At 58.5% G+C, this 135,398-nt stretch overlaps 7 protein-coding genes and 2 non-coding genes across 13 annotated transcripts in view; 7 read left to right on the top strand and 2 right to left on the bottom strand.

Annotated features, from left to right (window-relative positions):
• Positions 1–9,803, top strand: part of ADCY6 (adenylate cyclase 6) — a 19,239-nt gene extending 9,436 nt beyond the window's left edge. For both annotated transcript variants that reach the window (XM_029073752.2, XM_029073751.2), the window contains exons 9-23: positions 1–47; positions 781–909; positions 1,547–1,572; positions 1,697–1,844; positions 2,357–2,454; positions 2,975–3,062; positions 3,362–3,478; positions 3,698–3,856; positions 4,024–4,202; positions 4,651–4,686; positions 4,784–4,913; positions 5,071–5,334; positions 6,748–6,952; positions 7,659–7,783; positions 7,961–9,803. The exon at positions 1–47 is cut by the window's left edge and continues 95 nt beyond it. In XM_029073752.2, coding sequence (XP_028929585.1) covers positions 1–47; positions 781–909; positions 1,547–1,572; positions 1,697–1,844; positions 2,357–2,454; positions 2,975–3,062; positions 3,362–3,478; positions 3,698–3,856; positions 4,024–4,202; positions 4,651–4,686; positions 4,784–4,913; positions 5,071–5,334; positions 6,748–6,952; positions 7,659–7,783; positions 7,961–8,104 — 1,895 coding nt within the window. In that variant the 3' untranslated portion in view covers positions 8,105–9,803. The remainder of the gene's footprint in view (positions 48–780; positions 910–1,546; positions 1,573–1,696; positions 1,845–2,356; positions 2,455–2,974; positions 3,063–3,361; positions 3,479–3,697; positions 3,857–4,023; positions 4,203–4,650; positions 4,687–4,783; positions 4,914–5,070; positions 5,335–6,747; positions 6,953–7,658; positions 7,784–7,960) is intronic.
• Positions 9,804–10,346: 543 nt separating this feature from the next.
• On the bottom strand, positions 10,347–12,799 carry TEX49 (testis expressed 49). The gene is made up of 4 exons (XM_029072913.2): positions 12,595–12,799; positions 11,588–11,719; positions 10,792–10,939; positions 10,347–10,498 (listed from the first exon to the last, which is right to left on the bottom strand). The coding sequence occupies exons 1-4, from the start codon at positions 12,797–12,799 to the stop codon at positions 10,450–10,452; spliced, it is 534 nt and encodes a 177-aa protein (XP_028928746.1). The 3' UTR covers positions 10,347–10,449.
• Positions 12,800–19,369: 6,570 nt separating this feature from the next.
• On the top strand, positions 19,370–38,780 carry CCNT1 (cyclin T1). Its single transcript, XM_029073803.2, has 9 exons — positions 19,370–19,568; positions 22,003–22,084; positions 26,472–26,600; positions 27,032–27,092; positions 28,001–28,063; positions 29,603–29,648; positions 32,215–32,378; positions 33,156–33,226; positions 34,284–38,780. The coding sequence occupies exons 1-9, from the start codon at positions 19,417–19,419 to the stop codon at positions 35,658–35,660; spliced, it is 2,145 nt and encodes a 714-aa protein (XP_028929636.1). The 5' UTR covers positions 19,370–19,416; the 3' UTR covers positions 35,661–38,780.
• A 1,807-nt stretch (positions 38,781–40,587) lies between these two features.
• KANSL2 (KAT8 regulatory NSL complex subunit 2) lies at positions 40,588–55,231 on the top strand. 2 transcript variants are annotated; one of them, XM_007661841.3, is made up of 10 exons: positions 40,588–40,632; positions 41,782–42,040; positions 45,894–46,072; positions 46,287–46,401; positions 47,922–48,085; positions 48,214–48,380; positions 49,590–49,686; positions 50,284–50,537; positions 53,737–53,940; positions 54,729–55,231. In XM_007661841.3, the coding sequence occupies exons 2-10, from the start codon at positions 41,790–41,792 to the stop codon at positions 54,828–54,830; spliced, it is 1,533 nt and encodes a 510-aa protein (XP_007660031.2). In that variant the 5' UTR covers positions 40,588–40,632; positions 41,782–41,789; the 3' UTR covers positions 54,831–55,231. The 2 variants fall into 2 exon arrangements, with proteins under 2 accessions (XP_007660031.2, XP_028929699.1); XM_029073866.2 differs by lacking the exons at positions 40,588–40,632; positions 54,729–55,231 and having other exon boundaries at positions 41,597–42,040; positions 53,681–53,759.
• Positions 49,756–49,891, top strand: LOC114814907. Its single transcript, XR_003762702.1, has one exon. It is a non-coding gene; the product is annotated as a small nucleolar RNA SNORA2/SNORA34 family (small nucleolar RNA).
• On the top strand, positions 54,426–54,564 carry LOC114814908. Its single transcript, XR_003762703.1, has one exon. It is a non-coding gene; the product is annotated as a small nucleolar RNA SNORA2/SNORA34 family (small nucleolar RNA).
• Positions 55,232–68,540: 13,309 nt separating the features above from the next.
• Positions 68,541–77,623, top strand: NCKAP5L (NCK associated protein 5 like). The gene is made up of 15 exons (XM_029072911.2): positions 68,541–68,763; positions 69,349–69,424; positions 69,861–69,980; positions 70,577–70,645; positions 70,750–70,788; positions 71,280–71,399; positions 71,700–71,804; positions 71,899–72,357; positions 72,412–72,807; positions 72,883–74,699; positions 75,745–75,886; positions 76,071–76,152; positions 76,272–76,610; positions 76,742–76,884; positions 77,186–77,623. The coding sequence occupies exons 3-15, from the start codon at positions 69,867–69,869 to the stop codon at positions 77,432–77,434; spliced, it is 4,074 nt and encodes a 1,357-aa protein (XP_028928744.1). The 5' UTR covers positions 68,541–68,763; positions 69,349–69,424; positions 69,861–69,866; the 3' UTR covers positions 77,435–77,623.
• Positions 77,624–79,713: 2,090 nt separating this feature from the next.
• TMBIM6 (transmembrane BAX inhibitor motif containing 6) lies at positions 79,714–90,309 on the bottom strand. 3 transcript variants are annotated; one of them, XM_029073877.1, is made up of 10 exons: positions 90,286–90,309; positions 83,949–84,054; positions 83,678–83,786; positions 82,994–83,114; positions 82,751–82,799; positions 82,564–82,661; positions 82,357–82,436; positions 82,093–82,193; positions 81,804–81,879; positions 79,714–80,693 (listed from the first exon to the last, which is right to left on the bottom strand). In XM_029073877.1, exons 2-10 carry the CDS (start codon positions 84,002–84,004, stop codon positions 80,670–80,672), a joined length of 714 nt encoding a protein of 237 aa, XP_028929710.1. In that variant the 5' UTR covers positions 84,005–84,054; positions 90,286–90,309; the 3' UTR covers positions 79,714–80,669. The 3 variants fall into 3 exon arrangements, with proteins under 3 accessions (XP_028929710.1, XP_028929712.1, XP_028929711.1); XM_029073879.2 differs by lacking the exon at positions 90,286–90,309 and adding an exon at positions 90,168–90,255 and having other exon boundaries at positions 80,670–80,693; XM_029073878.2 differs by lacking the exon at positions 90,286–90,309 and adding an exon at positions 89,837–89,884 and having other exon boundaries at positions 80,670–80,693.
• An 8,220-nt stretch (positions 90,310–98,529) lies between these two features.
• Positions 98,530–135,398, top strand: part of FMNL3 (formin like 3) — a 48,274-nt gene continuing 11,405 nt past the window's right edge. The window contains exons 1-8 of the mRNA XM_029074032.2: positions 98,530–98,731; positions 122,772–122,855; positions 125,067–125,147; positions 125,438–125,514; positions 131,309–131,392; positions 133,217–133,369; positions 134,577–134,685; positions 134,905–134,981. Of these exons, the coding sequence (XP_028929865.1) occupies positions 98,576–98,731; positions 122,772–122,855; positions 125,067–125,147; positions 125,438–125,514; positions 131,309–131,392; positions 133,217–133,369; positions 134,577–134,685; positions 134,905–134,981 (821 nt within the window). The 5' untranslated portion in view covers positions 98,530–98,575. The remainder of the gene's footprint in view (positions 98,732–122,771; positions 122,856–125,066; positions 125,148–125,437; positions 125,515–131,308; positions 131,393–133,216; positions 133,370–134,576; positions 134,686–134,904; positions 134,982–135,398) is intronic.

Raw genomic sequence — 135,398 nt, 5'->3', positions numbered from 1 at the left:
AGCACAGCATCGAGACCTTCCTCATCCTCGGCGCCAGCCAGAAACGGGTGAGGCCTGAGGGGGAGAAGGGCGGGGGTACCGGTGGCGGGGGTGGTCCCGGAGCCAGGGGGTGGGCCGTTTAGGAGACAAGCAGTGGGGCCTAGTGGGAAGAGCCCGTGCCTAGAAGTCAGAGGATTGGGGTTCAAATCCTGTCTCCGCCATTCATCTTCTCTGAAAGGCAGTGTGGCTTAGAGTAGAGCACATGGGCCTGGGACTCAGAAGGACCTGGGTTCTAATGCCGGCTCTGCCACTTGTCTGCTGTGGGACCTAGGGTAAGTCATTTCACTTCTCTGTGCCTTAGTCACCTCATCTATAAAATGGGGATTAAGATTGTCAGCCCCATGTGGGACAGGGACTGTGTCCAACCTGATTATCTTGTCTTTACCCCAGCTCTCAGAACAGTGTTTGTCACACAGTAAGCACTTAACAAATACCATCGTTATCATCATAATCATCATCCACTGTTACGGGAGTTGAGCTGAGTGGGAAGGAAGGAAAGTCCAGTTCGGGCGATGCATCCAGGGCAGATGGGTCTGGGCAGCCCCTCTCGTAGGCTCTGCCGCCAATGACACTCTTCCCCAGGGCCATCCGAGCCAGGACCGGCCGGGCTCTGCTCGGTGCCAGCTTGGACCCTGGGACCTCCCAGAAAGGCAGGGAGGGTGTGGGCATCTTGGGGCAGGTCCCGGGGAGGGACGGTGGCATCCCTAATGACCCCCCACACCCTCCCCTCCCCTGACACAGAAGGAGGAGAAGGCCATGTTAGCCAAGCTGCAGCGGGCACGTGCCAACTCGACGGATGGGCTGGTGCCGCGTTGGGTGCCCGAGCGCTCCTTTCCTCGCACTAAGGACTCCAAAGCCTTCCGCCAGATGGTGAGGGGGCCATCTGGGGTCCAGAGACCACCCCCCTCAGGGCTCCTCCTCGATGTGGCTGCCCCTGCCGGGCCCCTCCCCCCGCACCAGCCGGCAGGTGGTCTGTCTCCCCTAACCCTTGGGGAGCTTTGCTGCTCGGGTGACCCCCTGCCCCCCCCAGCAAAGAGACACTCGCACCCCTCTCCCCTGCCTACCCCAGCCTCTGCCTATCAGCGTTCCCCAGCCCCTCCTGCCCCACCGGCCTTATCTCCCTCCCTCCCAGTCGTCCCCACTCCCCACTGCTTCCTCCCCTTCCTCCTCTGGACCCCGATAGCCGTCTCCAGCCCCCCGCCCCCATTCCAATCCTCAGGGCCGGTTCCACTCGGGACCCCCACCCCTGGAGGTTGGGAGAGGGTGGGCAGCAAAGCTCATGGGTGAGGTAGGAGGGGGCGAGATAATATCCTATACCACCCCACTGTTCCCCTCAATCTCAGCGACCGGGCTGCCTGCCAACTGTATTGTGCCCGAGCGGGTGCTTTAGTCCACTGCTTAGCCCACAGTGGGAGTTCCAACACCACTACTGATCGATGAATCGATTCGCCCCGCTCCCCTGACCTTCTCCTCTCACCCCCAACTCTCTCTTTCTCTCTCTCTTTAGGGCATCGATGACTCCAGCAAAGACAAGTGAGTGTCTTGGCGGGGGCCGGTATGGGGAGTGGGTTTGCTGGCAAGGGGTGGGCAAAAGCCCTCCCCCCGCACCGCGTCACCCACCCCGGGTTGCCGACCGATCGCCCGCCGTGTCCGGCAGCCGCAGCGCCCAGGAGGCCCTGAACCCCGAGGACGAGGTTGACGAGTTCCTGGGCCGGGCCATCGACGCCCGCAGCATCGACCAGCTGCGCAAGGACCACGTGCGGCGCTTCCTGCTCACCTTCCAGACCAAAGATCTCGAGAAGAAGGTGGGCAGGTTAGGGGTGCTTGGCCTTGGGGGGAGGCGCTGGGGGGCTCTGGGACCCTGGGGACTTGTCTTGGGGGGCACATGGGGGGCGGGTAATGGGAATTGGAGGACTTGCCTTGGGAGGCTTGGTGGGGCACTGGGACCCGGGAGACGTGTCCTGTGGGTGAACTGCGGGGACTGGGACCTGGGGGGACGTGCTCTGGGGGGACCTGGGAGAAATGTCCTGGGTGTGCCCTGGAGGACTCTGGGATCCTGAGGACGTGTCCTGGGAGGCACTGGGGAAGCCAGGATTCTTGGGACTCGGCTTGGGATTCTTGGTCCTCGCACAGCTGGTGGATGGCCCAGCCCAGGAACTCGTCCACCTCGTCCTCGGGGTTCAGGGCCTCCTGGGAATTGCGGCTGCCGGACATGCGGGCGATCTGTCGGCAACCCGGAATGGGGGACCCGGTGCGGGGGGAGGCCTCACCACCACCCCCGGTTCCCTGCTCCTTCACTTCCCTCTCGACCCCCCAGTACTCGCGAAAGGTGGACTCACGCTTTGGGGGCTCCGTGGCCTGTACCCTACTCGTCTTCTGCTTCATCTGCCTCATCCAGCTCCTCGTCGTTCCGCGGTAAGGAGCCCTCACCCTGTGCTGCACCCCCTTCTCCCCGGGCCACCAGTCACCCTATTGTCCCTCCCCATGCCTCCTTTGAGTCCTCAGTCCCACCCCCTGGCACTTAGGTACTCTCCCCCATCCTTGTCCCCCAGGCACTCGTGTCCGTAGCCTTATCCTAGGTTGCTTCCCATACCTGTACGCACGCATTTATTTATTGAAATGTGTACCTCTCCTGTTAGACTGAAAGCCCCTCGAGGGCAGGGATCGTGTCTTTCAATCAATCAGTTGTATTTATCGAGCGCTTACTGTGTGTAGAGCACTGTACTAAACGCTTGGGAGAGTGGACGTGTTCCCTGCCCACAGTGAAAACCCCCATGCGCTCCTAAGGCTGGCTTGGTTCCGTCTTCCACCTTCCCGCCCCGGGGACCCTCCTCAGCTGGACTGCACGAACTTAGACCCCCGGGACTCCCCAAGGAGAGGGAGGTGGTGGGCGGGGGGAGCTGAGCCTCACTGGTCAATACCCTCTCTCTCCCAGCTCGGCCCTGATGCTTGGTCTCTTCGGAGGCATCTTCCTCCTGTTGTCTGGCATCCTGTTGGTCTGTGCCGCCTACTCCTGCCTCTCTGTGAGTGTGTCCCTCGGACGGCTCCCACCCCCGCATCCTCAATTCTGCCCTTAAGCCCTGCCCCTCGGCCATAATACTGCCCTGAGCCCCGCCCTCAACTCTGCCCCGTCGGCCGTAGCCCTGCCCTCACCCCTTCACTCTTGGGCCCGGGCTCTTTCTCCCCTCTTCCTACGCCTCTCCCTCCAATCCTGGTCCCCATCTCTACCCCCCACCCCCACCGACTTCCCCGACTCCCGCTCCCCGCCCTCGACCGGACCCCTCCCTCACCCGGCTCTCCTCCCCGTTCCCGCCTCGGCCAGCTGTGCCCGCCCGCCCTGCAACGCCTCTCCCGCAACATCGTCCGCTCCCGGGCCCGCAGCACAGCCGTCGGCGTCTTCTCCATCCTGCTCGTCTTCGTCTCCGCCTTCGCCACCATGGTACCCGGCCCCCGCCCCCGGACCCCCGGCCCTCCTCCCCTCCCCCGCCCCATCCCTGTGCCTTCCCCGCTGGTCCCTCGGGCCCTGCCAGTCCCCTTCCCCGCCCGTGGGTAGCCCTCCCCGGGCTGCTCATCCCGCAACCCCCAGGGCACCCGGGTCCCGCCTGCCTCCGAGTGGCACCCCGTGACACGACCCCCCCCCACACCTGGCTTCCAACAGTTCTCCTGCGACCACACCCCCGTGCGGAGCTGCGCGGCCAAGACGTTGAACCTGACGCCCGCCGCCATCACCGCCTGCCACCTGCGGAGACTCAACTTCTCCCTCGGCGCCGAGGTCCCGCCCTGCCCGGGCACGGCTCCCGCCTGCAGCTTCCCCGAGGTACCCGTGCGGGCCGGTGGGCTGGCGAGGAGATGGTCGCCCTCTCCCCCTCACCCCGGCTCTTTACCAGTCCCTGCCTCCGTTTCCCTCCTCCCCATTCGCTCCCCGCCACGACCCCGCCTCCTCCTCCTCCATCGATGTCCGTCTGGTCTGCCCGTGTCCCGCAGTACTTCACGGAGAGCCTCCTGCTGAGCCTGCTGGCCTGCTCCCTCTTCCTGCACATCAGCAGCCTGGGCAAGCTGGCCCTCGTGCTGGCCATGGGACTGCTCTACCTCGCTCTGCTGCTGCTCGGCCCCCCGGCCGTGCTCTTCGACAACTACGACCTGTTGCTGCTCGCCCATGCTCTGTGAGCGCCCGTCCCCAACGCCCCCTGCTCCCATCCCTCGCCCCTCCTCCTGGCTCCACCCCCTGGCCCATCCCTAATCCTTCCCCCAGCCCTAATATACCTGCCCTTGTCCCTGCCCACCGTACCCATCTCTCCAAACTCTAACTCTTTGGGAATGCCACCCTTCATAGGTCCTGGCTTCACCCCGGCCCTGCTCCCTGACCCCGGCTCCCTGGGCCTACCCCGATCCTGCCCTTGGCCCTGCCCACTATACCCACCTCCCTAAACCCTAACTGTTTGGGAATGCCACCTTTGATAAGCCACTCCCGCCCCGCCAAGTTGGGAAGCCCCGCTCCCTGGGAAGCCCCTCCCACCCCACTCCCGCTCCAGAGAGCCCCTCTCCTGCACCTCAGCACTCAGCCTCCCACCCTCCCTGATTTCGCCTATTTCTCCTCCCTATGTCCCGCAGGCCGGCCTACAACGAGACTCAGGATGGGGCAGAGTGGTGAGTGGGCAAGGTGTGAGGGCAGGAGGATGCAGGGGCGACCGGGAGGTGGGGGGTTCCAGTTCCCCACGTGGGGCTGAACCCGTGCCCTCCCCAGTTTGGCGGGCGAGAAGCTGGCGCTGAAGTACATGACGCCCGTGATCCTGCTGGTGTTCGCGCTGGCGCTCTACCTGCACGCCCAGCAGGTGGAATCCACGGCCCGCCTGGACTTCCTCTGGAAGCTGCAGGTGAGACAGCAGAGAGGACCAGCTCGTCCTGGGGGGCCGCGAGAGTTTGGGGACCCACCCGGGGCGCTGTGTGTATATGTGGGAGGTGAGGGTGCCTCCCCCTGGAGCCCTCGGGGGTGGAGGCGGCCCCCTGGAGTGACGGGCCCTGTGCCCGCAGGCCACGAGCGAGAAGGAGGAGATGGAGGAGCTGCAGGCTTACAACCGGCGGCTGCTTCACAACATCCTGCCCAAGGACGTGGCGGCGCACTTCCTGGCCCGCGAGCGGCGCAACGACGAGCTGTACTACCAGTCCTGCGAGTGCGTGGCCGTCATGTTCGCCTCCATCGCCAACTTCTCCGAGTTCTACGTCGAGCTGGAGGCCAACAACGAGGGCGTCGAGTGCCTGCGTCTGCTCAACGAGATCATCGCCGACTTTGACGAGGTCTTTGTCTTGGGCAGGGGGACGTGTGTGTTTTTATGTGTGCAAGCGTGCTCACACACGTGGCCCTCCCCTGACCTGGTAGGGTGGGGACGGGGACACACCCAAGAAGCAGCATGGCCTAGCTAGTCAGTCGTATTTATTGAGCACTTACTGTGTGCACTGCACTGTATTAAGCACTGGGGAGAATATAGTATAACAGTAATAATAATAATAAAAATGATGGTTTTATTATGTGCCAAGCACTGTTCTAAGCGCTGGGATTGATACAAGGTAATCAGGTCATCCCCACGTGGGGCTCACAGTCTTAATCCCCATTTTCCAGATGAGGGAACTGAGGCACAGAGAAGTTAAGTGACTTGCCCAAAGTCACACAGCTAAGTGGCAGAGCTGGGATTAGAACCCTCGACCTCTGACTCCCAAGCCCGGGCTCTTTCCACTAAGCCACGCTGCTTCTCTAACACATTACCTCCCCACAGTGAGTTTACAGACTGGAGAAGGAGGCACGTTAATATAAATAAATAAAATTACAGATATGTACATAAGTGCTGTGTGAGACCCATATGGGACAGGGACTGTGTCCAAACTAAGTCGTATCTATTCAAGTGCTTAGAACAGTGCTTGGCACATAGTAAACACTTAACAAGAACCAATCTTATCGTAAGCAGGAGGGAGTCCCAGGCCAGAGGCAGGATGCTCTCCCCCACTTCCCTTCCGCTCCACTGCTGCTGACCCTTATTCATTCAATCGTATTTATTGAGCGCTTACTGTATGCAGAGCACCGTTCCAAGAGCTTGGGAAAGTACAATACACCGATAAACAGTGACATTCCCTGCCCACGGCGAGCTTACGGTCTAAGCAGCATGGCCTAGGAGCTTGGGAGTCAGAGGACATGGGTATTAATCCTGGCTCCACCGCTTGTCTGCTGCGTGACCTTGGGCAAGTCGCTTAACTTCCCTTTGCCTCAGTTACCTCATCTGCAAAATGAGGATTGAGACTGCGATCCTCATGTGGGACAACCTGATTATCCTTGTACAATAATATTAATAATAATGGTGGCATCTGTAAAGTGCTCACTATGTAACAAGCACTGTTCTCAGCACTGGGGGAGATACAAGGTAATCAGGTTGTCCCACGTGAGGCTCACAGTCTCAATCCCCATTGTATCTACCCCAATGCTTAGAACAGTGCTTGACGTGTAGCAAGCACTTAAAGAGCGTTATTATTATTATTATTAGAGAACCTTATTTCTATTAATGTCTGCCTCCCCCTCTAGACAGCAAGCTAATTGTGGGCAGGGAATGTGTTTATTATTGTATCGTATTCTCCCAGTCCCAGTCCTCTCTGCACTCAGTAAATGCTCAATAAATACAATCGAATCAAAGGAATGAGCCCTCACCCTTCCCCCCCGCCCAGATCATCAGCGAGGAGCCCTTCCGGCAGCTGGAAAAGATCAAGACGATCGGCAGCACGTACCTGGCGGCCTCGGGGCTGAACGCGGCCACGTATGACCGAGCCGGCCGCTCCCACGTCACCGCGCTGGCCGACTACGCCATGCGCCTCATGGAGCAGATGAAACACATCAACGAGCACTCGTTCAACAACTTCCAGATGAAGATCGGTCAGTGGGCCGGTGGGCCGGGCTCGGCAGGTGGGTGGGCGGGCGGGGGGGCAGGGACAACAGGGATAACGGGTCGGACTCCCCGCTTCTGGTGGGGAGTCTAAAGTTCAGTGGGATCGGGAAAGAGGCCTGGGGGAGCCACCTCACAGCTGGTCTGAAAGGTGTGTGAGGGGGTGCACGTGTGTGTCACTTCGTAGTTGAGTGGACTGATCCACAAGCCAGGTAGGAGCGGGAGGGCACCACATGGCCGATGGGGTCGATCCCCTAGCAGGAAAGGGGCGCCCTGGCATCGATCGGACTGGTCCACCAGCAAGGTGGAGGCCTCTCCGCCGTCGATCGGACTGGTCCACCAGCAGGGCTGTGGCCCTCCCGCTGTCAATCGCACCGGTCTACGAACAGGGTGGGGGCCGTCCCGCCGTCAATCGGACCGATCCTTGAGCAGCGTAGGGGCCATCCCACCCTTGGGTTGGCTCGGCCCATGAGCAGGGCCGGGGCCATCCCGCCATCCATCCGACTGATCCGCGACCAGGGTAGGGACCGCTTCAGGGCGGTTCAAACTGCCCGGGGAGCCCTTACTCTGGTCATCCCCCATCCTCCGCCGCCACCACCCTCCAGGTGGGGAGCAGGGGAAACGGGGGCCCGCTCCTCAGGGCTCCTCAGGGCTGCTCTCCGACCCCTGTGACCCTTGGACCTCCCCCCATCCCAGGACTGAACATGGGCCCGGTGGTGGCCGGGGTGATCGGAGCCCGCAAGCCTCAGTACGACATCTGGGGGAACACGGTCAACGTGTCCAGTCGCATGGACAGCACCGGCGTCCCTGACCGCATCCAGGTCAGCCGTGGGGGGGACTCCCGGGCGGGGGTGAGTGGGGCTGGGACGGGGGACAGAGGAACAGGGGCGGGGAAGGTGTAAGAGGGCCTGGAGGGTGGCGCTGAGGGGGATGGTGCACCGGGGGCACTTGGGGAGGGTCTGCCGGCGAGCAAGCTGAGGATCCCCTCTCCTGCCCAGGTGACGACGGATCTGTACCAGGTGCTGGCGGCTAAGGGCTACCAGCTGGAGTGCCGTGGGGTGGTCAAGGTGAAGGGCAAGGGCGAGATGACCACGTACTTCCTCAATGGGGGCCCCGTGAGCCCCACGGGGTCTGCCAGCTAGCGGGGCCCGGGACGCCCTGCCTCTGTGAGGGCACCAGGCTGCCGGGGTGTCAGGCTCGGCGGACTTTGAGCGGGAAGCGTCCCTCCCCCCGCCGGCCCCCTGAATCCTCCGTGGCGGGGGGGCGGCCCGGACCGTGCCCGAGGGCTGGCTCTGCCCGCAGGAGGTAGAGAGGGGCAGAAAGAGGACTGCAAGACCAACTTTATTTTTGTACCCGGGTCAGCCGCCCACCGCGCCGTCCCCCTCCCCGCTCCGGCCTCCTCCCCAGCTCCGACGTGGGACTCTGAAGGGGCGGTGGCGGGGAGGTGCCCCTCCTAAAGTGTCACCCGCCCCCTCCCCGGTCTCTCCAAGAGCCTTTTGTTCTAGGCCCGAGGTGGTCAGCCGGGCCTTCCGCCTCTCCGTTTGGTCGGTACCTCCCGTGGGTGGGGGAGAGGGCGTGGCGGGATCTTCCCCGGTGCCCCCCACGACCTCCCAGGACTCTCCCCGACCCAGCCGGGGACCCCACTGCACCCACCAGGCCCAGACCAGGGCAGTGGTGAGCGCTGGAGTGCCTCTACCCCCGGGGTGGAGACCGACCTGGTGCCCACGGGCAGGGGCGAGGGGGAGGGGCTCGCCCCACCGTGCCAAAGAGAGAGAGGTTGGGGCCGCATGCCCCTCCCCCCGCTCCCTCGTTCCCAGCCCAGTTTCCCCCGTGGCCCTTCTGACTGGCCGGGGTCGCCCGACCTCCCGGTCCGCCGGAATCCAGCTCGGGAGGGTGGGCCGGTTCCGGAGGGGATGGGCAGGGGGGAGAAGGGAGGAGCCGGGTGGAGGGCGAGGAGGGTGGGAGCGTGTGTGGGCGCGAGCTAGGCCGTGCGTGTGTATGTCTGTGTGTGTGTGTGTGTCCATGCCTTTTTGTTATCTTGCACACCCTCTCCCCGCCATTCCCGCTCTCCCAGCACTAGCTAGAAGGGGGTGGGCGGGGATGTGTGGGGGGGTGGGGGCAAGGTGAGGGCCAATGTTGGGGGGGAGGGGCGCCTTGTACTTTGTGCCAAATCCCTAAGTGCCATTGCATGCAGTAACGCATGCCCTGTCCCCGCCCCCGCCCCGTCTCCTTCCCGTGGGAAGAGGAGGAGAGGAGCTGAGCCTGGGGCGGTCGGAGGGGCAGGGCTGTTCTGGGGGGGGGGCTGTCCCGTCCCCCCCCCCCTCCCCGGGACCTCTGCTGCTGCCACCGCCGGGGTGCACGTGCGCGTGTGTATGTGCGTGTGTGTGTGCGCGTGTATGTACGTACACGTGTGGTGGGGCGGACGGGCCCACAGTGGCACTCATGAGCCTCTGTTCTCCCAACCCACCCACCCACCCAGAGCTCCAGAGCCCCGAAGGCTCTCAGTCCCCCCGCCCCCTGCAACCCGCTGCCCTTCCCTGCAGACAAAACCCCTGCCGTGCTCAGACAGTGCTCAGATAGGGCTCTGACAGTGCTCAGAGACTTCTGAGCAGGGCTCCCCCTGGGGAGGGGCCAATGGCCCAACTTGGGGTGGGCAACTGGGGAGAGGGGGCGGAGGAAGCTGGCAGGAAACCCAGGGAGAAAGTGCGGGGGCGTTGGGAGCCCCCCACCGAATCCCGCGCCCTGGACCTGTCCGGCCTGGTCCCCTTCTTCCCCCAGCCTGAGCTGGAGGTGGGGGTTGGTAGGTCACCACTGCGGGGGGGGGATATTGGGGGGGATAGGGAAGGGGGGTGGGGGGCTGTGTATTTCAGTGAATATTTAATATATTTAAATATCAATAAAGCGACTCTTTGTAACGCCGCTGACCTGCCCTCTCTGACCAGCCGTGGGAGGGGTGGAGCGTCTACCAACTCCCAAGCGCTTAGTACAGTGCTCTACACACAGTAAGCACTCAGTAAATATTGTTGATTAATAGGGAAGGTCACAGCCTCAGGGGAGAAACTGAGATTCTTCATGAGGGCTCTGTCTCCCCTCCATATGCATCCAACCTTTTTTTTAAAAAAAATTATTTTATGGTGTTTAAGTGCTTACTGTGGGCCAGGTACTGTACTAAGTGCTGGGGCACATACAAGCTAATCAGGTTGGACACAGTCCCTGTCCCACTTGGGCCTCACGGTCTTCATCCCCATTTTACAGATGAGGGAACCGAAGCGCAGAGAAATGAAGCGATTTACCCAAAGTCACCCAGCAGACAGCCCAGAGCAGAGCTGGGATTAGAACCCAGGTTCTTCCGACTCCCAAGTCCACACTCTTCTCACTAGACCATGCTGTTTCTCTTAAATAAACCTGTTTATTCCAGGCCTCCCCCCCCGCCCCCCCGGGGCCCCATCCTCAAGGGGCTGCAATCCCCTGCCCCCTCCGGCCTGCTTCAAAAGAGGTAGAAGGTTCCGTCGGTCAACAGCATGTGATCCACAAATCTATGAGAGTGGTGGGAGAGGTAAGCTTCCGAGGGATGGAGGTCAGACTCGAAGAGGAACGTGCCCACCCCCCTCTCTGCCCTTCTTTCCCCTCCTTTGCCCTCCTCTCCCCTTCTCCCTCCTTCTCTGCCCTCCTTCCTCTTCCTCTGCCTTCCTTCCCCCTCCTTTCCCCTTCCCTGCCCTCCTTCCCCTTCCTCTGCTCTCCCTCCTCCTCCTTTCCTCTCCCCACTTCTGCCCTCCTGCTCCCTCCTTCCCCCTCCCCTGCCCATGTCCCCCGCCCCCATGCTGCCCACCTGGTAATGGGACTCTTGATGAGTGGGTGGGCAGGAGTGTGAGTCCACTGCATTCCCGCCCTCTCCCATCGCCCCGCTGGATCCTGCTTCCACCAGAAGCTGTAGTTCTGGCCTTCGGTCACTGGGATCCTGAAGACCTGATTGGGAACTGGATGTGCCCCCCAACCCACCCCCAACACATACAAAACACACCTCAGCCCAGAGGTGAGGGGAATGGCCCTTCTGAGGTCATACCAGCCATCCTCCTGCCTCTGCCCAGACCTCCCTCCCTCACTGGGAGCAGTTGGGCCTGAAGCCTGGTGAAAGAGTCAATTTCTCTCAGGCTGAGCGATCAACCAGCCCAGCGTCTCCTGTCCCATCCCCCAGAAAGTCCCTTCTGGTGTCTACCCTCTTTCCCGCATGCTGCAGCAAGAAGCCATTTCTCTTTGGGCTGTGTCTGCTAAAGGAAGAGAAGGATGGGATTCTTTTTAAAAGAGTAATATGTTATTTGTTAAGTGTTTACCTAGTGCCAGGAGCTGGTCTAATAGCTGGGTAGATACAAAGTAACCAGTCCCTGGCCCACTTGGGGCTCACAGTTGTAATCTCCATTTTACAGATGAAGTAACTGAGACCCAAAGAAGTGACTTGCCTAAGGTCACACAGCGGACAAGTAGCCCTGGGGTCCCTCCCAGCCTGATCCCCAGCTGGCCCCTTGCCCTTCCCCATCCCTCCTGATGAGCATCTACCCAACGTGCCCCCTAACCCCGGTGCCCCCATTGGCAACCCCCTTGCCCACCGCCCTCCCTCTGGCACCTACACTTTTTGAGCTGCCTCTTCCGGACAAGCCTCTTGTACGCATCAAGGCTGCCTTGGTGCTGGGAGCGGTCCTCATCTCTGGGGGCGATTGGAGGCAACTTGGGGGTGCCCGGTGACTTGCAGCCCTGGTTCCCTGAAACCACAAGGCAGGCGGCTCTGCCCTCCGGGAAGCCAACCCCAAGCCCCCCACTCTTTCTGCTGGGGAGAACCCAGAGGAGGTCTGGGAAGGTGGGATCTCAATGAGGGAGGGGGCTCAATCCGTCGGTCAATTGTGTTTATTGAACACTTTTTTATGGTATCTGTTAAGTGCTTACTATGTGCCAAGCACTGTTTTAAGCGGTGGGGTAGATGCAAGATAATCAGGTTGGATACAGCCCCTGTCCCACATGGGGCTCGCAGTCTTAATCCCCATTTTACAGATGAGGCACAGAGGAGTGAAGTGATTTACCCAAAGTCGCACAGCAAGCAAGAGGCGGAGCTGGGATTAGAACCCAGGTCCGTCTGACTCCCAGGCCCGTGCTGTGCAAAGCACTGTACTAAGCGGTTGGGAGGCCACAGTATAACAGATACATTCCCGGCCCACAGTGAGCTTACAGTCTAGAGGGGGCAGACAGGCATCTATAGAAATAAATAAATGACAGATATGTACATAAGTGCTGTGGGGCTGGGAAGGGGGTTGAATGAAGGGCACAGGACAGGGTGACCCAGAAGGGAGTGGGAGAAGAGGAAAGGAGGGCTCAATCAGGGAAAGCCCCTGGAAGGTGAAGCTTCAAAACGTGGGAAGGGTCTGGAGGGGGGCTCCTGTAGTTCAGACCTGAGGCCCTGCCCTCCCCCCGTAACCACCACCGCCACAGTGGGGGACCAGGACCCAACCCGGTGCTGTTTCTGGATGCCAACCAAGTGGCTTCCTCCCTTTCACCCTTCCCGCTTCCTTCTCAAGTGCCATTTCACCAACGCCCCCGGGGGGTGAAGAACCCTCCCTGGCCTCCCCCGCCTCCAGCCGCTCACCCATCTGGGCTCCCAGGTCCCCGATAATCCGCTTGGCTCCTATTGGCTTTTGGTAACCCAGGTGATACAGCCCAAAGAAAGACATCCCTCTGCCTCCGGGCCGCGCTCCCGCCCTGACCGAAGGCCGGCGGGGTTCTCCGTGGGTGCTGTTGATCCGGTTGCTATGGAGACACCCTGGCAACGGCTCCGCAGTCTGACCGGGCATCTGGGGCTCTCGGTGTCCAGTTCCTGCATCCGAAGGAAGGACTGGGCCAGCTTGGGGCTGGGCTGGGGGCGCCTAATCTAGCCCTGGCAGACCCCAAAGATAACAATCATTCATTCATTCAATCATACGTAATTGAGCTCTAACTGTGTGCAGAGCACTGTACTAAGCATCCGGGAGAGTACTAAACAACAATAAACAGACACATTCCCTGCCCACAACGAGCTTACAGTCTAGAGGGGGAGGCAGACATTAATATTAATAAATTATAGATATAAATAGAAGTGCTGTAGGGCTGGGGGGATGAATAAAGGGAGCTAGTCAAGGTGACGTAGAAGGGATTGGAAGAGGGGAAATAAGGGCTTAATCAGGGAAGACCTCTCTGAGGAGATGGGCCTTCAATAAGGCTTTGAAGCTGGGGAGAGGAATTGCCTGGGTGCTTTTGTGTCTTTGTGTCAAGCAATGTACTAAACACTGGGGTAGATATGGGCTAATCAGGTTGATAATCGGTACTTGCCCCATGTGGGGTTCAGAGTCTAAGGGAGAGGGAGAACAGGTCTCAAATCTCCATTTTACAGATGAGGAAACTGAGGCACTGAGAAGCTAAGTGCAGGTCCCCCAGCGGGCAAGTAGTGGAGTTGAGATTAGAACTCAGGTCTCCTGTCTCCCAGACCTGTGTTCTAGCCACTGGACCATGCTGCTTCTCTAGGCCCTGGAAAAATGAATTTGGCTGGGATGAGGGCAGATAAGAAAATGGAAGAACACTGGCTGCACGATAAGTAAATCCATCGCACGGTCTAGAGTACAGAAAAGAGGGCGGAGAATCTAGAAAGAATGCGTCGATTTTGAGATTAGCCAACTATCCGGAAAACAGGGAAGCTGCATGACCTAATGGGAAAAATATAGTACTGGTAGACAAGAGACCTGCATTCTAATACCGGCTTTGCGGTATGCCTGCTGCGTGACTTTGGGCGAGTCATTTAACTTCTCTGCCTCAGTTTCTTCAACTGCAAAATGGGGATAAAATACCTGTTCTTCCTCCCTGTTAGTCTGTGAGCCCCGAGTGGGACAGGGATCGGGTCCCACCTTATGAGAAGCAGCGTGGCTCACTGGAAAGAGCACGGGCTTTGGAGTCAGAGGTCATGGGTTCGAACCCCGGCTCTGCCACTTGTCAGCTGTGTGACTTTGGGCAAGTCACTTAACTTCTCGGTGCCTCAGTTACCTCATCTGTAAAATGGGGATTAAGACTGTGAGCCCCACGTGGGACAACCTGATTCCCCTGTGTCTACCCCAGCGCTTAGAACAGTGCTCGGCACATAGTAAGCGCTTAACAAATACCAACATTATTATTATGATCCCGGGTCTACCCCAGCGCTTTAGGACAGTGCTTGCCTCATAGAAAGTGCTTTATGAATACCACAGTTATTATTATTAAACAATTCCACCTCACGTTCAACTGGTGAGGTTGCTTAGAAACAAGCTCCAGAAGCCCCAGAGGGGCCGCAGAAAATGTGTGTACAAAAGCCGAGGCTTAGGAAGCAGGGAAGTAGTGTGGCCTAGTGAAAAGAGCAGGGGCTTGGGAGTCAGAGGGCCTGGGTTCTAGTCCTGTCTCTGCCCTGTGTCTGCCTTGTGACCTTGGGCAAGTCACTTTACTTCTCTGGGTCTCAGGGAGCTCATCTGTAAAATGGGGATTAGGACTGTGAGCCCCCCGCCCCCCCCGGACATGGACTGTGTCCAACCTGATTACCAGGTATCTACCTCAGCGTTTAGAACAGTGCCTGACACAAAGTAAGCCCTTAACAAACACCATAAAAAAAAGGTGGACAGGGCAGATGGGCAGGGCAGATCTGATTTCAGGGACAAAGGGGTGGCTGGAGGAGGGTGAATATGCCTCACTGGCGGGCTCACCCATCAGTGTCTGAGTCTAGGGGAGCCTCATGGGCTAGTGGAAAGAGCACAGGCCTGGAAGTCAGAGGACCTGGGTTTGAGTGCCAGTTCCGCCGATTTACTAGCTGTTTGACCTTGGGTGAGTCACTTCACTTCTCAGTTACCTTATCTGTAAAACGGGGATCAAAACTGTGAGCCCCATGTGGGACAGGGACTGTGTCCATCTTGATTACTTTGTATCTAAACCAGGGCTTAGAACAGTGCTTGGCACATAGTGAGGGCTTAACAAATACCACAATTATTATAATTATTATTATCCTAGCATCCTCATACCATTTGTTCCTGGGAAAGAAAACAAGCACTGGTTGTTGGGTGAATAAGAATAAGGGAAGAGCGCACAGGCATCTAAGGTTATCCTTTCTTCCCTCTCAATATGGTTTTGTGGAGCACCCATAAAGTGAGGCTTCTGGGTTAGAAACATTCAGTCATGTACACGAACACACAGACACACAGACACACTTGGAAGCAAAAAAAAAAAAAAAAAAAGTCTAAATTGCAGCGACAATTACATGTGATTGAATCGGTTTCCGCCCCAGCTAGGCTGGTTCCAGAATATCAGTCACTCCATCATTGGCATTTATTGAGCACTTACTATGAGCAGAGCACTGTACTAAGAGTTTGAGAGAGTACAATACAATAGAATTAGCAGACACAGTCCCTGCCCATAGCGAGTGTTCGGTCTAGGGGGGAGAGAGGCATTAATATGAATAAATAATTGATAATATATAATTTAAAGATGTGTTCCTAAGTGCTGAGGGTTTGAGGGTGGGGCGAATATCTAATGGACAAAGGTCATAGATCTAAGTGCAGAAAAGGGAGAGCGAGAAAAATTATGGCGGAGGGAAGTTGAGAAGTGGAGCTGCCCGCACTGTTTACTGATGGGAGGGTCTTTCTCCTCCCTCCCCTCATTATTTATTTTTGTGTCGGTCACTCCCGCTGGATTGTAAGGTCCTTCAGGGCAGGACTCTTCTTTACCAACTCTATTCAATCAATCAATCATATTAATTGTGTGCAGAACTCTGTAGTAAGCACTTGGGAGGGTATTTTAAGCACCTTAAGAAATATTAATAATAATAATTATGCTATTTGTTAAACATTTACTCTGGGTCAAGCACTGTTCTAAGCACTGGGATAAGATGCAGGATAATTAGGTTGGACAGGGTCCCTGTCCCATGTGAGGCTCACAGTGTAAATTAGAGGGAAAACAGCATGGCTTAGAGGCTGAAGCCTGAGAGTCAGGAGGACGTGGGTTCTAATCCTGACTCCACCGCATGTCCCCTGAGTGACATGGCAACTCACTTCACTTCTCTGGGCCTCCATTACCACATCTGTAAAATAGGGTTAAGAGTATGAGCCCCATGTGGGACAGGGACTGTGTCCAACCTGATTAATTTGTATCTACTCTAGTGCTTAGAACAGTGCTTGGCATGTAGAAAGCGCTTAACAAGTACCACAGGTATGGTAGTTTACCCCCATTTTACAGATGAGGGAACTGAGGCCCAGAGAAGAGAAGCGACTTGCCCCAGGTCTCACAGCAGACAAGTGGAGGGAGGAGGGATTTGAACCTAGGTCCTCTGATTCCCAGGCCCGTGCTCTATCCACTAGGCCAACGCTGCTTCAATGAGAGCTAGGTAGGAGTCTAACCAATTCTGTTGGATTATTCTCTCCCAAGCCTTTCATTCGGTGCTCAGCTCAGGGTAAGCGTTCAATAAATTCCATCGACCGAGGGAGTGGTGTATGGGTTGCCGTGATGTGGGAGGTTGGGAGTTAATCGGAGAAGGGCAGGGTGACCCAGCGGGCCAGGGGCAGAGCTGGGATCAGAGCCCAGGTCTTCTGACTCCCAGTCTTGGCTTTCTCCACGTTGCCAATCTCCAATCCCCATTCTGCAGCCTTCACCTTTAACCGAGAAAAAGCAGCACGGCCTAGTGGATAGAACCCGGGCCTGGAAATCAGAAGGACCTGGGTTCTCATCCCACTTTGTCTGCTGTGTGATCTTCTCTGTGCCTCAGTTTCCTCATCTGTAAAATGGGGGTTAAGACTATGAGCCCCACGTGGGTCAGGGACCGAGTCCCACCCGATTAGCTTTATATCTTCCATGGCTTAGTGGAAAGAGCCCGGGCTTGGGAGTCAGAGGTCATGGGTTCGAATCCCAGCTCCGCCGCTTCCCAGCTGTGTGACTGTGGGCAAGTCACTTAACTTTTCTGTGCCTCAGTTACCTCATCTGTAAAATGGTGATTAAAACTGTGAGCCTCACGGGGGACAACCTGATTACCCTGTACCTACACCAGTGCTTAGAACAGTGCTGTGCACATAGTAAGCGCTTAATACCAACATTATTATTAGTCCCCATCTTCCAGATGAGGCAACTGAGGCACAGAGAAGTAAAGTGGCTTGCCCAAGGTCTCACAGCAGACAAGTGGTGGAGTCGGGATTGGAACCCTTGTCCTCTGGGCTCTTTCCATTAAGCCACCCTGCTTGCTTCCTAGCATTAGTGTCTTCTCCAGAGAATTAGTCCTCCTGATTATGGGTCCAAAAGATGTTAGTTTAAATGGAGTCATTTGGCCTTCCAAAGACCACTTTGGTTTAATTTGCTCCCAAATCCATTTGTTTGTTATTCAGGCAGTCCATGGTATTTGCAAAAGCCTTCTCCAACACCATATTTCGAAAGAATCGATGTTCTCTCTATCCTGTTTTTTCACTTTCCGCTTTCGGATTCACACCTTCATTCAATCGTATTTATTGAGTGCTTACTGTGTGCAGAGCACTGTACTAAGCGCTTGGAAAGTGCAATTTGGCAACAGACGGACAATTCCTACCCAACAACGGGCTCACAGTCTAGAAGGGGGAGACGATGATGGTATCTGTGAAGCGCTTACTATGTGCCAAGCACTGTTCTAAGCGCTGGGGGAGATACAAGGTCATCAGGTTGTCCCACGTGGGGCTCACAGTCTTCATCCCCCTTTTACAGATGAGGTAACTGAGGCACAGAGAAGTTAAGTGACTTGCCCAAAGTCACCCAGCTGACACGTGGCAGAGGCGGAATTAGAACCCACCACCCTCCCAAACCTGGGCTCTTTTCACTAAGCTGAAACACCGCAGCATTGACAGCTTGTATTTTTGTGGCAAATTGTTACATCAGCCCATTTCATGACTTTTTTTCCAGGTTCTTCGTAGCACGTCTTTCTAACTTTATTCTTCGGTGTCTTTCTCGGCTGCTAGTTCCTTTAGTATTGATTATGGATCCCAGGAGAGAAAAAACTGTCAAGTATTTCAGGCTTCTCTCCGTCCACTACACATGTGTTAAAACTGGCAGTTGTCAGGGCCCGGTTGTCTTGACGTTGAAGTGTAGGACGTTGAATAAGACCATGATTATCCCTGAAACAGTGTGGCTCAGTAGAAAGAGCCCGGGCTTTGGAGTCAGGGGTGATGGGTTCTAATCCCCTTCCACCACCTGTCAGCTGTGTGACTTTGGGCAAGTCATTTCACTTCTCTGGGCCTAAGTGACCTCATCTGTAAAAGGGGGATGAAGACTGTGAGCCCTACGTGGGACAACCTGATGACCCTGTATCTCCCCAGCACTTAGAGCAGTGCTTGGCACGTAGTAAGTGCTTAACAAATACCAACATTATTATTATTATTCCCTGTGCCTCAGTGACCTCATCTGTAAAAGGGGGATGAAGACGGTGAGCCCTACGTGGGACAACATAATAATAATAATGTTAGTATTTGTTAAGCCCTTACTATGTGCACTGTTCTAAGCGCCGGGGGAGATATAGGGTCATCAGGCTGTTCCACGTGAGGCTCACAGTCTTAATCCCCATTTTCCAGATGAGGTAACTGAGGCACAGAGACGTTCAGTGACTTGCCCACAGTCACACAACTGACAAGAGGCAGAGTTGGCATTCGAACCCATGACCTCCGACTCCCAAGCCCGGGCTCTTTCCACTGAGCCACGCTGCTTCCGTACCATTCATTCGATAGTATTTATTGAGCGCTTACTAATAACGTTGCTTTTTGTTAAGCGCTTACTATGTGCCGAGCCCTGTTCTAAGCGCTGGGGTAGACACAGGGGAATCAGGTTGTCCTGAATCCCCATTTTCCAGATGAGGTCACTGAGGCCCCGAGAAGGTAAGTGACTTGCCCCCAGTCCCACAACTGGCAAGTGGCAGAGCCGGGATTCGAACTCATGACCTCTGACTCCAAAGCCCAGGCTCTTTCCGCCGAGCCACGCTGCTTCTCTAGGTGCAGAGCACTGGACTACGCGCTTGGAATGGACCAATCGTGATGACTCTGTATGGAGCCCAGCGTTCAGAACGGTCTCGGCCCCCAGCGAGCGCTTAACAAACGCCAACATGATGATTATTGTTATTCTAGGAGCCGCCGGCCCCAGTGCGCAGGCGCGGGCGGGCCCGGCGGGACGCGCTCGTGAACGCGCCCGGCTTCTCACCCGGAACGCGCCAACTGGGCCCACGCATGCGCTCTGGGTCCGGCCGGGTGGTCAGGCGCCGCCCCCCCCCCCCCAGCGCGGGCCGGTGGAGGCTCCGCTACGGAAGGCGAGAGGGCTCATTCGAGCAGCGTCGTCCCGCCCTCCCTCGCCGCCGTGCTCGCCGCCGCGGCCGGGAACGTGCTCGCCCCCGCCGCCGCCGTCGTCGTCGCCGCCCGGGTGAAGCGCTATGGAGGGAGCCTCGGCCAAGCGCTGGTACTTCAGCCGGGAGCAGCTGGAGAAGAGCCCGTCCCGCCGCGCCGGGCTCGACCCGGACAAGGAGCTCTCCTACCGGCAGCAGGCGGCCAACCTGCTGCAGGACATGGGCCAGCGCCTCAACGTGTATCCGCGCCGCGGCCTAGGCCTCGTCCCGGGCCCGCGCCCCGGGGCCGAGGCTTTGCGGGCTGCATCCGGGGTAACCGCAGGCCGGGTGAAGCCCTTCCCCTGTGCCACCCGCTCCCAGGAGAAGAAGAGCCACGAGGGTGGCATCAGCTGAGCGCCTACTACGTGCCGGGCGCTCTTCTGAACGCCCGGGGAGGGGGATGCAAGGTCATCAGGTTGCCCCACGTGGGGCCCCATCCCCTTTTTGCAGAGGGCTTAACCGCGGCCGAGCGACTCGCCCGAGGTCCCGCAGCTGACGGAGGCGGCATGAGTAATAATGTTGGTATTAAGCGCTCACTATGTGCGGAGCACTGTCCTGAGCCACCGTCTGCATCCCCAGCTTACGGATGAGGTCACTCAGGCGCAGAGAAGTGACTTGCCCACAGCCAAGTGGCAGAGCAGGGATTCGAACCCACCACCTCCGACTCCCAAGCCCGGGCTCTGGCCACTGAGGCCTCAGCGCTGGGGTGGATGACCTTGGGGGAGTCGCTTCTGGGTGCCTCGGTTCCCTCGGCTGGAAAATAGGGATCGAGGCTGCGAGCCCCAGGTGGGATTGGGTCCAGCCTGGTTAGCTTGAATCTGTCAGCGCTTAGGACAGTGCCTGGCACGTAGTAAGCGCTTAACGAAATGCCAAAATAATGATTATTATTACAAGCAAATCGGGGTGGACACGGTCCAACGGGTTGCGGGGGGCGGCCCGCACGTGTTTTCATGTTAATAATAATAATAATAATAATAATGTTGGCATTAAGTGCTTACTGTGTGCGGAGCACTGTTCTAAGCTCTGGGGTAGATTCAGGGTCATCAGGTTGTCCCACATAAGGCTCACAGTTAATCCCCATTTTACAGATGAGGTAACTGAGGCACAGAGAATTGAAGCGACTTGCCCACAGTCACACAGCTGACAAGTGGCAGAGCCGGGAGTCGAACCCATGATCTCTGACTCCGAAGCCCAGGCTCTTTCCACCGAGCCACGCTGTTGATGCCATTCATTCATTCAGTAGTATTTATTGAGCGCTTACTATGTGTAAAGCACTGTACTAAGTGCTTGGAATGTACAGTTCGTCCCACCTCCCGCGTCCCGCTTGAACCGCATCGGTTGGGTGGACGCCTTTGGGCGGCTTCTTGTTTCCCAGGTGAAAAAGTCAGTCCTGCCCGTTTGGGATCTGCTGATGGGCCCGGATGCCTAACCAGCCTTCTAATAATAATTAGTAATAGTAATGATAGGTTCATTTAGGTGCTTATTATGTGCCATGCGCTGTTCTAAGCGCTGGAGTAGATGCAAGGTAATCAGGTTGTCCCAAGCGGGGCTCATGGGCCTAATTTTGATATTTGTATTAAGCGCTTATTGTATGCCGGGCACCGGCCCAAACGCTGGCGTGGATCCAAGCAGATCGGGTTGGACGCAGTCCTTGTCCCTCACGGGGTTCACAGTTTCAGTCCCCATTTTACAGATGGGGCAAATGAGGCACAGAGAAGTCACACAGCAGACAGTTGCCAGAGCCAAGATTAGAACCTTCTGAATCCCAGTCCCGTCCTCTAGCCACTATGCCATGCTGTTTATAATAATAATGATATTTGCCAAGTACTTACCATGTCCAAGCACTGTACTGAGCGCTGGACCTTCTGCGACCGTGATCTTTTAGACCTAGCAAATTTCCTGATACATCTGAAAACAGTTCGGAGGCCAAGAGCGGCTCGCCTCTGGGACAGCGGTAGCCACTTGCTTAGGACTGCAGTTACTTCATTTGCCCCAATCTGTGTTTCTTCCTGTCTCTGTGACTGTCTCCTCAGGGGGTTTATGGGTCTGTCACCCCCAGGAACTATTTTGAATAGTTTGGGGGCCTGTCAGAGAGTGTAGATGACTCTCCTCTTCCCTTTCTGGAGAGTGAGACATGGGGGTTCTCGCCCGGCCACTGCCCTGAAAGCATCTCTCGACCACTAGCCGGGAGGTTCCAGCCACCCCGGGATCGCTTCTCTGCCCGAATGTGGAGCCGAGGGTTTGGGGGAGTCCCAGAGGAAGGCTGTGGATGTGGTTCGGAAGGGAGAGAGGATGGAGCGGGGTTCTGAGAGCCGGCACGGGCCGGGGTAGCAGGTCCGGTGGATTTTGAAGGCCTGATTTCCAAGGGTTGGATAGCGGAGGCCGTAACTGCCCCCAGGAGAATGTGGACCAAAGGCCCAAGTTAAGCTGGAAATCCGGATGGGATAGATGGCTCTGGGACCGTCATTTGGGAGCAGGAAGCTCTTGGTGTTTCATAGGGTTTTTTTCTTTTTGGAAGAGTGGAGGCGGGAGAGAAAGAGGTCAGGCAGCCCGTTCCGGGAATCCAGGGGTAAGACGTAGGGGTCTCCGGTCCGGTTTTGCGTTATTTTTTTGTTCCTTAATGGAACCTTTCAGTTCCCAGCTGACCATCAACACCGCTATCGTGTACATGCACCGCTTTTACATGGTCCAGTCCTTCACCCAGTTCCATCGCAACGTAAGTATGGCGTGTGGTGGGCGCGGGGAAGGGGCCTCGTCCGTTGGACGTTGGTAGGGTGGGTCCGCGGGCCGGCAGGGGTGACTGGAAACTGTTGGCTTCCCTGGAATTTTTTCTGCGGGTCCGTCTCCCCCAGCTTTGAGGCTGGGGATCGTGTCCACTAACCAGAGCACTTTCCCAAGCGTCCAGCACAGTGCCCTGCACCAAGTAAGCGCTCGACAGTGACTAATGGCTGATAGGAAAAGAAACCCCCACAGGTGGGGTTTTGGTGGGGGGTGGTGGTGTTTGACCTGCTTCCTCACCTGTCCCACTGAGATCCAGGTCCCCCACTCCTCAACTGGGCCTTGTCCAGATTTAATTGTCATTGATTAGCCATCAATCGATGGCATTTATTGAGCGCTTCCTGTGTCCAGAGCACTGTAGTAAGTACTTGGGAGAGGACACTACAACAGAATTAGGAGGCATTCCCTGCCCACAGCGAGCTTACTAGTAATATCTAATAGGAAGAGTATGAGCTCATCGTGGGCAGAGAATATCACGGTTTATTGTTGTGTTGTACTTTCCCAAGGGCTTAATACAGTGCTCTACACACAGTAAATGCTTAATAAATATGAAGGAATGTATTCGGAGCTTACTCGGTGCTGTGCTAGGTGCTTGGGACGTGTAGAAAAATGAAGTGACGTGTTCCTTATTTATTCCGAATGGTATTTGTTAAATGTGCCAGGCACCATACTGAGCAGCGGGGTAGGTACAAGCTAATCAGGACTTGGGGAGAACAGTCCCCATTTTACAGATGAAGTAACTGACGTACAGAGAAATGAAGCGGCTTACCCGGGGTCACACAGCAGACAGGTGGCAGAGCTGGGATTAGAACCCAGGTCCTTCTGAAACCCAGGCTTGGGCTCTGTCCACCAGGCCACACTGTTTCCCCGCTTATCCATGAGGAGCTGAGACATGTAACAAATCTTCGCAGCCAGAGTGGTGAAAATAATTGAGCAGACTTTAATTCAGTCATTCAGTCATATTTATTGAGCACTTGCTGTGTGCAGAGCACTGTACTGAGCGCTTGGGGAGGACAATAAAACAATAAACGACACGTTCTCTGCCCTCAACGAGTTTACAGTCTAGAGGAGGGAGACAGACATTAAGTGACAGATGAATCAAATAAATAAATGACAGATATGGACATAAGTGCAGTGGGGCTGCGGGAAGGGGAGAAGAGAAAGGGAGCAAATCAGGCCGATGCAGAAGGGAGTGGGAGAAGAGGAAAGCTGGGGGCTTAGTCTGGGGAAGACCTTTTGGAGGAGATGTGCTTCAGATAAAACTCTGAAGGCCGCGAGAGTAATTGTCTTTTGGATTTGAAGAGGGAGGGCGTTCCAGGCCAGAGGCAGGACACCTCTGGTTGGTAATGAGGGCATCAAGAGGTGGACAGCAGGAATAAGGGGCTTTATTCTAGACTGTAAACTCGTTGTGGGCAGGGAATGTCACTCTTTATTGTATTGTACTTTCCCAAGCACTTGTGTGGTCTGCCCACAGTAAGTGCTTGATAAATACGATTGAAGATGATTTGGCACTTAGTCGTCTGGGGCGGATAATCAGGTGAGCCCTGGCCCCTCTTGCCCATCCTGACCGGCGGGGTGGGGAGTGGGTTGAGGGGATTTAGGAAGCAGGGAAGCAGCATGGTTTAGTGTATAGAGCACAGGCCTGGTAGTCAGAAGTAATCTGACTTCTAATCCCAGTTCTGCCATTTGTCTGCTGCGTGACCTTGGGCAAGTCACTTAACTTCTCTGTTCGTCAGTTCCCTCATCTGGAAAAAATGGATATTGAGTGTGAGCTCAATGTGGGACAGGGAGGTCGTCCAACCTGATTAATCTGTATGGAGAAACAGCGTGACTTGGTGGCAAGAGCCCGGGCTTGGGAATCAGAGGTTGTGGGTTCTAATCCCGGCTCCGCCACTTGTCTGCTCTGTCACTTTGGGCAAGTCACTTCTCTTCTCTGGGCCTCAGTTACCTCATCTGTAAAGTGGAGATTAAGACTGGGAGCCCCACATGGGACAACCTGATTACCTTATATCTACCCCAGCACTTAGAACAGTGCTTGGCACCTAGTAAGCCCTTAACAAATACCATTACTATTATTATTGTTGCCTCAACTCTTAGAACAGCATTTGGCACATAGTAAACACTTAACAAGTTCTATTATAATAAACTAATTGGTCTCCCAGTACTTAGCGCAATGCTTGGCTCAGAGGAGGTGCTTTCCAAATACCACAACCATCATCAACTAATAATAATAATTGCGACTTTTGTAAAGCGCTTACTATGTGCCAGCACTGTGTCCCACCTAATTGTACCTGCCCCCGTCTTTACAACCATGTTTGACACATAGTAAGCACTTAACAAGTACTAGACTGCGGTGGGCGGGAATGTGTCTGTTTGTTGTTATATAATACAGTGCTTTGCACCCAGTAAATGCTCAATAAATATGATTGAATAAGTTCCTGATTGGGGCAGGGCCCTGTAACACTCCTTTAGCCCCTATTAGAGACCAATTGAGCCTCCCTCTGTCTTTCACGCTTCTTTAAGACTTGTAAAAGGCTTTTCCCACCTCTTCCCAAGGGTTGACCACTCCAGCATCAGTCGGGAAAGAGGTGGGAATTTAGCCCATATAAATTCACTTAGTGTGTGGAACACGGTGGGCAGCCTAAGTGAACAAACACAGGGTATTGCTTTCTTCACGAGAAGCAGTGCAACCATCAGCCTGCCGGGAAACTCTGAGCCAGTCACTTCACTTTTCGGTCACTTCACTTCTCTGTCCTTCAGTTACCTCATCCGTAAAACGAGGATTGAGACTGTGAGCCCCACGAGGGACGGGAACTATGTCCAATCCGATTTGCTTGTATCCATCCCAGCGCTTAGTACAGTGCCGGGCACATAGTAAGTGCTTAACAGATATCATTATTACTATTATCCTTTGGGCCTCAGTTCCCTCCTCTGGAAAATTAAGCCAGTGAGGCCCCGTGTGGGACGTGGACTGAGTCCAACTCTATTACCTTGTTTCTACCCCAGCGCGCGCTCAGTAAATATCAGCTACGCCGCGAGGTGCCCTTTTCACGTTGTTCTTGAAATCCTATGGGCCCGATGCCTCTGGTGCCGTCGGGCGACTCGTGCGTGGAGCGGTGGGGTCCACGTTCCTTTTATTGCCCAAGTGCCTTGTGAAGGGACCTATCCTGGCTCCGCCAGTTGTCTGCCGTGGGACCTTGGAGAAGTCACATAGCTTCTCTGTGCCTCGGTTACCGCATCCATGAAACAGGGATTAAATCCTCTTGTCTCCAATTTAGGCTGTGCGCCCCACATGGGGACGGGGATCTTCTGAGTTTAACACAGCGCTCGACACACAAGCACTGAAGTAATACTGTTCCGAGACACAATCCGTGTCCCACATGGGGCCTCACCGGCTTAATCCCCGTTTTCCAAATGAGGGAACTGAGGCCCAGAGAAGGGAAGTGACCGACTCAGAGTTCCACGGCAGACAGGTGGAGGAGCCACTTTCCACTGGGCCGCGCTGCTAGCGGAGAAAGCAGTACCCTGTGTTTGTCCACTTATGCTGCCAACCATGTACACATAGACCCACACAAAACTATTGATCTATAGTAGCGGTAAATTATAGTAGCGGTATTCTATATGTATTTAGAAAGAATAGCAGTACTGATTTTTGTTGAGCACTGACTGAAACTGATATGCAGTACTAAGTGCTGGGGAATTGTGATCGTTGTGAAGTGCTGATTGCTCTGTGCTGTACCGAGCAGTTGGGGAGCTAGATCAATCAACCAGTGGTACTGGAGCACTTACTGTGTGCAGAACTCTGTCCTAAGCGCTTAAAGTCCGGTGCAACAGAGTTGGTAGATGTGTTCCCTGCCTCCAGTGATTTTACGGTCCAGAGATTGAAGAGAGGCAGACAGAGTACTTGGTTTGCCCGGAGTCGAAGAGAGGGGAAAGCCCGGAACATTCATTCATTCAGTTGTATTTATTGAGCGCTTACTGTACGAAGCACTTAACATAATAATGTTGGTATTTGTTAAGCGCTTACTTTGTGCAGAGCACTGTTCTGAGCGCTGGGTTAGCTACAGGGTAATTAGGTTGTCCCACGTGAGGCTCAAGTGTCGCCTTCTCTGCCCACAAGAAGCTAACATTGTGGTGGGGTAAACAGGGCCGCAGGCCCTGACAGGTCCCCCTCTAGACTGTCAGCTCGTTGTGGGCAGCAAATGTGCCCGTTTATTGCTACGTCGTCCTCTCCCAAGCATTTAGTACGGTGCTCGGCGCGCAGCGAGCCCTCGGTAAATACGATTGAACGAATGAAAGGTCCTTGACCTCGCTCTCTCATCCAGACGGTGGCCCCAGCAGCCCTGTTCCTAGCGGCTAAAGTAGAAGAGCAGCCCCACAAGCTGGAGCACGTGATCAAGGTGGCCCACGCCTGCCTCCACTCCCAGGAAACGCTGCCCGACACACGGAGCGAGGTAAGAGGGGTGGGGAGGTGGCCCGGGACAGGCGGGGAGCGGCCGCCGCCTCAGTCTAGCTCGCCCGGCCGTCTGGGCCGTCCCTCGCCCAGAGCAGGCGGGGTTCGGGCCCGGTCTCCCCCCCGGCCTCATTGGCGTCGCTCTTCCTTCTCTTCCCGGTGGAGGAAGAGGCGGAGGAACTGGAAGAGATGGTGTCTGCTGGCCGGGGCCTCGGAGCACTGACTCCTGCGGGCTGGGCTCGAGGCCTACGTCTCCCACCCTCCGTCGGCCCCCCGCAGCGCTGCACGAGTGCAGATAGAGAGATCGCTCGCTCTCCCGCCACCCCCAACTTCTTTTGGTCTCCCCGAGAGAGAGAGAGTGTTAGAATTGCGCAGGCTTTATTTATCCCGAGTGCCTCCTCGTGAGTAACCTGCCTGTCCTCTCAACCCCAGGCTTACCTGCAACAAGCCCAAGACCTGGTCATTCTAGAGAGCATAATACTGCAAACCCTGGGTAAGTTATCCAAGCGGACGGGCCGCCATCTGATTCCCAGGAGAGCCTCCCCGCTGGCGGTCCCCGAGGCTCAGGCCCGCGGGCTTTGGACGAGGCTTATTCTGGGGCTCATGCCCAAGGTTCTAAGCTCTGACCAGCGACGGCGAACCCGCCTGCCGGGGGACCCCGGCCCCCTACTAACCGAGCGTGTTTGTGTTTCAGAGCCCTCTGGCAGTTGACAAGCTTGGGCCCCCCGGGGGCAGTTGAAGGGGCTCGCCCGCTGGCGGCCCCCGGCCCGGCACTGCCCCGTTGCTCTTGGAGGACCACCGCTCCCTGCCTCAGAGCCGCAGTGGGGCTGGGGGGCCCGGGAAACGGGGGCTGGGAGACTCCAGCCCCAGACGATCCACGTGGATGGGAGCGTTCCCTTCCGGCCCGTAGAAATCTGTCCTAGAGATGGCCGGAGGCGCCGAGGTCGGATGGCAGAACGGGCCAGCCAGGAGAAGGGGCCGGCCAAAGCCTGGAAGCAAATGGGCCGCCATCCGGGTGACCCCACCGGCCCTCTCAGCCTGTCGATCGGGCCCTCAGTCTGGGGCTTCTCCTGAGGGCTCGGAGGTGGAGCGGGCACCTGGGGTCGGACGGTCGGGGCCAAACCCCCCGTCCCCCCAGTCCCGTCCACTCTGACCCGTGATCGGGCCCGGTCGTGCGCTGCTAAAAAGGTTTTTATTTTCAGCATGGAGGAGCTACTCTCGGCCCAGGGCCAGGAAGCTGATCCGCCCCGGAGCCGGGGGCCGTCTCCCCCTCCAGGGTGCCTGGGCACCCCCGCACCCGATGCCTCGGAGGGGGAGACCGGCATACCGTGTTTCCAGGCCGACAGCGCCAGCCATCCGGAAAGCTGCCCGTCTGTTAACTTCCCTCTCCTGTTCTTTCAGGCTTCGAGATCACCATCGACCATCCGCACACCCACGTGGTGAAATGCACACAGCTTGTGCGAGGTAAGGGACCCCGCCTCCTCTCACACCCCACCGTATTTATCATAATCATCATAACTGTGGGATTTAAGCACTTACTCTGGGCCAGGCACTGGACTAAGCACTGGGGTTAGATACAAGACAGTCGGGTGAGACACAGCCCTGGCTCACGGTCTCAATTCCCAATTTACATTTGAGGTAACCGAGATGGGGAGAAATGACACGACTTGCCTAAGGTCACACGGCACAGTGGCTGGAGCATGGGTCCGGGAGTCAGAAGGTCATGGGTTCTCAACCTGGCTCCACTATTTGTCTGCTCTGTGGCCTTGGGCAAGTCCACTTCTGGGCCTCAGTTACCTCATTTGTAAAATGGGGATTAAAACCGAGTTCCATGTGGTACGGGGATCATGTCCAAACCAATTCACTTGTACCCTTCCCAGCACTTAATACGGTGCCGGGCACATAGGTGCTTAACAAATACCACAGTTGTTAATACAGTCAGATGGCGGAGCTGGGTTTAGAACCTAGGTCCTTTGACTCCCAGGCCAGGGCTCTTTCCTGAGAGGACAAGATTCCTGCCCTCAAGGAACTCCGGCCTTGTGCCTGAGAGTCATAATATCCAAGGGGGCTTGTCCATGGTGGCAATACAGGGAGAATTCTTGGTCCAGGGGAAACGGGGAGGGCGCATACCCCACCCCCAGCCCCGGGGAAGGAGAAGAACCCTTCAGATTCTTAGGGCCGTCAGATTCTTAAGGCATCGCGGTCCAGGCACGCCTGTCTCGGTTGAGTGGGTCATTCTGAGGCCCAGTGCCCCTCCATCTTGCTCTGCCCCTGCCGGACACCCCTCGGCTACCGCCCATAGGTCGACCCTGGAAATGTATTGAAATCTCCAGCTGGCTAAACCAGTTTTCTCCAGTCTTCTCTGGAAGGTTGGACCTCCCCATCCTTTTACCACCCTCTCCACCAAGCAGGGAACAGTACTGTCCTCCTTCTCCATGTGAGATAAACGCAAGAGTTGTTGGGTGGTTTCTCTCTATCCTTCCCCCCACCCCCTCCAAATATGTCCCCTGGAGTCTCTTAGTTTTGGGGATGTGAATAACCCGGCAGGCGTTAGACTCTGACGGGGGTGAACACCCCAGAGAAAGAGATGTTTCTTGAATAATAATAATAATGATGGTATTTGTTAGGCCCTTTCTATGTGTCAGACACTGTATTAAGCGCTGGGGTAGATCAAGCAAATCGAGTTAGCCACTGTCCAGGTCCCATGTGGGACTCACAGTCTCAATCCCCATTTTATTGAGGCCCAGTGAAGTGACTTACCAAGATCACGCAGCAGACAGGTGGTAGAGTCAGGACTAGGACCCATGACCTTCTGACTCTCAGACCTGAGCTCTGTCCACTATGTCGTGCTGCTTCTCCTGAATGCAAATGGTCTATCATAGGGCCAGGGCTCCAGACTTGTCAGAACTGGCCACGACCGTGATGAACTTGCTGTTCTACTTTCCCGTGGCCTAATTATCAGAAAAACTGACTGGCCTTTTCTCTCTCTCTTCCCCCTCTCAGCGAGCAAGGATTTAGCCCAGACATCATACTTCATGGCGACTAACAGGTTTTTAACTTTATCTCATTCCGTGTTTCGGGGTCAGGGGGTTGCGTGTGAATTTGTGGCTGGCTTCCCCTTCCCGGAGGCTTCCAGAGGCCGGGTATGGGGCACGGGGCTTGAAGCACCGGGGCGGAGCAGACCCCGGGGCCCAGCAGGCAGGGCCTAGGCATGGGAGAGCTGAAAAGCCGGTGGTTGGAGCCGCGGCCTGGCTGTTCTGGGGCCGAGAACGGGAGGGTGGAGTCAGTCCGGCTCGGCCCGGCCACCTCCCTCCCCTCCAGCCAACGGCTCACAGTGACACAGAGGCGGCTGAGGGACCTGGCGGGGAACTGTCAAGAGTCCGGGCCGCCTCTCGGCCCAGGGGACCGAGGGGCGGGGGCAGGAGGGGTGTCGGTTTCCAAATCGGGGATTGGAGGACTTTTGGAAAGGAATAACCTTTGCCTTCCTCCCAGAGTAGACAGGCCGAGTTTTGTAACCGGTCTCTCGGGGTTTGGGAAACTCTGTGTTTCCTGGCCCAAGAGGCCAGAGATCTCGTGTCGGGTATGGGGGCCGGGGGGGCGTCTATGGGCAGCGAGGACAGAGTAGGGCAGGAGGCCTTGGGGATGTGGGGAATAGTGTGTTTCGGGGAAGGGAGGGCCACACCCTTCTCTCCTCTCTTTTCCTCCTCTTGGGAGCGGACCGAGCCACCAGCCCAAACACTGCCAGTCCCAGGATCCCTCTGCTGATTAAGTATCGCCATAGCCTCGGCGATACTCGGCGCTGTTAGCCTCGGCCCTCACCACAGTTGTGTTCTTCCCAGAGTCAATCAGTGGTATCTATTGAGCACTTCATGTGTGCAGATCACTATACTAAGCACTTGGGAGATGACAGTACAGTTAATAGTAATAATAATAATATGGTGGTGATATTTGTTAAACACATACTGTGTGTCAAGCACGGTTTTTCATGCCGGGGTAGATACATGCTAATGAGGTTGGACACAGTCCCTGTCCCACATGGGGCTCAGAGTCTCAATCCCCATTTTACAGATGAGGTACCTGAGGTACAGAGAAGTGAAGTGACTTCCCCAAGGTCACCCAGCAACCAAGGGGCAGAGCTGGGATTAGAACCCAGGTCCTTCCGACTCCCGGGTCTGTGCTCTATCCACTAGGCCACAGTGCTTCCTTATAAGCTACTGAGGGAGATAAGCAATAAAAGAAATTACAGAGAGGAGAAGCAAAGTATAAAGGAATGTGTAGAAGTGGTCAGGGGGTGGGGTGAATATCAAAGCGCTAGAGGGTCTGAAAACAAGTCAGAGTAATTTATAATATGTAATTTAAAGATATGTGCTTACGTGCTGTGGGGTTGGGGGTGGGGGGAATATCCAGTGTCCAAAGGTCACAGATCCAAGCGCACAGAAGACGCAGAAGGGAGAGGGAGCTCGGGAAACGAGGGTTTCATCGGGGAAGGCTTCTTGGAAGAGATGTGACTTTAATGATACGAAGAGCGAGGGACAGCGACTAGCTTGGCATGAGATGAATGAAGTGTGCAGTCAGGTCTTAGTGCGAGCAGAGGGAGGCCAGGTGGGAGGGGAAGAGCTGATTGAGGGCTTGAAAGTCGACGGTGAGGCGTTCCTGCTTAATTCTCCCCGATTGAGCCCTCTTTTCCCCAGCTCTCTCCCTTCTGATTCTCCTGTGTGCTCGGATCTGTGACCTTTGGACATTGGATATTCGCCCCAACCCCACAGTGTTCATGTACATATCTTTAAATAATATATTAGATGAGAAGCAGCATGGTGTAGTGGATAGAGCACGGGTCCGGGAGTCAGAAGGTCATGGGTTCTAATTCCGGCTTCTCCACTTGTCTGCTGTGTGTCCTTGGGGAAGTCACTTCACTTTTCTGGGCCTCAGTTCCCTCATCTGTAAAATGGGGATTGGGACCGTGAGCCCCACGTGGGACAGGGCCAGAGTCCATCCCGATTTGCTTGTATCCACCCAGTGCTTAGTAAGGGGCCTGGCACCTAGTAAGCGCTTAGCAAATGCCACAGTGATTATTATTAATAATATTATGAGTCCTACATGAAGCTCACAGTCTCAGGCCCCGTTTTACAGATGAGGTAACTGAGGCCCAGAGAGGTTAATGGCTTGCTAAGGTCACACAGCAGACGAATGGCGGAGGGGCAGTGTCACCGACTTTAGTGTCCTCTCCCAAGCGCTTAGGACAGTGCTTTGCACACAGTGAGCACTCAATAGATACCACTGATTGACCGGCTTGGGGAACAGAACAGAGCCGTGGTGAGGGCCGAGGCCTAAAGAGACGGGTGCTACGGGGATATTTAAGGAGCCCCAAGGTGTAATTGGTTTCTATTAATGTCTGCCTCCCCCTCTAGACTGGAAGCTGGTTTTGGGCAGGGAATGTGTCTATCATTGTATTGTCCTCTCCCAAGCGCTCTGTACAGTGCTGTGCACACAGTAAGCGCTCAATAAAGACGACTGAGTGAGCGAATGGGGATGGGAGGCGGCGCTGGGGTTCAGGCCTCTCACAGCGGTGCTTTTCGCTCTCTCCCCCACCCCCCAACTGCCCCTGGCCGCTGCAGCCTGCACCTGACCACATTCAGCCTGCAGTACACCCCGCCTGTCGTGGCCTGCGTCTGCATCCACCTGGCCTGCAAGTGGTCCAACTGGGAGATCCCCGTGTCCACGGACGGCAAGCACTGGTGGGAGTACGTGGACGTCACCGTCACCCTGGAGCTCCTGGACGGTGAGCGGCCCCGGGCGCATCCAGTACCCCGTGGCGGCCTCGGTCTCCCGGGCCAGGGCCGAGAAGCAGTGCAGCCCAGCGGGTAGAACCCGGGAGCCTGGAAGACTTGGCTTCTAGTCCCGGCTCCCTCACTTGTCTGCCGGGTGGCTTCACTTCTCTGGGCCTCAGATCCCTCCTCTGTAAAATGGGAATTAAGACTTGTGGGATGGGGGCTGTGTCCACACCGATTAGCTTGTATCCTCCTCCCCCAGTGTTAAACGGTGACAATCCCTCCCTACATTGAGCATCGCTTTGAATAGTCACCTCACCTCACCACCACTTTTAGAGCTTCCCTTACACTCTCCTTCCCCTCTTTGTAATTTCTTTAAGTGCTCACAGCCCTCCCTAGGTTGTAAGCAGAGACCACGTTACCAAGCGCTTAGTACAGTGCCTGGCATTCAGTAAATGCTTAACAAATACCAATGGCAAGCAGCATGGCCTAGGGGATAGAGCACGGGCCTGGGAGTGAGAAGGACCTGGGTTCTAATCCCGGCTCCACCACTTTTCTGCTCTGTCACCTTGAGCGAGTCACCTCACTTCTCTGTGCCTCACTTACCTCACCTGTAAAGTGGGGAGTAGGATGTGAGCCCCATGTGGGCCAGGGACTGTGTCTAGCCTGATGAGCTTGCGTCTACCCCAGGGCTTAGAATGGCGCTCGACACATAGTAAGCGCTTAACAAATATCATCGTTACTATCATCATTAATATCACAGTTATGATCATTCTTATTATTTTTAGAGCTGACACATGAGTTCCTGCAGATCTTGGAGAAGACCCCCAATCGCCTCAAGCGTATCCGCAACTGGAGGGTGAGTGTGAGCGGGCCCCTGGGCCTCTTTCGGTTGTCCCGGGCCCGGAGTGTCAGCAAGAGGCGGAGTTGACATCTGGGGGACGGGGGGTCACGGTCCTCCTAGACTGTCAGCTCGTTACGGGCAGGGAACGCGTCCACAAGTTCCGTTGGATCGCACTCTCCCGAGCGTTTAGCACAGTGCTCTGCATACAGTAAGCGCTCAAGAACTCCCAGCGATCGATTGATACAGCGAGGACGTGCCAGGGCCCGAGGCGTGGGCGGCAGGCAGCCAGAGGGCACAGGGGCCCCCACGGCGCCTGGCTGTGAATGAGAGAGGAGGATCTCCTCGCTGTGGCCCCGGCCCGGGGCGCAGCAAGCGTTGAGTGGCCTTAGGCACGGGAGCCTCTTGGGATCAGTAGCGGGAGCCTCTTGGGATCAGTAGCGATTGAACCAATAAACGAAATCAGTATTTTGTGTTTTGTCCTTCAATTTCCCCAAAGGTCACTAGGCCCGGTTGAAACCCGGGTAAAGTGAACCAAGAGGGGAGCAAAAATCAACTCTCTCACAAGTCCGCCCGTTCCCTCCCCCCGGCTGCACCCCGTCTGCAGGCCCGGATTTGGGGCAAGGGTGGCCTCAGTGCCCACCGGGCAAAGAGTCCGGGATTAGTTATATCGATGTTTGCTGACCGTAAGCTCATGGTGGGCGCGGAATGTGCCTGCCAGTTCTGTTGTTTGCTATGCTCCCAAGCGCTCAGTACAGTCCTCTGCACCTCATAAGTGCTCAATAAATACCATTGAGGAGGAGGATTGAGGTGCTTGCCTTGAGCTTACTGTAAATTGATGATGGTGGCAGTGGCATTTATCGTGGGGCTACCAACTGCACGGCGATACGCAGTGCCGAGCCCTAGGGAGGTGCAGGATCATCGGGTCAGACCCAGTCCGGAAGGGCGGGTATGTTTTACCGAAGAGGAAAGCGAGGCCCCGGAGAAGCGACGTGGCCCGCCCGAGGTCCCGGAGCCGGTGTGGGTTCCTCGGCCTGGAGCGGTGGCGAGCATTCGGTCTCTCCCTCCGTTCCAGGCCTGTCAGGCGGCCAAGAAATCCAAGGCGGACGAGCCCGGGAAGGACAACGGCCTCTCGGAGCAGACGATCCTGAGCATGATCTCCCGGAGCTCGTCGGACGTGGCAGTGGCGGGCCTGATGAGCATGTCGGCCGCCTCGGCCGCGCCCGCCCCGCCCGCCGGGCCGGAGGACTGCGCCTCAGACCCGCTGCAGGGCGAACGCTGGGCCCCGGGGCACTCGTCCATCAAGCTGGAGGCCGCCCAGGGGCACCGGCCGGGCGAGGGCCCGGCCCTCCTCGGGACGGAGCCCGGCCTGGCGCCGGACGGCGTGGCGGCCTTCCTCGCGCAGAAGCCGGGCGGCAAGGGGACCCCGGCGGCCAAGGTGTCCCTGAAGGAGTACCGGGCCAAGCACGCGGAGGAGCTGGCGGCCCAGAAGCGGCAGCTGGAGAACATGGAGGCCAACGTCAAGTCGCAGTACGCCTACGCGGCCCAGAACCTCCTGGTCCAGCAGCAGCGGGAGCGCGAGGCCCAGCAGGACGACCACCCGCCGCCCGCGGACCGGGCCGTCCTCAAGGCCAGGCCCCCCCAGGCGGGCGGTGGCGACAAAGCCCTCCCCTCGAGACCCGACGAGATCAAGATGCGCATCAAGGTCCACGCGTCGGCTGACAAGCACGGGCCCGCGGACGAGGGTGGCGGCAAGAGCCGGGAGCACAAGGAGAAGCACAAGAGTCACGCGTCCAACCACCACCACCATCACCACCACCATCACCACCATCACCACAACCACCAGGCCCACAAACACTTGCACGGCCAGCCCGGGGCCGGTAGCAAGCGGCCCCCGGACCCCAAGCACGGCGGCCAGCCGGCCTCCTCGGCCCACAAAGGCTACGGCCCGCCCGGCTCCGTCACCGCCCCCGCCGCCTCCTCCTCGGCCTCCAGCTCCGGTCGCAAGCGGCCCCTCCCCGAGGAACTGGCCGTGGCCTACGAGGTCCCAGCCAAGACCAGCAAGTCGGCCCCTCTGACCTTCCCCTTCCCCCAGCTCCCGTCCGTGCCCCAGCTGGCCGCCCACAGCGTGGACGCCGGCGGCCTCCCCTTCGCCCCGGCCGCCTGCAAGGGCCGGGCCGCCCACGTCAAGGCGGACAAGGGCCCCGCGGGGGCCAACGGGCACAGCGCCCCTCAGCCCATCGACTACCAGGACACCGTGAACATGCTCCACTCGCTGCTCAGCGCCCAGGGCATGCAGCCCAGCCAGCCGCCCGCCTTCGACTTCCTCCACTCGTACGGCGAGTACCTGGCTCCCCGGGCCGGCGGGATCCCCGCCCGGGCCGCCGACAAGCCCCGGCCGCCCCCGCTCCCCTCGGAACCGCCGCCGCCCCTGCCGCCGCTCCCCAAGTGAGACCACCCCTCCCTCACGCACACCTCCCGTCACCCATCTCGCCCACACCCACACCTTTTTTTTTTTTTTTTAAAGAAAAAAACTACTGAGTTTGGATCGTCGGATCGATTTTTCCCCTCCCGCCCTCTTGTACCGTGGGGCACATTCCCGGGGCAGGAGGTGTGTGAGGGGTTGGGGGGGGCCGTGGGGCGCTCTCTACTGCCCCAGAGGTCACTATTTTATTAGTTTGGACTGGGATTGGGGAAATGAGAGCGCTTTTGAAGCTGTGAAGGTTTGGGAGGTCCGGCTTGGCCACCCCTCCCCATCCCCCCCCGGCCACTACCGCTTGTTGGGCCGGAGAGGTTGAGTTTGGGGTGGCTTTTTCCTTTTTCTTCAGAAGGGGCAGAAAAAGCAACAACAAAAACCAAATCACCATGGTGAAATTTCTGGGGTTTTTATATTATCAGAGAGGACTATGGGAGTATTTAAACCTGTCATAGAATCTTTTTAAGAGACTTTTACAAAGTAATTTAACAAAAGTAAGTTATCTGTTTAGTTTTTTTATATAACCGGGAAGGGGGTTGGGAACGGTAGGAAATCCCTGAGGTGGGGCGGGGGGTGGGGGGAGGGGGTCATGAAGGGGCAGGCCTTTGGCCCCAGGGCACCGTGGTCAGCCCAGGCCAACTTGAAGGTTGGGTGCTTGCCTGTCTCCTCTGTCGTTCTTCGTGTCACAAAAATCATGCTTCGATACTGCCCACTCTGGGTGCCCCCTCTCCCTCCGCCATCTTGTTTTAGAGAGAACGGGGGCGGTCCGGGCTCGTCCAGCGGCCGGCAGCAATCTCTGGCTCGGCCCGAAGGCTCCTTCCCTCGGACTGGCTTCTGGGGGGTGGCGGGGGCAGCTCCTGTGCTCTTGGGGCCGCCCCGACCTCGGCCGGGTGTTGAGGCCGGGCAGGAAGCTCTCAGAGGGGCCCAGTGCGAATAGCTCCGGAGGAACCTGGCAGACGCAATCGCGTTGTGATTTATAATCGTGTGATAAATTGCATTATGGAATGGGAGACTTGCCTTTTTTTTTTTTTAATGGTCATTTTTAGGGGGACCCAGGCCGCAGGTGCAGTTGGGAAGTCCAGAGAGACTAGCCACTTCCCTCTCCCTTCTCTCCCGTCGGGCCCAGTGGCCCCGCCTGGCCCTGTCCTGGGCATTTCCCTCACCCCTCCTCCTCCTCCCTCACTTCTCTCCTACCTTATTGAGCCCGAACCCCAGACTTCTCCCCCATTTGCTGCTGAAACAGGTCCCTCCCCGGAGGGAGGCCCACCGGCCGGCTACACCCTTGCTCTCCCTCCACCTCTCCACATACCACTCTGGTCTTAGCGGTTGAGCCCCTCTTGTCTCCGGTACCTGGGCCTGAAGGCTCCTGGCTACCCTGGGTTTCCCCAGCCTCTGGCAGGCAGGAGAGTGAAGCGGGGGAGGTGAAGGCTGGGAGGAGGAGGAGGAGCCCTGATGATCCCTCGGGTGCTTAGCTTTGATCTCTCCTTATTAGCTTAAGGAAGAACCTGTGAACTGCTCAGGGGAGTTTTGAGCCAGATCCTAAAGCTACTCTTAGCCTCTTTCATCTCAACTCCTTTGGCGAAATGAGAAATGACTTTTAAAAGCCGCATCAAAAGGGACCATTCCTGTCGTTTGGGCCTCCAGGGTTTAGTCTGGTCCTCCCGGGTGCGGGCAGGCGGGCACGTGGTGTCCCAGCCCCACCTGGCATGTGAATCCTCGGTTACCTGGACCCTCTATGAGCCCCCACACAGGCGCCTGGCACCGTGATGTCTGAGTCTTTCTTCCAGGGACAGAGGGGCTCTGTATGGAGACCCCAGACTCTTGGGCTCATCCAAACCTCCGGGGAGGGAAGGTGGGCTCCCTCTGGCCCCTGAAAGCCAGACCTTTCCCCAAATCCCACTCCCTGGTGCCCCTCGGGCGGAAGCTGAAGGATTCCCGGCTCTGAGAGATGGGAGTAGATCCCGGGATTAAGTCTGGGCCAGTCTTCTCAAGGAGCTCACCCTTCCAACGCCTCCTACCCTTTTGGCCGATGGGGTCTTAGGGTCACCTCAGTGAGAGAAAAAGTGAGATTCTCCCTGGGGATTTGGGGGGTAGCTGCTTCCTGGCCAGTTTTCTGCAAAGGAAGGGGGCTCCCTGCGATCTCTGCGGCCCCCGAGACCCTGGGGGAAGGAGAGTTCCCCACTAGCTTGGTACTGTAACCTTCAGGAGAGTGACCTGGGAGAAGAGATGGTTTCTTTTTTAATTGTGGGGGGGAGGGGAGGGGAGGGGGATTATTTGCTTTTTAAAAAAATAATATGCTTCGTAAGCATTTTAATACGATCTTAGCCGAGGAAAGAATAAGAGAATAATGTTTACTAAAAACGAGCGCTTGCCCCTAATGCAGATATGTACCGAAGGTTGAAAAATCAGGAAAGACGGACTCAGGTTTGGGTCCCGGCTCACGAGCGCAGAGAGAGAGGGTTGCCTGACAGCACGTTTCAAGTTACGGGCCAGAGCGAGCCACCGTCCACGGGATCGGGCGGAGAGCTGCCCGGCGGGTAGGGGAGAGAGAAGGGCCGCCTGGTCGTGGGCTCCATGGCGAAGGACGCATCAAGCCCAACACTAAGTTTCTGGATTTGAAACAGCCATCCTCCCCGCCATCCCCCCACTCCCAGCCGCGAGAGCACCCCCAAACTCTGGCCCATATCCGTATCAGACCAAAGAACAAGAAAACTAAGAGAAAGAAACCACTGTCCCCGATGACTGTCACTCAGGTACTACCGTGTGGTAAGAATTTTGCATGCGTCCCTCCGTACCGCTCGAGACGAGTCCCTCTGCGGAAAACCGTACCTCCGGCCGCCGGGGTTCTCAGGGCTCCACGTGGACCCCACAGACCTCTCCTGCTGGCGGGCACGGGGATGGGGGAGCCGGGTAGAGGGTCTGTTTCAGCAAGGGCTCTTTTTACAAAAATGAAAAAAAAAAATCAAAGCAACAAAAAAAAAACCCAGGAAGATGTATGCCTTTTATATTCTGGCTAGCAGTTATTTGATATCGCTGTCGAGTATGTTTCTCTATCTGTATTTATCCATCACACCAATAAATGTTAAAGGTAAAAGAGTCAGCTCTCTGGCCTGTTTTTGTGGGCACGTGGGGTATCGGGGCTTTGCCAGCGCTTAGAACGGTGCTTGGCATATAGTAAGCACTTAACGAATACCGTTGTCATTTATTACCTGCCAAGCCATTAGGATAGATTTTAGGGATAATTAGTGGATTCCAAGGCCTTCCCAATTCATTTCTAATTCCAGTTTGTCTATCCTGGGTCTCCAAAAGCCACTTCAGAACTTCCATCCCCACTAAGCACTTAAATACTCTCGATTTTCCTTAGCCTTTACAGATACTTCTTTTATGGTATTTAAGCGCTTACTATGTGGCAGATACTACTAAGCGCTGGGGTAGATATAAGGTAAACAGGTGGGATGCAGTCTGTCTCACATGGGGCTAAGAATTTGGGTGCTTATTTAAGCGTTCTTACTGTAGGCCCTTAATAATCCTTATGGTATTAAGTATTTAATGAGGTACTAAGCACTGTGCTGAGTGCTGGGGTAGAGACAACATAATCAGATTAGACCCAGCTAGGACTCCCAATCTAAAGGGGAGAGAAGCAGCATGGCGTAATGGGTAGAACACGGGCCTGGAAGTCAGAAGGTCACCAATTCTAATCCCGCTTCTGCCACTTGTCTGCTGTGGGGCCATGGGCAAGTCATTTCACTTCTCTAGGCCTCAGTTCCCCCATCTGTAAAATGGGGATTGAGACTGTGAGCCCCAACCGGGACAGGGACTGCGTCCAACCTGAGTTGCTTGTAATAATAATAATAATAATGCTGGTATTCGTTAAGCGCTCACTATGTGCCCAGCACTGTTTTAAGCCCTGGGGTAGATAGACATTGTCCCACATTGGGCTCACAGTCTTAATCCCCATTTTTACAGATGAGGCAACTGAGGCCCAGAGAAGTGAAGTGACTTGCCCAAAGTCACCGCTGACTAATGGCAGAGGTGGGATTAGAACCCACGACCTCTCACTCCCAAGCCGTTTCCGCTAGGCCAGAGTGCATCCACCCCAGCGCTTAGTAGAGTGCTCTGCACCCAGTACACCCTCCACCATAGTAAGCGCTCAATAAATCCTAGCGAATGAATTGCCATTGTTCTCGTCTGCCCGTCTCCCCCGATTAGACTGTAAGCCCGTCAAAGGGCAGGGACTGTCTCTGTTGCCGACTTGTCCATTCCAAGCGCTTAGTACAGTGCTCTGCACCTAGTAAGCGCTCAATAAATACAATTGAATGAATGAATGAATAAATAGGATGGAATGAATGAACGAATATCAGTGTCCCGGCCCCGCCCACCGCAGGGACCGAGTTGGTATTTGTTAAGCGCTGACTAGGTGCAGAGCACTGTTCTAAGCGCCGGGGGAGATACAGGGTCATCAGGTCGTCCCACGTGAGGCTCCCAGTTAATCCCCATTTTGCAGATGAGGTCACTGAGGCTCAGAGAAGTGAAGTGACTTGCCCACAGTCACCCAGCTGACAAGTGGCAGTGGCGACATTCGAACCCATGACCTCTGGCTCCCCAGCCCGCGCTCTTTCCCCTGAGCCTCGCGGCTTCTGCCTGAGTCGGGGTCCCGGATGGGCGGAGCCGCGGCCCGACGAGCCACCACGTGGGGAGTTTCCCCTCCCGCTCCCCTCAGCCGCGTGACGCGGCCGAGGGGGCGGGGGAGGGCGCTCTTGATTGACGGCCCACGCGGCCTCTCCCGAGGCGCCCCCTCCTCTCAGCGGCCGTCGCGCGGGGGCGGGCGAGGGGCCTCAGCCAATGGGAGCGCCGGGCGGCCGGGCGGCCGGCCAATGAGGGCAGGGGGCGGGGCGGCGGGCGGACTCCGAGGCCGAGCGGCAGGAAGGCCGGCGGCGGGGCCGGGGAGGTAAGATGGCGGCCGGCGCTGAGGCGGTGGGAGCGGGGGCGGAGAAGGGGCGGCGAGGGGGCGGCCGTGGTCCCGGGCTCGCGGTCCGCTCTCCCGCCGTTTCCCCCCGCGCCTCCCCGGGGTGTCGGGCGGCGCCGTCCGTCCGGCCCGGCCCTGCCCGCGGACCTTCCTTCCCCTGGCCGGGGAGCGGGGCCCCGGACAAAATGGCGCCCGGGCGCGCGCGCGCCAGGGAGGACAGCACGGGCGAGGACCGGACCGGGGGGACCGGGGGGGCCGGGGGGGACGGGACGGGGCAGCCGCGGGACGGAGAAGGAGGGCGGTGGAGCCCGCTGAGTTGAGCAGAGCAGAGCAGAGCAGAGCGCGGCCCCAGGGGCGGCGGGGCGGCCCCACCGACCTCTGCGCCTGGGGCCGGGACACCACAGCCCAGACAACAGAACAGAGGGCGCACCCCCTTTTCCTCCTTTTCCCCCTTTACCCACATTTCCTCCTTTCCCCTTCCTGATTCTTTCCCCCCCTTTCCTTCCCCCCCAGTCTCTCCCCTTCCTCCCTCTCCTCTTTTCCCTTCTCCCCCTTCTCCTTTTCCCCATCTCCTTTTTTCTTCCCTTTCTCTTCTTTCCCCCTTTTCCTCCCTTTCTCTCCCCCCTTTCCCTTTTCCCCCTTTCTCTGCCCCTTCTCTCACTTTCCCTCCCCGTCTCTCCCCATTCTCCCCCCTTTTCCCCCCTTGTCTCTCCCCTTTCCCCCCCCCTTGTCTCTCCCCTTTACCCCCCTTGTCTCTCCCCTTTCCCCCCCCTTGTCTCTCCCCTTTCCCCCCCTTGTCTCTCCCCTTCACCCCCTTGTCTCTCCCCTTTCCCCCCCCTTGTCTCTCTCCTTTTCCCCCCCTTGTCTCTCCCCTTTTCCCCCCCCTTGTCTCTCCCCTGCCCCCCCCCATCTCTTACCTCCCCCCGTCTCTTCCTTTTCTCCCCTACTCCCCCCCCCCTTCCTTCACTCCTCTTTCCTTTAGCTACCCCAACTTTCAGGCCCCCTCCCCACTGGCATACCCCTTCCCTTCACCCCTGCATAAACCCACCCAGCCCAAAGATGGAGTTTGGCCTCCTGAGGGCCCGGTGGCACCTCCTGAGCCCAGCCCGCCCCTCCGGGGTTCCCCCGCAGGTGTTGGCATGAATAGAATTCGGATCCACGTCCTGCCGTCGAGTCGGGGCCGCCTGACCCCGGTGCCCAGGACCCAGGAGCCCCTGTCCTGCTCCTTCACCCATCGGCCGTGCTCCCAGCCCCGGCTGGAGGGGCAGGAGTTCTGCATCAAGCACATCCTCGAGGACAGAAATGCCCCCTTCAAGCAGTGCGGCTACATATCGACAAAGAACGGGAAGAGGTGTCCGAACGCCGCCCCCAAGCCCGAGAAGAAGGATGGGTACGTCTTCCCCGATGGGGTTCCCGCCAGGGACGGGGAGACGGTCCCTTGCCGGGGAGGAGCCGAGAGCCGGCGAGTAACTCGAGGTGGCCCTTTGCCGCAGCGAAGTCATGAGGTCATTTGAGGGGAATGGGTATTAGATCATCACTAGTCACACGAGCTCTCAAGGGGTGAGTTTCTGCATCCCTCCCTGGTTACAGAGCACTGGATAAGGGCCTCGCTGGCATTTACGGAGTAGGGGCGAGACACAGGCCGGGCACAAACTCCAGTAAGGGCAGAGCAAGCTTCTGAATTCACGGCTGCCCAAAGGACAGAGAGGTTGACTGATCTCCTAGATGTGAACTCTAAGATGCGGGTGGTCCTGCTTTGTTGTCATGTTAGCTCTGTGGGAGCATAGCATGGCCTAGGGGATAGAACACTGGCCTGGGAGTCAGAGGGACCTGGGTTCTAATCCCAGCTTCACCCCCTGTCTGTTGTGTGACCGTGGGCAATTCGCTTCACTTCTCTGTGCCTGTTACCTCTAAAATGGGGATAAAGACTGAGCCCCATGTGGGATATGGTTTGTGTCCTTACCTGAACAGCTATCTATGCCAGAACAGTGCCTGACACATAGTAAGTGCTTAACAGATACCATGAAAAAACTGCAACGGTTTCGGAGTCAGGACAGCGGATTTGTGAAAGGGGAGGATAAAGTTGGTTCCACATTCCTGTTTCCTTCCTCCTTCCCCTCCACCCCCAGCCCCAGATGAAAAACAATCTGAAAAAGCTTTGAGCATTTCAATGGCTAGAGCACAGGCCTGGGAGATAGGAGGTTATGGGTTCTAATCCCAGCTCCACCTCTTGTCTGCGGTGTGACCTTGGACAAGTCACTTTACTTCTGGGCCTCAGTGACCTCATCTCTAAAATGGGAATTGAGACTGTGAGTCCCATGTGGAACAGGGACTGGGTCTAATCCAATTTGCTTGTATCCACCCCAGCACTTAGAACAGTGCCTGGTAGAAAGTAAGCGCTTAACAGATACTACTATTATTATAAAGCCACTCAAGGCTATAAGGCCTCCCTACAGTCTGAGTGCGCTTGAGATTAATTACAATTTAGGGAGTTCCTGCTGCCGAGAATATTGATTTTTTCTTTTCCCCCGCTCTCTGGTGTGGTACAGGCTTTGTAAGCGGCTGAACAGTCCGTTCTACAAGCGTCTGTTGAACATCAAAGGGGCTAATAACGTCACACCAGGTGAAGACAGGGCAGATGATTTTGTAGCCAAATGTGTTTTCTGAACTTGTTCCAGAAACACGAGCCAAGTAGTCCCCTCTCTTTTCCAGGTGGGGAAACTGAGAGGTAGGGAAGTTTGGGAATAACTGAGCCGTAGGGAGATGGAATTGTTCTGTCCAAGGGGGCTGAGGGAAGTGAATATAGCAATCTAACAGACACATTCCCTGCCCGCAATGAGTTTATAATCTAGAGGGGAAGACAGGCATCTATAAATAAATGTAATAAATATAAATAAATGAGAAGTAGCGTGGCGGAGAGGATAGAGCATAGGCCTGGGAGTCAGAAGGTCATGGGTTCTAATTCCCCCACTTACCTGCCGTGTGACCTTGGATAAGTCACTTCCTCTGGACCTCAGTCACCTCATCTGTAAAATGGGGTTTGAGACTGTGAGTCCCGGGTGGGACAGGGACCGTCTCTAACCCGATTTGCTCGTATTTACTCCAGCACTTAGTACAGTGCCTTGCACATAGCAAGTTCTTAACAAATACCATCATTGTTAGTATTATTATTATTAAATGACACATATGCACATAAATGCTGTAGAGCCGGAAGCCTTGTGCTAAGCGTCGGGGAGAGTAGAGTATAGCAAAAACGTTCCCTACCCACACCGAGCTGACAAGTGGTCAGCCGGACACCCCCATTGTGTCCGGGGTTTGGTTTCCTGACTCTCTCTTTGGGGGAGGGGGTGGGGGGTGTGGCCCGCCAGGAAATTGTTGTGCTGCAGTGACCCAGGAGCGAGAGTGAGAAGGATGTTAGAAGTCGGGGAACTGATGATGATCAGGGTGAAACACCGAACACCACCAGGAAAGGGCTGAATCAGATATTTTTTCCCTCCCCTCCCCATCCTACTGAATTATGATACTTGCTTATTTCTCCTAACAATGAGAGCCAGTCAGCTGACGCTTATTCCACCTCAGGGAACCGTGAGCCCCAGAGGAATAATAATAACTATAGTAATAGCACTTGTTAAGCACTTATTATGTGCCAAGCACTGTTCTAAGCACGGGGTAGATAAAAGTTAATCGGGTTGGACACAGTCCCTGTCCCCCATAGGGCTCACACTTATCACCGTTTTCCCAAGAGGTAACTGCGGCCCAGAGAATTGAAGTGACTTGCCCAAGGTCACACAGCAGGCATGTGACGGAGCTGGGAGTACAACCCAGGTCCTTCTGACTCCCAGGCCTGGGCTCTACCCACTGAGCCACGCTGTTTCTCAGAGGAGCCTCCGTCCCTGCCTTGGACTCATTTCCCTCACCGCCTCTTAGGTCAGAAAGAGGAAGGAGGTAAAAAATTGCTAATGAGCCTAAAGTTTTGTGCGCGCCTGTAGGTGTCTCAGCTGGGCACTCCTTGAGATCAAAACATGAAAATCAGTTGTCATGGCAGTCCAGTTTGCATTCGCCATTGACCAGAGTCTGAAATGAATTAGGTAGGAGGCTTTAAATGAAATGGGAGTGCTTCATCTCTTCTCCCTGTCCCCAAGAAAGCGTAGCGAAAGGGGAATTTGTGGGTGAGCACCGGCCTTCCCTGGAGAGGGAGGTCAGGCATCAGTTAAGGTGAATTCTCACGCTTTGTTTTTTGAATGTGATTAGTGCCGTGGAATAAGAGATCTAGACCAGCCCTCGTGAACGGATATGTATGCGTACCGAGCGTGGACTGGGAGCCAGAGGACCCGGGTTCCCATCCCAGCTCTGCCACCTGCTTGCAATGTGGCCTTGGGCAAGTCACTTTTAGGGCGCTCGGTCTCCTCGTCTGTAAAATAGGGATTGCCTATGTAGAGAAGCAGCATGGAGCCCGGGAGTCAGAAGGTCATGGGTTCTAATTCCGGCTTCCCCATTTGTCTGCTGTGCTTCTTCACTTTTTGGTCCCTCAGTTATCTCATCTGTAAAGTGCGGTTTGAGACCGTGAGCGCCATGTGGGACAGGAATTATGTCCAACCCCATTTGCTTGTATCTACCCCAGCGCTTGGTACAGTGCTTGGCACATAGTAAGCACCTAACAAATACCACAGTAGTTCTTATTTTTAATTGTCCTCCCTCCCCCTTTAGACTGTGAGCCCTTTGTAGGAAAGAGACCATGTGTGTACCTCAGGATTGGGCACAGAGTAAGTGCCTAACAAATGCCACAATGGTTGTGCATTGCTGGATTGGGACCACTGTACTTGTAAATATCCTTTGTTTGACTCCCACGTTAAAAGTATAAACCCCTGGGCAGGGATCGTATCATATCTTTATTCTGCACTGCCCAGCACCTCATCCAGGGCACCCCACCAAGTAGGTGCTCAATAAATCTTACTGCTACCCAAATCAGTTGTATTTATTGAACGCTTATTGTATGCAGAGGACTGTAAAGCGCTTGGGAGAGGACAATAAAACAGAATTGGAAGACACGTTCCTTGCCCACAGCAAGATTCCAGTCAACCAACATTATATTCACGAGGGCATTTTTGAAAGCAGTTGGATTTTACAGCCGTTGCTGGCAAAGTGATCGGATGCTTGGGTCGCAAACTCCCCGTGGATTCCTCCTGGGAATTTTGGAGGGCTAGAAAGAGAATGTATCGTTTTCTTCCTCTTTTTGTCCCCAGGGCATCTCTGTGTGCCGAGCACGCCCGCAGAAACGCCCTGGCGCTCCACGCCCAGATGAAGAAATCCCACCCGAGTCCAGTGGGCGAAACGCTTTTATGCCAACTGAGCTCGTACGCCAAGTCCGAGTTGGGTTCCCAGACGCCAGAGAGCAGCCGCAGCGAGGCCAGCCGGATCCTGGGTGAGGGTCTCCTCGGGGAGCGGAGCGGGGCATTCGAGGGGCCCGGATGGTCCGCCGGCGGGGGGCCGACTCTTTGGGTGGCGGGGCTTCCTCTCTCCGGTCTTCCCTCCCCACCTTGACCCCCTGGGGCCAGTTGGATAGTGCCAACTGAAGTGGTTGGGGACCTGCCGACGGGCAGCGGGAGCTGACGGCTCTTTCCTCCTCTGTGCCGCAGATGAAGACAGCTGGAGCGATGGGGAACAGGAACCCGTGACCGTGGACCAGACGTGGAGAGGGGATCCTGACAGTGATGCCGACAGCATAGACAGTGACCAGGAAGACCCTCTGAAGTACGTCCCGCCTCCGTCAATCATGGGGCGGGGGTGGGGAGCTCCTGTCGAGGGTTGCCGAGGTGGGCGGCCCACAAGGTTCTGCAGGGGACTTGGGTCCAACATCTACAGCCTCCAGTGAAGACTGTAGAGGAGCAGCATGGCGTAGTGGATGAAGCATGGGCCTAGGGGGTCAGAAGGTCATGGGTTCTAATCCTGGCTCCCCCCTTGTCTGCTGTGTGACCTTGGGCAAGTCACTTGGCTTCTCAGGGACTTGGTTACCTCATCTGTAAAATAGGGGTTAAGACAGTGAGCCCCACATGGGACAGGGACTGTCTCCCAACCCGATTTGGTTGTATCCACCCCAGCACTTAGTACAGTTCCTGGCACATAGTAAGTGCTTAACAAATACCATTATTATTATTATTATTAAAGGACCAGAGGATGACTTCTTAAACTGGGTCGGTCTCTGGTGCCCTGCTCTGCTTTTTAGCCCCTTCCTCATGTCGCAGGCCTTCTGGCCAGTGGGGAACTGCCTCACCCCAGAACCCTGGTAAATGCCCTCCCCCTTCCCCCTTCAAAGTCTGCACAACAATCAAACCTGGCCCAAACCTGACGAGGCCAACAACCTCACAGACGGCAACAGACTTTATTCCCTGGCAGTATCCAAGTCTTAAAAGCTTTGCCGAGTCAGAGAAGCTCTGCAAAGAGCAAATGGGGTAGAAGAGAGTTTAGAGCGGCAGAGCCGGGAAGCCCTTTCCATACCCATCCCCTCTCCTGGTCCTGTCTGCTCTCCTCCACTTTAATCTTTTGTCATCCGACTCCCTATGGATATCCCCCAGTCCCACCCTGGGGATTTGCAGCAGAGTCTAAAGGAAAGAGCCCAGAACAGGAAGTTGTGACACCCGGGTTCTAATCCCAGCTCTTTTGCTTGCTGTGTTGACTTTAGGTGAGTCGCTTCTCTTCTGGGCCTCAGTTTTCCTCACCGATAAAATGGGGATGAAAGAACATCTTGCCCCTCGCTCTTTGACAGGGAGTTCTCGTGGTATGAGGATCGTATCCGACTTGATTGTTGTATTTGCCCTGGTACTTAGCACAGTGCATACAACATAATAAATGCTCAATAAGTACCATTATTCCAGAATTACTATGGGAACCATAATACCTTGCCAAATAAAATGCCAATATTTAGGTTTATTTTATTATTATTTTGATGCCTCGCTCTCTAATAATGATAATGGTTTTTGTTAAGCGCTTACTATGTGCCGAGCATTGTTCTGGGTGCTGGGGTAGAGACATGGTAATCAGGTTGTGCCACGCGGGGCTCCCGGTCTTAATCCCCATTTTGCAGATGAGGTAACTGAGGCTCAGAGAAGTTAAGCGACTGGCCCAAAGTCACACGACTGGTAAGTGGCGGAGCCGGGATTAGAACCCGTGACCCCTGCCTCTACCTTCGAGAGGCTACGGGCCCAGCTTGCTCTGCTCCTCTTCCCTCCCCGCCCCAGCCCCTCCTGAAGAGCTGACCCGGGTCCGTCTTGCAGACACGCCGGCGTCTACACGGCGGAGGAGGTGGCCCTGATCATGCGTGAGAAGCTGATCCGCCTCCAGTCTCTTTACATCGACCAATTCAAACGGCTGCAGCACCTGCTGAAGGAGAAGAAGCGCCGTTACCTGCACAGCCGCAAGGCGGAGCACGAAGCCGTAGGCAAGTAGCGGCCCGGCCCCGCCTCATCCGTCCGTCCGGGGGAGAGAGAGCGTCTGGCGGCCGCCGGCCCCCCGGGGCGGCGCCGGGCCGACCGGGCCTCTTCTCTCCGGGCTGTCATGACTCTCCAGGTAGCAGCCTCCTGACGGGCCCCGAGGGCCTTCTGTCCAAGGAGCGGGAGAACTTGAAGCAGCTCAAGTGCCTGCGGCGGTATCGCCAGCGTTATGGCGTGGAGGCCCTGCTCCACCGGCAGCTGAAGGAGCGCAGGATGCTGGCCACGGACGGGGCGGCCCAGCAGGTAGGTCGCCGGGCCCGCCCGGTGAGCGACCCGCCGCCCTCGGCCGTCCGGCCCTCCAACTCGTTCCCCGTTGCCCGCTTACCGAGCTTCGGCGGGAAACATCCTGAGGGACCAGCATTGATTTTCACTTAAGGGTGACCCAGTTGAGAATCGCGGCCCCACGGGCAATTAACGAAACGGCTGGCGGGGCCCCCGGAGAGAACCCCAGTGGCCTGGAGGGGCGGCGTGTCTAGTGCAGAGGATGATGCTGGTTTTGTTTATCTGGTATTTAAGCGCTTACGGCGTGCCAAGCGCTGGGATAGACACGAGATGATTGGGCCGGACCCGGTCCCTACCCCACCCGGGGTGCCCAGGCTAAGGGGAGAGGGGAACGGGTCATTTTTAGGCCCCTCGTGCCCCGCCCACTCATGGATAATTTTGCCTCAGTGACTGGTGTCTTTCCTCAGTCAGTCATTCAGTGGTATTTATTGAGTGCTTATTGTTCTAAGCGCTTGGGAGAGTGCAATACACAGAGTTAGCAGACACATTCCCTGCCCGTGACGAACTTCAAAATTGAGCATTCTCTCAGTTTGGAGGATGGGTTGCTGACTCATTTTTGGCTCCTCCTTCTCGGCCTATTCCTTCTAGCCGTTTGGGGTGATTAGTCTACCTGCGAACTGGGGCCCCCGTGGATTAGCGTTCAGCTGTTCGCTCCCCCGAGGCCGGGCTGGGGCCTGCCGACTCCTGTGCCCTCCCAAGAGTTAAGCCCAGAGCCCCAAAGGCAGGAAGACCGATTGATTGACAGATTCCGGAGTGACCTCATCGGAGGGTTTGGAGGCCCCTCGACTCTTAGCGGTCGTGACCCCTCTTCGGCCGGGGAGCCGAGGTCACTGACCTGTTGGCGGTCTTCATTGTGGCTTAGTGGTTAGAGTACTGGGGGTCAGAAGGTCATGGGTTCTAATCCTGGCGCCACCACATGTCTGCCGGGTAACCTTGGGCAAATCACTTTGCTTCTCTGGGCCTCAGTTACTTCACCTGGAAAACGGGGATTAAAAATGTGAGTCCCATTTGGAATAGGGACTGTGTCCAACCTGACTTAACTGGTATCTACCTCAGGGCTTAGAAGAGTGCTTGGCACCTAGTAAGCGCTTAACAAATATCATCATTATTATTTATTATTACTATACAGTAAGTGCTTAACAAGTACCGTAATTATTATTACCATCTCAGGCTCACACCACCCGATCCAGCCAGAGGTGCTTGGCCTTCGTGGATGACATTCGCTGCTCCAATCCGTCTCTCCCGATGACCAGACACTGCTTGAACCGTATCCTTCCTCTCACCAAGTCTTCCCGGTCCAGCTCCCCCCCCCGGCGACTGCGGGAGCGCCCACCCCCCGGCCCTGAATCAAGGCCAGCGGTTTGATGGAGCCGCTGGTTTCAAACAGGAGCCTAAAGAAACGTCTTCCACTGGTCTGTTGGCTGTCCTAGTCCCCGAGCGGGGGGCGGCCGATTCGTTTGGAAGACACAGCCCGTTTTCAGGGGGCAGCTTTGGAGAGTCGAGCGTATTGGCAGAGCGAGGGCGAGAGTTATTCGATCGTATTTATTGAACACTTACTGGAGGCAGAGCACTATACTAAGTGCTTGGGAGAGTACGATAGAACAGACACATAAGCGAGACGTCCCTGATTGGTCACCCGCCTCCACCCGCTTCGGAGGGAGGACAGGCGGCAGATACGTAAAGGGCGTATTGTGAGGATCTCGGTCCCTGAGGAGCGGCCGTGGTCCAGTGACGTGGACCAGACTAGCGGAAACCTCATTAGTTACCACCCCTCCCTAACTCCCTAACTCGAGAGGGGGGGGTCCTCTCGAACTTTTGTCCTTCCGGCAGCCTTCTTGTCATTCGCTTGACCACGTCCCCACAGACATCTGTCAGGATACCAACCAGGTACTCTTCAAGTGGTGCCAGGGCTCAGAGGCGGCGCCCTGCAACAAGCCGGTTCCGGTCAGCCTCTCGGAGGACCCCTGCTGCCCCCTGCATTTCCAGCTGCCCCCGCCGATGTACAAGCCTGAGGAGAGCCTGTCCGTGTCGGAGGAGCTGGGAGGCGTCCCTATGGATCTGTACCTGAGCGCCGCGGAGCTGCAGCCCTCCGAGAGTTTACCCCTGGAGTTCAGCGACGTAAGTCCCAGAAGCCCCCGGGTTAGAGCGGGCCAGCCCCGGGCGCCTCAGGCACACAGATCTTCGATTCTCCCCGCCGCACTCTTCCTTGGGGATCTTCCTGGGGGCTGGGTCGAGCTCAAGTCGTCAGAGTTGTCTTGTAGGACCGAGAGAAGAGCGGGGTGATGGGTGTCAGCTGCTCCCGCCAAGGGCAGCAACACTCAACCTAAAGCCAAAGGCCTTGGCCCTTTTCTAGGACTTGTAAATGAGTAGTTAAGGCTTCGCACTCAGAGAGGATGGCCCAGTAGATAGAGCACAGACCTGGGAGTCCGAAGGTCAAGGGTTCTAGTCCCGGCTCCACCACTTTTCGGCTGTGACCTTGGCAAATCACTTCTGTGGGCCTCGGTTCCCTCATCTGTAAAATGGGGGTTGAGACGGTGAGCCCCATGTGGGACAGGGACCGTGTCCAACCTGATTACCTTGTATCTACCCCCAGTGCTTAGAACAGTGCCTGGCACATAGCGCTTAACAAATACCATCATTATTAATATTATTCCTGGGGTAGGATGGTGCGACTTGGTGGGCCAGGGACTTGTGCCGATATCCCGCCTGCGCCTTTGGTATCAGGAGCCGGAAACTCCCCGGAGCCCAAGCAGAGAACGGGACGGCGGGCAGGTGGGCAGGGCGCTGGGCTCAGCTCAGCGATTGAGCCAGAAGAGGGCAGGGTCTAGAGGATAATAATGATGATAATAGTATTTAAGTGCTTACTATATGCCAGGCACTCTTACTAAGTGCTGGGGTGGATACAGGCAGATCAAGTTGGACACAGTCCCTGTCCGATGTGGGGCTTACGGTCTCAATCCCCGTTTTACGGATGAGGTAACTGACTCACAGAGAACTGAAGTGAATTGCCCAAGGTCACGCAGCAGAGAAGTGGTGGACCTGGGATTAGAACCCATGACCTGCTGACTTCCAGACCCTTGGTGGGTGGGCTGGAGGCGGGGCATGATGGGGTAGGGGTGTCCCACAGCTCAAACCGGTATTCGTGAACCTGTCGAGCTCCCGAGGCCAGCTTTCCGTTCGGGGCCGGGCATTGGATTGACGGCAGAGGGGAGGAAGTGACTATTTGGGGGGGGGGGGGGGGGGGAGATGTCTCACTGGAGGGCTGCTCAACTTCCCCCTGCTGGGTGGAGACCTGGGACTGTAGGCATGGGACGGGGCGAAGGATGTCGAAGAGAGCAGCGATGTCCAGAAGAGTTCATGAAGTCTCCCTCCCCGACCCCTACCTTTCCTCTGTTTTGGCTGAGGGCAGAGCTAGAAAGGCTGGGTTGAAACTTAACATGCGACCAGAGGGCACTTCATCAGCAAGAAGTGTTTGCTGAGCCAGGTGCATTTTCCAAGTTAGATATGGCCTCTGTGGGGAGGGGTGAACAGCAGGCTCCAAGTCAGGGTGCCAAGGGTGACTGTTTGTCCCTGGCTTAGTGGATAGAACACAGGTCTGGGTTCTAATCCCTACTCCTCCTGTAGACCGTTCTGGGATCTTGGGCAAGTCACTTTGCCTCTCTGTGCCTCAGTTACCTCATCTGTTGAATGGGCATTGAGATTGGGAGCCCCACGTGGGACAGGGACTGTGTTCAACCTGATCTAGTATTCCCCCCTGCCCCCCAGGGTTTAGTACAGTGCCCGGCACATAGTAAGCATTTAACAAATACCATACTTTTTATTATATATGTGGGTGGGGTGAGCTGTGATCTTGGGACCGTCAGGACACCCCCCTCCACAGGAGGGTGGGAGGGAGCGACTCCAAGAGTCACTGGCTCTGTTCCGGGGATTTGATCGTGGCTGTCGCTGACACCAGAAAGTCTGGAGGTGATTTGAGAGCCTGGAGGTCCTTCCTGGCCCAGTGTCCCTTCTTCCACTTTCCCTGGGAAGAGGGGAACTCTGCCCCGCCGCTTGCTTCGAGCTGAGAAACTCAAACCAAACCACCTTGAAGATGAGCTTTTGTTTCTTTGTCTCCTGTTTCCTGTTTTGAACCAAGTTACCGGGCTCTGCTCCTTTGTTGCTGTTGAGTTGGTTGGAGATTCATGCTCTGGGGGTCTTTTTTTGAAGCGGTTTTGGTGTCCCAGAGAGACCCCACCCCTGTGGCTCTTGTCCTCTTGCTCCCTGAACGGCCTCTTGGAGCATCTCTGTTGAAACCAAGAGGTTCTGTGGAGATGGGAATCCTCGGGGAATTAGTCTTCCTCCCCCAGAGGAGGAAGTGCATAGAACAGTATTTAGCACATAGCAAGGGCTAAGCAAATAACGTCATTTTTAACAAATACCAGGGGGTCGGGAGGACGAGGCCGCTCAGGCGGGCACTGGGGCTTTTCTTGGCCACTTGCCCTCAGCCTGGGGCCCGACGGGCCTGGCTTAGTCCGCGGAGTCGTTATCCTCCCGGCCCCACCCTGGGATTGACGTCCCGTCTGCTCCTCTGGCTTCTGTTTACCCCTCTGCTCCTCCAGCCAGATGGCTGGCTGGCTAGCGAGACCAGCGGCCGCCCAGCAGGCCGGCGTCCAAGCAGCCTATTGTTATTGGTCAGGCGATGAGCCCGGCCTGGGCTCTGTTGGCGGGAGTGAGCTGGGCCAGCCCCTTGGGCACGGGAGACTCGGAGAAGCTGGAGCCGCCTATTCTCCCCGGTAGCGGCTCCCTGCCGGGCCTCGGCTCGTTGTTCCGTTAGCCACCCGAGAGGCCGATGGGGTAGGGCCAGTGGGGTTACCGGGCCGGGGGTCACGCGGAACGCCGACAGTGGTGGGGCCCGGCTCTGAGAGGGGGACCTGAGAGATGAGTTTCGACCTTGGCAGAAGTGGGTTACGGAGAGGGATATTGAACGAGGTACAGGACTGCCCTGGTGGAGTTGGCTAGCTGCCGACACGGCACCCCTGGGGGTGATGGGCGGGGGATGGAGGGGTCTCAGGCAGTACCTGGAGGCCAAAACATCTAAAGCGAAGGACCCTCCCCTTTTCCCCAGGAGGGTATGAACTCCCATACTGGCTTGTCCCATCCCTCTGCCGACACTGAGGGCTTCCAGCCGGAGCTGAAAAGACCCAAGGTGGCGGCATCTGGCGGGTTGGCTCCGAGCCCTCGTTCCCCTTAAAATCTCGGCCTCCCCCCCCAACTCCCAACAGCAGCTGCGTGGGGAGTCCCGCTGACGGGCTGCCGCCTGATGTCTCCTTCCCCCAAGGACCTGGACGTGGTGGGGGATGGGCTGCAGTGCCCTCCATCTCCCCTGCTCTTCGACCCCTCTTTATCCCTCGAGGAGCGCTCGATCCGCGACGTTAGCGAGGCCCCGGGAGACATCCTGGCCAGCGAGGACCCCCCGCGGTCGGGCGGCGGAGGGTTTGCCTCCGGTCACTGTGGACCTCTGGGAGGACTGGCGACTCCCCAGGTAACGCTTGCGTCAGGGGCCCCGGAGCTGGGGGGTGGTCTAGGAGTGAGGCGGAACCACTCAGCAGTGGGACTGTGGTACCGGGAGAGCAGAGGAAGCCGCGTGGCCTAGTGGAAAACAGCCCGAGCTGAGGAGTCAGAGGACCCTGGGTTCTTACCAGCTCTGCCACTTGTCTGCTGTGTGACCTTGGGCAAGGGACCTCAGTTCCCTCATCTGTAAAATGGGGATTATATCCTACTCCTTCCTACTTAAACTGGCAGCCCATGTGGAACAGGGACCGTGTCCCACCTTTCTATTATGTTCCTCCAAGAGGGCTTAGTACAGTGCTTGGCACAAAATAAGCACTAAAAGGGTCGGGGAGGCAGCATGGGATCGTGTCCTACTTTGATTTCCTCCTCCACCCCCATCTGGGCTCGTGTGTGCATACACACAAATATCCCATCCCAACCTCACGACTGAGCTTCGGGAAGGGAGGGGCCGGGACCCAGGCCCTGAATCAAGACCAATGGCTTGCTGTGGCCATTGGTTTCAAGCAGGAGCCTAAAGAAAGCAATAGCTCCCTGTGGTCTGTGGCCGCTTGAGACCCCCAGCAGAAAGTGGCCTATTCGGCTGGGAGAAACAGTTGGTGTGGAGTGGGGAGGACGGAGGCAGCATCGGCTCGGGGGATCGGGGGAATTGGGAGCCTTCAGCTGCTGCAGAGAGCAGAGGTCAGGGCTGCTCAGCCTGCGAGGGTGACCACAGAGCAGCGGTCAGCGCCTCCAGGGTGACCAGGGCCTCTCTCCACACAGACCCGAAAGCCGGGAGAAGCCGTGGGTCCCGCTTCGTTTCCCGGAAGCCGAGGGGCTGCTGCCCAAGGAAAGTCGGAACCCTCTTCTCTACGCTGCTCGTAGCCTCGGGTGGAGCTGAGCTGACTCTGGTGGGGAGGAGCCCCCAGCCCCGCCCCACCCCCCCGGGGGCACCGGTGGCACCGACTTCCCAGCACAGAATCAGCCCGGGGCGCTGTTCCTTGGGCTATTGGGCTACAGGCCTGTCTGCGTCGTCGGTCCGAACCGCTGAGGCGTGTGGGGCGGCGGGCAGGCCGGCCGCCCGTAAGAGCTGGGGAAACGCGAGAGGGATGCCCTTGTCGCCTCTCCCCCCGGTTCCTAACAAAGAGGGAGCCGTCTGCCTTGTGCCATGTGCTGCCCATGCTCGAAAAGTGTCCGGGCACAAGGTCCCAGCTGCCGAAGTGGGAAGGAGGCCTTTTCATTCCGGGTGCAAAGAAAAACAGGCAATAAACCTTCGTTAAAGCAGAGGTGTGTGTTTGGGAGTCCTGCCTGCCCCCTCCCACCCACCCTTCTCCCTCAAGGTCCGCTGAGTTGGTGCACGGGGTTTGGAGCTGTCACAGGCCCGTATCTGAGGGCTCCCCTGACCCTTAGCGGGTGCTTCAGTCCCTAGCACGGCCCTTCTTGGCCTGGGGGCGGGTGAGGCGTGGTCAATGGAGCTGTTGTGGGCGTCGGAGCCACCGCCGTCTTGCTCCGGTCGACCGAGATCGGAAGGGACTCCCCGGCCCACGGAGAGCACGTGGGCCTCCCAGGCTGCCCTGCGGGGGTGACCGCACCGGGCCTGTACCCCCGGGGAGAAAATGAAAGCAGCAAGGAGTGGCTCTTTACTTGGGACCGTTGTTTTCCCATCCAGGTTGGTGGGGAGTGGTGGTAGTTTAGCTGGGGAGGAGAGGGCCTTGTGGGCCGAGTCAGATGGCGGGGGCAGGAGGGGTCAGGAGGCCCGGCGGCACAGGCCGTCTGGGTGGCAGCCGACAGTCCCCTCTTGTGACCTCGATCCCCCCCCCCCGGGGGGGGCTGGCTTGTAAGGAGAGTCGGCTGCCACCTGGCCCTAACTCAGCCCCGGGGCCATCGGGATCTTTCTTCCCCAGACGCAGCCCAACTTCAAATCCAGGTGATCCGGAGGGAGCCCGGCCTGGAATGCCAGAGCCCCCCCGCCCCTCGCTGGTCCCCCAACGGCCAGTCCAGCCTTAAGCTGAATTTCGGTGCCCTTTCCCACCTACCCCGTCTGTCACCCCAATTCCAACCCTTCCCCTTAGGAGAACATCTGTCTGGCTGATACCGACCCCTGAGGCCGAACCCTGTGCTAGGCAATGGAGGTGGGTGGAGTCACGGCCCTCCTGGAGCTAGGGATCTAATGTCAGGGTGGGCGTGAGTCAAAGTGGAGCGGAATTTATTGAACCTTCAAAAAAAAAAAAGCACAAGAATGAAACATTTAGGAGAGGAGGTAGGTAAAGAGCCCAGGATAGGGTCATCGATACGTCAGGTGACAGCTTCTGGACAGGAGGCAGTGTGGCCTAGTGGCTGGGGGGCGGGGAGGACCTGGGGGACTCAGAAGGACCTGATTGCATGCACACTGTGAGCAGAGAGCACTGTACTAAGTGGGAGAGTGCCATGGAGTGGGTAGACACTCCCTGTCCTTGAGGAGTTTACATTCTTGGTGAGACAGACACTACTAAAATTAGTCTGGCGAGAGGGACACCCCCTGAGGGTTTTTAATTCACTGCGCCTGGCTGATGATGCAGAGGATGGGTTGGGCATACGCCAGGGCCAGAAATCATGGGCAGAGGGGCCAGGGAGACTGCCGCCACCTACCCCCAACTGCTCCGGTAAAGGGACGATGGAACCCAGCCAACTTTACACCTGGGTCCTGGCGCTCCAGAGGGCCGTCTTGGGTGTGAATGAGGCTGTGCCCAGCCACACGTCAAGCTCCTCAGAGAGAACTGGGGCAGCTGTGCCCATGGGGAGAGGGCTGAGGCAGCCGTGTCTCATGAGAAAAGTGGGGTAACTGTGCCTACTTAGGGGTCGGGCAGCTGGGCCCACTGGGAGGGGAGGGGGCATAGCCGGGTACTCCAGTAGAGAACTAAGGAAGCTGCGCCCTCCAGGAGAGGGCTGGGGCAGCACTCAGTAAATTATTGATTTATTTGATGATTAGCTCAAACCCTGACCCCCACAGAAGGCCACACTAACAGTCATGATTTAGATGCTTCTATCTCACATCTCACTCAGCCCCTCCCATCTTTTTTTTAAATGATATATATTAAGCTCTTTCTATGTGCCAGGCACTGTACTAAGCGCTGGGGTAGACACTAAGGTTGGACACAGTCCATATCCCAGATGGGGCTTGCAGCCATTATCCCTGTTTTACAGATGAGGTAACTGAAGCACAGAGAAGTGAAGGGACTTGACCAAGATCACACAGCAGACAAGTGGCAGAGCTGGGATGAGAACCCAGGTCCTTGTGACCTGTCGTAGCCATTAGGCCACAATGCTTCCCCTCAATATAGCCATGCCTGAGTCAGCACCCTGCTCTCCCCACTCCCGTCCTTATCTCCTTCTCCAGCCCACCCACCTCCTCCTTGAAGTCTTCCTAGATCAATTCCTCTGTGCCCTGTTAACCTCCTGGCTCCTCCCCTTTGCTGTTTGTCTACACATGCAGGCTCGAGCCTGGGTTTCCATTACTGAGATCTTCCTTTAAACCCATCTCGCATTCCCCCATTTGAGTGATTTACCAAGGGGCCAGGGCCTAGGGGTTAAATCAATCAATCAATCAATGGCATTTATTGAGCACTCTACCTTGCGTTTTGGAAGGTACATCGTTCCTGGCCCACAACGAGTAAGTGCTCCATAAATACCACCAATCTGAGTTCAGTCATTCAATTGTATTTATGAGGCACTTACTGTGTGCAGAACACTGTACTAAGTGCTTGGAAAGTACAATTCAGCAATCCACCGTGCTCCCCTGGGTCCAGCTGGGCTGCCCACTGGTTACCAGGGTGAGATCTGCAGCCCACCCTCCTCCGCCACCCCACACCCCCACACTCTCCATTCCCTTCTGCTTATGTCTCTCCATCGTGGCGGCCCACCCCTGGGGCTCCAGCCCAGGCCCGCGCCCCTGGCCCTCCCCCACACTCCACCTCCCCGACCCGAGACTCCAAATAAAACATTTTCCTTGAAAATTCCTTTCCCTCCTCATGTTTCCTTCCTTTTTTTATCCCGAGGGGGGAGGGGGGAGGGGCAACATCTCATCCCTGACCGGCTGCCAGGAGGCCAGGGTCATGGTCAGTCTTTTGTAGACTCCTCTCTGCCCACCCCCCAAAAAAAATCTGGATTTCCCACCCCAGTCCTGGGGGCCCCAGAGATGGGCAGAGGGAAGCCCAGGGGGGTTCGGGGGGAGGGGGCAGGGGGCTGTGGAAGATGTAACCAAGTCGGACGGGAAGTAATGCCACTTTGGCCTGTCTACCTCCTCCTAGCCCCACCCCTGCTTGGAGCCTCCCTGCTGCCCCTCACCCATCTTTAGTTAACACCATCAACTCACCACGCCCAGCAGGGAGGGGAGGGACGGAGATGAAGAGGGCAAGCAGAACTTGCAAGTCCTGAAAACGTGGGGAGACTTGAGTAGGGTCCTGAGATTGGGCCTATCTTGCTGCCAACATTTTGCCCACATCCTGCCTCTGGCCCGGAAAGTACTCTCCACCCCTTTCAAAGCCTTATTGAAGGTACATCTCCTCCAGGAGGCCTTCCCTGACTTTCCTTCCCCGCCGTTTCCTCTTCTCCCACTCCCCCCCTTCTGCATCATCCTCACTTGTTCCCTCTGTTCTTCCCCTCTCCCAGCCCCTTGGTATTTACGTACATATCTGTCATTTATTTTTATAGTAATGTCTGTCTCCCCCTTCTAGACTGTAAACTCACTATGAGCAGGGAATGTGTTTATTATTGCATTGTACTCTCCCGAGCACTTAGTACAGTGTTCTGCACACAGTAAGCGCTCAATTAATACGACTGAATTGAAAAAATTGCACTGGACATCCAGTAGAGGCAGGGGTCTAGGCCTGAGGAGAGGGGACAGAGTTTGGGTTAGAGACGGCTGGGGGAGAGGGGGGTAAGTAGAGCAAGGGGACTGACGTACACACATATGCACAGACTCCCGGAAGCCTAATCTTAGATAGTCATTGTACAGACACAGAAGCACGGGTATGCACACACACACAGTCCTAGGTCCACAAGCTCGACGATTGTCTTGTAGGTGCACAAACTCGTACATTGTCCTGTAGGTGCAGAAGCACAGAAGCACGAAGCAGCGTGGCCTAACGGAGAGGGCGCGGGCCTGGGGATCAGAAGGACCTGGATTCTGAACTCCACTTTGCCGCTTTTCTGTTGCATGACCTTGGGTTCCTCACTTCATTTCTCTGGGCCTCAGGCCCCTCATCAGTAAAATGGGGATTGAGACAGTGAGCCCTAAGTGGGACAGGGACTGTATCCATAGTATAAGCACTCAACACATGCCATGATGATGATGATTATTATTCCATCAACGCACCCAGACTCAATTATCACAATTATTATTGTGACATCAATGTGTCCAGACCACAGAGATCTAGAAACCCAGATAGGGGGCTGGTGAGTTCCCTCCACACACGGAGGAGGCGGACAGGGATGCCCCTGGAGTCGTGGGAACACCGGCGCTGGCATATCCCTGCAGGTTTTTGGATCATTCCTTCAATAGTATTTATTGAGCGCTTACTATTTGCAGAGTACTATACTAAGCGCTTGCAATGTACAATTCAGCAACAGATAGAGACAATCCCTGCCTAATGACGGGTTTAGGTCCTCAGCCCCATACACATCCAGGTGTCAACGTGGGTGAGAGCTCCCACCTGAGCGCTAGAGAAACAGGCAAGCACATGCAGCAGTGTGGCTCAGTGGAAAGAGCCCAGGGCTTCGGAGTCAGAGGTAATGGGTTCGAATCCCGACTCAGCCACTTGTCAGCTGTGTGACTTTGGGCAAGTCACTTCATTTCTCTGGGCCTCAGTTCCCTCATCTGTAAAATGGGGATTAAGTCTGTGACCCTCACCCACCTGTTGACCCTGTATCTCCCCCAGTGCTTAGAACAGTGCTCTGCACCTAGTAAGCGCTTAACAAATACCAACATTATTATCACTGATAATAATAAAATGGGGATGAAGACTGTGAGCCCCATGTGGGACAACCTGATCACCTTGTAGCCCCCCCAGTGCTTAATAATAATAATAATAATTATAATAATGTTGGTATTCGTTAAGCGCTTACTAGGTGCAGAACACTGTTCTAAGCGCTGGGGAGATACAGGGTCATCAGGTTGTCCCACGTGAGGCTCCCAGTCTTCATCCCCATTTCCCAGATGAGGTCCCTGAGGCCCAGAGAAGCGAAGTGACAGTCCCACAGCTGACAAGCGGCAGAGCCGGCATTCGAACCCCTGACCTCCGACTCCCCAGCCCGGGCTCTTTCCACTGAGCCCCGCTGCTTCTCTGTGCAAAGAACGGTGCTTTGCACATCGTCAGCGCTTAACAAATCCCATCGGTACGGTGAGGATGAGGACGATCCTGCCATTCCCGGAGAGCGCCCGCCCCCCACCCGCCCCCGCGCCCTTCTCCTCCGGCGGGCCGCGGGGGCGCCCCCTGCAGGCCGAGGCGTGCACATCGGGCGCGCGGAGGGACGGGGGGAGAGCGGGCGCGCGGGCCGGGGCGGCCGCCGATTGGCCGAGCCGTCGCTAGGGGGCGTGTTCGGGGGCGTGTCCGGGGGCGGGCAGGACTGGCCTCTTTAAAGCTCCTGCCATCGCCGTGCGGCCCCCCCCGCCCGGTGCGGCCCCGGCGGCCATGGACCCCGCCGCCCCGGCCCGGATCCCCGCCCCGGTGAGTCCTCGACGCTCGGCTTCGCACCTTTGCGCCCCCCCCCACCCCCCCACCCCGACCGCTTAACCCCTTCGGGGCTGCAGGAGGCGAGGGGGGGAGGAACGACCCTTAACGGCGCGCCCCTCCCCCGGGGGTCCGGCCGCGACCCCCCCTCTCCCCCGCGCATGCTCCGGGGGACCCGGAAGGGACCGCTTAAGGGGAGGGGGGGGTTCCGGCCTCCGATCCCCCCGCCCCCCACCCCCTTGTTTCTCACCCTGCTTTAGGCCGCACCGCCCCGGGAGCCGAAAACCCCCACCCCTCCTTACGTTTCATCCCCCCACACTGGTTCCCTTCCCCCCAAAGAAATCCTTCTTGGGTGGGGGGGATGCGGGAGCCAACGCCGAGGCCCGCGGGGAGAGCGAAGGGAGGCCGAAATGCGGGGGGCTGGGAGAAGAAAGGGGGCGGGGGGGGGGGGCTGCCCCGAGGTGACCCAGACCCCGGCCCCGGAGAAGGAGGAGGAGGAAGGGAGGCGGACCCGAGCTGGGGACCCAGGCCCCGATTTAGGCCGACGCTCCAGCCTGGAGCTCCGCCGATGCCGGCAAATCGGTTTATCCCCACAACCAAGTTGGCCGCCCCGTCCGGCCCTGCCCGGCCCTGCCCGGCCCTGCCCATCCCTGCCCATCCCCGCCCATCCCCGCCGGGCCCCGGGAGCAGATGCGGCCCGTCGGCCGTCCCGACCGGGGAGAGGCCGAGGCCGAGGCGCCGGGCCTCGTGCGGGGGCCCGATGGCCCCGCCGGATTAAAGGCGGAGGAGGCCCTGAGGTCCGAGAGAGGCCCCCCGCCCTCCTCCCGGCTCCCCCGTCGGGACCGGGGCCGGGGCCGGGGCCGGGGCCGGGCCGCGGTGGGTCCCGCCCACGCGCGACACCTCGGGGCCTCCTCGGCTGTCGGGACTTGTTTTAGGGTCGGGGACGGGGGACGGGGGGCGGGCGGCGGGGGCAAGGCCCGTGCATGCCGGCCCGGTCGGGGCACGTTATCCCCTCCCTTCCCTCGCCCTCCCCCCTTCCCCGTCGAAGCTCCAAGCGGGGGGAACGGCTGCCCTCCCACCCCCACCCAGAGGCAGCGACTCCCTCCCGGACCCCTCCCCCCCACGCCGCCGGAGGGGGGGTTGCCCCACGACAGGGGCGTGGGAAGGCCGGGTGCCCCCCACCTTCTTGTTTCTGGGGTCGGGGGTCCCGAGCTCCGCTTGGCTCCCCGTCTAGAGGAGCATCCTTCCTCACCCCTCTGTCCCGCCTAACCCGGCCGCCTCCCGGGTGGCCGGATCAGCGGCAGGAAGGACTGAAGTGAGACTTCAGGAACAACTTCCCGATTGTGAGAGTAACGGGCTGAGTTTCCCTTCCAGAATGCCCCCGAGAGCAGGGTGGAGCTGGCTCGCCCGTGAACCTCCCTCCCTCCCTCCCTCCCCTCCCCACAAAAAAAATAGAAAAACCTTCCTGGTTTTCTCCTATGCCCCTTGCAACTTTCAGTGGGCCTAAAGATCCCCAGTGCTGGATTAATTTCACAAAGACAGGATTTGGGGGGCGTGTTTTGCATAACTTGGCGTGCGAATGTCACGGCCACACTGATGCAGATGAACACCCCAGCTTTCCTAGCTGCCGTACCCACTCGGGGCCTGGATTTCCAGACCAGAGATGGAGTTCTGGGTGGGCCGTGGGTCTGGTGGCTGCCCCGTTCTACCCCCTTACCTTTCTCCCTTCTCCCCGAATCCCACCCCCTCTCGCTATATTTGGTTAACGATTTGCATAATCTGCATACAACTCTGTAATTGTCTGTTGCTTATGCCTGTAGGGTTTGACTGGGCCGGGTTTTGATTTCCTTCCCCCCACTGCCTACCTTTCCTTCCCCTCACTGCCCCGGTCCTGCACCCTGTGCTAGGGCAGCATCGAAGGCAAACGGAGAAGCTGGAGCCACATCCCCCACACCCTCCACAGATAAATCCCTCTGTGGCTTGGGAGAAATAGCGTGGCCTAGTGGATAGGGCACAGGCCTGGGAGCCAGAATATCGTGGGTTCTAATCCCGGCTCCGCCACTTGTCTGCTGTGTGACCTTGGGTGAATCGCTTCCCTTCTCTGGGCCTCAGTTACCTTATCTGTAAAAATGGGGATCGGGACCGTGAGCTTCACCTGGGACAGAGACTGCGTCCAACTCTGTTTATATCGACTCCAATGCTTAGTACAGTGCCTAGCACATAGTGCTTAACAAATGCCGTCATTATTAAGGACCTGGGTTCTACTTCCACTTGTCTGCTGGGTGACTTTGGGTGAGTCGCTTCATTTCTCGGTGCCCGTTACCTCATTTGTAAAATGGGGGTTAAGACTGTGACCCCCACGTGGAAAACGGCCAGTGTCCAACCTGATTACTTTGCATCTACGCCAGAGAGTAGTACGGTGCTTGGCACACGGTAAGCGCTTAAGTACTATTTAAAAAAAAAAAGGCCAGTGGCTCCAGCCCTGGTGAGACTCTCATCTGGGGCCCGGTGGGGCTGGAGGTGAACCTGGAGCAAATCCCAAAGGGGTTTTGGTCCCGCACCCGGGGCTGTGAGTTACCTGTGAGTACCTGCCAGGTTGCCTCTGTGGGTTGTCTGGGAGTTGTAGCCCCAGAAGCTCAGGGGAACCCACTGCCCGAAACCATCCCTCCTTCACCCTGGGGAGAGCTGGCGAGTGCCCGGCACGCGGGTGAGGGGGTCTGAGCCCGACCCAGACCCGGGAGGGTTTGGCTTTCAGCCTCTGGCCTTGCGGTACCCTCTTGGGGATGGGGGAGGTGGGATCCATGAGAAGCTGCGTGGCTCAGTGGAAAGAGCCCGGGCTTGGGAGCCAGAGGTCATAGGTTCGAATCCAGGCTCTGCCATCGTCAGCCGGGTGACTGTGGGCAAGTCACTTCCCTTCTCTGGGCCTCAGTTACCTCATCTGTAAAATGGAGATTAAGACTGTGAGCCTCACGTGGGACAACCTGATGACCCTGTCTCTCCCCCAGCGCTTAGAACAGTGCTCTGCACATAGTAAGCGCTTAACAAATACCAACATTATTATTATTGAGACTAATGCTGAGTCCCCTCCCCCTCCCCCACCCCACCGAAATAGAAACCTCACGATGTCTCCCCAAGCCAGGCAAGGAACAGATTTGTAAAAATTGCGTAGTAATTGTGGTATTTAGGTGCTTACTATGTGCCAGGCACTCTACTAAACACGGGGATAGATAGAATTAATCAGGTTGGGCCCAGATGAGGGAACGGCCTCCCCTCCCGCCCTCCCGGGCTCTCCGAGCCCTTACTCTTTATCATCTCCCCCCCTCCCATCTTAGATTGCAAGCTTGTTGCGGGCAGGAAGAAGTGCGTCTGTTCCATGGTTGTAGCATACTCTCCCGAGCGTTTAGCGCAGTGCTCTGCAGAAGAGCTCAGTAAATACCGAGTTTCCCCAGACGTGAAGCTCGCTGGGAATGGGGAGGGGGGTGACCCACGATGGAGCCGGGAAGGGGCATCGGGCCGCGGAGGACCGGACGGCCGTGGGAAGAGCAGTGGTTAGGGCCGGGCCCGGCTGGGGGCCGGTTGGCCCACCTCCCGGGAGTCGGAGGCCTCCGTCCTCGCCCGAGCCTTGGGAAAAAAAAGCAAAGCCCCCCACACAAACCCCTCCCCTCGGCCTCAGTTTCCCCATCTGTAAGACGGGGCTAATGACAGCTGCCAGACGGCCGAGGGAGCGGTGCCGCCCGCCCTCATTAGCGCGGACAGATAAAAGGGCCAGGCCTGTTATTAAACGGAATTACTCTTATCGTTATTCCCGATTTCCGAACACCGGCGGGGCTGTGCGGTGCGGTGCGGTGCGGTGCGGTGCGGTGAATCGGGGACCGGAGGCGGCCGAGTGCGGGGCGCCGCCGCCGCCGCCGCCGACTCCGCTCCGGGTTTTGCCGGTCGCTTCTCTGCAGTCCGGGTTGAGGCCCCGCCTCCTCCCGGCCGCCCGCCGGGGTCACCCCCTCCCTCCCCCTCCCTGCCCCCCTCCCCTCCCCCCGCCCCGCCGCAGGAATGCCAGGAAAACCCGGGCCGGAGCCCCAGCTGGGCCCGGACGGGCCGGGGCCCGGCGGAGATGAGGCCGGGGCGGGGGTGGGGGGCGCGGCCGGGCCCCCGAAGCCCCCCGGGGGGCCTCCTGCCCGCCCAACTGCCCACCCGCAACTGCCCCTCGGCGCAGCGGTGAGTCACGGCCCGGGGCCGGGAGCGGGAGGGGGTGTAATTAGGGCCTGTCCCGGCCCGATCTCAGCGCTCAGACACCCCGGGACTCGCCCCTCGGCAACCCCGGGGGCCTGCGTCTCCCGCCCCCGGGGGGTTCTCACCCTCCCCCGGCCCGGCTGGCCGCCCCCCTTCCCTCCCCCACGGCCCCCAGCCCCGAGGCCGACGGCCAGGTGGGGTGCCACCCGGGGTCATCCCTTCCATCCCCCTGCCCCCGTGCGGGGAGGCGCGGGGCGAGGGATGGGGGGCTCCCGGCTCCGAGGGAGCTCCGGGGAAGGGACGCTTCCCCGGGGGGTCGTCCCCCGGCCTCCGTGCCGCAGCGGGAGTCCGCCTTCCCTCCCCTCGACGACCCTCGCCATCCCGGCCCGGTCCCCGGGCCCGCCGCCGGGCCCGGGGCTGAAGGGGATGGATGGAGGGGAGGAGGGGGGGGCGCCTTCGTCCTCCCTCAGGCCACCCGGGGATCCCACCGCCCGCTCAGACCGGACCCCGGAGCCTGGGCCCGGTGAGGCGTGCTGGGCCCGGCGGGTGGGTCGGGGGGATCCTTGCTTCCTGCGCAGACATCCCCTCATTTCCTGCCCCGCGAGGAGAAGGAGGCTCCGCGCCTCGCCTCGCCTCGCCGGGGGTCCCTTCCCTCTCCCGTTTCCTGTTGTTTCCAGGGAAGCCGGGGCCGCGGGCCAGGACGCCCCTCCGGGTGAGCGGGACCCCGGCCCGGAGAGGGGAGCTCGCGGGGGGCCGAGCCCGGCGGGCCGGGACTGCCCAGAGACTCTGACGGACAGCGGCGCCGCTACCCTGGGGTGGTACCCACCCACGCCTGCCCGCCGGGTCGCCCGGGGCCACCGGTCGGGGACGTGGCCGAGCGGTGCGGTGTGCCAGGGCCTGCGGCCTCTGGGGGGGCCGCCCGGCCGGCAGGCAGCGTCGACCTTCCCCGGACCGGCCTCCTCCCGCAGCGCTGGGGGCTGGCACCCGGTTTACGGGGCCCGGGAGCCTGGGGGTGGCGGGCCGGGCCCGGCCGGCTGATGGGCGGCTAGGCGGGCTGGGCGGCATTTCTGGCCGGTGACTCTCCGTCCCGACCCCCGCCCCAGGCTCCCCTCCGCCTTCGGGGCCCCTGTGTGCCCTCGGGCCAGGGAACCCGCACAGACGGGGCTGGGGAAGCCGCCCCCAGACTTTGAGAGTCCTCAAGGGGGTGCCCAGATGTGGCCTATCCAGCCCCAAGCACCCCCAGCGTGGGTTGCCCCCGGGGTCTTTTGGGGGGGGGGCATGCAGACTGTGCATGTCGCCTCTGCTATAAATAAATGCAGTGTTCTGTCCCCAGCTCCCCCCCCCCGCCGGCAGCTGTTAGCTCGCCTGCCTGGGGCCCGGTGGAGGTGTGGGGGGGTTGACCCCGGGGTGTAGTGGACAGAGCTTGACCCCCGGGGCCTGACCCTCGGGTGCGTAGTGGAGTGGGGGGCCTTGGCGTTGCAGTGGAGAAGCCCGGCTTGGCGCTAGAGGCTGCTGGGTCCCTGGGGGAGGGGCCTCCGGGTGCCAGATGGGGCACTGGGGGTAGGGGTTGTCCCCTCCAGGTCATCCTGGGGCTCCGGCTTGGGGGAGAAAGGGTGGGTGTCGGGGGCCGTGCTTCTGGGCATCCGAGGGGAGGGAGGGAGGACGCAGGAAGAGGAGGAGTAACAGAGAAGCAGTGTGGATAGATGCTGGATTCTAATCCTTGCTTTGCCACTTGGCTGCTGTGTGACCTTGGGCAAGTCATTTTGCTTCTCTATGCCTCAGTGACCTCATCTGTGGCATGGGGATTACGGCTGTGAGCCCTCTGTGGGACAGGGACTGTGTCCAACCTGATTAATATGTGTCTATCCCAGATCTAATACAATTGCCATTAAAAAAAAAAAGAGTATTTATTAAGCGCTTGCTGTGCAGAGCACTCTACCAAGCATTGGGAAAGAGTACACAGGTGTGAATTAGACACGGCTCCTGCCCCTTGGGGGGCTCGCAATCTAAAAATAAGAAGTGGGGGGGGGGGTGCTGGCGACAGACACATAGGGAGAGATGAAGGATCGGCCTTGAGGAACAGTTGGAGTCGGGTGGGAGGTGGGATTTTGCTTTTTCATCTGAGCGAGTTTCCGGCCCCTCCCGCCGCCTCCATCTGTGTCCCCACCGCCCCCCTCTGGGGCTGCTTCCCCAGCAAGGGGCAGCAGTGGGGCTAGGGGGGTCCGGGGGGAGGGGGCCGGGCAGCCCTGGCGGCCGCTAGGACTCCGGGGGGCTCAACCCCGCGCCCCCCTCCCCCCGCCAGCCGGGGCGGCCTCCCCACGGTCCCTACTCACCCTCCCCACTCACCCCTCCTCCAGCTGCTGATTGGGGCCGGCTCTGGGCCGGCGCCAGCTGCTGGGTCGGGGGGACGGAGGAGGTGGGGGCTGCCGGCCGGGCGCCCGGTCCAGCTGTCCTCCTGCCTGCGCTGGGCGGGAGCAGACCCTCCGCCCCTCCGCCCCTCCGCCCAGCCCTGGGTCCTGCCGGAGCCGCGTGACCGCTCCAGACCCGTTCCTGGGGACCTCCCCCGGCTTCAGGTCAGCCCGGTCCCACGAGGGGCTCTCCGGGGCGGGGGGCGGAGGGGGCCCTGGCGGGACCCGGGGAGACCGGTCAGGTCTGGGAGTTGCGGGGGAGCTGGCCGGCAGTTCTGTGGGATTTGCCCCAGATTTGCCCATGGGCCCGGCCCCCGGCTCACCGAACCCAGAGACTCCGGTGTGGGGGACCCAGCCGTTCTGGCTTAGGGTCCAGGGACCAGACATCCTCTGAACAGCTGAATTGGGCCCCTGCTGCCGTCTCCTGCTCCTCTCAACACCCCCGACCCTGCCCCCCCAACCCCCCAGCCCAAACATACTGCAGGAGGGGGAGGGACGGGGTGGGAACAGACCCCTCGCCACACACACACACACACACGGCAGGGGGGCTTCAATATGGGGAAAGGGCAGAGAGGAGCCAACCTTTCTTTCCCCTCGCCCCCCTTACCTCAGTTCCTAGTGTCCATCAGTAGCTGCTGCTGGAGGAGGGAATGGGTCTGGAAGGAGTCTCTTTCCTTTCCATCTGCTGCTTGCTCTCTCCCCGCCCTCCCGGAAATCTTGGGGCCGAATCCCACCCCCCCTCCTTAGCAGGGGAAATGGGGGGGGTCGGGGAGGCGGGAGGGCCTGGGACCCCCGGAAACAAGGCCCGGAAGCGGCCTCTGTGGGGAGGTCCGGGCAGAGGGTCCGGCCGGGGCCGGAAGGTCCAGCCGGGGCCAGAGGGTCGGGCCTTGCCGCCCAGGGCGGCTTCTGCTGAGGTCTGCTCAGAGGTGGGAGACGGTGGAGGTCGCAGGTCAGAGATGGGGGCGGTGGAGGGGGAGGGGGCGCCCGATTTGAAGTCATCTGACAGGCAAGTTGAAGCAGCGTGGGTTTGGGGAGATGGACCAGGAGGAGGGAGCCCCGAGGAGCGAATTGCATTGAGGGATGATCCTCCCCAGAGCCTAGACCAGCGAAGTTGGGGGACGGGACTCCCGGTCTCCCAATGAGGGGAGGGGCGTGTGGGGGTCAGCAGGACCCCAGGAGATCCAAGCCTCTAGACTGTAAACTCACTGGAGGTAGGGAACATGTCTGTCTGTTCTATTGTAGTCTCCCAAGCACTCAGTACAAGTGCCCTGCACACAGTAAGCACTCAATAAAGACGATTGAATGAACCGGAGAGGGAGGGCAGCAGGCCCACGTTTCTCCATCTTCATGGGTGCGATCCTGGGCCTGACCTCATTTCAGAAAGGGCGAAGGGCAAGGGGTGCTGCTCAGTTCAGTCTCTCTCTTTTCACCCTGAAGTCTCCGTGGCAAGTCCTTGTGCCAAGGGATGCTGCATTTGTGAGTCTGCCAACCCACAGTCTCCTTCTCCCTCACCCTCTGGCTTGGGGGCAGGGGGAGTGACACGTTGACCCCAAGGGGCAGGAGGAGAGGGGAACAGCCTGCCCGAGGCTACTCAGCATCTGTTGTCCCAGCATCGGGGTCCCTGAGGGGGATGGGGCTGGTGGCAAGGGCAGGAGCTACCCCAGACCCCTAAACCAGTCTGGTTTATCTGTTGACCAATCCAGTCGTATTTATTGAGTGCTTACTGGGTGGGGAGTTCTATACTAAGCGCTCGTCTACTGGGACAACCTGGTGGGAACCATCCGTCGGAGGCTGTGCCCCTGGACCGAGCCTGGCAACTGACCCCCTCCCCCCACCACCTCTGCCTTGGGGGTGGTCTTCCCTAGGAGGACAGAACTGCCCCTCTCTCAGTCCCCCCACCATGCTGAGCTGCCCCACCCTGTTTATCTCTCTGCTTCTGCTGGTGGCTCAGCTCCGGCCAAGGGCGAGGGGGGTGGGGTAGAGGACTCACCCTTCCAGTCCAAAGGCCCAGAGACAAGACTGACCGGGACCCCTCCCCTCCCCCCATCCCCTTCCCCACAGCAGTCGAGGTGATTTGGGAGAGCTGAACGCTGGAGCCATGGCAACGTGGTGACCGGGCCAGCCCGTCTGGACAGCGGTAAGGAGCTCCCTGAGCTCTGCCCCCGGCCAGCTTCCCATGACATCCCAGGGGCGAAGTGGGGTGTCGGGGGCTGGGCAAAAGGCTGCAGTAGGTGGTGGGAGTGAGGGGGGTTGGGGCCAGGGCGTGGGCAGCAGGGGGGAATCCCCAGTGGACCAGCCTGGCCTCTCTGCTCTCCCTGAGGTCCCTGGGGAGATGGAGAGTGAGCGAACTGCTCCCACCCCTGCCCCACTGTGGTTCTGGGGAATGAGAGGGGGTCACTGTGGCTCAGCTTTGGGCAAGGGGCCACTGGAGGGGAGGCCAGGGGGACTGGGACCCACTCGTGAAGAGATGACCACCCCCAGCCCAGAGGGTTCACGGTTCGATTGCGCTGACTCCCCTCCTATCTTTCTGTCTCTCTGTGTCTCCTTCCCTCCCACCGCCACCCTCCCCTTAGGGCGCGATGTCCGAAGCAGCCGAGTCGCCACCGCTGCGGGGAGATGCCCGGCCGGGAGACGGCGGCCCCGAGCCGGCGGGGGGCGGTCCAGACCTGCTGCAGCGGCTGCGCCAGTTGGAGGTGTGTCCGGGCCGGACCCAACCCCCGGGATCCCGAACCCTGAAGCTCGGGACCCTTGGACCCCCATCCTCCCCGGAGCCACGAGCTTCTGGACCCTTGAGCTTCCAGACCCCAGGATCCCTGGGTCGTTGGGTATCCAGATCCCTGGACACTCAAGCCCCCAGGCCCCCGAGTCTCCTGGGAAAGGGGGACCGTATCAGCTGAGCAGGCTGGACTGTGGACCCCAACATCAGGAAGCGAGGGGCTTAGGCGGCAGAGGGTCTCTTGTCCTGCCCCTTCCCATCTTCCCCTTTATCGGATGCCCCGAGGGGACTGAGGTGGCCGGCAGGAGAGCCTGGGAGCTGGGCTGCTCCACCCCGCTCCCCCGGGCCAGGCACCTCAAAGCCCCGAGCCCGACCCGGACCCCGATCCTCACCCGGAACAACCCCCGACCTGTGCTCCCCTGGTCGGGCGAGACCCGCCCGGTTGTCCGGGGGAATGGGTCCGGGTGGGAAAGAATCCGTGCCCTGTTTCTGCACCCTTGGCTCTAGGTGCCCCCGAGGGGAGGTGGGGGGAAGGACCTGGGGCCCACCTCAAAGGCACTGTTCTCTGTGCAGGCAGAGAACTCTGCCCTGGCCCAAGCCAACGAAAACCAGCGTGAGACATACGAACGCTGTCTGGACGAGGTAGGGGCAGGGCGCCAGGGGGGCCGGGGAGCCAGGGTGGAGGGCTGCGGGCCTTGGGGAGGGGGCTCTGCTCTGAGGCTGCTTTCCTGTCTTCTCCTTGCCAGGTTGCCAACCATGTGGTGCAGGCCCTTCTGAACCAGAAGGTAGAACCACTCAGTCACACCCTCCCTTCCTCTCCCTCCCCTCTCCATCATTCCCATCATCAACAATGGTATTTATTGAGCCCTTACTGTGTGCAGAGCACTGTACCAAATGCATGGGAGAATACAATACAACAGAGTTGGTAGACAAGTTCTCTCCTCCCACTGAGCTTCCATTCTCCACATCCCTCCTCCCCTACAGCCGAGAGGATGTACCTGGCCACCTGGCACCGGGCATCTGAGTCAGCGGTGTGGGGGCCATCGCCAGCACACCAATCTCAGAGCCACAGTTGATGGCATTTTGGCTTGTGGGCCGCCCTGAACCCCCTCTCCCCCTCCCCCCAATGACTCTCGGCTCTGGCTGGACCACCTCTCCGGTGCTTAGGGTTTGACTCGTCCCCGGAGGGAGGAACAAACGGAGGGAGGGCCAGTCCCCTGCCTGTGGCGCTTGCCCCCTGCCCCCCTCCCCCTCACGCCCGTCCCCTCCCGGCCAGGACCTGCGGGAAGAGTGCGTCAAGCTGAAGAAACGGGTGTTTGATCTGGAGCGGCAGAACCAGGCTCTGAGCGACCTCTTTCACCACAAACTGCAGCTTGGGCCCGGCCCCCCTCCCCAGGTGGGGTCGCCCCCTCCCCCGTCTCCCCCCTCCCACCTCCAGGGTGTCACGGCAGCCGCCCGGGGCCAGCTGGCATGGCGGGAGTGGGAGGCCCAGCCCTGGGGGTGCTGGTCCGGGGACTACAGGTCCAGGTGCTGTTCCTCAGGGCCCGGGGGTCCCGAGCGAGCCGGGCCCTCCTACATCAGGGAGGAGCCGACCGACGGGTCTCCTTGCTGTCCCGGGGAGCGGGAGGGTCTCCCCTGGCCCGGCAGGGGTAGCGGGGGGAGGCGAGAGCGCTGCCTGAGGGTCTCTGGTCCACAGCTCCCGCTCCAGCTGCCGCCGGACCCGGTCTCCGCCCCGCCCCCGAAGGCCGTGGACGGCCCGGGCCCCCCGTCGCCCCTAACTCTCCCCACCGGCCAGAAAGAGGTGAGCGGGGGTGGCAGTGGGGGAGGCCGGGCCCGGAAGAGAGGGAGGGAGTAATCCCTCGCCGCCCCGCCACTCGGCTCTCCGCCCCGTCCAGACGCCCGCGGAGCAGCCGGCACCCCCCGCGGGCCCGCTGGACGCGCTCTCGCCCTTCCTGAAGAAGAAGGCCCGGATCCTGGAAGAGCTGCGCAAGCTGGAGGAGGCGGACCCCTTGCTGGCAGACCCCCTGCTGGGCCACCCCCCGCCCAGCCCGTGGGGCGACGCCCGCCGCTGGCCCGGGGACCCCCACCCAGGCGCCCCCGACCGTCCGCCCAAGGGCCCGGCCGTGGGAGGGGGCCAGAGGTGGAGGGCAGGCGAGAGTGCCGGTGTCCGCTCCCCGGAGCCGGGCCCCGCCCCCCTGCCCGCGCCCGAGCCCTGGGCCGCCTGCCTCCTCCTGGCCCAGAGCGGCCTGGGGGACCTGCTGCGGTGGACGGGCGGCGCCGCGGGCCGGGCTCGGCCGGTCCCGTCGCCGGGCGGGGACGAAGGGGAGGGGGAGGAGGAGGAGGAAGAGGAAGAGGAGGAGGAGGAGGACGGAGGAGGAAAGCCCCCGCCCCGGCCCACCCCCCCGCAGCAGCCGGCCAGCAGCAGCTCCTCCTCCTCCTCCTCCTCTTCCTCTTCCACCTCGTCCTCGTCCCCGGCCTCCTCTTCTCCGTCCTCGTCGGCGGACGAGGCGGCCGAGCCTGGCGAGGCCCCGACGCCGGCCGGCCTGCTCGGGGCGCTGGCCGAGCGGAAGCTGCGGCTGGGGCAGCTGCTGGAGGACACCGAGTCCTACCTCCACACCTTTCTGTGCGACGGCGGCGGCGGGCCGGCGCCCCGGCCCCTCCCCGCGGACCCCGCCCTCACCTACCTCCTGGGCCGGTCCCCCACCCCCGGCCCCGAGGAGGGGGCCCCCGCCTCCAGGGCCAAGGCGGACCGGGGCGCCGGCCCCCTCGAGCCCCCGCACCCTCCCGCCGGGGGCCCCGGCCGGGCGGGGGGAGACGCGGAGCCCCCCGGGACCCCCGGGGGCTCCCGCCCCACCCAGCCCGGCCCTCCTCCATCTCAGGTGAAAAGCAAACTCCAAACGAGCCCCCCGTCCCCGGGCGACGTCCGGCCGCCCCTGCTCCCCTCTCCCTCCAAGGCCCTCAAGTTCCTGAAGCTGCCGGCCCCGGGGCTGGAGCACGTGCTGCCGGGCCCCCTGCCCGTCCCGCTCCCGGCCCCGGCCCCCTGCCAGAGCCCCTGCCAGGCCCCCGGCCCGGCCCCGCGCCTCAGCCCCCAGCTGCCCCGCGGCTCCAAGATCCCCTGCCGGAACGGCAGCTCCGAGCTCTTCCACTCCCCGCTCCTCGGCCGCAGGGCCCCGGACGCCGACCTGTCCCCGGAGGGGGCCGGCCCCGCCCCGCCCCCGGCCCCCAGGCTCGCCCGGACACCCGCCGTCTCCCCGGATCCCCGCAGCCGGTCTGGCCCCGCCCCCTACGAGAACGTCCCGGCCCTGTCTCCGGGTCCCTTTCCCGGTCCCCCGGCCCGGGCCCCGCCCGTCTCCCCCTGCGGCGCGCCCCCCGCCCGCGAGGGGCCCGAGCCGGTCCCCCCGCCCGGCCCCCGCCAGCCGGGCCCCTGCCCTTACCCCTGCGGCGGCCCCGAGGGCCCGGGCGGCGAGCAGGCGGGGCCGGGCTCCCCTCAGCGTGGCGGCCGCGACCCCGCCCCCCACTCCCTCCCCAAGAAGCCGGGGAACGGCACCGGGAGACGCGGCCAGGAACCGGCCCACCTGCCCTTCCGCGAGAGGCTGACGGCGCTGGGCAGGCAGAAAGCCGGGCTGGAGCCCGCGCCGGCCTCCGCCCCCGCCCCCTCCCCCGACAAGCCCGCCGGTGACAGGGCCCGGGCCCCCGGGAGGCCGAGCCCCGGGGACGCCCCCTCCACGTCCCCCCGGGCGGCGCCCCCGGGCAACGGCAGCCTCAAGGTCCCGGACCCCGGCCCCCCGCCGGGCGGCTACTCCTCTCTCACCGCGGACGGCCCCCGCCCGGACTCGGACCCCGCCCCGGCCCGGGGCTGCCCGACCAAAGCGGAGCCGGCCAAGAACCGGCCGACGGGGGCGCCCTGCCCCCCGGCCCCCCCGCCCCCCCGGACTCCCAGCAAGCTCCCGCCGCCGGCCCCCGGCCCCGGCCGAGCCAGCAGGAGCCCCCACGGGAGCCCCACCAAGCTGCCTTCCAAGTCCCCCACCAAGGCGGGGCCCGGCCCGGCGCCCCCGCCCAGGCCCGACGAGACCAAGACCAAGGGGCCCCCGGGGGGCGGGCGCAGGGGTGCCCCCTGCCCAGACTGGCCACCCCAGCCCCCGGCCCAGCCCCCGGGCCGGCCCCCGGCGGGACCTGGGAGCGAGGGCCCGGGCCCGGCGCTGCACTCGGCCATCGAGGAGAAGGTGATGAAGGCCATCGAGGAGAACGTGCTTAGGGGTCAGGGCCGCCCGCCGGGGCCCGAGCCCAAGCCCAAGAACTCCAGCAGCCTGGCCAGCTGGTTCGGCCTCAAAAAGAGCAAGCTGCCCGCGCTGAGCCGGCGGGCGGAGCCCGGCAAGGGCAAGGACGAGCGGCGGGAGGCCGGCGCGGGCCCCGGCGGGGGCGCCGGCTCCCCGCTCAGCAAGGAGGTGAAGCTGGCCGCCCGCAACCTGGAGGCAGAGAGCCTGAACATCTCCAAGCTCATGGAGAAGGCAGAGGACCTGCGTCGTGCGCTGGAGGAGGAGAAAGCCTACCTGAGCGGGCACGCGCTGGACAAACCCCGCCCGCCCCGCTCCCGCGCCCACGCGCACGACGTCCTTCTGGAGCAGACCCAGCACCAGCTGACCGTCATGTACCAGGAGGTGGCCGCCGACGCCTTCATGCAGCAGCTGCTCAACAGGTGAGCGGGGTGGGGCGGGGGGCCGGCGGCCCCGGGTGGCGACGCCTCGGGCCCTCAAGAAGCAGCGTGGCCTAGTGGGAGGAGTACTGGGAGGTGGGAGACCATTCAGTCAACTGTATTTCTCGACCGCTGTACTGAGCGCTTGTGAAAGTACAGTATAATAATAGAACAGACAGATTCTCTGCCCACAACGAGCTTGCAGTCTAGAGGCCTGGGTAAGCCCTCAGTAAAGAGGATTGGCTAAGAGGAAGCCAGCCTCCCCCATCCCTGCTGAAGGAGGCCCCCTCCTCCCCTTTCCCCAGTCAGGTCGTATTTATTGAGTGCTTCCTGGGTGCAGAGCACTGTACTGAGCACTTGGGAGAATACAGTAGAACTATAAGACCCCGTTCCCTGCCCACAGTGAGCTGACAGTCTAGAAGGGGAGACCAACGTTAATAGAAAGAAACAGATATGGACATGAGCGCCGTGGGGCCGGGAAGCGGGGATGAATAAAGGGAGTGAGTCAATCATGAAGAGGGTGGGTTTTCCAGGCCCGAGGGGTCGGTGGGTGAGGTAGAGGAGACTGAAGTACAGTGAGTAGGTTGGCTTTTGAGGAGCGGAGTGCGTGGGCCGGGCTGCGGGAGGAGGGCCGGCAGGTGAAGGAGGAGGGGACAAGGTGCTTCCAGTGGGATGCGGGCACCGAGGCAGGAGGCGGCGGAGGCGGTGGTGGTTCACAGGGAGTCGGGGGAGGAGGAAGAGGAGGAGGAAGCTCTAGGGAACAAAGGTGTTGGGGGGGACGACCAGAGCACCCTTCCATCAGCTGCGATGCCTCCCTGGGCCAGGGCAGGTGGAAGCAAAAGTGTTGAGAGCCCTCGCTGGCCAGGAAGGGGGGCGGGAGGGCGGTCGGGGCAGGGCCGGAGGAGTCGGCGGCGGCTGCGGCCCGGAGTCGTGAGCCCAGAGGGGGCCCGGGTGGTCCCCCGGCCTCAGGGGGGCGGCGGGAGGCGGGGTGCGGCCGAAGGCCGGGCATGTGGCCCCGTCCCAGCATCGCCCACCCCGACCCCCGCAGGGTGGACGGGAAGGAACCGCCTTCCGAGAACTGGCGGGAGCCCAAAGTGGACATCCCCGACGCCAAGGCCCCCTGGTCCCCCCGTGGCCCCCGCAACGGGCTGATCGGCCCCCCGCGAGCCTGCGAGGAGCCACCCGGCGAGGTGAGGGGGTGCGGCCCGGGAGGGAGGGTGAGGGGAGGGGTGGGATCGGGACTCTGGGGGACGGAGGGTCCGGGGCAGAGCCCGCAGTCCCCGCCCTTGGAGTGCAGGAGGCTCTAGATGCCTGCCTATAAGTGCTTTGAGATCCTCCCTCTCCCCCCGGGGGTCGCCTCTGGCCTCCGAGCAGCCGGGCCTGGAGGTGGGGAGCCGAGAGGACGTCCCGTCCGACGACAGCTTGGCCGACTCGGTGCCCTGCCAGCACTTCACAGGTGGGTGGACGCGGGGCCGGCGGGGTCCGCGGGGCTCCCGGAGCGGGAAGGGAGGGGACGGGGACGTCGGGGCGGTTGGCCGGCCCCGCCCCCCACAGCCGCCTCGGTGTCACCCCCAGCCTGCGGCTCCCTGACGCGCACTCTGGACAGCGGCATCGGGACCTTCCCGCCCCCGGACTACTGCGCCGGGACCCCCGGCAAGAACCCGCCCCGCCTGAAGCCGCGGCCGGAGCCGCCCCCGCCCCCCGGCCCCGGCCCGTTCCCGGCCCCCGCCGGCGCCCGCCCCGCGGCCCTGACCAAGGTCCCGCGCCGCGCCCGCACGCTGGAGCGTGAGGGCGGCCCGGCCGTGGAGGAGCTGCTGGCGGCCGGCCGGGGCCGCAGCGTGCCCGCCTTCCACGCCCTCCTCGCCCAGCCCGAGCCCACCCTCCGGACCCGCGCCCCCAAGGCGGGCGTTGACGGTGGGTGAGGGGCCCGGTCGTACGGTGGGGGCGGGAGCACGGGGGCGCCCGGGGTGGCGGCGGCAGGGGGAGAGGGGCAGGGAGGAGAGGTGCCCGCTGCCACCGCTGACGGGGCTGTGCCGTGTGGGCAGAACCGTGCGGGGGTCCGGGCCGTCAGCGGCAGGCCCAACCCTCCAAGAACTGGACCTTTCCCAACGCGCGCGCGGCCGTGAGCGCCGCAGACGCCTTCCTGTGCCCGCAGCACCCGCTGGAAGCCCTGCACGGCGCCCCCACGGTGAGGACCCCCGCGGGGAGGAGCCCCGGGGAGGGGGAGGAACCCCTGCACGGTGCCCCCGTGGGGAGATCCCAGGGACGGGGAGGCCCTGCCGTGGGCCCCGGGGAAGGGGCCAGAGCCCGCACTGGCTGGCCCCGGGGGGAGGGGGAGACCCCCGCCCGGGACCCGTCACCCCCTTAGACTCCCCACCAGGTCTGGGGGTGGGGGAGGCGGCGGGGGGAAACCCACCGGAAACGGGAGGCTCGCCGCCCCCGGCTCCGGCCCTGAGCGGGCTCTCCCCGTCCCCCTCTCCGTCCCCCAGGCCTCCGCGTCGGAGAGGAGCCGGCTGTCGGAGTCGGGCCGCCTGCTGCCGCCGTCCCCGGGCTCGGGTTCGGGGGGCTGCGGGGGGTCGGGGCAGGGCGGGACCCCCAGGGGCTCGGCCACGGGCTCGGACGGGCCGGGCCGGGAGGACGGGGCGGCGGGGGCGCGGAGCCAGGCCGGGCTGGAGCACTCAGAGTCCCTCAGCGACTCCCTCTACGACAGCCTGTCCTCCTGCGGGAGCCAGGGGTGACCGTCGGGGGACCCCCCGCCCCCTCCACCGCCGGCCGGGCCTGCCGCCGCCGGGCCTGCCGCGGGGCCGGGCCTGCTCCCCGCTGGCAGCTCAGGGACTCAGCCCAGCCCAGCCCCCCACAACTCTACCACAGGGGGTTGGGGGCGAGGACACAAGTTGGTTGTGGTGCTGGACCCCCACCCCTCACCCCCCGCCCCCTCCCCCTTCCGTCCCGGCTCTGCCCCTGCCCACCTCACCTCCGCCCCGGGGGCCCGCCCCCTCCCCCGGACCCGCCGCCGCCCTCTCGATGGTGCTAGCCGCAGCCCCCTGCGTGCCCTCCGCCCCCCCGCCCCCGCCTGTCTGTCTGGGTTCGCTTTGCCCTTTTTTTTACATTAAATTCGTCCCCTTGCCCTGCGTCCGGTCCTCTGTCAGTCCGCCTGGGGGCCGGGGCCTGGGGCCTGACGCTTGACGGAGGAGCCCCCGGGGGTCTGCACCCAGGAAGCCCTCCAACGGGACCGCTGGGGAGGAGGGAGGACCCCCCTTTTCCCCCCAAAGCTGCAACGATGAGCGGGGTGAGGCGGCAGGGGTGGGGGGCTCAGGGCTGTGTTGGTCCCAGAGCGGGGCGTTTGCGTGCTGGCGCGAAGCGGCTGGATCTGCCCAGAAAGGGGCAGGGGATTGGCGGGGGGGGGGTGGCTGGTCATTCGTGTGGCTCAGTGAAAAGAGCCTGGGCTTGGGAGTCAGAGGTCATGGGTTCGAATCCCTACTCTGCCACTTGTCAGCTGTGTGACTGTGGGCAAGTCACTTAACTTCTCTGTGCCTCAGTTCCCTCATCTGTAAAATGGGGATTAAGACTGTGAGCCCCACGTGGGACAACCTGATTCCCCTGTGTCTACCCCAGCGCTTAGAACAGTGCTCTGCACATAGTAAGCGCTTAACAAATACCAACATTATTATTATTCTCTGTGGCTCAGTGACCTCATCTGTAAAATGGGGATTAACCGTGAGCCTCACGTGGGACTATCTGATTCCCCTGTATCTACCCCAGCGCTTAGAACGGTGCTCTGCACATAGTAAGCGCTTAACAAATACCATATTATTATTCGTTCAATCGTGTTGACCGAGCACTTAGTGCGTGCACAGCACCGTGCTAACCGCTTGGGAAGCACCACAGGGCAAAAAAGAAAGTCCCTGCCCACAACGGGCTCGCGGTCTAGAGGGGCAGGCGGGGGTGGTGGGGGGCAGGCATCAAAACAAGTCAACAGGCGCCAATAAATCGTTAGAATTCGGGGTCTGTACCCGTCCGGTGGGACCCCTCAGCCGCCGCTCCCAGCGGGAGGGAATTGGCAGGAGTTGGGCGGGGGAGGGGGGGAGCAGGGTGCGCGCGCAGACCCGGAAGGGCCGCGCCGCCACTCCTCACTGCCCCCTGGAGGAAGGAGGGGGAACGACCCGGCCGGCCGCGCAGCCGCTCCTCACCGCCCCCTGGAGGAAGGAGGGAGAACGGCCCGGCCGCCGCCTCCTCCCTCCATCTTCCTCCTCCCCTCGTCCTTCCTCCTCCCTCCTCTTCGTCCTCCCCCCGGCCGAGGAAGGGGGCCCACGCCGACACTCACCCCGACGCAGTCCTGCCTCCCGCTTGGGACCTCTCTAGGCCGGAATTGACCAGGACCCCAGGCGACAAGGGGTAAAGTTCCCTGTACGGGTCCCGGGTCAGCCCTCGACCCCTACGCCTTCCGACGGAGGCAGTCCACCTGCCCATCCGAGCCTCCCCGCCTCTGCTGCCCACAGCCCCTCTGGACACAGCCCCCAGCCGCAGCGGGGCCTAGTGGCTAGAGGCCGGGCCCGGGAGTCAGAAGGTTCTGATTCCGACCCACCGCTTGTCTGCTCTGTGATCCTGGGTCAGTCGCTTCACTTCTCTGGGCCTGTTACTTCATCTGTAAAATGGAGATGGAGACTGTGAGCGCCATGTGGGATTGGGGACTGTGTCCAACCCCATCTGTCTGTATCCACCCAAGCGCTTAGTAAAGTGCCTGGCACACAGTAAGCGCTTAACCAACACCACAGTTATTACTATCGTTATCGTAGGCCGGACCGCCGGCCTCCAAGAAGGGAGTCGAGTCCACAGGCTGATTCGGCTCATGAAAAGGGCCGACGGAGCTGCTCCGTCTGAATGGAGGCGTGGGAGGGTAGGGGAGAGGAAGACGGGCAGGCTGGGGACCTCCCCCCCTCCGCCCGCCACATACACACAGAGACTCAGCATTCCCCCCGTCCCCCCCCCCGTCCCCACTGCACACAGATGGCGCTCAGAACGGTAAGGATTTTTCTTTTTATTTTTTACAAATTAAGACTATGTTGATTCCATATATTTCTGAATCAAAAACACCTTTGTCTTCACAGTATGAGTTATAGAAAGCAGCCTGGGCTGAGAAACCAAGGAACTAGAAGAGAGAGTGATAAATCACGGCGATGACTATTAAAAACCTGTTAGGCGTTTCTTTTTCCAAGTAGATTGGGATATCTGGTCATTCTTGGCACTGTTGCTACAGAAAAATCTCCTTTCTGCCAAAAGCAAAAAGCATACACGGGGAGTAGAGTTTGGCTGCGCTGTCGTGACCTCTGATCCCGGGGCCGGAGGGGAGAGGAGGGGGCCGAGAAGAGAGAGCACGTGTTGGGCAGTGCAGAGGCCCCCCACCCCCAGGGCTCTGGCCGGCTGGTAAGGCCGGCCGCTGACCGAGCCGGGGTTGGATTTTGGGGTAGGATTTGGCCTCCGTCAGAGCCCCCGGCATCCTGCTCTGGTGAGGGGCAGCGGGGGCCTTGCGGGGTCCGCTGGTCCGGGGGCCTGCCCTCAACGACGGCTGTGGTCACGGGAAGGGGGCTGGTCGGGGGAGGAGAGAGGCAGAGCCAGGAAGCGGACGGCTCCTCTCCCCGGGCCCTTAGGCCACCGACAGGGTCAGAGTCAGAGCCTGGGCTGGGGCTAGGGCTGGGGGCTAGGGCTGGGGGCTGGCTCGGAAGGGAAGAGGCTGAGGGAACTGGAAGCCAAACGCCAGCCGGGATTCTGCTAATCAGTTTTCTGATTAAAAAACAAAACAAAAAACCCCAGAACAAAGAAAATCCTTGAAAACAGAGAAAACCACAAGTACAAAAGCTTTTCTGATGCTTTTTCATTACGACAGAACAAGCCACCTGTAATGTGTGCAAAGAGGAAATGGAAGGGGTGGGGGTGGGTGGTCGGGGCGGGGGGCGGGGCCAGCAGGCCGGCTTTTCACTTCTTCTCCTTCTTCTTGTCCTGCAGGGAGAGGTGAGGTCACAGGCGGCCGCCTGGCACCGGGCCCTGCCTGCCAGGGGTCTGTTTTTGGGGGGGGGGGCCGGCCCCCTTCAAGCCCCGTCCCCTATTCGCCCCCAACCACGGAACCCCGAGGCCCCACCGGCGCCTTCCTTACTGATGGTGGGGCGTGGCCTGAGCTCAGACCCCATCTGTCTCTGCACGCAGGAAGCGCTCGATAGATAGGACTGCCTGTGGCTGGTGGCCCGTCTCTGCTCCTGCTCTGGGGGCAGATTGTCTCCCTCCCCGGGAGGCGGGGCGGACCCAGCCCACCCTCTCCCAGCAGCCTCCCCCCCAAATCCCCAAACCCCCAGTGTGAGGTGGGAGCATCGCTCAGGGCCCGGAGGGGCCTCGGAGCGAGGGCTTCAGGGCACGGCGCCGGCCGACACGGGGGTGTGGGAGGGTGGCGAGCCCCGTTTTACAAACGCCTCAGACCTCTTTCAGGTCCTAGGGCTCACCCAGCCAGTCGCCCGGAGACCCCGGGGAAGGGTCCGGGCCCGGGCCCAGAGTTGAGTGCCACAGCCTCCTGGGAGGAGTCCACAGATCCAGGGGGAAGGGGATTCCTCTCTGAACCCCTGAGGTCTCTCGGTCTAACCTAGAGCTCTCTCGCTGCAAGCCACCGCAGATAAGTATATTGGGTCGGGTTAACTTTCCCTGTTCCCTCCCTGCGGCCCCTCCACCCCAGGACTTGCCTTCAAAGCCCTCAAAATCCTCGTAAAACTCACGTCTCCTCCCAGAGGCCTTCCCTGACTAAGCCCTCACCCTCTTCGTTCTCCCTCCTGCATTGCTGATGCATGTGGATCTCGACCCCTTAAGCAGTTGACACCCTACCGTCTCGGTCCCACGGCTCTTATGTGTAGAACCTTACACTCTGCCATTTCCCCTTCCTATTATTCTGATGACTGGCTCCCCCTGTGATTTGTGGGGAGGGAACGTGTCCACAGATTCTATTGTATTGTCTGCTCTCAAGCGTTTAGTACAGTGCTCTTGCACACATTAAGCACTCAAATTCCACGGATGGATTGATCACCGGGAGCGGTGGGGGGAGGACCCAGACCAGGACACGACTCTCACCTTCTCGTTCATGGCTAGGATCATCATGAGTTTCCTGAAGAGGGTGATGAAATCCAGGAAGAGGTCGACGCAGTGCCTGGTGGTGAGGGCAGAGAGAGATGAGGCAATCGCTCACATCTCCACCCTGCCTCCGCCTCCGCAACCACCCTGGACCCCGGGTGGCTTTCAGAGGGGACGGCTGGGACCAGTCTGGAAGCTACTGGGACTTTGGGGTGCGGGGTGGGGGGTCAAGGTAGAGGAGACGGTGGTGGGACCCGCGACCCCTCTCCGGGCCCATCCCCGGACTCACCAGATGTAATCCTTGTCGCCGTTCTCGGCTTTCTCAATGATGAGTTGAGTATCGAACAGGACAAAGCCACACATGACCACGAGCCCCACATACAGGTTAACCTGGCCGGAACAAGAGAAAAGGTCAACGCTGGCGGGACGGAGGCAGGACAAGGAGCCCAGAGCCCGGTCATCCCTGTCCCAAAGGTCCCCGGGCGACTGGACAGGCGCCTGCCCTCCCGACCCCCGGCCCGGCCGGCGGGGCAGTCCTGCCACGGGACCTCACCTGGAAGAGCCACATGGAACCGAGGAACAGGTTGCCCAGCGAGGAGAGGACCATCAGGCTCATGGCCGACATCAAGATTCCTACGGGAGAAAGCGGGAGCCTGCTGGGAGGGGCCGGACCGTCAGCCTACTTGGCCCGCGGACCCACACTGAGGGGCCGAGGAGGGAGTGGAGGGGGAGGGGGCTCGGGGGGAGGAAGCTGCCTCACCTCCCAGGAAGAGGTAGCTGCGTCGCTGGGCGTAGAGCGCGCTCAGGGAGAAGCAGCTGAAGACCACCGCGGTGCCCACGAAGGCTGTGGGGATGATGCTGGAAGGCAAGGGGAGAGTGAGGTGGGGGGCTCGGTTTTTGGGGGTGGCTGTGGGGGGACGGGGAGAGGCGAGGCGGGGGGCACCTACCTGGGATTGATGGCGATGCACAGGTCCAGTGCCGGGCCCAGGCCGACTCCTATCAAGGAACAGACCAACCCATCGTGAGCGCCGAATGGTTCGGCCGGAGAAACCGGACCGTGGACCCCGGGTGGGAGAACTCAGCCCTCGCTCGCCCCGGCGTTCGGCGCCGCTGACGCGGAGCGACCGGGCGGTCCCTCCCTTCCACCGGATCCGCTCCGCCCCGAGCCGAGGGTCTGGGCCCCCACGCACCTGTGAGGAAGGCGAACGCGGCCAGGATGCTCAGTCTCTTGTGCTCCGTCTCCCGGCTGTGGGGCGTTGCCAGAAGCCACAGCATCAGCCCCAGGGAGCCCAGGCCCGAGAGCAGGCCGGCCTGTGGGAGTCGGATGGCCCGGTGAGTGCGGGAGGGTCCTCCCGGCCGCCCCCGCCCCCACAACCCGGACCTCGGGCTCCCTGCTCGGGTGGGCGGGGAGGGCCCGGTTGGCTCTCGGGCCCCGGTCTCCAGCCGGGCGGACCGGCAGCAGGGGGTGCGGGCGACAGGGTTTGAGTTTGAGTTTGAGGGCGGGGGCGTGACCCGGCCCCTCTGGGCATCAGTGCTGGGAGATGGGTGAGAATGGCTCCTCATGGGGCTACACGGGGCCGGGGCCAGAGCCGGGGGGTAGTGCACGTGTGGCCTCCGCCTGAGTCCTGGCCACAGCCCCCTTGGGCTTTGTGGGGATGGAGCCGGGCCCAGGGGCGCTCCTCAAAACCTTCAACGTGGGGGCCGGGAGGGCATCGACAGAAAACCCCAGTTCCACACCACGGTCCCCCAAGCGGGAAGGGGTTCAGCGACGACTTGGTGGGGCAGGACCCGGGGAGAAGGGGAGGGGTCCGAGGCCATCAGAATCTGGGCTCTTGTCAGGGCCGGGAGCCGAGCGCGCTCCCCTCCACGCTTACCTGGACGAAGCGGGTGACCACATGGACGTAGGCCCCGGCGGCCGCCACAAACATGCACAGGGCGAAGCTGGCATAGACCTTCTTCAGGTGCTGCTGGGTGGACGGGGAGCTGGGGAGGACGGAAGAAAGCCGTCAACCCCCACCCCCGGCCGGCTCGGGGTGGGAGAAGCCCTCCCCGCTTATTTCTCAACAATCCCGGGGAGGAAGTCAGAGAACGGGCGAACGCCCACGCTAACCCCCAGGTGACCCCACAGTCACAGTTGAAACTCACATGTGGGAAAACTTCAAGAGCGCATCAAAGTTGATCTTCCGATCGAACACGTTCATGGTGCCGGAATGGACGGGTCCCGCAGCCTTCCCCTGCACAGCGCCGAAGGCTGGAGAGGGTCAGAGAGAGAGAGATGGTGAGACAGAGAAGACCCCCACTCACCCACCTCCGGCTGGGTCTGGGGGCCCCGGGACCACTGGGAACGCGCAAGAAGGGGCGGCCTGGGAAGACGAGCAAACTGGCCCCTGCCAGGGCGTCCCAGGATCCCTGCTCTGCTGGCCCCCACCCACCGCCCCCCGAACCTCAGGGCCCCTCTGGCCTGCCCGGAGCCCGCGGGTGGTCTCCCGGCTCCACGCCCTTCCCCCAGAGGTTGCCACGGGCCTCGCGGAGTCCAGGCCGCCCCGCGATTGGAGCCGAAGTCCCTTCGGCCAGGCCCAGAGGGCTGCCAGGGCTCGCCCGCCCCAGCCTCGGCGCGGACCCCTCCGCGGCGGGGCAGAGCAGCCGACGCCTACCTAGCGCCTGCTGGGCCCCGGCCCGGGCCAGGACGCGGACTCTCCGAATGGCTTCAGCCACCCGTCTCCTCTGCGTGAGCCCAGGGCCGTTAGCTGGACCCCCGACCCCCCGAGGCACCTGTTTCCTCCAGGTCCGGGCGGCTGAGGAGGTCCCCGCCGACTCGCGCTCCGGCCCGCTCCGCTTCCCACCTGCCGAGCTCTGGCCCCGTAGGCGGGACCGCAGGCCCTCCTAGCCCAGATGGTGCAACGATTGCGGGCTCTTACGCGCCGGCCCCAACCCCGGCCCGGCCTCCCGGGGCCTCCGGGTACCAGGCCCCCGGGGGTAAAGAGGCCCGGGGGTGGCAGGAGTCGGCGGGTGGAAAGCTGTCATTAGAGCCCCTAATGACGTCCCTAGGCGGCCCCAAGCAAGATGCTGCCCCGCCTTGGCACGGCTCCCCCCGGCTCCCCCCGGCCCCTATTGCTTCCAGTTTCACATCGTGCTTCGGGGAGATAAACAACCCGTGGGGGGCGGGGGAGCCCAGAGGATGTGTGGGCAATGGTCGTGCAATCAGCCCCCAACAGCAGCAACTCTTCTGCAGACAGGGAGGGAGGGAGGGAGGGAGGAGACAGAGAGGAGACGAGGGCAGGGCCGGGCCAGTCTGAAGGAGGGGAGGCGGGGCAGGGCTGGAGGGGGGAAGGGAGGGAGGGGGAGAGAGAGGGAAATGGGCGGGGCGGGGAGGGAGAGAGGAGTGAGGGGCAGGGCAAGGCCAGGGAACTGGCACTACCACTTCAGCTGTCCATGCCCCTCCCGGATCCTCGGGCGGGTGAGGCCCCAGGCGGCGGGCCCCGCTCGGCTGGGCCAGATGGAGTCCCCGCGCCCTCCCGGCCGCAGCCACCGCAGGGGAACCGCTGCACTGCAAGAACTCCTATCGTAAAGCCCTTTGGGCCTCTGACCGCTGCCGAAGCCACCGCAGGCATCCGAGGCGGGCGGTCACATGACCCTCAGGCGGTTCAGAGGGCCCGGGTACCACCGCCCGGCCGACCAGGCCCCGGGTGACCCTCAGACAATGCGGGGGTGGGGTGGGGCAGGGTTACGATCCAGGGACCTCCTCTGTCCCCGGTCAGTCGGTCGGTCCTATGTACTGATTAACACCAGGGCTCCAAATCAATCTCACTGAGCAGCAGCGCGGCCTTGTGAGTTGAGCACAGGCCCGGGAATCAGAAGGACCTGGGTTCTAATCCCGGTTCTGCCCCTCGTCTGCTCTGTGACCTCAGGCAAGTCACTTCACTCGTCTGGGCCTCGGTTCCCTCATCTGTAAAATGACCATTAAGAATGTGAACCCCACGTGGGAAGGGGACTTGTCCCGGCCCGATCGGCCTGTATCTACCCCATTGCCTGGCACACGTAAGCGCTTAAATTCCATTTAAAAAAATTCAATCAATGGTATTTATTGGCCACTCACTGTGGGCGGAGCACTGTACTACGCATTTGGGAGAGTAACGATAACGGTACTCGTTAAGCGCTCACTACGGGTCGGACGCTGTCCTAAACACTGGGATAGACGGACGATAATCCCGGTGGAGAGAGTCCCCGTCCCTTATGGGGCTCTCACAGACTAAACAGGAGGGGAAAGAGGCGCGGTCCAATACGACCAAGTCGGCAGACGCGACCCCTACCCGCAAGGAGCTTACAGTCTACGTGGGAACCAGGCCTTAAAACAGGTCACCCAGAGAGGAGAAACAGTACAAGGACGTGTACATACGCGCTGCGGGGCTGGGGTGAGTAAAAAAAGCGCTTAAGGGGTACGGAGCCAGGGGCGAAACTCCCTCACCGCGGCGGTCCACGGCCCAGGAGACAGAGACGGACCACCCGCTCACTGGCCCGGGGAGGAGGGGAGGGAAAGGGCATCTTTCTGGGTACCTGGCTCTGTGCTGCCTGACTTCAAACATATTCATCTCAGTGATCCTTTCCCATGCCCACTGCGTGCCCGTCCCAGGGCGGGACACGCACACTCATCCCACCCTGCCCGCGGTGGTGTTGCCTACACGTTCAGGGTCAGTGAGGAGGCGGGTGATTTTCAGCCCGTCGGCCCGGATATGAAGCCTAGGGAAGGCCAAAGTGTCCTTTGCTGGGCGGTGTCAGCTCCACCTTGCCCTGCCCTGCCCACGGGAAGGCACCGGCCTGGACAGTGACTCACGCCACCTGGGACCAAAGGGCCGGAGTTCCAGCTTCCCATTCCAGAAGGGCCACCGCGGCATCACGGAAACGAGCGAAGAGAGAAGCAGCGTGGCCTAGTGGCTACAGCCCCGGCCTGGGAGTCAGAGGGACCTGGGTTCCAATTCCAGCTCTGCCACTTGCCTGCTGTGTGACCTTGGGCAAGTCACTTCACTTGACTCAGTTATCTCATCTGGAAAAGGCGGAGTGAGACTGTGGACCCCGAGTGGGACGGGGCCTGTGTCCACATGTGTCCAACCTGATTACCTTGGATCTATCCCAGCTCTTAGATCAGTGCTTGGCACATAGTAAGCGCTTTAACAAATACCGTCATTATTCTCCGTGCCTCATTACCTCAACTGTAAAATGGGGATGAAGACTAGACTGGAGGCAGGGCAGGGACTGTTTCTCTATATTGCTGAATTGCACTTTCCAAGTGCTTAGTAGAGTGCTCTGCACACAGTAAGCGCTTAATAATTATGACTAAAATGAATGACTAGACTGTAAGCTCTTTGTGGGCAGGGGGTGTGTCTATTATATTGTTACACTGTAGTCTCCCAAGCGCTTAGTACAGGGCTCTGCGTAGAGTAAATGCTCAATAGCTACAACTGATTGCCTGTGAGCCCCTTGTAGGACAGGGATTGTGTCCACCCTGATTTGCTTGGATCAACCTTAGGGCTCAGTACAGTGTCTGGCACAGGGTAAGTGTTTAACAAATACTTAAATGCTTAAATACTTAAATGCTTAAAAAAAAAAAGGTCTGGACAGCTTGGGGGGGGTGGGGGGGAGCGGAGTTCCAGTCCCCAGCTGCAGCCCCAATCCAGAGAAGCAGCACGGCAGAGCGGAAAGAGCCCGGGCCTGGGAGTCAGAAGCCACAGGTTCTAATCCTGCCTCTGCCACTTATCTGGGTGACTCTGGGCAAGTCACTTCTCAGTATCTCAGTTACCACATCTATAAAATGGGGATTGAGACTGTGAGCCCCACTTAGGACCGGGACCGTTTCCAACTCGATTTCCTTGTGTCCACCCCGGCGCTTACTACAGTGCCTGGCACACAGTAAGCGCTGAACAAATGCCAAAGTTATTATTATTATTAAGCCAGGATCCGGCCGGGCCCCGCGGGAGGAATCTCCTGGAGAGGAGGCCAAGAGGAGAGCGAAGCGAGGATGGCCGCCGTCACGGGGATCCTGGATTTCACATGGACTTTGGCAAGATCCGATAGGATCGTCTCCAATCCGCCCTGCCGCCTGACGTGTCGCTGAATCACATTCCACAATGAACGATAAGTGGACCCCTGCCCACCGGGGCCCCCCCGCCCCCCACCTCCCCAAGGCCCCCGCCCCCGGCAGGCTGACTTGGCTCCGGCCCCGGAAACCCGAAAACTCCCAGGGAGCCTGACCGTGGGGGCGGGGTTGGCCCCGATCCAGAACCCTGAGCACAGCCCAGAAACGAGCCGACCGTCCCAGATCCTGGATTGGAAGAGGGGTGTACGACGGGGGGGCTGGATCAGACCCCCCCCCCCCGCCCTGCCCCCCCCAGGCCTCGCCCCTAACTCGATCCTTCTCCCCGTTGGCTCCCGACCCTCGCCCCACTCCCGTCGCCCCGGAACCGCAGCTGACGACGCCAATCGTTGCATCAGGCGGGCGATGCTTCCCCAAGCGTGAACTGCCTGAATTTGGGCGGGTGCGGAGTGAGGTCACGAGCCGCCCCCCCGCCCCACTTCTCCCATCCGCCCTTGGAATTCGGCAGACCGGGCTGGGGGTGGGTACAGAAGCAGCGCGGCTCAGTGCAAACAGCCTGGGCTTCGGAGTCGGAGGTCATGGGTTCTAATCCCGCCTGCGCCGCTCGCCAGCTCTGTGACTTTGAGCAAGTCACTTCCCTTCTCTGCGCCTCAGTCACCTCATCTGTAAAACGGGGATTAAGACTGTGAGCCCCACGTGGGACAACCTGATCCCCTTGCCTCCCCCCAGCGCTTAGAACAGTGCCTGGCACATAGTAAGCGCTTAAATACCACCATCATTATTATTATTACAGGGTGGCAAGGGGAGAGGCCCTCGGGATCACCCTGGATCTGCCCCAACAACCTACCTGGGGATCCTTTCTTGCTTAGGAGTCAGCTCAGACCCACCGCGGGGTGGGCAAGCTGAAGGGGCCGCCAGGAATCTTGGCCAGGCTCGGGTGGAGAGGCGGGGTGCTCCCCAAGGGATAAAGGGGAAAAGGGAGGTTTTGGGGGTGGGAATGTCCCGACCCGGAGCGGCGGCTCGGAAAGGCTCACGGGGAATGGAGGCTGGAACGCCAACCGACTCTTCCTCCCCCGCCCCCCCCGATGCCAAGCTTCCCGGCTCCGACACCCGCGGCCTCCTCCGCCTCCCCTAACCCCAGGGGCACAGCCGGACCCTTGGGGGCAGTTTAGGAAACAGTTCGGGCGGCAGGAAGATGGGGAGCGGGACAGAAGGGGAGCAGCTCGGTGGAAAGAGCCGGGCTGGGGAGGCCGGGGTCACGGCTTCGAATCCCGCCTCCGCCACTTAGCTGGGAGCCTGTGGGCAAGTCGCTGCTCCGGGCCTCAGTCCCCTCATCTGTCAAATGGGGATGAAGACCGCGAGTCCTGGGTGGGACAACCTGATGACCCTGTTTACCCCAGCGCTTAGACCAGTGCCCTGCACATAGTAAGCGCTTAGCAAATACCAACATTATTACGATGACCAAAGTCCGGGGAGCTGAGCCTCCGAGCTTTCCTGGCCGGCCCCCGCGGGAGCGAAAGAGAAAGCTGCATTTGAAGGCGGCCATTTCCGAAGAATCCCAGGGCGCCTAAACTGAGATCCGACGCTCGTCCCCTCCCCGCGCGGGGCGTTTGGAGGTTTTCCCCCGTCCCCTCCTTGGGGCGGGAAAGGGGGTCCGCCCCCCCCCCCGGTTGATTCGATTTATTGCTCTTGTTTTTGTCCGTCCGCCTCCCCCGATTAGACCGTGAGCCCGTCAAAGGGCAGGGACCGGCTCTCTCTGTTGCCCATCTGTCCATCCCAAGCGCTTAGTCCAGTGCCCTGCACGTAGGAAGCGCTCCATCAATACTAATGAATGAATGGGGGGGGTCCCCGGGGTGGGGGGGAGGGTCGGTGGACTCTGTCGCCCAATTGTCCATTCCAAGCGCTTAGGACAGTGCTCCGCGCCGAGGAAGCGCTGAATCAATACCTCCGAATGAATGACGGGGGAGACATCAAACGGCCTCAGTAAGCGATGGGAGCCCCCCTCCCCCCCCGCAGTCGTCACCTTTGCCCCCGCGGCCGGTCCCTGGGGCTCCCCTTCTTTCGGTTTTTCCCCCCCGCCCCCTGACGTCACAGGGCAGTGTGACGTCACCCGGGCCCCACGAGCGCGGGCACGAGGCGGGGCGCGCGCCGACGCCCCAAGGGCCCCTCTTGCGCGCGCGCGCCCCCCTCCAGCGCCGATGCGCAGGCGCAACCGGGCCTTTTTTTTTTCTTCCCTCCCCCCCCCCCCCGGGCGAAGCGAGGGGCCCCACCCCCACCTCCTGTTATCCGCCGGAGGCCGATAGGGGAAACGGGGGAGAGCCCCGCACCGCCGCTCCGGAGGGGAAGGCCCAGCGCCGTGGGAGCCCGCCGGCCCGCCCGCCTGCCTCTCCTCACCAGTCACTCCCGCCTCACGATCTCCTCAGCGACAGACGAGCCTCTGACGGTCCTCCGCCCCGCCCGGCCCCTTCACCCAGCCCCCCCCTCCCGCCCTCGCCCCATCCCCGCTCTCATTGGTCACCGACCGCGCCCCGGCCTCCCTATTGGCCGCCGCTCCGTAAACAAGGGACACTAGCCCCGAGGCCATTGGTCCGGGGCGCCGTCGATCCTCCCGGCCCGCAGCCAACCAGCTTCGTCGCAAACCGTCGCCGCCCTCCGGGCCCCGCCCCTTCGGGGACGCGCGCGGGAGCGGCCGGCCTCTGCGGCGGCCTCTAGCGGTGAGGCGGAGCGTCGCAGGGCCGCCGGCGGGGCCCGGGGGACGAGCGTCGCCTGCGACAGTGCGGAAACCCTTCCACGGGGCGGGAAACTGAGGCTCACAGTGACCAGGAAGGGATTGGGCCTAAGATTTCTCAGCACTAGGCCCGGAGGAGGTGGGTGGGGAAAGCCACGTGCCTCCTGTCTGTCCTTCCTCCCAGCTGGCCCCCTTATTATGATAATAATAATAATAATAATAATAATGTTGGTATTTGTTAAGCGCTTACTAGATGCAGAGCACTGTTTTAAGCGCAGGGTCATCAGGTTGTCCCACGGGAGGCTCACAGTTAATCCCCATTTTACAGATGAGGGAACTGAGGCCCAGTGAAGTGACTCGCCCACAGTCACCCAGCTGACAAGTGGCAGAGCTGGAAGTCGAACCCGTGACCTCTGACTTCCAAGCCCGGGCTCTTTTCACTGCGCCACGCTGCTTCCCCCAATAATAATAATAATTGTGGGATTCGTTAAGCGCTCACGGTGTGCAAAGCAGTACAGTGCTCGGCATGTAGTAAGCGCTCAATAAATAGTATTGAATGAATCGCTCTAAGTGCGGGGATGGATCCAAGCAAATGGGGTTGGATTCAGCTCCCGTCCCACAAGGGGCTCACTTTCTTAATAGGGCCTCTTCCGGTCATCCCCCAGCCTCTGTGCAGAAACCCAGCCTGCCCCACTGTCCTCAGGGGTCTCCAGATGGGAGAGGAGGGGGCAACAAGGAGGCAGATGGGGCGGGAACGGAGGGGCGGAGGATGGGAGTGAAGGCGGGGGTTTTGGGGCCTGCTGGGGCAGGCCTCTGGTGCCCGCAGAGCCTGATGATGGAGGTTTCAAAGTGCAGTGTGGGACCACTCCGGGGTCTGGGAGAGGGGTAGGAGGGGATGGATCCGGGTGGGGGGCGGTTTTAGGTGGCTTTTGCTACGGGGCGCGAAGCCGAAGAGGCAGGGAATCCAGCAGGTAGGAGACAAGAGGCGCCATTCATTCATTCATTTGTACTTATCGAGCGCTTACTGTGTGCAGAGCACTGTACTAAGCGCTTGGGAGAAGACAACATAACCATAAGCAGGCACATGCCCTGCCCACACGAGTTTACAGTCTCCCTGCCCACAACGGGAGGGGGGAATGGATAAAGGGAGCAAGTCAGGGCGACACTGGAGTGGAAGAAAAGGAAAAGCCCATGATGGGTAGGGCTGTTGCCGAAATGTACTTTCCAAGCACTTAGTGCAGTGCTCTGCGCACAGTAAGCGCTCGAAAAATACAATTGAATGAATGATTGAGAAGAGGATTTAGTTAGGAAAGGCCTCTTGGAGGTGTTCTGCCTTTAATAAGGCTTTGAAGTTGGGGACAGAGATTGTCCCCCATTAGACTGAAATCCATCAATCAATCAGTGGTACTTACTGGACACTTAACTGTGTGCAGAACACTGTACTAAGTGCTTGGAAGAGAAACCTCAACAATTCCTGCCTACAAGAAGCTTACAATCTAAAGGGAGGAGCTTAAGTCTGTAAAATTCTGAAGGACAGGAACTTCTAACTCTATTTGTACCTTCCCAAGCACCCGTACAGTGCTCTATAACAATAATAATAATATTACTAATTGTATTTGTTAGGCATTTACTACATGTCAAGCTCTGTTCTAAGCACTGAAGTAGATACAAGATAATCAGGGTGGATGTAATCTCTGCCCCCCATGGAATTTGCAGTCTGAGCAGCAGGGAGAACCAGTATTACAGATGAGGAAACTGAGGTCCAGAGACGTAAAATGACTTGCCCGAGGTCACACAGCTGGCAAGTGGTGGAGAACCCAGGTCCTCCGACTCCCAGGACAGCACTCTTTCCATTAGACCGCGGTGCTTCTCCGCACACAGTACGTGCTCAAGAAATACTATGATTTATTTACTATAATTTTTTTTTCTAGGTTGACAGCATTAATCCATCAATCAGTGGTATTTATTGAGCACCTACTGCTTGCAGAACGCTGCATTTAGGACTTAGGGCTATTAAGGCCGTGCTCACTTCACTAGAAGTGAACTACAAAAATATAGAGAAGCAACGTATGGCCTAGTGGATAGAACCCGGGCCTGGGAGTCAGAAGGTCATGGGTACTAATCCAGGCTCTGCCACTTGTCCGCTGTGTGACCTTTGGCAGGTCATTTTATTTCTCTCTGCCTCAGTTACCTTGTCTGTAAAATGGGATTGAGACTGTGAGCCCCACGTGGGACGGGTACTGTGTCCAACCCGATTTCCTTGTGTAATAATAATAATGTTGGCATGTGTTAAGCACTTATGTGCCGAGCACTGTTTTAAGCGCTGGGGTAGATGCAGGGTAATCAGGTTGTCCCACGTGGGGCTCACAGTCTTCATCCCCGTTTGACAGATGAGGTCACTGAGGCACCGAGAAGTGAGGTGACTTGCCCAAAGTCACACAGCTGATAGGTGGCAGAGCCGGAATTAGAACCCATGACCTCTGACTCCTAAAACCAGGCCCTTTGAGCCCACTGAGCCATGCTGCTTGTATCCACCCCAGCGCTTAGTATAATGCCTGGCACATAAGTGCTTAACATGTACCATAATAATTATTATTTTTATTGGTGAGTGGGACATCCTTACCACTGGCTTTAAAGCACGGGCCTGGGAGTCAGGAGGTGATGGGTTCTAATCCCCGACCCACCATTTATCTGCTGTGTGACCTTGGGCAAATCACTTTACTTCTCTATGCCTCAGTTCCCTTATCTGTAAAATGGGGATTAAGACTGTCAGCCCTGTGTGAGACAGGGACTGCGTCCAACCTGAGTGTCTTGTATCTCCCCCAGTGCTTAGAACAGTGCCTGGCACATAGTAACAAATACCAAAAGTATTACTATTATTATTACTTCACCTGACTGATCTTCTACTCCTGCCCAGCCGGCACACTCCGCTCCTAATAATAATAATGATGATGATGGTATTTGTTAAGCGCTTACTATGTGCCAAGCCCTGTTCTTAGCACCAGGATAGATACAAGGTTATCAGGTTGTCCCACGTGGGGTTTACAATCATAATCCCCATTTTATAGAAAAGGAAACTAAGGCACAGAGAAGTTAAGTGATTTGCCCAAAGTTTAACAGGCGAGACATCAATATAATATATATATACACAAAATAGGTATGTCTTTCCCTCTAGACTGTGAACACGATGTGGACAGGGAATGTATTTATCAACTCTGTTGTGTTGTATTCTTCCAAGCGCCTAATACAGTGCTCTCTGCACATAGTGGGTGCTCAATAACTACCACTGATTGATTAATTGATTGCTGCGCACACAGTAAGCACTCAGTAAATGCCATTGATGATGATGATGATGAATTTACTTTTAGAGGGCCTGCTGGGTGAAGTTAGAGCTTGACCTAATGGGTCCTTCTCCCCAACTTTTAAACACACCCATGTCTCCCCCATCCTAAAAATCTCTCTCTTGACCCCACGGCTCCCTCCAGTTATCGCCCCATCTCCCTCCTACTGTTCCCTCCAAACTCCTCGGGCGAGTTGGCCTACACCTGCTGTCTCAAGTTCCTCTCCTCCAATTCTCTCCTCGACCCCCTCCAATCTGGCCTCGATCCCCTTCGCTCCACAGAAACTGCCCTCCTAAAGGACACCAACGATCTTGCCCGATCCAACGGCCCCGACTTCACCCTAATCCTCCTCCGCCTCTCAGCTGCCTTCGAAGCCGCGGACCACCTTCTTCTCCTGATAACGCTATCTCGCTTCGGCTTCACTGACACGGCCCTTTCCTGGTTCCCCTCCTATCTCTCTGGCGGCTCCTTCTGAGTCTCTTTGGCGGGCTCCTCTCCCGCCTCCCTCCTCCTGACTGAAGGAGTCCCTCAAGGCTCAGTTCTGGATCGCCTCCTAATTCTCCATGTACACCCTCTCCCTTGGCCAACTCATTCGCTCCCAAGGCTTCCGCAACCCTCTCTTTGCAGACGATTCCTAAATCTAACTCTCCGACCCTGATCTTTCTCCTTCTCTGCAGTCTCGCGTTTCCTCCTGCCTGCGGGACATCTCTACTTGGACGTCCCACCAACGTCCAAAACAGAGCTCCTCATCTTCCCACCCCAATTCTGTCCTCCCCGAGACTTTCCCATAACTTTAGACACCACCACCACCATCCTCCCCGTCTTAGAGCCGGTAACTTTGGTATTATCTCTCTCATCCAACCCACACATTCAATCGGACGTGAAATCCTGTCTGTCCTTCCTTCCCATTACCTCAAGGATCTGCCTTTTCCTCTCCATCCAGGTGCTACTGCGTGGATCCAAACACATATCCTCTCCTGCCTTGACTACCGCATCTGCCTCCTCGCTGACCTCCCTACTCCCTGTCTCTCCCCACTCCAGTCCATACTTCACTCTGCTGCCCAGATAGTTTTTCAACAAAAGACATTCAATCCTAATCTTCCCTCTAAGCCACGCTGGTCTCTATCCCTTAAAGACTTTGCTATTCACCCCTCCCTCGGCCCCACAGAACTGCCCATATGAATCTGTAAATTATTTTAGTGTCTGTCTCCCCTTTTAGTCTGTAAACTCTTTGTGGGCAGGGAAAGTTCCCCCTACTCTATCGTATTGTACATTCCCAAGTGTTTAGTACAGTGGTCTGCACACAGAAGCCCTTTAATAAATACCCTTGATTAAGAACCTGAACCAGGGTGGTGGCGGGAAGGAGGGAGGAGCGGTGGACGGATTAAACATTGTGGAGGAAAAATTGGCAGGATTTAGAGACAGACTGAATGTGTTAGAGAGGAGTCACCGGGGTTGTGTGGTTCTGGGCTAAAGATGACAGTGGCGATGCTTTTGACTACTTGAAGAGAGGTTTAGGGGAGAAAGTGTAAAAGTATTTAATTCTACTCCTATTCGGATTTCCCCTATCCCTAATATCCATCTCCCCTGTAGAGTATAAGCTCCTTTTAAGCAGGGATCATGTCTACCAACTATGATGCACTGTACTTCCCCAGAGCACTAAAATACGGTGCTCTGTGTCCAATAAGCTCCCAATAAAGACCATTGATTGATCGACTGATTGAACGATAAGTTTCATTTTGGACACACAGCACACCCAGTTCTAAAATACCTGTGGCTGAATCCCTGCCCAATCCCCGCGTTAAGGAAACACTTTGTACCCACGCAATCTAACGCCTGGCCCGGTTCTCGTCGTCACCTATCGATCAATCAATCAATCGGTGCTATTTATTGAGCGCTTTCTGTACTTCCTAAGCACTTGGGAGAGGACAGTACAACAGACTCGGTCAACACGTTACTTTTACAACTGAGTTTATTCAGTTGTACATTCAGTGATTTATTTTGATCATTAATATTTTTATGTCGGCCTACCCTTGTCGATCATCAGTTCCTTGCGGGCGTGGAACGTTTCAGTCGATAAGTCAGTGGTATTTTGCTTGGTACAGTACAGTGTACTTTGCAAGAGGGTAAGATCTCTGACCCCACTCAGGGTCACAGCTGGAGAGTTCCCAATCCTCTACCAGTCTTGACTGTGGGAGGGAGAGTCGGGCGGAGGCCTGTCCCAATCCTAGCTTGGGCAGGGGCTAGCGAGTGGGCTACAAGTCAAAACTCCCCCATGCCGGGCAGCAGCGGCAGGGGAGAGAATCAAGGGCGGAGACTCAGGTTTACGGCCCGGAAGGAGGCCACGGTAAACCGCTCCCCTATTTTTACCAAGAAAACTCCGTGGATCTACTACCGGAACGATGGCAGATGGAAGTGGGACGTTCTGGGAGAGATGTGTCCGTGGCGTCGCTAAGGGTCGGAGACGACTCGACGGCCCAAGACAAAGACGAAAGATCTCTGAGGGCAGGGGTGGTGTCCACTTACTCTATTTGACTCACTGAAGTGCTTAGTGCAGTGTTCTGCACAGTGTAAGTGCTCAATAAACACCATCGATTACACCCGGTGGGTGCTCAATAAATGCTATTACTACTTAGGCAGGGAGAAGAGCTGATGATGATGATGATTTTGATAATGAAGACAGACATCTTTAACATCTACTAACCGTTATGTTATATTGTCACTTATTAAGCACTTTCCGTGTGCAGAACACTGTATTAAGCGACGGGGAGAGTACAAAATAACAGTATAACAGATTCAACTGTCCTGTCCACAACGAGTTTACAGCCTAGGGGGAGAGGCTGACATTAATTTTAATAAATAAAATTACAGATGTATACATAAGTGATGTGGAGTTGCAAGGGGAGATGAATAAAAGGAGCACTTTCCCAAGTGCCTAGTCCAGTGCTCTGCACCCAGTAAGCACTTTATAAATAAGAATGATTGATTGGTTAATTGAACACAACGAGAGGCCAGAGCAAAGCAGAGATCACATCTACCGACTCCAATTTATTGTCCTCTCCTAAATGAGTAGTACAGTGCTCTGCATTCATTCGTTGTCGTAGTTATCGAGCGTTTACTGTGTGCAGAGCACTGGACTAAGCACTTGGAAAGTACCATTTAACAATAAAGAGAGTACTGTGTCCTCTGCACAGAGTAAGTACTCAATAATAATTATTATTATTATGATGGTATTTGTTAAGCGCTTATTATGTGCCAGGCAGTGTACTAAGTGCTGGGGTGGATGCAGGCAAATCGGGTTGGGCAGTCCCTCTCCCACAAGGGGTTCACAGTCTTCATCCCCATTTGACAGATGAGGGATCTGAGGCCCCGAGAAGTGAAATGACCTGTCCCAGGTCACACAGCAGACACGTGGGGGAACCGGGATTAGAACCCACAACCTTCTGACTCCTAGGCCCGGGCTCTATCCACTGAGCCGTGCTGCTTCCGATTGACTGATTGATTAGGGACCCTGGGGCAGCGAGCTGAAGGGAAAAGCCGAGGGAGGAAGCGGGAGTCGAAGAAGCAGCGTGGCTCAGTGGAAAGAGCCCGGGCTTGAGAGTCAGAGGTCATGGGTTCTAACCCCGGCTCTAGCCATTTGTCAGCTGTGTGACTTTGGGCAAGTCGCTTCACATCTCTGGGCCTCAGTTCCCGCATCTGGAAAATGGGGATAAAGACTGTGAGCCCCACGTGCAACCCGATGAGCTTGTATCTATTCCAGCACTTAGAACAATGCTTGGAACATAGTAAGCGCTTAATGAGTACCAGCATTAGTATTATTATTATCTGTGCCTCAGTTCCTTCATCTGTCAAATGGGGATGACAACCTGATGACCCCGTATCTACCCCGGCGCTTAGAACAGTGCTCGGCACATAGGAAGCGCTTAACAAATTTCATCATGACTATCATTATTCATATTATTATTATGATGATGATGGGGCTTGGGAGTCAGAGGTCACGGGTTCGAATGCCACTCTGCCACTTGTCAGCTGTGTGACCGTGGGCGAGTCCCTTCACTTCTCCGGGCCTCAGTTCCCTCATCTGCACGATGGGGATGAAGACCGTGAGCCTCACGTGGGGCCACCTGATGACCCTGGATCTGCCCCAGCGCTCAGAACAGTGCTCTGCACGTAATAATAATGTTGGTATTGGTGAAGCGCTTACGGTGTGCAGAGCACTGTTCTGAGCGCTGGGGCAGATACAGGTAATCAGGTAATCGTAGTAAGCGCTTCACCAATACCAACATCATCATCATTATTATTATTATCGTCGTGATCATCAGGAGGCGCCCCGCCGCCGGGGGCAGCCCCCTCTCGGCACTTCCCCGTCCAGTCCAGAGGAGGGCGCCCCGGAGCCGCCCGGGAGGAGGAGGGGGCGGGGCCGGAGCGCGGCTCCGGTGACGGACGGGGCTCCCGGCCAATGGGCGGGCGGGGCGGGCGGGGCCGGCCAATGGCGGCGGGCGGGGGGCGGGGCCGGGGGCCGAGCCCGAGCGCGGACCGTGCGGAGCCGGAGCCGCCCGGGGAGACCCGAAGCCTCCCGGAGCCTCCCCTCCCGGCGGCGGCCGAGACCCCCGGGATGGGCAACCTGGAGAGCGGCGAGGGCCGCCCCGCACAGCCGCCCCTCGCCCCGCCGCCCCTGCTGTCGCCGCCGCCGCCGCCGCCGCCCATCACCCCCGGGAAGATGCCCATGCCCGACCCCTGCGAGCTGGAGGAGCGCTTCGCCCTGGTCCTGGTGAGCCCTCCCTCCGAGTCCGAGTCCTCCGAGTCCTCCGAGTCCTCCTCCGCCCCCCGGGACACACGGGGACCCCCCCTCCCCCCGACGTCCCCCCCCCTCCCTTCCCTCCCGCCAGGACCAGGGGGGTCAGAGCGACTTGCCGAGCGCCCCCTGAACGCCCAGCGCCGTACCGAGCGCTCGGGAGAGGGAGTCTCAGGGTCCCGGTTGGGTTGTGCCAGGCCGAGGGGGTTGACGGGCCTAGTGACCCGGCCGGTGGGCGCCCAGACCTATTGACTGAGCGCCCCCTGAACGCCCAGCTCTGTACCGAGCGCTCGGGAGAGGGAGTCTCAGGGTCCCCGTTCCGTTGTGCCAGGCCCGGGGTGTTGACGGGTCTAGGCGATCCGGCCGGTGGTCGCCCAGAGCTACTTACTGAGCGCCCGCTGAACCCCCAGCTGTGTACTGAGCGCTCGAGAGAGGGAGTCCCAGGGTCCCGGTTGGGTTGTGCCAGGCCCAGAGGGTGTTGATGGGCCTAGTGATTCGGCCGGTGGTCGCCCAGACCTATTGACTGAGCGCCCGCCAGATGCCCAGCACCGCACTGAGCGCTCGGGAGAGTGAGTCCCAGGGTCCCCGTCCCGTTCGGCCAGTGCGAGGGTGGTGATGGGCCTAGTGATCCAGCCGGCGGTCACCCAGACCTATCTATTGAGCACCCACGGAGTGCAGAACACCGTCCCGAGGGCCCCGGAGCTCCTGATTCCCAGGGTGTCGGCTCCGTTGTGCTAGGCGGAGGGTGTCGATGGGCCCGGTGAGCCATCCGTCACTTGTTCGGGGGTATTTACCGAGCGCCTAGCGAATGCAGAGCACTGTACCGGGCACCCCATAAAGTGATTCCCAGGGTCTGGCCGAGGGCGTCGACGTGCCTAAGGATCCAATCGTCGGTTGCTCAGGGGTATTTACTGAGTGCCTACCGAATGAAGAGCACTGTACCGAGCTCTCGGTAGAGTGTTCCCAGATGTCAACGCACCCGGCCCTGAGCCGTCCGCACCCGTCAGAAGGACCCGGGTTCCAATCCCGGCTTGGCCCCTTGTCTGCTGGGTGATCTTGGGCCGGTCACTTCCCTTCTCTGGGCCTCAGGTCCCTCCTCTGTAAAACGGGGATCGAGACGGCGAGCCCCCCGTGGGACAGGGACCGTGCCCAACCCGATTTGCTCGTATCCACCCCGGTACTTAGTCCAGTGCCCGGCACACAGCGAGCGCTTCACGCATCCCACAGTTATCGTCGTTATTACTGATGCCTGCCAGGAGCGGGACGGGGCAGCGGGGGACCCCAGGGTCCCGGAAGACGGCCATCCGACATCCTGTGGGGCCTCCCGCCGCCCACGGCGACTCACTGGGCCGCGGGCTGACTCAGTCATTACCGATGGGCTGTGGCCGGAGGGACAGATGGGGGCCCGAGGCTGCTGGGGACAAGAGCTGGCCTGTTTGGGGTGGGGGGAGGAGTATAGGAGGAGGGTCTGCTTTCCGGAGTGGAGGACCGACGGAGGAAGGAGGGAAGATGGCCTGTGCTCGACTCCAATCCCCCCGGGCAGGACGCGGGGAGCGGGCAGAGGAGCAGCGGGAGGGATCGGGGTGGGAGGCCAGCCGAGACGGGGCTCTTGGGGCCGGCTGTTTCCTGGTGAGCCCCAGGGGCGGCCTCCTTCCCCTCTGGACTTTGGCCGGGCCAGGAGTGAGGGCGAGGAGGTGGAGGGGTCCCGCTCCCGCCCCATCAAAGTGGTCGTCCCAAGGGGCATTTTCAATCAATCCATCAGCCGTATTTATTGGACGCTTACTCTGGGCAGAGCACTGTACTAAGGGCGGGGGAGAGTTCGAGAGCGGTAACGGATGCGACCCGGGCCCTCGAAGAGCTTACGGTCTAACGGGGGAGACGGCCGCTGAAATAATGATAATGATGGTATTTGTTAAGCGCTTAGCATGTGCCCGAGCGCTGTTCTAAGCACTGGGGTAGATACAGGGTAATCAGACCCACGTGGGGCTCACAGTCTTAATCCCCATTTTACAGAGGCCGTAACTGAGGCCCAGAGAAGTTAATTGACTTACCCAAGGTCACAGAGCAGACAAGGGGGCGGAGTCGGGATTAGAACCCACGGCCTCTGACTCCCAAGCCCGGGCTCTTGCCACTGAGCCACGCTGCTTGTCCGCTAAGGGAAGCAGCCGAGGATAAGGACGGGGGGCCAAGTGGTGGATGTGGGGTGGGGGTGGTGAGTAGCTAAGTGCTCAGCGGCGGCTCGAGGACGCAGCAGAGGAGGAAGTGGGTAGGGGAGAGACTAGTCAGGGAAGACTTCCTGGAGGAGATGTTTTAGTTTTTTCCCCTCCCCATCGTCCCTACTCCCTCCCTCTGCTCTACCCCCTTCCCCTCCCCACGGCACTTGTGTATATTTGCACATATTTATTACTCTATTTTATCGATGATGTGTATATATCTATGATTCTATTTATTTTGATGGTATTGAGGCCTGTCTGCTTGTTTTGTTTTGTTGTCTGTCTCCCCCTTCTAGACGGTGAGCCCCTTGTTGAGTAGGGATTGTCACTATCTGTTGCCAAACTGTGCTTTCCAAGCGCTTAGTACAGTGCTCTGCCCACAGTAAGCGCACAAGCCATACGATTGAGTGAATGAATGAATAAAACCTGGAAGCTTGGCCGCCCGGCATGAGGCCCACCGGGTGTGGAGTGCAGAGAACCGGGGTCTTCCCAGACTGACCTCGGAGGCTTGGAGAAGGAGGAGCGTTCCCCCCTTCTTCCCTCCCCCAAAGTGGGGATCGCTGGGATTGACGGGCGGCTCCCCCACCTCCAGCCTCGGAGAGGAGGAAGGAAGCATCTGCATCCCGTGGAAGACGGGGAGACGAAGTGGCGGCCCCCGGGCTGCCGGACCAGTCGGCGGAGCTGGGACAGGCCCCCTCCCAGCCCCCAGCCCCGAATCCCCTCCGAGTGAGGGCCGGGTGGGCGCCGAATGCCCCCAGGACCCTCCGTCCGACTCTCTCCGGAGGCGGCCGCCATCCTGTCACCCCGGCCCCCCGCCGGAGCCGTGAGGCGCCCGTTCTTCTTTCCACCAGGGCTGTCACTTTCCACATGAGTCACCGGGCCCAGGATTTCTCGTGGGGGCCCCCCGGGCCCTGGAAGCCGCAGCCCTGCCCCCCGAGCCTTGGGGAAGTCGCAGGGGTGGCGGGGGTTCTCAGAATGAGAGTTGGGTGCTTCTCCCCCGGGAAGCCCCCCCAGCCCCCGGAGAGTCCCCAGGGGGTCCCCGGCCACGGCCCATGGAAAGCCCCTCAGGGGACGCCCTCTCCCAGGATTTCCCACCCTCCCGGGTACGAACCTCCAAGCTATCGATCGGTCAGGCATTCGTATTCATTGAGGGCCTGTGGCGGAATAGAATCCAATCAGGAATCGATCGATCAATGGCGTGTATTGATTACCCACTGCGTACCGAGCACTGTACTAAACACCTGGGAGAATTCAGTTCAACAGAGCCGGTGGACACGTTCCCTGCCCAAAATGAGCTTACACTCTAGAGGGGAGACAGACATTAATAGAATGACTTATAGATAAGTCCGCAGGTGCTTTGGGGAGAAGGGAGGAGTACAGTGCTCTGCACGCAGTAAGTGCTCAGTAAATACGATTGAATGAGTAAATGTCAAGCGATTAAAGGGTAAGGATCCAAGCGCATAGATGACAGAGAAGGGAGAGGGAACCTGTGAATAGAGGGCTAAATCGGGGAAGGCTTCTTGGAGGAGATGTGACCTCAATAGCGGCTGGAAGGTGGGGAGAGTGGTGGTTTGCTATTCATGGCGAGAGAGGGAGTTCGAGGCCTAGGGGAGAACGTGGGAAAGGGGTCGGCGGCGAGATAGACCGAGACCGGGGCAGGGCGAGTCAGCTGGAGCTAGAGGAGCGGAGTGTGTGGGCTGGGCCGCAGTAGGAGATCAGTGAAGAGAGGTAGGAGGGGGAGAGCTGATTGAGTGCTTTAAAGCCAATGGTGAGGAGTTTCTGTTTGATGCAGAGGTGGATGGGCAACCGCTGGAGTTTCTTGAGAAGTGGGGAGGTGTGAACTGAATTTTTTTTTTTAATATAGAAAAGTGATCCGTGCAGCACAGTTAAGTATGGACCGGTGTGGGGAGAGACAGGAGGCCGTGGTTGGATAAAGTTTCAAGGAGAAAGGGGGTGGTCTGCCGTGTCGAAGGCAGCTGAGAGGTCTAGGAAGATTAGGATGGAGTAGAGGCCGTCAGGTTTGGTGAGAAGATGACCTTAGATAGGGCTGTTTCTGTGGAGCGAAGGGGGCGGAAAGCAGATTGGAGGTGATCAAGGAGGGAGGGAAGTGATCAAGTGGTCAAGGAGGGAACTGGAGGAGAGAAGGTGAAGACAGTCGATGTAGACATCTCTCTCAAGGAAAAGCACTATGACCTAGTGCAAAGAACCCGGGCTTGGGAGTCAGGGGAGCTGGGTTTTCATCCCAACTCTACCACTTGCCTTCTCTGTGACCTTGGGGAAGTCACTTTACCTTTAATTCTTCTCTCTGAGGAATTTTCTAATGTGTAAAATCGGGATTCAACATTTATTCTCCCTCCTCCTTAGACTGTGAGCCCAATATGGGACAGGGATCGTGTCCCATCCAATTATCTTGTATCTATCCTGGTGTTTATTACAGTGCTTGGCACAGTGTAAGCATTTAATAAATACCCCGAAGATTGTTATTATAGGGTTAGTAGCCTGGGGCTCTGCCTTCAAGGAGCTTACAATCTAGTTGGGGATGCAAGCCCTAAAATAGTTAGCAAATAGGAGGAAGAGGAGAAAAATGGCTAAGGATGATGAGAATAATGATGATAATAGCAGTGATGGTACTTGCTTACCATGTGGGAAGCACTGTTCTAAACGCTGGGATAGACACAAATTGGACATAGGGACTGCTGGAGGTTGGGGGTATCCAAGCTGCCAGGTGGCATAGAGTGCCCAAGTGGCAAATGGGGAGGGAGTGGGTCACTGGTGCCGGACGAGGGGCAGGAAACAGAAAGAAATCAGGAAAGACTTCCTGGAGGAGGTGTGATTTCCGGAGGACTTGGAAGAGGTGGCCTAGGTGCACAGACAAGCAGTACGGCCTCCTGGATGGAATCCGGGCCTGGGAGTCAGAAGGATTTGGCTTCTAATTCCAGCTCTGCCACTTGGTTGCTCTGTGATCTTGGGCAAGTCACTTCACTTGTGCCTCAGTGACCTCATCTGTAAAGTGGGGATGAAGACTGTGAGCCTCATGTGGGACCGCTTAGTACAATGCCTGGCACATAGCGCTTAAATGCTATTAAAACAGACAAATGAAAAAAAAAAACAGAGGCGAGGCCCAGGCGGGAACGAGACCAAGTCCTTCTCTCTACTCTTCTGCTCGGCACTCAGCAATGTTTGACACACGGTAAATAATAAATAGTAAATAAGTGATAAATGTGGTATTTACTGAGTGCTTACTCTATTGCTAAGTGTAAATACATGATAACTTGATTGGACATAATCCCTCTGCCGCATAGGGCTCACAGTCTAAGAAGGAGGGCCAATGGGTGTATTCTCCCCACTTTACAGATATGGGAACTGAGGCCCAGAGAGATGAAGAGACTTGCCCAAGGTTGCACAGCTGGCCAGAGCAGAACTGGGATTAGAACCCAGGTCTCCCAACTCCCAGCCCTCATGTCCTTTACGCTAGCTCACCACAGTGATCATCATTAGAGAGGTGTGGGGTTCCGGTCCGGTCTGAGCACAGATCTGACAGGGGCGGGAGCGGACTGTGGACCCTAGAAGAATCGGGGCAGGTTCTTGCTTGGTCCGAGCACTGTCCCATCAGGCCGGGAGCAGGCCGAGGGACCTGGAGGAATCGGGGTTGGTTCCGGCCCGGTCTGAGCACTGTCCCGTCAGGGCCGGGAGCGGCCCGGGGACCCTGGAGGAATCGGGGCTGCCCGGGAACAGCTGGGTCCCTGCTGGAGCCTCCGCCCGCCCGGAACTGCTTCCCCTTTCCCACTGCCCCTCCCCGGGGCCTTCCCCCTCCTAGCGAGGAACCGAATCTCCCTGAGGGACATCCCCAGCCCTGGCGCCCAGCCAGCTCTCAGCCTGCCTCCCCTTCAGACGCCAGCTGGGAACAGGGTCCACTCCTTCGAGGGGCAGGCGGGGCGGTCCACTGCCTCACTCTCAGCTTCGGCGCCCGAATCCAGTGGGAATGGGCGCTTGGGGATAGGTGGGCATTGAGGGGATATCGGGGGGAGGAGGCAGAAGGGGGAATGAGGAGGTTGGGGGTGGCGGGGGAACTCCTGTTGGCAGCAGGGCTGCTCAGCTGAGAAGGTCGGGCCGGGGGATCCCATTCAGAGCCGCCTGGCGGGAATTTCCTTCCAGCTCCGGGGATTGTGGGGGATTAACTGGATCGTGCCGTAATGGTGTGGGGGTTGGGGGCTATCAGCGGTGTTCTGGCCAGAGGAATTCCCCCCGCCCCTCTGCTGAGGGAGCCCTGAGAGAGGCCCCCCCGTGCACACCCACCTGTTGAGAGACCCCTTAATAATAATAATAATAAATAATAATTATGGTACTTGTTAAGCGCTTACTATGTGCCAACCACTGTTCTAAGCACTGGGGTAGATGCAGGTTCATGAGATTGGACGCAGTCCTTGTCCCACCCGGCCTGACAGTCTTAATCCCCATTTTACAGATGAGGGAACTGAGACACAGAGAAGTGAAGGGACTTGCCCAAGGTCACACGGCAGAAGCGCGGCAGAGCCGGGATTAGAACCTAGGTCCTTTTGACGCCCAGGCCCAGGCTTTATCCGCTAAGCCACGCCGCCCCTCACGCCGACCTTCCAAGTCAGCTTGATCCCGGTGCAGTAGTGGCCGAGGTTTCTAGCCAGTGTGGGGTGGGAGGACAGAGGCCAAGGGCCGGTGGTTGACGTTGTTTTCGTTTTCTCCCTCCCCAGGCCAGCGGGGCCTTCCCCGTGCCATCTCCTGGTGCCGGTCTTTTCTGAGCAGGTTTCCGGGGCGCAGGGCTCTCCTCTTGCCCCCGACCAATCAATCACTCAGTGGTATTTATTGAGTGCTTCCTGTGTGCCGAGGACCGTACTAAGCGCTTGGGAGAGCACGGTATAACAGTCGGTAGCCACGTTCCCTGTTCGCAACGCGTTCTTGCCCCGTCTCTGGGTGGGAACGGGGAGGGGCAGATACAGCAGCGGGTGGCTGGGCCTCCAGAGCTCAGGGAATTGGGGGGACCCCGCCCCCTGCTCCCCCCAGTCCCATACCGGGAAAGCTGCTCCAGCTGGTGGGAACTGGAACCTGCTTGGCCGGAAGGACCTAATCCTTGCAGTGCAAAGGAAGCAGCCCCGGAGAGGAAATGAGACCACGGGCCCTGTCCGACCTGGGGAGGGGCAGCGAAGCGGGGGAAGGCCCAGGACCCCCCAAGTTCAGGGCAGAAGGTGCCAGACCCCCCCTGGGCAGGGGCACATGGGGGCACGGTTCTCCAGAGCGAGGGAGGGCTGGTGGCCGGGTGAGAGGCGAGTTCTCCCCAAATTCCCGGCCGAGCGGAGCAGGAACGGGGCCAGGCAAGGGCCAGGGGGTCACCCCAGTTCGGAAACACACTTCAGAGGCCGGAGAGGAAGGAGCTTTTCCTTTAGAGATAAGAGGCAGCGCTTTCTCTTCACAGTTTCCCCGGGATTGGGACCGCCCCCGGCCGCTTCATGGCTCCTCGCCCACTCGGGGCCCCTGGGCGGCGAACCCGTCCGTCAAACTATGAATTGAGATTGGGGTGGGTGACAGGAAGCAGGGCCTTGTCTGGGCCTCAGTTTCCCTCTTGGCAAAGGGAACTCCACCCTCCCTACTCCCCCAGTTTGCTGGAGATCTTTGAAGGTCTGGGTGGATAGGTATGGGGAGTGGCTGAGGGAGAGAGAAGATCCCTGCCCGGGAGCAAGAGATTGGCCAGATTTGGCTGCAGGATGTGGGGCGAGCAACGCCCCCCCCGGCCCCCAACCTTGAGAAAATCAACAGGGCAGACAGAACCCGCCGCCCCTCCGCCGGGCCCTCGCCCGTTCCAATCCAAACAGGGAAACGCCACCGCTTCCTGCCCATTGTCAGTGTCCATACTGCACACTTCTCCCCTCTTCCTCCTCCTGCCCGCCCCCGACGGGGCCGGACCTAGCCGAGGGTCAGGTCTAGCCGAGGGCCGGCTTGTGGGGTGCTAGTCCCGGGGCCACCCAGACTGCTCCCTTCTGCTTCCGCTCTGGCTTCATTGGAGGGGAATGAAATTCCCCCTCTCCTGAGGGAATTTCCCTGAAATTCAAGGAACTTTTCTGGAAGGAAGAAGTAGGGGCGAATTGCTCCCTGGAGGAGTGGTGGGGGGATCCCAGGGATTCCCCCTCACTGTCCCATCCAGCTTTGTCCCCCCTCTCCTCCCAAGCCTCCTCGGTCCCTGCCCCGAAAGGGAAGAGAGGATGAGTTATAAAGAAAGGAAAACAATAATAATAGTGGTGGTATTTGTTAAGCACGTACTATGAGCTAAGCACTGCGGTAGAGAAGAGATTATCAGGTCGGACCCAGTCCCTGTCCCAGCAAGGCACAAATTTAGATACAGGAAGGTTGGGGCATCCTTAGAGGAGCTGGAAGGTTAGGAGAACCTGACCACATTCCCTCTTTCTGACATCTCGGGGCGTGGAGTTTGGGGCGGTGGCACTAGGGTTTGGGGAAAGGAGCCAAAGCCGGGTGACATGGAAGGACTTCAGGCTGAGATTTTCTCCTGCAGCCCTCAGAGAAACCTGACAGGAAATCATCTCTCACACTTGCCTCAGAGAAGCAAAGACAGGGAGTCTCTCTTCTCAGTCACCTGGGCGCTCCCAGAGGGGACCCAGAGGGAATTTAACTTAATGAGACCATTGATCGATCGATAGGAAGTGCTTAATAAATACCATTGTTCGAATGCTTGGAAAGTTCAATAAATAGCATCGATTAATTGCTAGGAAGTGCTCAGTGAATACCTTTGGTTGATTGTTAGGAAGTGCTCAGTAAATACCATCGATCGATAGGAAACGCTAAGTGAATACCCACGGTCGAATGCTAGGAAGCGCTCAATAGATACCGTCGATCGATTGATAGGAAGCGCTCGATGAGGGCCATCGATGGATTGACAGGAAGCACTCAGCAGGTACCTTGGATTGATTGATAGAGCCGCTCCCCATTCCCCCCTCTTGCTCCCTCTCCCTGCTCCAGCTCCCGGAGAGGGAGCATCCCCGGCCCGGGCCCTGACCCTGTCATTTGGTGGTTTGGCCGGTTACGAAAATAAAAAAATGTGACCGTAACGAAGGCAGGGTGGATTCAGCCGAGAGACAGCTTGTAATTTTCAGAAGGCCCAGGCTGTATTTAACCCCGAGAAAATGCCATTTCCTCCCCGGGTAGAAGGCTGCTGCCAATACCCTAGTCTCCTGCCTTTGTGTCCCGGCCGGGGTGGGACTTGGGGGAAAGGCCCTTGGGATCTCCCACCCGAGGACAGGAACAGCTTGGCCTGTGAAAAGAGCACAGGTCTGGGAGTCGGAGGACCTCGGTTCTATTCCTCGCTCTGCCACTTGTCTGCTGTGTGACTTTGAGCGAGTCACTTCACTTCTCCGGGACTCATTTTCCTCACCTGTAAAACGGGGATTAAATCCGACTCCCTCCTCCTTAGACCGTGAGCTCCATGTGGTCAGGGACTCCGTCCGATCTGATTATTTTGCATCTAACCCAGCGCTTAGTACAGTGCTTGGCACATAGTAACCCTTAAGTACCCTAAAAAAAAGAGAGAGAGAGAGAGGCTTCTGCCATCCCCTAAGGAGCTCATTGTGGGCAGGGAATGTGTCTGTTTATTGTTGTATCGTACTCTCCCAAGCGCTTAGTACAGTGATCTGCACACAGTCAGCACTCAATAAATATGATTGAATGAATGAGGAAAACTGGCAGCCTGGTTTCATGCAGAGGGCAGATGGGAACTGGAACATGGTGAGAGCCCTAAAAACTATTTTAATGTCCACCCTCCACCCCCCCGCAGTAGACTGTAAGCTTCTTGAGGGCAGGGATCGTGTCTACCAACACTATCATTTTGTACTCTCCCAAGCGCTCAGAACGGTGCCCTGCACACAGTAAGTGGCTCAATAAATCCCATCGATGGATTGACTCTGGCAGGTTGGACACAGGGGAAAGGGCACCAGCTGTGGACAGGGCCTCGGGTGGCCGGGGGTCCCGGCCCCACCTCCAGCCGGGCCACCCAGACCCGCTGTCGAGTGCGTCATGAGCCGGCCCGGCCCTGGAGTACCCTACAATCCCCTCCATCCTGGCCCAGTCTTGCCCGCCGTCTGCTCTGCCCGCTCCCGCCCCCACTCGCAGCCCAGTGGGCCTCCATGCTGGCCTTGCCCTTGCCCAGGCCCGCAGGATAGTCCAGAGGCAGTGGTTAGCACAGGCTAGTGCCCGCCCCACCCATGGACTCTGGCTCACCCCTAACTGAGGCCGGAAAGGGAGAAGAGGAGGAGGGCAGACTGGCCACTGAGAGTCACTTTGGACACTTGATATCCTCCCCACCTCCAACCCCCACAGCATTTCTGTCCATATCTTTAAGTTCTTTATTATAAATTACTTATTTATAACCATTAATGTCCATCTCCCCCTCTAGACTGTAAACTCATAATGGGCGAGAAACGGGTCTACTAATTCTGTTGGACTGTAGTCTCCTAAGCACTTGGTATGGTGCGCTGCACATAATAAGCGCTCAATAAATACCATTGATCGATCGATTGATTCCGAGTCCCTTCACGGGCAGGGATCCAGTCTCAGGTCCGGTGCTGTTGGGGGCGGGGATGGTCCTGCAGCCCAGATGGTTTGGTTGTATTGGGCCAGAGAAGCCATAATAATTGTGGTATTCGTTAAGGGCTTACTATGTGCCAAGCACTGTACTAAGCTCTTGGGTGGACACCAACAAATCAGGTTGGCAAAAGTCTCTGTCCCATGTCGGGCTCACAGTCTCAATTCCCATTTTCCAGATGGGGTAACTGAGGCCCAGAGAAGTGAAGCATCTCGCCCAAGATCCTACGGCAGACGAGTGGCAGAGCCGGAATTAGAATCCAAGTCCTCTGACTCCAAGGCCCGGGCTCTTTCCGCTAGGCCGCACTGCTTTTACCACTTTCCAATTCTATGGCCCTCTTCCAACCACTTAACACAGTGCTCAGCCCCCAGTAGTCTCTCCGTAAATCCAGTTGATTGATTGACTGAGCAGGGGGATGGACTCGAAGGCCAGCGGGGAAAGGGACCCCACATTTGGAGTGCGATTAGCTCCCCCGCCTGCCCCAGGAGAGCCCGGCCGGGGTCTGAAGGAAGGGGTTTTGGTTTGCATTTGTAGGTCGACACGTAACACAAATCAGCAACTTTCGCAGGCTGTCATTATCCCCAGCTCCCTCACCCTCCAAGTCCTCCAGGGGCCGGGCTTCGGATGCCGCAGTCATCTGGGGGTTGCTTTGAAGTGCTCACATCCCTAACTTTTCCAGAGCACCGGGGTTGGTCTCCCTTCTACCTGGACAGGCCAGGGTGGATATTTTTTATTGCTCCTCTTGGGGGTGGGCTAATTACTGTTGCCATTGCGGATGGCTGATAATAATAATAGTACTACTACTAATAATAATAATAGAGTGGCCTAGTGGATAGAGTACAGGCCTGGGAGTCAGAAGGAGCTGGGTTCTAATTCCGGCTCCACCGCTTGTCTGCTGTGTGACCTTGGGCAAGTGAGTTCACTTCCCTGGGCCTCAGTTGCCTCATCTGGAAAATGGGACAATGAGCACCGTGAGCCCCTTGTGGGACTGTGTCCAACCTGGTTATCTTGTATCTACCCCAGCGCTTAGTACAGTGCCTGGCTTATAGTAAATGCTGCTGAACAGATTCCACAATTATTGTTATCGTTATTATTACTATGCAGACCCAGTGCACCCATGTAAAGTTGCCAAGGCAATGCGGGGAATTGGAGAGGGGCAGGGCAGGGGAGCCTCAGACCGATTTCCCTAGAAACCAGGTGGATTTCCCTGTGGCGCCTGGGGAGGGACATGAGAAGTGGGCATCGTGGCCAAAGTGCCCCCCTTCTGGGCCCTTCAGGGTTTCAGATAGGGAGGAGGCGGGGGAGAGGAGGAATGACCTTTGGCGACTACAGATCGATGGCGAAGAGCCTCTGCAGCAGTGCCAGCCTGCCACCAGAACCCGTCCTCACTGGGCCGAGGGTTTGGAGAGCCCTCTGATGCCCGCTACCGGGACTTGGGCAGTTCCCAGTGGTCACCCCAGGTAGCCCTCACCCAGGGCGGGGTGAGGTCATGATTGTCCTGTCTCTGGGACGCCTCAGGGCTAGTGGTGGCCTCCTCCTGGGTGGTTCAGAAGAGGATGAGTGTGGGTCGGGGGTGTGTATACACACACACACACACTCACTCTCTCTCACACACACAAACATACCATCCCTGTTGCAACCTTTACGAGCAATATCAATTGGATTGGCCCAACCTATAAAACGTGGTTTATTTATCTGTTAAAACCACAGTGTTAATTAGGGCAGCTCCAGGCAGGTGGGTGGTGGAACTGGTGAGGAAGAAGATGTCGGAGATGCCCCGTCCTGGGGTCATTTCCGAGCCCTTTGAGAGACCACGGCGGGGTGGGAGGTCCAGAACGGGACAGGCTGTGAGGGACAAGAAAAGGGTGGCCTAGTGGAAGCCCGGGCCTGGGAGTCAGAGGGCCTGGGTTCTAATCCCGGCTCTGCCTCTTGCCTGCTGGGTGACCTTGAGAAAGTCACTTTATTCCTCTGGGCCTCAGTTCCCTCAACTGTAAATTGGAGATTTAATATCCATTCTCCTTGCCTTAGACTGGGAGCCCTATGTGGGGCAGGGACTTTGTCCAACCTGTTGACCTTGTATCTACCCCACATCTTGGCACGAAGTAAGCGCTTAACAAATACCATTACTATTATTATTATTGTTGTTGTTATATTATCAGAGGCAGGGAGGAAGGGACCGGGCTAGCCGGCACCCCTGATTGCCGACCTGGTTTTTCTTCAGGGGAACAAACACATATCAAAGGGGAGTTTTTGAGTTCTCGTCACTGGAGGTATGGCACAGTGCTTTGCACACCGTAAGCGCTCAATAAATACGATTGGATGAATGGAGGTGGGCGGGGAATGGAGTCTGCCAACTGTTATCTTGTATTCTCCCACGCGCTTAGTACAGAGCTCTGCCCATAGTACGCCCCTAATAAATACCTTTGATTAATTGATGGGAAGCTGGAGAGCAACTCGTAGACCAGGCTAGGGACAAAGAGGGAGCCAGAGAGGGAGGTATAACCAGGCCTAATTTTGGGCATGCGGTGCTAAGCTGCACAGATAATAACAATAATGATGGTGTTTAAGAACTTACTATGTGTCGAACACTGTTCTAAGCACTGGGTTAGATACAAGCTAATCAGGTTGGATACGTTCCCTGTCCCACATGGAGCTCAGTCTTAATCCCCATTTTCCAGAAGAGGGAACCGAGGCCCAGGGAAGTGAAGCGACTTTCCCGAGGTCACACAGCAGACAAGTGGCAGGGACGGGATTAGAACGCAGATCCTTCTGACTCCCAGGCCTGTGCTCTATCTACTAAGTCAGGCAGCTTCAGAACTCTCTCCCTACCAAGTTGCCCTTTCAATTCTTTAGTGAAACTGGGTGCTGCCTCAGTTTGGCCTTCCATAAAGAATTCTAATGATGGTATTCATTTTATTATTGTTATTTTTAGTAGTAATCATAGTACTAGTACTACTAATAAATAATGATGATGATGACTGTGGTATTTGCCAAGCACTTACACGTTCTCAGCACTGTACTAAGCACTGGGGAAGATACGAGATGATCAGGTCGGACACAGTCCCTACCCCTCAGGGAGCTCACAGTGTAAGAAGGAGGGAGAAGAAGCGTTGAATCTCCTTGTGACAGATGAGGAAACTGAGGCCCGGGAAAGCAAAGTAAGTTGCCCAAAGTCACACAGCAGGCAAGGGGCAGGGCCAGGGTTCGAACCCAGGTCCTCTGACTCCCAGGCCTGGGCTTTTTCTACTAAGCCAGGCTGTTTCTCCAGTAAATTCCATTCCTCCTCCTCCCCTCTGTCTGTCATGTGGGAAGGAGTGGACTGAGGTTTGGGGGCTGGGAGAGGGAGGAGCCCCTGCAGGGGCGGTAAAAAATTCAGCTGGATGGTTGATGGGAGCAGGTGGGGGAGTAGCAGGAGAGGAGATTGGGTGTCGTGGTGGGAAGCGACGGGGGGGTCGTGACCCCGGCTCAAGGCTTGGGTTTGTCTGGGAAGGGTACCGGTTGGGGCGGGGTGCGGGATCACTTTCAGAGCGGGATTTGGGAAAATGGCATTTCTGCCCGCTGTGCGGGGTGAGAAGGTAGAGGTGGGGAAGGATGTGGAAGTCCAGATGGGAAGCGTCCGGGGCCCGGCCGGCCGATCCGGGGGCTTGGCTGGGGAGGCCGGGCCGGTCGCTGAGACTCGGAGGACGTGATCTCTCCAGAGAATGTGATCCGTCCGGAGGACAGAGGAGGGAGAACGCTCTAGTTCCTGGCGGTGGCAATAGCCAGCATCCTCATTCATTCATTCACTTGTATTTATTGAGCGCTTACCGTGTGCAGAGCACTGAACTAAGCTTTTGGGAGAGTAAAATAAAGCAATAACCAGATACATTCCCTGCCCACAGCAAGCTTGCAGCCCCAAAGGGGAGGCAGACATTAATACAAATAAATACATTTCAGATATGGACGTAAGTGCTGTGGGCGTGGGAAGAGGGGGATGAACAAAGGGAGCAAGTCAGGATGATGCAGAAGGGAGTGGGAGAAGAGGAAAGGGGGGGTTAGTGAGGGAAGGCCTCTTGGAGGAAATGTGCCTTCAATAAGGTTTTGAAGGCGGGGAAATTCATCGTCTGCTGGATTTGAGGAGGGAGGGCCTTTCAAGCCAGAGGGAGGATTTGGGCGAGGGGTAGGACTGTGAGATAGACGAGATCGAGGTGCAGAGAGAACGTTGGCATTAGAGGAGTGAAGTGTGTGGGTTGGGTTGTAGTAATAATAATAATTATTATGGTATTTGTTGCAACCCTTACTATGTGCCAGGCTCTGTACTAAGCACTGGGATGGATACTAGCAAATCAGTTGGACACTAGTCCTTTGTCCCACATGGGGCTCACAATCTCAATCCCCATTTTACCGATGAGGTAACCGAGGCCCAGAGAAGTGAAGTGACCTGGCCAACGTCACCCAACAGACAAGTGGTAGAGCCGGATTAGAGCCCGTGACCATCTGACTCCCAGGCTCAGGCTCTATCCACTATGCCGTGCTGCTTAGTAGTGAAGTGAGGTAGGAGGGGGTCAGGTGATTGAGTGCTTTAAAGCCAAGCGTGAGGTGTTTTTGAGTTTTTGGTGAGGAGTACCATCAAGATGGTAGCCCGATCTACCTGGCGGGGATCCCCAAGCAGGAGCTGGTGTCCCTGGGACATCAGGCGGCAGCCGTGGGGAGGCAGGGCTCGCGCCACAGAAGCCTGAGGACCCCGGCCCCCGGCACCCAGACTGCCCTGCAGAGATTATTTCCATCATGTGTAACTCACCCCGAGCCACCGGGCTCTGTCCTGCTTCACCTGGTTTCCTCCGACCCCCATCCGCTTTCCGGCTCCAGAAACCCAAGTCACACAATCAATCAGTTGTATATTTATTGAGCGCCTACTATGTGCTAAGCACTGTCCTAAGCACTTGGGAGAGGACAATAGAACAATAAACAGACCTTGCTTGCTGTGTGATCATGGGCAAGTCTGTTCACTTCTTCTGTGCCTCAGGTGTCTCATCTGTCACATATGGATTCAATACCTCCCTGGGAGTCAGAAGTGGGACTAGACTGCTGTGTAACCTTGGGCAAGTGGCTTCACTTCTCTTAGAGAAGCAGGATGGGCTAGTGGAAAGAGCCCGGGGCTGGAAGTTGGAGGACCTGGGTTCTAATCCCGGCTCCGCCACTTGTCTGCTGCGTGGGCCTGGCCAAATCACTTCATTTTTCTGTTCCTCAGTGACCTCATCTTCCTCAGGGACCTCAGATGTAAAATGGAGATTGAGTGTGAGTCCCATGTGGGGCAGGGACTGTATCCAACCGGATTTGTACGGATCGGCAGGTAGACCCAGGCTGGATTTTACATCCCTGGCTGCAGGACAATCTCCTCTTCCTTTCGTCTCAGAAAGAAGCTAGTTCAGAGGCTCTCAGCCCCTCTCCAATTAATCATTATTGTGGTATTTGTTAAACATGAATTATGTACTAAGCATTGAGGTAAACACAAGATAACCTGATCAGATGCAATTCCTGTCCCATGTGGGGCTCGCGGTCTATGTAGGAGGGAGAAGCAGCGCAGTCAAGTGGAAAAAGTCCGAGCTTGGGAGTTGGAGGACCTGGGTTCTCATCCTGACTTGGCCGCTTGTCTGCTGTGTGACCTTGGGCAAGACACTTCACTTCCCTGGGCCTTGGTTTCCTAATCTGGAAACTGGGGATTCAGTGCCCGTTCTCCTTTCTATTTAGGCTGCGAGCCCCATGTGGGACAGGGACTGTGTCCGACGCAATTATCTCATACTACCCTGGTACTTAGTACGGTCTTCAGCACATAGGGAGCGCTTCATAAATGCTATTATTATGATTAACAGGTTTCGAATCCCCATTTTATAGAGGAGAAAACTGAGGTATCAAGAAGTCAAACGACTTGCCCAGAGTTGGGCAGCGGGCAAGTTGCAGAGCCCAGATTAGAACCCAGGTTTCAGGCCTCTCCTGCCCCGAGAATACTGCTCTCCCCTCCTCGCCTCTTTCCCATCCCGCTCCTCCCCATACACCTCCTCTCTGAACCCCTCTTCCCCACACCCCTCCTCCCCATGCCCTTCCTCTCCATCCCCCTCCTGCCCCATCCCCTTCTTCCCAACCCCCCTCCTGTCCCGTCCCCCTCCACCTTGACCCTCTCAGCCCCGACCCCCTCCTCTCCATCCCCCTCCTCCCTCCTCTCCTTCCCCCTCCTCCGCGTTCCCGTCCACGAGCCAGCAGCCAGAAGCTCCTCTGGCAAAGCCTGGCTGTTGCTCCTTTTTTCCTTTCCGCCACAGGACACGACTCTTCTCCCTGAAGCTCTAGCAGCAATTGACTCAGAGCCCGGTTCCAGGATGGGCCGTCTGGAGGGCCTCCTTCCAACCCCAACCCTGGAGAGGGGGAGGGTGGGGAGTGGGGGGTTTCTGGAGGTCTGCCACTTGCACAGAGGAGCCCCCAGAGCCAGGCTGGACCCCCCCCAACCCTCCCCACCATCGCTGCCTCCAATTCCCTCCCTGTCCCGAGGGCCAGAGAGACTCGTGGTCAGCTCCAGGGGCCAACTGAATTTTACCTCTTGGACCTGGGCTCAAAATCCCTCTTTTTTGTTGTATTTTTTTTGAAGGGGGCAGTGGAAGGGGGCCTTTTAAACGTGGAATTCATCACCAGTGGTATTTTTACCTAACACCACCGATGAAGAATTCTATCGAGTGCTTACTCTGTGCAGAGCACCACACTACGAGCTTGGGAGAGTCCAGGGCAACAGAGTTGGCCGACACGTTTCGAGTTTTCTCTAGGAATTAGGAGGAGCCGCTGCCGTGTGGGCTCTGGGCTGCCTGAGCAGAGGAAGGAGCCCTCCCCGGCCCCCCCACCAACCCCAGGCCCGGCCGCCCCCACGCCCCTGGCCCCGGGCCCCGGCCAGCTGGCTTGCGTTAAAGACTCCGGCCGAAAATAACCCCGATTGTCTGGGAGCTGCTACTGCAGCGGGGCTGACTGGCTGGAGGGTCCGGGGAGGGGCGCCGGGGGAGGCATGGAGGGGGGCGAGAGGCAGCGGGAATTGGAACCGGCCCCCTCCCCTCCCCGCCACCCCATCCCACAACAGCCTGGCCCCGTCTGGGCGACGTGACGCACGAGCTCTCCCCTTCCCACCCCCGCTCAATCAGCAGGACGTAGTCAGTTGCGGTCGATCAATCGGTGGAATTTCTTGAGCGCCAACTGTATGGAGAAGCAGCGTGGCCTAGTGGCTGGAACCCGGGCCTGGGAATCAGAAGGAACGGGGTTCTAATCCCTGCTCCGCCACATGCCAGCTGTGTGATTTTGGGCAAGTTGCTTCACTTCTCTGGGCCTCAGCGACCTCATCTGTAAAATGGCTAAAAGACCGGGAGCCCCATGTGGGACAGGGACTGTGTCCGACCTGATGAACTTGTATTTACCCCGGTGCTTACAACAGTGCTTGGCACATAGTAAGCGCTTAACAATTACCATCTTTATTATTGCTATTATTATTATTATGGAACGGATCGTTGTCGGCCGGGAATGTGTCTTTTCTACTCTCATATTGTACTCTCCCAAGTGCTTAGTACAGTGCTCTGAACACAGTAAGCGCTCAGTAAGTACAGTTGACTAAGTGCCAGGGAGAGGACAAGACAATGGAGTCGGGAGACACGATTCCCTCCCCTCGAGGAACTTTTTTTTAAAAATGGTATTAGTTAAGCGCTTACTACGTACCAGACACTGTACTAAGAGCTGGGGTAGACACAAGCTAATCAGGTGGGACCCAGTCCCTGTCCTACATGGGGCTCTCAGTCTTCATTCCCATTTTACAGACGAGGGAACTGAAGCACAGAGAAGTGAAGTGACCTGGTCCAGGTCCCACAGCAGACAAGAGGCGAAACCAAGATTAGAAGACAGGTCCTTCTCTTTCAGACTTAAAGTGTGAGTGTCCACTCTGTGCACAGCGCTGTTCTAAACGCTGGGGAGAACACAATGGATAAAGTAGAGCCCATCCCTGCTCTCCAAGAGCTTACAGGAATACGATTTATTGATTTAAGGAGAAGGGAGCAGGGTCCCAAGGTTACTTCCAAGGCACAAGATGGGCCCCAGACTGAGGTGTGTCTAACCCTACTTCCCCCCCAACCACACACGCACATCCCCAGGGGCTCAGGGAGTTGCGGGTGGTCCCCGGCGTGGGCAAGGAATGTGTCTGTTTATTGTCGTATTGGACTCTCCCAAGCGCTTAGTGCAGTGCTTTGCACACAGCGCTCAATAAATACGATCGAATGAACGAGTTGGGGTTCCTCCCGGGGTGCTGGTCAACGTGGTCACTGCCCCTCCCCCTCACTCCTACCCCCCACCCAACCCCTGGGCCCAGGGTGTATGTCTAAAGTGGGTGGGTGCGTATGCGGGGCCGGGGTGGCGTTCCGTGTCCGGATTGCGGCATGTGGCGGCCAGAACAATGTCCCGTTTCATCTCCGTGGGGGTTGGGAGCCGAGCAGCGAGGAGGAGGAGGGGGTGAGGAGGGAGTGGGGGTGGCGGAGGGGGCCGGGCTGGGCCGGGCCAGGGTGGGCCAGGGTGGGCCGGGCCGGGCTGCGTGGGAACTTTTCCTTAGGGTGCTCTCTGCGGCCATGGGGGCGATAAATGTCAGAGGAGCGGGGCCAGAGGAGCGGGGAGGCGGGGCGCTGGGGCTGGGAAACCACATCTGTCCATCTCACACTGGGGCTTTATCTGCCTAACAGAAACAAACTCCCCGAGCTCCCTGCCTGCCCCCCGCCATCTTTTCCACACACACTCCCAATCCCTCGGGCTCCCCCGCAGCTTCGCCCTGAGGAAGCTGTGGACCAGCTGACCCTTCTTGGCCCTGGTGGTTTTAGCCCTAGGTCTTGGGAGCCCCAGGGGTTAGCCAGCACCACCTGGGCCCCGACCAGAAACTCTGTGGGGAAGCTTTCTTTCCGATTTCTATTTTCCGTCAGTTGGGTTTTTCCCTGCGCTGGGGCTGAGGCGGGGGCAAGTCCCAGAGGCGGACACGAAGCTCCAAGCCCCCTTCCCGCCGGGTCGGAGGGAAACCGAGGCAGCGGTAAGGTCGAGGGGGAGGTGGACTGGGCCATGGAGGCCCAGCTGGAGTGGGGAGAGTCTGTGGTGCCCGGCTGGGACCTCGGAGCCACATAAACTCTCCCTGCTCTTTCTTCTTCTGGAAAAGCGGCCTGGCCTAGTGAAAAGTGCACAGGTCTGGGAGGCGGAGGACCTGGGTTCTAATCCCCACTCCCTCCTTGCCTGCTGGGTGGCCTCAGGCAAGTCGCTGAACTTGTCTGTTCCTCAGTTTCCTCATCTAAAATTAGACCGAGAGCCCCAGGTGGGACGGGGAGTGGTGCCAAACTTGATGATCTTGGATCTACCTTGGGCCTAGCACAGAATAAGCGCTGAATACCATAATGAGAGAAGCAGCGTGGCCTAGTGGCTAGAGCATGGGCTTGGGAATCAGAAGAACTGGGTTCTAATCCCGACTCTGCCACTTGTCTGCTATGTGACCTTGTGGGCCTCGGTTCCCTCATCTGTAAATTGGGGATTAAGACTGGGAGTCCAATGTGGGACATAGATTGTGTTCAACCTGCTTGCCTGGTATCCACCCTAGAATTTAGTACAGTGCCTGGCACACAGTAAATGCTTAACAGATACCACACACACAAACACACATATGAGGATGATTATTTTTCTGGCCTTTCTGCCTGCCCCCTCCATCCCTCCCCTGGACTCTATCCTGCCTCCCATTCTCCCATTTGGCACCAGAGAGCTTGAGGCACCTCCCTTCCGGGAGGCCAAGGACTCACACGGGGGGCCGGGGAGACAGGGTGGAGAACGGGCGAGAGGAGGAGGAGGAGGAAGAGGAGGAGGAGCGGCAGTAGCTAGTGAAGCAGAGGCAGCAGGAGACCGAATCCAAGCCAGAGCGACCAAGCGATCAAAGAGCCTCTGGTGATGACATCCTTCTCCTCACCAAAACCATGTTGTGGGCCTCGGGCGATGTTCCCTTTAGACCAGGGGCCGATCGCCCAGAAGGCCCCACTCAGCACCCTAAAGAGCAACTGAACTTCTGCCTTGCAGTTTGCAAGCTCCTAGGGGAAGACCAGCCCATCCCCGGGCCGGCTCCAGTCCAGGCCCGGCCCCAGCCCGACCCCGAGACCTCTCACCCCAAATGGGAGCAAGACCCCTTCCCTGGGCGCCAGCTCTGGAGAAGCGGCGGAGGATAGGGGAAGTTATTTTCCAGTCTCCCAGATCTTTGATTCCCGAAAGACCGTGATGGAAAGACTGAGGCCCGCTCACGGCCTCCGGCCCAGCTGATTCACCCGGCCACCTCTTCCCCAGGGCCCACCGTCCGGATCCCCGGGGGTTTCCTGGGGTTGGCCCGGCAGGGTGGGCTACCACCCCTTTGCCCCGGCTAGCCCGGGTTAGCCGGGAAGCCGTCGACTAAAGCCCGGCGACTGAAGGCGGAAACAGCTGGCAACTTGGTGGTTAAGGGGAGGAAGTTGGTGTAGACAGGAAGTGATCTCTCTCCCTCCTCATATCCGACAGACAATGATTCTCCCCCCGGTTCAAAGTCTTATTGAAGGCCCACCTCCTCCAAGAGGCCTTCCCTGACTAAACCCTCCTTGCCTCTTCTCCCACTCCCTTCTGCGTCACCCTGACTTGCTCCATTTATTCATCCGCCACCCCCACAATACTTGTGTACACATCTGTCGATTATTTATTTACATTAATGTTTGTCCCCCCTCTAGATGTGTAAACTCGTTGTGGGCATGGAATGTGTCTGTTATAGTGTTCTATTGTACTCTCTAAGTGCTTAGTAGAGTGCTCTGCACACAGTAAGCGCTCAGTAAATACAACTGACTGACTGACCCCTCCTCTCTCCCTCTCCATCATCCTTTCCCCTGGGTCTCTAATAATAATGGTACTTGTTAAGTGCTTACTATATGACAAGCACTGTACTACATTAAGGGTAGATGCAAGTTAATCAAGTTGGACGCAGTCCCTGTCCCACACAGGGCTCACATTCTTATCCGCATTTTGACAGATGAGTTAACTGAGGCCCAGAGAAGTGAAGTGACTTGCCCAAGGTCACACAACAGACACCTGGCGGATCGGGATTAGAACCCAGTCCCTTCTAGCTCTCAGGCCCTTGCTCTATCCTTGCTCTATCTGCTGCTTCTCTGTGCCCTACTCCCCTCCTCCTCCTCCCCTCCCAACTCCCGTCTCCGACTTTCAGGCAGAGGAAGCCTGTTTTTAGAACTCAGACTCCGGGGAAACCTTGAGCTGCCCAGGACCTCCTCCTTGCTCTTGGGGAGCCCTCTGGGGGGCTGAAGAGATGACCTTTTCCTTCTGGTCTTGGTAGTAATAATAATAATGATAATAATTCTGTTATTTGTTAAGCACTTACCGTGTGCCAGACACTGTGCTAAGTTCTGGGGTGGATACAAGCAAATCGGATTGGACATAGTCCTCTGGTAATATTATTAATAACAGCTTTGGAATTTCTTAAACATTCACTCTCTGCCAAGCGCTGAAATTGATACAAGATACTCAGGTCAGACCCGGTCTCTGTCCCACATGAGGCTCGGGGGAGAGAGAACAGGTAGTGAATCCCCAGTTTACAGATGAGTTTGTCATTTATTCACTCGTATTTATTGAGTGCTTACTGTGTTCAGAACACTGTACTAAGCACTCGGGAAAATACAATACAACAGACTTAGCAGACACGTTCTCTGCCCAAAACGAGCATCCAGCAGGCAAGTGGCGGAGCTGGCACTAGAACCATTCCGTCAATGAATGTATTTACTGAGCGCTTACTCTGTGTGCAGAGCACTGTACTAAGCACGTGGGAGAGTACACTACAACAGAATGGGTAGAGACGTTCCCCAGTTCTTCCTTCCCCTTCGGCTGTGAGCCCCCATGTGAGGACAGGGATGGCGTCTGATCTGATTGCCTTGTAACGCTTAGTATAGTGGTTGCCACATAGTAAGCGCTTAAAAATACCCTGAGGGGGGAAAAAGGTCTTCTGACTTCCAGGCCCATGCTCTTTCCACAGGGCCAAGCTACTGTATAATTATAGTATTTGATCAGTGCTTACTATGTGTCGAACACTGTTCTAAGCACTGACTTATTGAGCACCTACTAATGGCCCGATGCTGTACTAAGCATTTCGGCAGAGAAGTAGCGCTGCCTAGTGGAAAGAGCATGGGCCTGGGAATCAGAGGGACCTGGGTTCTAATCCCAGCTCTGCGACATACCTGCTGTGTGACCTTAGGCAAGTCACTTCACTTCTCTGGGCCTCGGTTCCCTCATCTCAAAGTGGGGATTCGGTACCTGTTCTCCCTCCTACTTAGACTATGAGCCTTATGTGGGACTTGATTAAATATCTACCGTAGCACTTAGTACAGTGCTTGACATGTAGTAAGTGTTTAACGGTTATTATTATTATTGTGATTATTATATTATCATCATTATTTACAACAGAAGATCAAGACTGGTTCCCTGCCCGCAGGAGCTATCGTTCTATTGAGGAAGACATACAACAGAGTATTTGCAATCATGGAATCGGGACAAATACGTTGAACATTCAATAAAATACAATCCTCTAGATCATAATCCCGTTGTGGGCAGGGATTGTCTCTCTTTATTGCTGTATTGTGCTTTCCAAGCGTTTAGTATAGTGCTCTGCGCACATTAAGCGCTCAATAAATATGATTAAATGAATGAATGAATAAAAATAAGCATTTTTGCCCCACAGTACTTTTGTCCATATCTTATACTCTACTGCCTCTCCTCTATAATTTATCGTGACGGTCTGTCTTCCCAATTAGACTCTTTGGGGGCAGGGATCGTGTCTACCAGCTCTGTTGTATCGTATTCTCCTGTACAGTTAGTACAGTGTTCTGTCCACAGTAAGCGCTCAAAAAATGCCACTGATGAATGGATTGTACAAGTGCTGAGAATGGGTACAAATAGACACATGTGAGTGGTAAATTGAGGAGCAGGGGGCAGGACTGGTTTGACTAGGGCGAGTCCCCGAGTGTGGCAGGGCGGTGCGGGGGGTGACCCAGAGGGTCCGCCCTGCCCCCCTCACCCCAGTCCTTGTCCTCTTCAGGGAGGGTCTTCCCAGGCGGACCCCTCACCTGCTGATCCAGCCCCTTTCTCTCCTCAGAGCTCCATGAACCTGCCCCCCGACAAGGCCCGCCTCCTGCGTCAGTACGACAATGACAAGAAGTGGGACCTCATCTGTGACCAGGTACCGGGGCTCAGGAAAGGCCGGCGGGGGGACGGGGAAGCCGCGGACCACCTGGGGGAGGGAGAGGCCCGGGCAGGGAGGGGGCTCCGACTCTGGACTGGTGGATGGGGGCAGAGGGAGGACCGGCTCGGAGGAGGAGAAGGCCGGGCAGAGGGGGGCACCTACTCTGTTCTGGGTTTGAAGGAGGGCCTGTGTGGGGAAAGGGCGGCCGTGGCGGGGGACGGGGATGCCGGGACAGGGAGGGCGCTCCGACTGTGGACAGTCCTGACGGGGGACCCAGCTGAGAGTTTCCTGGCCTCCAGGGCTGCAAACTTCCTGTTTGTGGAGGATAGACATGGCAGGGCCGGGGCCGGGGCCAGGGGCAGGGCTGGGAGCCCGGCTTCTCTTCCCGCTCCCACGGGGACCCACCCTCAGAGGCCCCTCCGGTCAGGACGCAGGCCTCGGGCGGATCAGCCCCCGCCTCCCGGTGGGGGCCCAGCTCTGGGGAATCTTGGGGGATTCTGCTGGGGATCTGTCCCCTCCTAACCAGCCCTAGAGCCTTTCCCGAGGTAGTAGAGCTGGGTCAGGCCCAAACCTCTGACTCCTAGGCCCACCTGGGCTCTCCAAAGGTCATCTCCTTCCTCTCGCTGCCCCCGGCCAGGATGCCCTCCCCCAGCTCAGCTAGGCGACTAAAGGTCTCCGGAAAAATTCATTCATTCATTCCATTGTATTAAATTAAGCGCTTACGGTGGGCAGAGCACTGTACTAAGCGCTTGGGAGAGCACCCTACAACAATAAACAGATATATTCCCTGTCCACAGCGAGTTTACAGTCTTGAGGGGTGGAGACAGGCATTGATATAAAGAAATAACTAGACAGATATGGACCTAAGTGCTTTGGGGCCAGGAGGGGGGATGAATAAAAGGAGTAAGTTAGGGTGACGCAGAAGGGAGAGGGAGGCTTAGTCAGGGAAGGCCTCACTGCATCTACCCCAGCACCTGGCAAAGTGCTTTGTACAGAGTAAGCGCTTAACAAATACCACAAGAATTACTATTTTTACCAGCCGACTCGTTCCGTCACCACCCCTGTTTCTCCATCCCCAAATAAGAATGGTGGCAAGAGGCAGCGGGGCCTAGTGGAAAGAGTCCCGACCTGGGAGTCCTGAGTTCTATTCCTGGCTCTGCCGATTGGGCAAGTCACTTTACTTTTCTGTGCTTCAGTTTCCTCAACTGTAAAATGGGGATTCAATACCTGTTCTTTCTTCTGCTTAGACTTTAAGGCCCGTGGAGGAGAGGAACTGTATCCAATGTGATAAACTTGCACCTGCAGTTTTTGACTGCACTAAATGCCGTAGTAGAGACAAGATAATCAGGTTGGACACAATCCCTGTTAAGTGAATTGCCCAAGATCACAAAGCAGACATATGGTGAAGCCAGGATTAGAAACCAGGTCCTCTGATTCCCAGGCCCGTGCCCTTTGGGAAGCCCATTCCATAACCCTTAGATCTGGGGGACACTAAGCATCCAGGACCCCCAGAAAGCAATGAAATCCTTTTGGGAAGCAGCACGGACCATCTGAAAGAGCATGGGCCTAGGAGTCGGAGGACCTGGGTTCTAATCCTGGGTCTGCCACTTTTCTACTCTGTGACCTTGGGCAAGTCACTTAACTTCACTGGGCCTCGGTTCCCTCATCTATAAAATGCGGATTAAGACTGCGAGTCCCATGTGAGACTTGGACTATGTCCAGCCTTGTCTCTACCCCAGTGTTCAGTACAGTGCCTGACACATAGTAAGCGCATAAGAAATACCTTTAAAAAAACAAATCCCTCTCGTGCCTTACCTTCATATATGAACCCCTTGCAGGACAGGGGCCTGGCTGATCTGACTGTATTGTTTCACCCCCAGTACTTAGCACAATGCTTGTCTCAGAGGAAGTGCATCATGAATACAACTGTCTTAACGATAATAATAATAATAATAAGCGCTTTGTTAAGCGCTTACTCTGTACAGAGATGGCGGCCCCATGTTCCCGTTGGCATGGGCATTGGGGGGGTGGGAGAAGCAGCTGGGAACAGGCCCCCTCCCCAAGATGCAGAGGTCAGCAGAGTGGAGGCCAGAAGGGAGCCTGCAAGGGATGGAGCGGAAAGCAGGAGAGGCGGAAGGTGGCACGGAGGGGAATTTCTGAGAAGGGGTGATGGGTGCCATCCATGTTCCTTCTGCCCCCGCCCCACAGGAGCGGTTCCAGGTGAAGAACCCGCCCCACACCTACATCCAGAAGCTCCGGACGTTCCTGGATCCCAGCGTGACTCGCAAGGTGATATAGGCCATCTTCCCCTCAGGGCCTGTCGGCCCACCGTGGCTCCCCGGTCCCTCGTCCCACAGTCCCACAAGAGTGGCATTCCCAGAGGATCGTGGAGGTGGCAGGGCCCGGGTTTCGTTTTCTCCTCCCTGCCCAGTCACCCCTCTCCTCACATCCAGACCACACCCCGGCCCTGGGAGCCTTGAGGCCGCAAACTGCCCCCTCCCGCTGTCCCCCAGTCTCCCGTCGCGGGTTCAGGAGATCCGAGTTCCCTCGGTCAGTGACGGGGAATTCCTTGTTTGCAGAAATTCAGGAGGCGAGTCCAGGAGTCGACCAAAGTGCTGAGGGAACTGGAGATCTCTCTGCGGACGAACCACATTGGGTGAGCAGTGCCCACCTCTGCCTCGCTCTACACCTTACTCTGCGTGGCACCTGCCATCGGCCCCGGCTCGGGGGGCTCTCCTTGCCCCCGCCCACTGGGGGCTGGGTAGCTGCATGGGTGGCGTGTGTGTGGGCAGGGGTTCCTCATGGCCACACCCCCTCATTTTTTGGGCTCCCTCCACCACTCACTCTGCTAGCCAGTGCCTGGGAGGGGTCAGTAGCCAGGGAACGCCCCCCGACCCCTATCCCCATGGTTCCCCATCCTCCTATCCTGGTGTCCAAGCCCTAATAATAATGGTATTTGTAAAGCATTTACTATGTGCCAGGCGCTGTACTAAAGGCTGGGGTGGGTACAAGCAGATTGGGGTGGACACCATCCCTGTCCCACGAGGAGCTCACAGTCTTAATCCCCATTTTTCAGATGAGGTAACTGAGACACAGAGGAAGTGAAGTGATTTGCCCAAGGTCACACAGCAGACAAGTAGGGGAGCCGTGTTTAGAACCCACGTCCTTCAGATTTCCAGGCCCGGGCTCTATCCACTACACCACGCTGCTCCTCACCCGGAGAGATGGGGCTGGTCAGAACCTAGACCCTGGGGCCCTGGGGCCTCCAGAAGGACTGAGATGGTGGAAAGAGAGAGAGAAAGAGAGAAAGGAGAGGCGGGAGTGTGTGAGCTTGGTTGGGGGGGCCCGGGTCCAACCCTCCTCGATAATCACTTCAACGCCCCCGGGCCCTCGGTGACCAGAACGGAACCCAGATGGGGCATAAGGGGTTAATGAGTGAATGAGAAAAGGAAAGGGAGCCTTCCCGGAGAAGAAGGAGGAGGAGGAGGCTTGAGATGGTGGAAACTCCTCCTTCTTCCCCCATTCCTGCCTCCCTCCCCTTTCCTTCTCCCTTCCCCCCACCGCCTTTCCCAGTTGGAGCTGAAAAAGCGGGAAAAGTGGCCCCCTAGGTCTCGGGCTGTTGGCGAGGAGCGGTGGCCCTCCGCACCTCTGGGAGAGCCCGCCTGGACTGGGCCGGTCTGGTGTACCCGGCCTTCCTCTGGTCAGTGGCCGAAAGAGAGCCAAGGACAAAGCCCGCTGACGTCAGCGGCCTCTTCCCCTCCCGTCCGGTCTGGGCCTCCGCCCCCTCGTCCGCCCCGGCCCTCCGCGAGGTGGGGAGGAAGGGAGGCCGAGGGGCAGGGCCGCCCACCTGGAGACCCAAGGCCAAGGTCGGAATCCGGGACGGTCCCCGGCCCGGCCCGATACCCCGCCTCTCAGAGCTTCCTCTCCCAGCTCCGGGCCGCCTGGTCCTGGAAGCCCGAGTTGCCGGGATGCGTGGTGCTAGGTGGCCATCTTGATTGGGGAAGCGTCCTCTCCGGGCCGGGCGTTGGAGTCGTTGTGGGCCTGTCCCCCTTCGTCGGGGCTGATCAGACAGATCTGGGGATCCGAGCGACCATAGCTCCACGTAGCCCCCTCCCCTCTAAAGCCCCACACCCAGGATTCCACCCCTAATACTTCAGTGGAATACTCCAGCACTGCTGCCTGGCTCCTTTGGGTCAACCGGGCGGTGGTCCAGGGCTCGTCATCCATTAGGGGTCTCCACGGCCACCTGGGCTCCCCTGAGCCGACCAGAAGCTCCTCCCTGGCCCTGTCCTTCCCAGCGGCCGTCACCCGCCACAGTGGAGCTCCGCGTTGGGTAGACGTCTCCCACACCTGCGAATTCCAGAGTCTCCACAGATCCCCCTCAGCCCCCGGGGTCATACCCTTTGCCCTCAACCCCGACTCTAACCCCAACCCATTCAATCAGTGAAATTTACCGAGCGCTTCCAGTGTGCAGAGCACTGTATTAAGCGCTCGGGAGGGTCCAGTTGAGTCCCCTCCATCCCTCTGGCTCCGGTGCTGCTGGTGGTGGGTTGGAGAAGACCCCGCTTACCCCCCCGGGTCTCAGAGACCTCCCCGCCGACCTCAGAGCCTGCTCTGGTTGGGGTCTCCCCTGCTGTCCACCCCATCGGCGGTAGTGTCGGCTGGGTGGTCGCCACCCTCCTAGGGCAGAGAGGCCGGGTTGTCAGGAGCCCAGGGGAGGGGAGGAGCGGACTGGGGGCTTCGGTGTGGACGTAGCTCTGGAGCCGGGCGGCGGTAGGTTGGGGGATGGGCCGGGGGCGTCGGGGGGAGCTGCCCCCTCCAGCCCACCTCCCCCGGCCCGCTCCTCTCTCCTCGGATTGCAGAGGTTTCTCGGCTTCGCCGCGCCGCCCTTTCACCCCTCCTCACCGCGTCAAGGGCCCGAAAATAGCAGCATGGACTCAGACAGGAAATGAGCTGGGGGTGGGGAGCGGGAGAGCAGACAGACAGGAAATGAGAGGTCTGTCAGCCCCCAGAGAGGAAGCTCAGCATCGGCTCCGGGCCCCGCAGTCGGAGTGGCAGCCAGGCCCCGTTCCCCGGGGCCCCGCTTTCTGCGGCGGTCATGGAAGCCGGGGGGCGGCGGTGGCGGGGGTAGCGAGCTCGAGGGCCCAGCCCACCCCCTCCGAGCCGTCCTCATACCAATAGCCGAAGGGATTGGGGAGAGCGATGGGCCGAACACTCCCCCAACCCCCTCAGCCTTGGGTGAGGCCCAGCCTCTGAGGCTGTGGTCCGATCCCAAACTCTCAGGCCCGGAGGAAATGACGAGGCGGGAAAGAGTTCTAATCCCGGCTCTGCCCCATGCGTGCATGCATGCGTGTCCATGTCCACTGTGTGATCTTGGGCAAGTCATTTAACTTCTCTGTGCCTCAGTTACCTCATCTGTAAAATGGGGATTAAGACTGGGAGCCCCATGTGGGACAGGGACTGTGTCCAACCTGATTACCTTGTATCTATCCCGGGGTTTAGAACAATGCTTGGCACATAGGAAGCACTTAACAAATACCACAGTTTTTATTATTATTATTATTAAGGGAACCCTGCCGTACCCAGGATTGTGGGGGGCGTGCGGGGCCGCCCCCCAGACTCCAGTTCATCTACTGGGGTGGCCAGAGCTCATCTGGAGTTAGTGACCTCTGACCCCACCCCGCTTCCCTCATAAACCCCTCTTTACTCCTTCCCAGCCCTCCTGCCTCCTTGGGCCTCTGCTGGCTCCAGGATAAAGGTGGAGTTTAACTATTTCCTAATAATAATAATGGCAGAGAAGCAGCATGGCTCAGTGGAAAGAGCACGGGCTTTGGAGTCAGGGCTCATGAGTTCGAATCCCAGCTCTGCCACTTGTCGGTTGTGTGACTGTGGGCAAGTCACTTAACTTCTCTGTGCCTCAGTTCCCTCATCTGTAAAATGGGGATTAAGACTGTGAGCCCCACGTGGGACAACCTGATTCCCCTATGTCTACCCCAGCGCTTAGAACAGTGCTCGGCACATAGTAAGCGCTTAACAAATACCAACATTATTATTATTATTATTATAGAGAAGCAGCGTGGCGCAGTGGAAAGAGCACGGGCTTTGGAGTCAGGGCTCATGAGTTCGAATCCCAGCTCTGCCACTTGTCAGCTGTGTGACTGTGGGCAAGTCACTTCACTTCTCTGTGCCTCAGTTACCTCATCTGAAAATGGGGATTAAGACTGTGAGCCCCACGTGGGACAACCTGATTCCCCTGTGTCTCCCCCAGCGCTTAGAACAGTGCTCTGCACATAGTAAGCGCTTAACAAATACCAACATTATTATTAATAATAATGATAAAAACTGATGTTTGTTAAGTGCTTACTAGATGCTAATTGCTGGGGTAGAGGCAACATAAAGCAGATCAGAACACACACCCCTGTACTATACAGGGCACACAGTCTAAGAGAAAGGGGGAACAGGTATTTAGCCCCCATTTTGTGGATGAGGAAACTGAGGCATAGAGAATTAATCACTGGTAGTTAAGTGACTTGCCCAAGGTGACTCAGTCTGTAAGCGGCAGAGCTGGGGTGATTCGAACCCAGGTTCCCTGACTCCCAGGCAGGTGGTCTTTCCATTAGGCCACCTTGGGCATCCAGTTCAAAGCAAATGCTCCAAAGGGCCAGGGCCAGTGGTCCCATGGGGAGAACCCTGGAGAATTCACTTTAAATTTTGGGAAACCCACGGGGAAGCTGTCGTCACACTCGCCAACCCCTTCCCCGCCTCTGCCTTCCCCGGTTCACCAGTGTCTGGAAATAGCAGTTGATCAATCGGTGGTATTTATAGAGCGCTCACTGTGAGCAGAGCACTGGACTATGGAGAGGAAGGGGCGGGGCCTGGAAACATTGTGGATGACCTACACCCCGACTACCTTGTGCTTAGTACAGTGCTTGGTACATAGGAAGCGTTTTACTATTATTATCATTATCGTCATCATGAGTATTGTTAGGTGACAGAATATGCAACTGAGTAGGAGAGTCAGTAGTGACGGGTCTGATTTCTCTTCCTCTTTTATCCGTTGGTGAATACTATGTATTCACTCATCTCCCCATTTAGACTGTCAGTCCATTGAGGGTAGGGAGAATGTTTTTTAGGAGAAGCAACGTGGCCTATCAATCAATCAGTCGTATTTTTTTGAGTGCTTATTGTATGCGGAGCACTGTACTGAGCGTTCGGGAGAGTACAAGAAAGCAGGCTAACTCCCTGACCACAACAGCTCACAGTCTAGAGGTAGAGACACTTTAAAGAGCCCAAGCCTGGGAGACGGAGGACCTGTGTTCTCATCCCACCTCCGCCGCTGGCCTGCTGCGTGACCTTGGGCGAGCCACTTCACTTTTCTGGACCTCAGCTTCCTCATCTGCAAAATGGGAATGAAATACCCCTTCCGCCTCTCTCTTAGACTGTAAGCCCCGTGTGGGACAGGGACCGTGTCCAACCTATTGATCTTGTATCTATGCCAGCTCTTAGTACGTGATTATTATCGTTATTATTTTACGTTCCCAAGCGCCCAGTACAGTTCTGTCTGCCTGGACTGCTCGGTCAGTGATGTCGAGGGGGGTTGGGAAGCAGAACGAGTGGAGGAGAGCCCTGTCCCCCATGGGGTGTGATCCTGGGGCCCTTCCCTGGGTGCTTGGGACAATAATAATAATAATAATAGTGGTATACATTATTAACAATTATTATTGATAATTGACAATAATAATAACTCTGGCATTTGTTAAGCGCTTACTCTGTGCCAGACACTGTACGAAGCGCTGGGGCAGATACCAGCAGATCGTGTTGGACGTAGTCCCCGTCCCATGTGGGGCTCACGGTCTCAATCGCCGTTTTACAGATGGCATAACTGAGGCACGGTGAAGTGACTTGCCTAAAGTCCCACAGCAGGCAAGTGGCAGAGGTGGGGTTAGAATCCATGATCTCCTGACTCCCAGGCCCATGCTCTACCCGCTACGCTAAGCTGCTTCTATTTATTTACTTATTTGTTTGTTAAGCGCTTACTAAGGGCCAGGCACTGTACTAAGCACTGGGGCGTATTACAAGCAAATCTGGTTGGACTCAGTCCCTGCCCCATGTGGGGCTCACATCCTCAATCCCCATTTTCCAGATGAGGGAACTGAGGCCCAGTGAAGTGACTTGCCCAAGGTCACACACTGCAGGCAAGTGGCGGAGCTGGGATTGGAACCCATGACCTTCTGACTCCCAGGCCCGTTCTCTATCCACTAGGCCATGCCACTTCTCTGGAGGGGGCTAAGGGGACCGGGGGTGAGGCTTGGAGGTGTCCCCCAGCCCCTGCTCTGGGATCTCTGTGGGTCCCCCAAGTCTGCACTGATACAACCTTGCCACCATAGCCTGCCCCCTCCCCCCCTACTCCCTACCCTCTCACGAGCAGATCCGTGTCTTCTCTCCCGCAGGTGGGTCCGAGAATTCCTCAACGATGAGAACAAAGGCCTGGACGTGCTGGTCGATTACCTGTCCTTTGCTCAGTGTTCTGTCATGTGAGTGGACCCTGGAGGGCAGGACCCCAGGGTAGAGCGGTGGGGGAAGAGGTCAGATCGGGTCTGGGGGCCGGGAAGAGAGAAGCCGTCATTCATTCATTCAATCGTATTTATTGAGCGCTTTCTGTGTGCAGAGCACTGTACTAAGCCCTTGGGAGAATACAATGCAACAATAAATAGGCACATTCCCAGACCACAACGAGCTTACTGTCTAGATTCCCAAAGGTCTGAGGTCCTCCCACTCCTCTGTCTCCCCAAGCCCTCCCCCACCCCGGGCCGTGGACTGTCAGCCGTGGACCCTTGGACTGGCCCCTGACCGTGGTGACCCCGGGGCAGTGGGGGCCCGAGGGCACCACACCCGCCTCTCCACTCCGGGGCGAATGGGAGAGGCCAGCCCAGAGGGCAACAGCTCTATTCCACCCTCCAGAAATCCAAATCCGCCTAGAAATGAGGCGGAGGTTACATTTCCTTAGAGGCCCACCTGGGTGGGGGGAGGGTCAGTCAGTTGGTCGGCCCATCGTATTCACTGATCGCTTACCGGGTGCAGAGCACCGTACTAAGCATTTGGGAGAGTACAGTGCTACCATAAACAGACACGCTCCTGGCCCACATGAGCTTACAGTCTAGAGGGGGAGTCAGACATTAATAGAACTAAATAAGTTACAGAAATGGACGGAAGTGCTGCGGGGCTGGGAGGGTCTCGCCTCAACTACTAGGGGGTCCCTACCGCCCCCACCCAAGCCCAGCTGGCCCTGGACGGGCCGACCTGATGGACAGCAGGTGTGAGCCAGGCGCCCGCCTGCTCTGGGGAAGATCCCCCCGCCCCCGGCCCCCGCGTTAGCACCAGAGAGGAAGGGGGACAGACGATCTCTCAGGACCTTCCGGGAGGATTCATACCCCTCCTGGAGGTGGCTTGTTGGGGGCTTCCAGGGACCCAGAGTTGTTTGGGGGGAGCTGGGGGCACGGAGAGAGAAAGGATAAGCTGGCCTAGAAGAAACGTGGCTAGTGGATACCGTACGGCCCGGGAGTCAGAAGGACCTGGGTTCTGATCCCGGCTCCGCCACTTTTCTGCTGAGTGACCTCGGGCAAGTCACTTCATTTCTCTAGGCCTCAGGTACCGCATCTGGAAAATGGCGATTTAAACTGTGAGCCCCACGTGGGACGGGGATCGCTTCCAACCCGATTTGCTCGTATCTACCCCGGCGCTTAGTACGGTGCCTGGTGCATAGTAAGCGCTAAACAAATACCACAGTTGTTAATACCGGGCAACCACAGAGACGGGGCAGAGCCAGCTCCGTGCACCAAAACTTGGCAACGAGTGGGAGCCGTGGCCAGAACCCCTAGGCGGAAGGGGCCGGAGGGGGGCAGCCCGACCGGCGGGCAGAGACCCCTCCCCTTGTAAAGCTGCTGGGAGGCCAGGCGTTCCCGGGCTCCAACCTACCGTAGCGTGGGTGCCCAGGCCGCCCTCGGCCCCCGCCAGTTACCTGTAGTCCTGGGGAAGGTTTGAACCCTGGAGCCTGTCCTGCACCCAGAGTGGGGTGGGAGAGGGATGAGGTCCAGGGTGCTGCTGGAAATCTAAGGCTTGGAAAACCCGCCTTCCGGCCCACGTGGAGAACGGCCCGTCTTCCTGCCGCCGGGACCAGGCCTGACGCCTCCGCTTCGCTCAGCCCACGCCGCTTCCTGCTCTCGCAGCCGCCGTGCCCGGCCGGGGTCGGGGGGTGGGGGTGCGACGACGGGGACTCGGCGCTGAGCCTCTCCTCCCCAATCCCCCCCCGCGTGTGTATGTGTGCGCGCTTCTGCGGCCTGGGCCCCGCCGGCCCCCAGGTTTGACGCGGAGGGCTTGGAGATCGGCGACGACGGCCCCTTCGAGAAACTGCGGGCCTGGAGCCGGTCCATCGAGGACCTGCAGCATCCCAGCCCCCTCGCCGCGCCTTTCGCCAACAGCCTCGCCCGCTCCGCTCGCCAATCCGCGCTCCGGTACGTCCGCCGCCCGCTCCGCTCCTCCGCTCCTGTGCTGCCGCCTCCTCTTCGGCCCTCCCGGGGGGCTCCCACACTCCGTCCTCATGCCCGGGCTCTTCCTCTCCCCCCATCCCCCTTCTCCCTCTCTGCTTCCAGGGCTCAGCTCTCTTACCCTCTGCCTGCCCGTCTCTCCTCTCTCTGTCCCCTGGCTCTGCCTAGCCCGTCTGTCCCGGGTAAGTACTGGCCTCCTGCTCTCTCTGCCCCACCCTTGGGCCTTGACTCCCCGTTCCTCCCCCTACACTCCCACCTCTCTCTCACCCTCTGGCTTGCCCGGCTCCTCCCCGCCGGACTGCCCTTGGGCTCGGCTGCCCCCTCCCTGGCTCCGGCCCTCACCGGGCGCCCCTGTGTCCGGCTCTGGACCATAAACTGCCACGCCCCCCTCCCACACCATCAACCGTTTCCCCCTCTTTGCCTCCTCCTTTCACTTCTTGCTCCTGTCTTCCCACCCTCGACTTTCTCTCCAGCCACCTGGGCTATCGTAAGTGCAGCGCTGTCCAGAGGCAGGGGGTTGGATGGACCGGGCCCTGAGGTCCCCTTCTTCTGCTCGGACGCTTTGCTCTGGCACTCGGGGCCCTGTTCGACTGGGCCTTGACCCTCCCACTCTCCGGCCGGGGCACCGGGCCCCTCGTTCGCCATTCATTCCCAGTGCCCCATCTCCCCCACCCCCGGGCCCACCTCCAGCCCGAGATTGGGAGGCTTCCGCCCGGGCACCCGGACTTAGCCGAGGGCGTCCCGAGAGATCCCGTGCCCCCGGCCCAGCTGGGCCTCAAAGCCCCATCTAGATCCCTTTAGGCTCCAGCACCCCTCCACCCAGCCTTCGGGACCACCTCGGCTCTGGGATGGCTGGGGGCTATTGTGGGTGTCCAGCAGGTTGGGGCTTAGTTGGTCCAGGGGACCCAGGACCCCCGCAGCTGGAGGAGCAGCTGGGAAACCGGGACGGACCTGGCTCTCGGACGGTTCGGTCCATCGTGCCCCGGCCTGGCCCAGCCCTGGCGCTCCCTTCCTCCTCCCCCTTCTCCGGTCCCTCCCTCCCCCCCCCACCCCATCTCCTCTCCTCCCCCATCAGAGCCCTTCTACCCCTTGAGATGCCGAGGAGCCTAGGGTCCGGCCTCCTGGGCAGGACCCCATGGGGGCAAGGTTGATGGCGGGACCTGGTCTCCCGCAGATACAGCACGCTGCCCGGGAGGAGGGCGCTGAAGAATTCCCGCCTGGTGAGCCAAAAGGATGATGTTCACGTCTGCATCCTCTGCCTCCGGGCCATTATGAACTACCAGGTAGGCCCTCTGTGACCTTGCCCTCTCTGGCCCGCCCTAACGTCCCCACCCTCTCTGGCCTCGCCCTCTCTAGCCCTGTCCTAGCCTACCTGCCCTCTCTGGCCCCCCCCCATCAGCCTCATCCTCTCTGGCCCAGCCCTCTCTGCCCCTGTCCGGCGCCAGCCCTAGGGCGGTCCCAGCCCTGGTCCTCAGGAAACCTGTGTGCTCTGACCCCTGCAGTATGGCTTCAACCTGGTCATGTCCCACCCCCACGCCGTCAACGAGATCGCGCTCAGTCTCAACAACAAGAACCCCAGGTGAGGTGGCCCCGGCCGCACAGCTCGGAGCCTGGAGCTCCTCCCGCGCCGGCCGTACGTCCCTTCTCCTGCCGCTCCCGGCCCTGGGACCCCGGAGCCCTGTACCAGGAGCTCCTCCCACACCTTCCCTACATCCCTCCTCTTGCCTCCCCCGATCTCTCTCCCCTCTCCCACCGCCACCCCCACCCCCTCTGCCCCTGGGGTCCCGCCAAAGAGCCTGGTCCAGTTACCAGAACTTGATTTGGGCCCGCTTCACCCGGGAGAAGGGGCGGGGGTAAGGGACAGGCTCTCCCTTCGTTCTCACCTCATCCCTCCCCTCCTCTTCCAGCTCTGCTTGGAGGCCGGGCGAGGGAGGATGAGGGTGCTGGGGAGACAGGATGGGGTGGGAGAGCAGTGAAATGGCCAAGTGTGGGGAGA

Source organism: Ornithorhynchus anatinus, chromosome 10, assembly GCF_004115215.2.
Source record: "Ornithorhynchus anatinus isolate Pmale09 chromosome 10, mOrnAna1.pri.v4, whole genome shotgun sequence".
Classification (NCBI taxonomy): Eukaryota; Metazoa; Chordata; class Mammalia; order Monotremata; family Ornithorhynchidae; genus Ornithorhynchus; species Ornithorhynchus anatinus.
The sequence above is the reverse complement of the archived record's forward strand: the minus strand, read 5'-3'. Positions and strand labels throughout refer to the sequence as shown.

What these genes read in the sequence shown, in the direction of transcription:
- TEX49 (XM_029072913.2), bottom strand. Translation starts at nt 12,799, where the DNA reads ATGCCCGGTCAGACTGCGGAGCCGTTGCCAGGGTGTCTCCATAGCAAC. An exon ending in GAAGAGGCAGCTCAAAAAGT is followed by an intron (nt 10,940 to 11,587) that starts GTAGGTGCCAGA and finishes GGGCACATCCAG; the next exon opens with TTCCCAATCAGGTCTTCAGG. An exon ending in ATCAAGAGTCCCATTACCAG is followed by an intron (nt 10,499 to 10,791) that starts GTGGGCAGCATG and finishes CCACTCTCATAG; the next exon opens with ATTTGTGGATCACATGCTGT.
- CCNT1 (XM_029073803.2), top strand. Translation starts at nt 19,417, where the DNA reads ATGGAGGGAGCCTCGGCCAAGCGCTGGTACTTCAGCCGGGAGCAGCTG. An exon ending in TGCCCGACACACGGAGCGAG is followed by an intron (nt 26,601 to 27,031) that starts GTAAGAGGGGTG and finishes TCTCAACCCCAG; the next exon opens with GCTTACCTGCAACAAGCCCA. An exon ending in TACTTCATGGCGACTAACAG is followed by an intron (nt 29,649 to 32,214) that starts GTTTTTAACTTT and finishes TGGCCGCTGCAG; the next exon opens with CCTGCACCTGACCACATTCA.
- KANSL2 (XM_007661841.3), top strand. Translation starts at nt 41,790, where the DNA reads ATGAATAGAATTCGGATCCACGTCCTGCCGTCGAGTCGGGGCCGCCTG. An exon ending in AAGCCCGAGAAGAAGGATGG is followed by an intron (nt 42,041 to 45,893) that starts GTACGTCTTCCC and finishes TTTTGTCCCCAG; the next exon opens with GGCATCTCTGTGTGCCGAGC. An exon ending in GAGGACTGGCGACTCCCCAG is followed by an intron (nt 53,941 to 54,728) that starts GTAACGCTTGCG and finishes CTCTCCACACAG; the next exon opens with ACCCGAAAGCCGGGAGAAGC.
- NCKAP5L (XM_029072911.2), top strand. Translation starts at nt 69,867, where the DNA reads ATGTCCGAAGCAGCCGAGTCGCCACCGCTGCGGGGAGATGCCCGGCCG. An exon ending in GGCCCGGCCCCCCTCCCCAG is followed by an intron (nt 71,400 to 71,699) that starts GTGGGGTCGCCC and finishes TCTGGTCCACAG; the next exon opens with CTCCCGCTCCAGCTGCCGCC. An exon ending in GCGAGGAGCCACCCGGCGAG is followed by an intron (nt 75,887 to 76,070) that starts GTGAGGGGGTGC and finishes GCCTCCGAGCAG; the next exon opens with CCGGGCCTGGAGGTGGGGAG.
- TMBIM6 (XM_029073877.1), bottom strand. Translation starts at nt 84,004, where the DNA reads ATGAACGTGTTCGATCGGAAGATCAACTTTGATGCGCTCTTGAAGTTT. An exon ending in CGCGTTCGCCTTCCTCACAG is followed by an intron (nt 82,800 to 82,993) that starts GTGCGTGGGGGC and finishes GTTCCTTGATAG; the next exon opens with GAGTCGGCCTGGGCCCGGCA. An exon ending in GTTCCATGTGGCTCTTCCAG is followed by an intron (nt 82,194 to 82,356) that starts GTGAGGTCCCGT and finishes TGTTCCGGCCAG; the next exon opens with GTTAACCTGTATGTGGGGCT.